This window comes from Microcaecilia unicolor, chromosome 11, assembly GCF_901765095.1.
Source record: "Microcaecilia unicolor chromosome 11, aMicUni1.1, whole genome shotgun sequence".
In the NCBI taxonomy this organism is placed as follows: domain Eukaryota; kingdom Metazoa; phylum Chordata; class Amphibia; order Gymnophiona; family Siphonopidae; genus Microcaecilia; species Microcaecilia unicolor.
The window spans coordinates 196,195,745-196,339,923 of NC_044041.1; the positions used below are offsets into that span (position 1 = coordinate 196,195,745).

General features: G+C 45.6%; 1 protein-coding gene across 1 annotated transcript; it reads left to right on the plus strand.

Annotated features, from left to right (window-relative positions):
* Positions 1–13,724: 13,724 nt before the first annotated feature.
* RUNX3 (RUNX family transcription factor 3) lies at positions 13,725–108,782 on the plus strand. The gene is made up of 5 exons (XM_030220062.1): positions 13,725–14,416; positions 16,594–16,750; positions 29,941–30,045; positions 76,063–76,227; positions 106,236–108,782. Exons 1-5 carry the CDS (start codon positions 14,159–14,161, stop codon positions 106,757–106,759), a joined length of 1,209 nt encoding a protein of 402 aa, XP_030075922.1. The 5' UTR covers positions 13,725–14,158; the 3' UTR covers positions 106,760–108,782.
* The last annotated feature ends 35,397 nt before the right edge of the window (positions 108,783–144,179 follow it).

Genomic DNA, 144,179 nt, shown 5'->3' on the forward strand with positions numbered 1-144,179 from the left:
TGCCAAAAATGAGTCTGGCTGCCGTGTTTTGGGCGGTTTGGAGTTTTTTTTTAGGATTTGGGCATTACAACCAATGAAGATACTGTTGCAGTAGTCAGCATGGGTGAGTACTGTGGAACGTTTTTTGTTGATATTAGCATTTTTTTTTACTAATTTCAATTTGTCAGCATTGTATTTTCCTGAAGTCTGTAAACTACATAGAACTCAAATGGGACTTTGCGGGGTAGATGCGTGAAGTGTATTGTATACTGGGTCGGTGCTATTTTCTTTATCCTAAAATGCATCTTAGATTTAAAAGTGCCCCTTTCCGTCATCTGAACATTTTGCTAGCATTTTCATACAATATAAACCAGGTGCAGAGAGAATGAATTGCCTATAACCCTTTTCAGTTTAAATCTCAGCCATGCTCTACAAAGCATTTTCAAACCCTTTCCTAAAAGATTTTTCAAGTGTAAAGTTTTTGTGGCATTTAAAAAAAATAAATAAATACATGTGGTTCTTATTGCAGACAGGAATGAATAACAGCATTCCAGAAGTAACCACATGAAATAGCGCTGTCATATTCTTATGCTTAGGAACAAGCTGTCTTGTTTCCTATTTTCAAAAGAACTGAAGGTAATTGCAGGTGTTGAAGGGCTATCAACATGGGGACTGCTTGACAGTGTTCAGGCATCTGACTAATTCAGCATATTCACAGCCTGCTGAGTGCAAACCCTGGTCAGGGCTGGTGCTGTTTGATTGTAAAGAATTTAACAACAGGGAGAAGAGGAAAGAGGGATAGAACATAACGATTATTGTAGTTTCATGTATATATGGGCCGATGCTAAAAACATAACATTGGTACTACAGGAAATTAGGGCTGGATTAGCAGCGGGATTAGTGAGCGCAGAATGCCCGAAGGGCTCTAGCGCGGGAGGAAATGTGCTCACCAAAGATGAGTGCAAATAGCATGCAAATGTAGTCAAATGGATGTTAATGAGGTCATTTCCTATTCCCTCCCAATGCTCAGAGAACAGCGCACAAAACAAAGCCGTCCTCACTGTCGAAAACATAACGCCAGCTCGGAACAGGCACTAGGGTGTTTGAAGAGAGGATTTCTCACGATTCTTTCTTTAAAATCTGCTGGGTTTGCTTTCTTTTGCAAGTGGAAGAAAGCCCACGCAAGCCCATGAGCAAAGGTACTAAGAAATAAATGTGGGCGAGTCCGAGGAATCCCAAAAGAGAATGCACACATTGGCGCCTATTTTCTGCAATTAAACGGCCTTCCAAATAAAAAAAAAATTGAAAAGCGTATTTTTAAAGACGCAGAAAACAGACACTAACGTGTACTTCGCTTCCTGGTTTGCCTGTTGCCTGCGCACAAGAGCTGACCTTACCACTAAATTCTTCTGCACAGGCTCCAAGTATGTTCCCCCTTGCTTTCACTTTTACAGCATGCATATAGGGGCCCCTTTACTAAGCCGTGTAGGCGCATATGTGCGTCCTACGTGAGCCAGTTTGGAGTTACTGCCGAGCTACCGTGTGGCCTGGGCAGTAATTTTGTTTTTTAAGTGTGTCCACTATGCATGCTGGAAAATAATTTTTATTTTCCTGTGCGCAGCAGAAACTGGGCTGTAATCATCATTCTACGTGCGTAGACGATTACCGCACAGTTACTGCATGAGACCTTACTACTAAGTCAATGGGTGGCAGTAAGGTCTCAGACCCACGTCCATTTTCAGCAACAATGTTAAAAGGCCTTTTTTACAGGCGTGCTGAAAAATGGATCTGCGCGCAACCAAAATCCGTGCCTACACCGGCGCAGCCCATTTTTCAGAGCACCTTCGTAAAAGGACCCCACAATTTGAATACCATTTCTGAGCATTCTTGAGCTACTTTTTGGCGCCGTTTGGTGATATGGATTCTGCGCTGTTGGCTTTACCACGGGAGTTCTGAGTATTATTGGTCTATTAATGTGCCCACATTAAGCATGTGCAGATCGCAAGTCTATGTAAAAATAAACTGATATAACACGCCCATGCATATAATGCGTGCTACAGCAGATTATGTTTCTAAGAAGCACTAATTGCAAAACTAACACATTTGCTTTTAAGGGCTTTACTTTTTAGGTTCTTGCAGACATTATTAGTGCTTGATACCTGCAAAAAAAAAAAAAAAGCCTTAAAAGCAAACACACTGATTTTGAAACCGTCCTCAGGGTACACCCAGCCAGTCGGGTTTTCAGTATATCCGCAATGAATATGCACGAGAGAGATTTGCATACCAAGGAGGCAGTGCATGCAAATCTCTCTCATGTCTATTCATTGTGGATATCCTGAAAACCCAACTGGCAGGGTGTGTCCCAAGGACTGACTCCAGAAACACTGACCTGTGCCTTTAACAACAGCTGGAGGTGAGCCAGAACCATCTTCCTGTGCTCTGCTCCTACTAGATTAAAATTCGTATTATTTATTTATTTATTTTCATTAAGAAACATAAGAACACTAGTAAAAGAGGCCCGTTTCAGAGCAAATGAAAAGGGCGCTAGCAAGGTTTTTGTCTCCACCCCCCTCCCTCCCTGGCCAACCCCTTCATTGTTCTGCCATTGCTCCGCCCCCAACGTCATGACGTTTGACGCCAGGGCGGGGCCCGGAGCGATTTCCTCCCTGCCTTCCTCCCTCCCTGCCAACCCCTTTCGTTGTTCTGCCATTGCTCCGCCCTCAAGGGCGGGGCCCGGAGCGATATTGGTGGCTTCACCACCACGAACCTTCAAACCTTTTTGAAGGAAGTCAGGGCTTGGCTTCACTGACGTCAGTGTCCTCAGAACGTTGAGGGTGAGTTTTATTATAGTAGATAAGCATTGTCATACTATGTCAGACTGAAGGTCCATCAAGCCCAGTATCCTGTTTCCAACAGTGGCCAATCCAGGTCACAGGTGCCCTGCAAGATCCCGAAAGAATAAAATCAGATTTTATGCTGCTTATCCTAGGAATAAGCAGTGGATTTTCTCAAGTCCATCTTAATAATGACTTATAGACTGTAGGAAGTCGTCCAAACTTTTTAAAAACCCTGCTAAGCTAACTGCTTTTACCACATTCTCTGGCAACAACTTCCAGAGTTTAATTGCAGGTTGAGTGAAGAAATATTTTCTCCAGTTTGTTTTAAAATGACTACTTAGTAGTTTCAATTGTGGGCCTCCTAGTTCTTGTATTTATTTCATCTGCACAAACTGAGTTCAGCCGACTCTAGATCAGCGGTTGTCAACCTGGGAAACACCTTAGTAGTCAGGTTTTCAGGATACCAACTATAAATATACATGAGATATATTTGCATATAGTGAATGTTAATGTGTGTAAATGTATCTCCTGCATATTCGTTGTGGATATCCTGAAAACCTGACTGGCTACAGGTGCCCCCAGAATTGGGGTGAGAGAACCCCTTCTCTAGATCCCTTCATGCTCTCTATAAGGCAGTGCTTCTCAGCCCAGTCCTTGAGGCAGACCAGGTCCCATCAGGTTTTCAAGATATCCACAATGAATATGCATGAGACAGATTTGCATGCACTGCCCTCTTTGTATGTAAATCTATTGTTGTGAATATCCTGAAAACCTGATAAGCCTCAAGGACTGGGTGAGAAGCACATAAGGAAAGATAACCCCTTTTTTTTTCACTGAGATCTTTTCCCCACTTTCCTTGCTTAAGGTGCCCTTTTTACTGAAGGAATTCATCTACCTGGATAGTATAGTGAAAAGTTTCAGTATTTAAATGTTGACAACCTGTGGTTACTTAATTGTGTGAACTGATGAAAACGTCCACCCAGTGTGCTGCGGCGGCTAAGAAAGCGCACAGAATGTTGGGTATTATTAGGAAAGGGATGGTAAACAAACACGAGGATGTTATAATGCTGTTGTATCGCTCCATGGTGCGACCGCACCTCGAATATTGTGTCCAATTCTGGTCGCCGCATCTCAGAAAAGATATAAAGGAATTGGAGAAGGTGCAGAGAAGGGCAACGAAAATGATAAAGGGAATGGAACGACTTCCCTATGAGGAAAGGCTGAGAAGGTTAGGGCTTTTCAGCTTGGAGAAAAGGCGGCTGAGGGGTGATATGATAGAAGTCTACGAGATAATGAGCGGAGTACAGCGGACAGATATGAAGTGTTTGTTTACACTTTCAAACAACAATAGAACCAGGGGACACAAGATGAAGCTAGAATATGGTAGAATTAAAACAAACAGGAGAAAGTTTTTCTTTACTCAGCGTAGTTGGACTCTGGAACTCGTTGCCGGAGAATGTAGTGGCAGCAGCTGGCCTTGCAGGGTTTAAGGGGGGTTTGGACAGATTCCTGAAGGAAAAGTCCATTGAACATTATTAAAAAATTATTATTATTATTTAGGGGGTTTTGCCGGGTTCTTGAAGCCTCGATTGGCCGCTGTCGGGGACAGGATGCTTGGCTTGATGGACCCTTGGTCTTTTCCCAGTATGGCGGTGCTTATGATTTTAGGTTTATGTAAAGACAAGCTCTTAGTAAGCCCTGAACGTGTTTGCACGGATTTTCTGATGCCTTTTCCTTTTTCTGTGAAAACAGCGGTGTCAGGTGGCCCATTGACTTGTCCAAAAGTACGTCACCAAAGTCAATGGCTGGCCAAGTCGTCATTTGAGCTTCAGCACCACAGGAACCAAACGCCTCCTACACCTTAAAGCAAACCAAACAGTTGCACCGAGCACAAACGGACGCTCCGAAAATGAGGTTTGCCTAGAAATAAAAAAAACAAACAAAAACCAGCAGCTACAACAACAACACCACCACAAATTGTAGTACTAAAGCAACCATTAAAACACTGCCGAAATTGTGCAGGCAAGAAAGCACGCGCAGTGAGGTGTAGAATGCATCCGAGGGCCAAGTGTTCAAAATAGTAATTTTCTTTCATTGCACGCCTTCCTTCTTAATAAACTTAACAAAAGCGTAAAAAGTGATTTTCTGGCAGGCCTATGATTGTTTTTAAAGACTACTACTACTACTTATCATTTCTATAGGGCTACAAGGCATACGCAACGCTGTACACCGTACACAAAAAGACAGTCCCTGCTCAAAGATCTGACAATCTAGATAAGACAGGTAAACAGACAGAACAATTAAGGTAAGGGAAAAGAGGTGTGGATAAAAAGGACAGGAAAAAAGAAGATACATTAGACGTGAAGTCCAAAATCTTTGCCTTCTTCCAAAGACAGGATCAGTCTAAACCCTAGTTCGGGGTCATTGTTGGTCATTTTGTCCTTGAAACGATGAACTTTGGATCGGAAGTAACATTTTGTTCATTTGCTGATTTATTTAAATGGTGCACTCCAGCAATAACTTAATAATGTAAGGCAATGGCATAATTACTGAGGAAGCTGACAAGGCGATCGTAGAGCTGAACTGGGAATGCCTTCGGGAACAGAGACACCGGTTCTAAATTGCACACGCAAAACGAATTCATAATTTATTTGTAACAACCTGATCAAACTGCCTTCTCTTTCCTGCAGGTCCTCTTAAATCCATGAAACCCCAATGTTATATACACACACAGCTAAAAAGATTTATTAAATCTGAGTCACTGGAAGTTCTTCCCATTTCCCCCTGTACGTCTCGTGTAAGGTGTGATGTGTTTCATTGTAGTTATTCATTTATTGCAAGCACACCTTGAATTTCAAACTTGAATGCTCCAAATACAAGTTCATAGGATGTAGCATAGCCATAGCTGGTAATGTGCGTTCAACATTGAAATGCAATTAAATATATAAAACGAATATTTTCTTTTTCTCTCGATTTTTTTTTTAAATGATGGTTGCATTTGCATTTCTCTGCTGCCTGAAATACCTTAAGAGGGAAAGTGCCGGGATCACCGGGGCCGAAAAGATAGACAATTTGAAAAAAAAAAAATACGTCAGAAAAATCTCCGGCAAAGTCAAACTAGGAAAAATAAACCGAACAGCTGGTTAAAAAAATGCCGACTTTCTTATTTCAACGTACCTCAAACACTTGCTCGGTGCTGCTGGTGGCTAAAGGGATTCTGGCAGAGTCAGTATAGAAACGAAGCCCTAAAAAAAAAGGGATTTAGTTGAGGACAGGGGGGCCTCCTTTCTTAAAGTAGTGGGATTCTATGGAAAACGAGTGACTGATTGTAGATCTTTCAGCCCCCTTCTCTGGTTACTTTTCAGTTACTATTATTATGACTAACTTTCGCAAATCTCTGAAAACCTATCTATGCAACAAGGCCTACCACGAAAATCCCTAACTTAACTTTAACACTTCACCATTCCACCCTGACTCTAAAGGACGTCTTTCTTTAATTGTTTACTTAGTTCTTATCTGTCATCCTTGATCTCTTTATAACACCAATTTGTATCTTTTAACCCTGCAATGGCGATGCCATGACAGATCTTTGTAATCACACATTGAGCCTGCAAATAGGTGTGAAAATGTGGGATACACGTGCAATAAATAATAATTTTGCTGTTTACCTGCAGATCTCATTCTCTCGGCCCTGTGGCTATAAACAGCTCACTCTTAAAAAACAAACGAACAAAAAATAAAAACAAACAAAAAAAATAAGCAAAAAAGGTGAATCCAGAAGCCCCCCTCCCCCCCCCACCAAAAGAACCCCGTAGTCCATAAGTATTTCAAAACACGAAACAAGCCCCAAATGGTTTCTTTTGTTTATTGGGAATAAAACACCTCAGAAGAGATGGATTTTGCTGCATCAAAATGTCTTTTTTTGTGTGTGCATGCCAACAGTAAGCTTTATTCGATAATACAAAAACAAAATCGAGAACTGATTTTGCAATAAAGACAGCCACGGTATGAATCCTTTGCTTAGCTTGTCCTCAGCCTTGCTGTGCTCCAATCTGCCTTTACCTTACTTGGGAAGGGGGGGGGGGGGGGGGTTCCTGTATTGTGAAATTGCTTTATGAAAATCAAAGTGTCTGATGTGGCCTCCAGTTACTGCTGTTATTATCTGAACCCCCTCGACAGACTCCATATTATTAAAATGTACAGCAAGCGTCTAAAGCATAGTTTAGACGTGAGATATCAGAGGGAGAATTAAATTCGCCGGCTTCTCTGCAGCACCGGGAGCGTAATACAGAAAGAGAAAATGCAGCCTTGTCTGAAGGAGTGCAACGGTCAGAATGTTATCTTGCTTCATTTCTAATGTGATTTATTCGCTTGGGAACGGAAACCCTAGTTTTGATCTCTGTCTAGCGATCAAAACGTACAAATATTCGCCTTGCTATACGATAGCCTTTATTGCGGGAAAAATAAGCTAGGTTTAAACTGCAGCTCGTTCAGCCTTTCTGATAGACAATTGACACAAACTCTGAGGGAAATATTATTCGAAATGTGCCGCCTGAAAATATGGGGACATGTTTCTGACACTTTCTAATTTTAATTTTTGTTTAAATAATCACAACAGAGAGATTAACAACATAACACAGAACAGGGAGCATCTAGTGTTTAAAATGCAATAATTAACCAGCTGCTTTCTTAAAAGCAAGAAAATACAGATAAAAGATTATAGGAGAGACTTAGTTGGAGTAACCTATGTCACAGGAGTCCAACGCAGCTTTTACATTTTTTAGTGAAGACTGAAGGGTGAGTTGCTTGAGAGCCGCAGGGCAGCTTCATACTTTCTGATCACACAAAAAGGTGATCCACCATTCTTTGAAGTTCAACTTCGAATGAGCTTTCCACTTGCATATGACGAGGTGCAGAGCAATTGCCAGCATAAAATTAAGTAGCTTATGATAATCTTCCGCTATTATAATATCCGGATTAGAGGAAGGTAAAATTATGGTTTTTGTAGAAAATATCCAATTCACTTTCTTTTGCACGGAATTTGCAGAAAGCTGAAGCAGGAATTCTAGAACAAGATTTTGCTAACAAGTGGGCAATGTATTTTAAGTCACTACATATCAATGCATACAATATTTAAGGGGCGAAATGCATCTAAGGGATCAAATTTTACTGTCCTGTTAGACATGGCAGGTGTCAAGTCACGCAGGAGAAGCATTTTAGACACTCGATTTAAATAAACGTGATAACAGAACCCCCCCTCTCTCTTTTCCCGTTTAAATTATTTTGATTTCAACCCTAAGAACAGATTCGGAAAGCTTTAGAAACGGTTGTGCTAAGGCTGTTTAGAGCTCTCTGTCTACAAGGTCATAAATACAGTCCCAATAATCAGGGGGGGTGGCTTCAGGGAAATAACATTAGACGTATATTTTGGATTTTAAAAAATGAAAGCAAGTCTCGTGACCCAAAACGTATGCCAGAGGTTCAAGAAACAGCAAAGATGATATGTAGCAGCTGCCACGTATTAAGCAGGTGCACCAGAAAATGTGTCGCCCGGGAAAGAAAAAGTCTCTTCTGGCGTCTTTCATTTCTGAAAATTAGAACAGACACAAATGCCGACAGATCGTTTCGTTCGAGCGGCTTTCGGAGGCGGATTTGTGCCGGTAGCTGATAGATGCGTTGTAACCCGAGAATGGGGCTCAGGATCGGTCTTACGCTCCCGGGCTTGAATAGGCTAATAAGGGACCAAATTCAGCAAATCCCCTCCCTTGCCTTCCATATGCATAAGAACATACGAATAGCCACAGTGGGTCAGACCAGCAGTGGTCCACCTTGCCCAGTCTCCTGCCTCCAACAGTGGCCAATCCAGGTCACAAGTTACCTGGCAGAAACCCAATTAGCCCAGTAGCAAGATTTCCTGCTGCCTTCCCCGAGATCAACACCCACACAGGCTGTACACACAAGACCCCAAACCTGCAAACACAGGAGGCGGCCCCGGTTTCCTTGTCCCCAGCACAGGCGCTTGAAAGCTCCAACCCACACAGCTCGAATTCTATGTATTAAACGCAGCCTCGTTGCTATTCTTTACGCATTTTTAGGTACTGCCGGTATTCTGAAATCAGTCACGCTGCACCGCGTGCTAGTGAACTACTTTCATATTTAAAGCGCGGAATTAAATGTATTCACAAATGCAACTTATGGAGAAGTGATAACAGCTCGAACGCTCTCTGTTTTACTCAGCTCTCTTGCTGTGTTTCAAGTTTTATCAAGGAAAATCTGGTCAGGCTGCTTTCCTCCATAAACTGCAACTTTAGGTATGAAAAATTGAGAACGGTAGCGGGAATGTTTTCTGTCCCTTTAACCTTAAATGTAATGATTTACCGGGTTTAATAAATGCTCTCTACGAGCACAGCAAACGTTTCTGACTTTCTTCCGGAATTTCCAATTTTCTCGAGAAAGAGAACAATGTGGGAAGTAACATAAATCACACCTGGCTTTTTAATTCACACAAAACACATATTTGCAATTTCAGCAAACGAGGTGATGTGGGAAACGGAAAGCAGCTCAGACACATGCACACAGAAAAGGGTTTAAAAATTTTTTTTACGGATGCGCCTTCATTTTTAAAAATAAAGAAAAAATAAGTTGCATCCAAATATTGCCGGCTAACCTTGTTTTTTTTTTTTTTAATTTAATTAAATAGGTAAGAGCGTTGATAAATCGTCTATAGAGTGTCAGAGCCACCAGTCAAATTCAGCATCGTTTGATGTTAGAATGTCATAAGCTTTGAGGTGCGCTTTAATGTCGGGATTTTTCAGGGGGGTTTGTAAAAGTTTAAAATCCCGACACAGTGACAGGTGATTGCTGAGCGCTGAAGCAGAAGCAAATCAGTACAGATTGCAGGTTTACTGTAGCTGCCAATTTTGGCAGAGCAGAGAAGGAAAGAGACAAGCTCGCATCGCTTACTTTTCTGGGTCGTTCAGTAAATCTGCAGATGAGGGAGAGCGAAGTAAATGTGTGACCACAGCGACCACTAGTGGTCACAAGCATTCAGTAGAGGTCCTGCTGGGCAGCATCTGGGCGTGACGAGGGTGGGGTGGGGTAGGGTACAGTTGGGGACAAAGCTACTTTTCTGTGGGGAAGGTGTACTTAAGTGTTATACCTTTTCCAATAGCCCTGACTTCTGCGGGGGTGGGAACCGAGAGAACCCTTAAATCTCGCAGTTTACAGCTTTTGGATGCACCAGCTTTGGAGTGAAAGGATTTTTAAACTTACGTTCGGGTCTGCACCAGAAGCATCGATAACAGTCCATCGATTTATTATTTTTTAAAGGTTGACTTGAAATTCCAATACAGGAGCTTTTCATTTATTTAGATTTTGCTCACAGCTTTTTCAGTAGTAGCTCAAGGTGAGTTACCTTCAGGTACTCTGGATATTTCTCTGTCCCAGGAGGGCTCACAATCTAAGTTTGCACCTGAGGGTTAAGTGACTTGCCCAAGATCACAAGGAGCAACGGTGGGATTTCAACCAGCCACCTCTGGATTGCAAGACCGGTGCTCTAACCACTAGGCCACTCCTTGCATTCCATGTAGAATCTCAAATAGTAGCAACATTCCAGAATCTTCAATAGTAGCAACATTCCATATATTTATTAATTTAGATTTTGCTCACACCTTTTTTCAGTAGTAGCTCAAGGTGAGTTACATTCAGGTACTCTGGATATTTCTCTGTCCCAGGAGGCCTCACAATCTAAGTTTGTACCGGAGGCAATGGAGGGTTAAGTGACTTGCCCAAGATCACAAGGAGCAGCAGTGGGATTTCAACTGGCCACCTCTGGATTGCAAGACCGGTGCTCTAACCACTAGGCCACTCCACCAGGGCCCTGTTGAAATAATTCTAGCCCCTGTGATATGGCCTTCCTTTTCAGGGACAGTAACTTACCCAAAAGTAATTCTACAGGTTTCCACGCATCTCACCAGCCCTTTATCACCCCAAATGCCTACAAAATGTCCTAATCCAACTGACCATTTTATCAGAATAATTGCGGACAACGGTGAGACATGTGGGAGCCTAGGTGTGTAGAAAGAAGTAAATGAATAAAGAGAAAAGGAAGGCAGATAAGGACTTTTTAGGCCTATCCAGTGTGATCCTACCTACCAGGGTTTGTAAACATGTGATACTCCCACATCTATCCAGAAATGTAATGAATGCCTTTTGTTATATTACTATCATGTATTCCATTACTATGCAACCCAAAATCCTTCTGTAACACCAAATGTCTATTCTCTTCTCATTTCCCCTATCCATGATGTATTGTAAACCACATTGAGCCTGCAAAGAGGTGGGATGCAAATGCAATAACTAACTAACTAACGGCAAATTATGTCTTGTAAACTAGCCTACTAGTTATAGTCCTACGTTGTTCTGTCTGTTGTTCTGATCACCCTCCCTAGCACAGTCCACTACAGGGTACTAAAACACTCTTTAACGCTGCTTGTGCAAAGATTGGCAATGATCCAGGCTGCTGTGATAAAACGGTTTCCTGCTTATCCGCTAAAGTCCGTTTCGTGCCAGAGAGAGAGGCATGTTTTAGGTATGTTGTGAGTGTGTGTTAGGGATGGACCAACATACATGTATAGGACGCTGTAATGGAAATGATACTTTAAGGATAATCAAACGCAGTCGAACAAAAAAGGGACATTGTGTTCTCTCGGAGGACAAGTTAGATTACCAACTGCTGGAACAGGAGAATTTAAGCACAGTTGGTTCTGCTCTCTGGAATATATAATTGTTGTATTGGCTTTTTATAAAAGGAGAAACTTCACCGTGTCTTTCACAGATCAGCCTCAGTAACACCATCAGGTTGCAATATTTAAAGGAAAAAAAATTTAAAACCACATTAAAAAAAAAAAAAAGACAGCTTCTTAAAATGGGAGAAGAAGATTCAACTTCAAATCCTATAAGTAAACTGAAAAAATGAAGTTATTTTGAAAATCGGCGCTCTGCAATCACATCCGGTAAGCGAGCCGATCTGGAGAAACCTCGCAGGCAGCGGAATTGGGGTGTGTGTGGGGGGGGGGGGGGGGGGGGGGAAGCCACAGGTCCCATGGCCCCATTAGCAACTGTAGGGTTTGGGGTGGGGCTGGAGATGGGCTTGCCTGACCCCCTCCAACCACAAAGATATTCCGCTGCCCTTGAATGTCGCAGCCTGAAGTAGGAACGTCTCCATCTGTCACATGTGTTTCGGTTTTACATTTAAAATATACTAAATCGAAAGAATGTGGCATTTAAAATACTTCCAGGTTTTATACCATTGAACACTCCAAATAATGTGGTTTTGGAAAGACACCCTTCTGCAGCAATGCGATTTATGTTGGACTCTATTTATAATCTACATTTATAGATGTATATCGATGCATCGATTAAAATGCGCAAGAATCTGTCTGTCAAACTTTTCAAAAAGAGGAAGCAAACTATTGTGTTTTAAAAGTGGTTATATGCCCACATTCGTTAATCCTTTTATCGGATTAAAACAAAACGTTTTTATTTGGCAGGTGTACAATATTCTTGGAATAAATTCCTCTCATTTTACACCTCAAGGGCCAGATGTAATGACCGTAATAAACCCATCAAGTCCTCCTTAAATTCTGGCTGAAAATCAAAACTAGACCAGGCAGATGTCAACCTGTACCGCTAATTGCAGGTATCATATTTCAGAAAATACATGTTTTATAGGTATTGTGTTGGCTTTAGTTGACAGTAGTTCCCTTGAGACAAGGGAGAGGGAAAGTCTTGCGTTAATAGAAAATGACAACCTTTAGTCAACTTGCTTTAGTTTTCCCGGCAATTTAGCAGCAGTAAAAAAAAAAAGAAAGAAAGAAAAACAAACACACAAAAAAACCAAACTGTAGTATTTCCAGCTGGTTCCAGTTTTCACAGAGCTTAAAATGTATTAGCTTGGACGAATGCATTAAGCAGTTGCGCGCGCGCGCTGCAACTTCAACGCAAGATCCGAATGAACTCGTCTGTTCAGCGGATGACGACGAAGGACCAGGTTCACCAGCTCCTCCCACTGCCCCACCTTTTTTTCCGGGCCTTAGCCCCCATTGCTTTATTTCTATTGGTCATACCGACTGCCTGTACCGATGGCCCCGCCCACCCCCGTGGCGGTTCGGAGATAGTGTAGGACAGCACAGCAGCGAGTTGAAGCCAGTTGTCAGAGCCCTCGAGGTTTCTGCAGGGCACGAGTGGTGCCCGATCCTTTCCAGCCTCTAATAAGATAAGGGGTTTAAATAAAAATAAAGTTTTTAAATATATATATATATATTTTGCATGCAGAAAGCAAGAAATTAAGGGAGAATCTTCTGGAGGGGGACGACTCGAAGAGAAAACTGTACGGACTTGCATTGCTCGGGGTCTCCTGCAGGCTTTTGGTCACTTCGGAGGACTTTTGGTCTTGGGGGTGTCGTTCAAGAGAGTTCAGGGGTGCCAGAGAATTAAGGGATGGACATTTGTTAAAACAAAAAAAAAAACCCCAAAGGAGGCTCTTTCAAATGGACTGGGTTTTTACCTGTTCTACTTTTCTTTTGGGGTGAGGAGGGATCAGGAACTTTGAAGGTTTTTCCCAGCTTTCGGAAAACAATTTTATTTATTTATTTTTTTTTAAGCGAGGGAGTTAAAAATCGAGCAGAAAAAGACTGGCGTGTGAAAACTTGTCAGAGAGCAGCAGGAAGGAAGCTTTAAGATAGAGCCCCACGTTTAACTTCTCTTTTTTTGTAGCCTGCTGTGGTCTGACAAGTATCTTTCGTTACAAATAGGAAGCGATTTGCGATAAAAAAAAAAAAAAGAACTTGATCTGCTTACGAAAGTAACTGACAGAAAGGGGAGTAAGGGAAAGGGAGGGGGGGGCAACAAACTTGTGAAAAAAAAAAGGTTTCTTGCTTTCCTCACTGAAGAGATGCGTTAGTTGCACCCGATAAAAGAAAACGGATTCCTGCTGGTGTCAAAAGCAGAGCGAATTCGAATCAAAAGTGTAGTCAGGAAACGTTCTACCCTCTAGATCTATTTGCTGCATCGCAGGATCCTTTCCACAGTCTGGGTAACCACCAGGGTAATGGACCTTTTTTTTTTGCTTTTAAAGGAGTGCACAAGACAGAAAAAGCTGGCCTTGGAATGAGCTTTGTGACTGTTCTGCTTTCTCTGAGCGTTTCTAAACTAGCCCGACTTTGCTTTTTCTTTCTGCGGGTCGGGGGTTCCGGTGGGGCTTTGCTCTCCCCGGGTCCTGCCTCTCTGCTGCCGGCCTTGTCCCCCCACCTCTGGCTCGGCTCTCTAACCCCGCTGTTGTGATGCGTATTCCCGTAGACCCGACCACCAGCAGGCGCTTCTCACCTCCGTCCACGTCCTTCCCCTGCGGCAAGATGGGAGACAGCAGCGGCGCCCTGAGTGGGACGGCTCCCGGCAGGGCTCGGACCGAGGTCCGCTCCGTGGTGGACGTGCTGGCCGATCACCCCGGGGAGCTGGTGCGGACCGACAGCCCCAACTTCCTGTGCTCGGTGCTGCCTTCGCACTGGAGGTGCAACAAGACGCTCCCGGTGGCCTTCAAGGTAAGGGGGAGAAGACCCCAAAATGTTTTTCTAAAAAAAAAAAAAAATTAAAATAAAGGGGGGAGAGTTCGATTTATTGATTAGAGACCACTGCGGTTCCCCAAAGATTATAAGAGCAATCAAACTCTCCCATAGCAAAATTCCGGAACAGCTGAGGAATTCAAACAATATACAGAGAGATTTTTCTTAAAAAAAAATGTTTCCCCCTTTTCTTAGGCTATATTTAATAGAGGGGGAGGCATTGAGAGGCACCTTGAGCCTCTCATATTGTGAGAAAGTTCACTTTTCCCCCTTTCAAAAATATCTGCAGCAGGGCTAACATTTAATTATAATTATAATAATAATAATAAAAATGCCTTTACCTCCGACAACATCAAAGAAAGGAGAAACTAAGTCATAAGAATGGAAAGAAGTTAGTCTGTATGAGGAGGGTCCTGGTTTAGATTCCTTTCCGTGTCAGGATTCTAAGTGATCCTGCCATATATGTGCTCTCAATCAAAACATAATCACAATTTACTTTCTGTTTGATGTAGTCATATTAAAAACCTTTCAAGGGGAAGGGGTGGGGGTGGGGGAACAAACTGAGATAAGATATATGCTTTTCAAATCGGTTACTAAAGCAAGGGTTGTGAGAAGCCATGAAATAAAATGTACAAAGCAAAACCTCACCCATCCATTTCCACAAATATGTGATTTTTTTTCCTTGAATTTTGCACAAAACTACTCAGAAAAGCTGATACTCCGGAAACCTGAAAAAAAATAACATTTTCACTTTCTCATTCCGTTTTATGAATCTGATCAGTAATTGCACCAAAGTTCCTGCCATGTTTATCTGTAAGAGACGCAGGATGTCCCAGGAATGATTGGGGATTATGAGCTGGGCTCTACCATGACCGTCACAAATAAGTATTAAATTGTGAAAGAAGAATAAAGATCAATCTTTTCAAATTAGTTTGTAATGGCCATGATGGGTTGGTTGGATTTTTTTTAAACCCCCAACTCTAAAACCTAAAGAGAGAGTTTTTGGAGTGATAAGGAAAAAAATATTATTTTTGTAGATCAGTCGGGGGTGTATGTCCAACAGGAAATGTAGTAATGAGTAATTAATATCATATAATTACCTATAAAATAATTTTGCCGCAAGGAAATGTGAAATCGATTGATCATTTGTATTTCTTGTGACAAAAATCTGAAGACACCTGAACAAAAACAGAAACCCAATACGCCCAGTGAAGTCCAGGTATCCCGGGTTTATACAACTCTGATCTGAGAATAAAAACAGTTGAAATAGAGACTAGCTTCAGCCGTTAAACACTAAGCCCTTACGTATTTAAGAATAGTAAAAGATAGACAGCAAACGACAGCAGTCAAAAATTACAGTATTTAATAAAGATTAAAGTCAGCCCACACCAAGATTCAGACATTTCCTGGGAGCAGAATTGCATTTTTGGAATCTTACCAGTGCCAAACCCCATTCCAAGAAGACCAGAAATCATAAATTAATGTTTTATCTTCCTCACTCTTCTTCAAGTCAGTTTCTTTGGTGTAGTGAAATATTTCTAGATTCAGATCCTGGGTAACTGTATGTCCCAGTTATGTAAAAGAACAGGAAATCCAAAATCCATTTCCCACCATTCAGCTGGTGCAGTATAATTTCTGACCGATGCCTGAATAGTTTGCTTAGCTATTAGGGCTTTCATTTCTGGTGCTGGATAACACTTCAGAACCTTTGTAACAGGAACATATTTTTACTGGCATGTTTCTGTTATGCTCAGGCCCAAATATTTTGTCCATAAGCACATAAACCTTTAGACAGCAAGGCCTCAGGCGTTGCTGATTTTATTTTGATCAGTGAATTTTGAGTGCTGTAGCCTGCTTGTTCAATCATTTTAATTTAATGAATGTATTTGTACATACCCTTACATGCATCCAACGAGGCAATGAAAGGATGTACATCAATAAAAAAATGAAATGAAAAACAAAATAATAAGACGCCATTAAAATACTGCGAGTGGCCAGTTGCTATAACTGTGTGGAAGATGATTTCCAAGTATCACTACAGTTATGTTTTTAATAGAGTTCCAAATATCTGTGTTTTAAAAATGATACTGTAGCCCTTGGGTCACTAAGCTATATCTGTGGTCTATACCAGCTTATATTTTACCCTGACTTTTCAGGTTGTGGCCCTGGGAGATGTTCCTGACGGGACTGTCGTCACAGTGATGGCAGGCAACGATGAGAATTATTCTGCGGAGCTCAGAAATGCTTCAGCCATCATGAAAAATCAAGTGGCCAGGTTCAATGACCTCAGATTTGTTGGACGAAGCGGAAGAGGTAGGTAATGCAATATAAGGGCCATAAACGCTTATTTATGGAGGTGTCCAAATGAATCATAATGCAGTAGAGGTCTTTTTTCTATTATAACATTATTTATCCTACTGGATTTCATAATTAGGAACGTAACAAAAGAACATAAGAATAGCTGTACTGGGTCAGACTGATGGTCCTACTAGCCCAGTATCCTGCTTCCAACAGTAGCCGATCCAGGTCACAGGTATCTCACCAGCCTCCCACTTAGCCACATATCCCCCCTTCAGTCCATCCAGAACTCTGCCACACCTCTTATCTTCCGCCTTGACTGATATACTCATATCACCCCTCTCCTCATCACTTCACTGGCTTCCGATCAGATACCGCATACAGTTCAAGCTTCTCCTACTAACCTACAAATGCACTCGATCTGCAGCCCCTCCTTACCTCTCTACCCTCATCTCCCCTTACGTCCCTGCCCGTAACCTCCGCTCTCAAGACAAATCTCTCCTTTCTGTACCCTTCTCCACCACTGCCAACTCTAGGCTCCGCCCTTTCTGCCTCGCCTCACCCCATGCTTGGAACAAACTCCCTGAGCCCATACGCCAGGCCCCCTCCCTACCCATCTTCAAATCATTGCTCAAAGCCCACCTCTTCAATGTCGCTTTCGGCACCCAATCACAACACCTCTACTCAGGAATTCTAGACTACCCCAACTTGACATTTCGTCCTTTAGATTGTAAGCTCTTCTGAGCATGGACCGTCCTTAGTTATTAATTTGTACAGCGCTGCATAACCCTAGTAGCGCTCTAGAAATGTTAAGTAGTAGTAGTAGTCACAGGTATCTGCCAGAATCCCAAAGAGTAACAGGATTCTATGCTACGGATCCCAGGGCAAGCAGTGGCTTCCCCCATATCCATCTCAATAGAACAGTGGTTCCTAAACCTGGTCCTGGAGGCACCCACCCCAGTCAGTCAGGTTTTCAGGATATCTACAATGAATATTCATGAGAGAGATTTGCATTCTGAAAACCTGACTGGCTGGGGTGTCTCCAGGACCAGGTTTGGGAAGCACTGCAGTAGGAGATTTGGGCAAAGTTCAAGGAGAAACCACTTCAGCACCTAGACTGATTTGCATTCATAATGGTGGGAGTGGCTATGTAGGAAGAGCTTAAAAAAAAAGAAAAGAAAGAAAAACCTTTTACACACTTTTTCTCTTCTTGGGTCAGAGGTTGGAGATTCCAGCGAGAGGGGGGGGTCTGGGAGGAAAAGGAAGGAAATCCCAGTCATTGTATAAATAGGTAGGAATCAGTGGACCAAGTTCCAGAGGGAATCATGTTTTCTGATCCTGTGACCCAGCAAACACTGTTGCAATAATTGGGTTGGACAGGAGGAGGGTTGAAATGGGGAGAAACCAAATCCCACCCCCTTCCCCCAGAGATCCATGAAGGAAAGCTGTGGAGAGCCTTAGAACTCCCATCCTTTCCCTTTCCCCAATAGCTATCAGCCGATAAAATCCTAAATGGAGTGGAACGGGTAAATGTGAATCGATTGTTTACTCTTTCAAACGTTACAAAGACTAGGGGACACTCCATGAAGTTCCACAGTAGCACATTTAAAACAAACAGGAGAAAATATTTGTTCACTCAAAGCATAGTTAAGCTCTGGAATTCTTTTCCAGAGCAAGCAGTCAATGTAGCTGGGTTGAAAAAAAACGTTTGGACAAATTCCTGGAGGAAAAGTCCATAAACTGTTATTAAGTTAGACTTGGGATTAAGTAGCATGGAAGCTTGCTACTTTTGGGGACTTTGCCAGATATTCGTGATCTGGAGTAACCACCGTTGGAAGCAAAATATTGGACTAGATGGACCCCTCGGTCTGCCCCATAGGGCAACTCTTAGCACCACAAACTTTAAGAACATAAAGATTTATTCGGCCAAAAGTATCCTTCTGCTGTCCTGGGCCTCCAGCTCAATTGGAACACAGTATGTATTTGAGAGATAGCACCACAAACTTTAAGAACATATCTCTCAAATACATGCTGTGTTCCAATTGAGCTGGAGGCCCAGGACAGCAGAAGGATACTTTTGGCTGAATAAATCTTTAAACACTAATTTCTCAGAAGAAAACAAAAATCAAAAAGAAATTGAATTGCATACTGTGGAATACACGTATGATTAAATGCCTGTACTTGTAAGATCATTATTAGTTTTAATCTCTGCGTCGCTCTATGGTGTGACCTCACCTTGAGTATTGTGTTCAGTTCTGGTTGCCTTATATCAAAACAGATATAGCGGAATTAGACAGGGTTCAAAGAAGAGCGACCAAAATGATAGAGGGGATGGAACTGCTCCCGGATGAGGAAAGGCTAAAGAGGTTAGGGCTCCTCAGCTTGGAAAAGAGATGGCCTGAGGTCCCGGTGCTCCAGCCCCACCACAGCCACTGCTGGCCCCACCCACCCCCTTCTGCTTCTGGTCTGCGCAACTGCCTGGGATTCCACCTCCATAGCTGCTGCTTCTTCCCTCCCCTACAGCTATTGATGATTCTGCCTCTGTTTCTCTTCTCTGTGTCCCGCTGACCCCACTGTAACGGTGTACAGACTCCCAAGGATCTGTGGACCACAGGTTGGGAACTATTGGTATAAACATTGCCAATACTTTTGATTAATTTAAATTGGCATTTATAACCCGTTTTACTGACAAGTTCTAAGTAGTTTACATTTAACAGAAGAGATTAGCTAACATTAATTAGTATTAATTACAGGACCTATTCAGATTATAATGGGATCACAAGCCATTATAAATTCATTCACAAAACTTTGTATGGTTCGGCCCCAGTATACATGAACAACCTCCTTGAATTACCCTCATGTAATGCCTCTAAATCATCTAGAGAATTACCTACATTTCCCGAAAGTAACCTACAAAATAATCCATACTTTTCATATGAAGGCAGTAAAATTTGGAACTCCTTACATAAAACCATCAAATGTACCGATGATTATTTGTTATTCCAAAGTCTATTGAAAACTCACTTCTTCAATCTAGCCTTTAAGGAAATAAGCACCTCCCACTACTCCTGTCTATCTCAGCTAATAAGCACCTCCCACTACTCCTGTCTATCTCAGCTAATCCTAGCCCTTACCTTTTTCCTCCGTATTTCAATTATCTAGCTTAAACCACTTAGGGCCCTGTTTACAAAGGTACGCTAACGTTTTCAGCGTGCACTAAAAATGAGCATGCACTAAAGCTAGAGACACCCATAGGAATATATGGGTGTCTCTAGCATTAGCGTGCGCTAATAATGCCAGCATGCCTACAGCGCGGCTTAGTAAACAGGGCCCTAAGTATTTAATTACATTTGTTCCTAACTCAAGTTTTACCGGTCTAACACTATATGATGTATTTTACTTTCTGTTACTATATTTTCAACATGTTCATGCTTTTCTAATTGTTATGTAAGCCACATTGAACCTGAGTTCTACTCGGACTAATACGGGATATAAATAAATAAATATTAACCCCCCTGGATTCTATATAGTGTGATTTAAGTTGCATGCACAAATCCAATCGTAATGTGGATTTGCATGTGCAACTTAATTAGTTAACGAGTCAATCGGCACTGATAATTGCCAATTAACAATTGACACTAATTGGCATTAGTTAGAATTTATGCACAGAATTGTCTAAGCGTATTCCATAACCTGATGCGTGTAAATTCTAAGTCACATAGTTGAAAAGGGGGCATGACCATGGGTGTGGAATGGACGGGTCATGGGCATTTCTAAAATCTATGCAAGTTGTTATAGAATACGCCCGGTCTACGCCTAATTTAGGCATCGGCATTTATACCACATTATACTTTACATAACCGCCCACAACTAAATTTAGTCACGTGGACAGGTGCTCTATAAACCACCTGGAAATTCAGGCATATTCTATAAAGCACGTCTAAAGTTAGGCATACTTTATAGAATACGCTTAGGCGTATTTTTTTTGCACTGATTTTTTAGGCGCGATATATAGAATCTAGTCTTAAATGTGCAAATAAGAAATGCCTAAAGCACTCTTTACAGTTCTCCTAACATCTGCTATTTTCTTTCCATTCCTGTGACTTATTTTCGCCTTTCTTTGATATAGTTGGAGGTGCCGGCATTATTATTAATATTATTATTATTATTAAATGTTAGCCCTGCTGTAAATAACGCTACACTGACACCTGTTCTGAAGACCCCTTAGTTTTTGGCAATCAGTAAAAAGCTTGTATTCAGATTCTGAACTGCCATCTTTCAACACCTCGATCTACAGTTACGGTTTATGGTTTTATTTATTCGCTATACTGCCGTTTCATGATGACACAGTTTGATCGGGAGCAATTTAGATGAGCATTTCCCCTCTATTTCAAGCTAAATATTTTTGGGGTTTGCACTCCTGTAAACACTTGGACTTCTGTGAGGCGGCCGGCTAGATTTAGACACTTTCAACCCACGTAAATGATGGTATTATATTCATTCATATGCTCAAGTAACCATGTTTGCATGTCAATGACCTATGATACCAACCAGTGTAAAAGTACATGTGTTATTTGTCTGGCGTGTACTTTGATGATGGGTGTTCACGTGGGTGCACTTTGGACAGAGTTGTAGGCGGAGCAATGTAACTCCACGTGTATATTATTAAATAATAGAATTTGCATGTGCTCTCATTAACATCTCGGAGCAGGTATTGAGACCAGCCAGGGCTGGTGTAAGTGATTAATGCCTTAAATCAAGGCATGTTTTCAACCAGTTATGCTGGTTTTTCATAAAGGGAAATAAGTGCCTACTTTTCTTTTTAAAATAAGCTTAAAATAAATAATTTGATTAGCATTTTTGGTAGGTCCCCCTGTTATAGACTCTCCAAATTCCTTCCAACCTGGTCTAAAAGTTGATTAGAAGTCTCCTTCATATTTGAAATAAATTAATTGAGGTGAGCTAAGATCAAGCCAATACCTGGCTAGTTCATTCAGGATAACCCGAGGTATTCTTTGGCTGGCTGGTCAGTCCTGGAGGACATATACATATATTTTTTCATTGCATTTACAAAAATTACATCAAAACAAATTTGAATCAGGATAAAGAGCTTGTTATAAACCACAGGAAACTAAATTCATGGAGGATGTATAGTTTGATCTGAAGTTTCTCAGCCTTCCATCAGAATGGGTAGGGAGTGGTGATATTTGTTTAGTGGTTTAAGTTGTGAATGCACCTGGGGTTGAATTTTCAGCTGAGTAACTCAAAGTTATTATTTATATTTTACCTAATATTTTTACTGTACACTTTTATCTTTTTTTTATTTTATTTGTGTCTGCTTTATTATTTTTTATATATATTTTATAATTGCTTTGGAGCTTTGCTTATTATTGTTTGCATTTGTATCCCACATTTTCCCACCTCTTTGCGGGCTCAGTGTGGCTTACAATAAGATAAGAATAATGAAAATACAGTTGTTACAAATTGGTTATGGGTTACATTGTACAAGTTATGCGAGATAATCGAAGTATCATTAGGGATATCACAATGGGACATCAGCATTGAGACTTTGGGAGGAGACAATGGGAAGCTTAAGGGCAGTGTTAAGACAAAGGGGCACATGGTGTACATATTTCTGTAAGTATATGTATGAGTAATGTGGAATTAGGGGGATGAGAGATCATAAGTGGATGTGTGATGCATTGATGTAAGTGAGTGTGGACTCTATGTGTTTTGGTTTTTTCCGTAAATTGTCTCAAACAGATGGGTCTTCAGTAATCTGCGGAAGGATGCATTGCTAAGCGTTGTCATTGTAAACTGCTTTGGGTGACTTGTTTGGGAAGCAGCCTAGAACCGTGGGCGCATGCATACATAAACATACAATAAATACATATGCATAACATCTACACAGTGACACTAGTTCAACAGAAATAAAGCGAGATGTGTTTCTATTTGGTCTGCATTATTTTCTGATAGAAAGATCTTGCATTTTTAAGCAAAGTCTACTCTTTTTATTTTTTATAATTCTGCACTTTAGATTCATCCATACTAAACATTAGGCTCAGGCCAACTTCTAGTTGTGTTGCCAACATTAATTTAAAACAGCAATGGTGGAAGCTTATTTGCATGTAATAAGTGTTTACTTGTTACTTTTTATGAAACGCGAATAGTTTACATTCTTCCGACATTTCCTCTTTCCTGTTGGCTGCCTTTCCAAGTTGCAGATTTCTTGAAAATGCTCCTGCTTAACTCGATACAGGTTGATGAATGGAAAATGTTTTCTTTTATGAATTAAGCTTTCATTTCTGCACTCAATTATTCTGTTAGGGGGTCTTTTTTTTTTTTTTTTCTTCCTCCTCCTTACACAAATTTCCAAAACGAATGCAACTTAATCTTATGCCAGTTCTTGAACTGATTATTGACTTTTCTTTATTCCATTGCTCATGTCCTGAAATAACAGCTTTGCCCCTTTAAAGCACGGAGTGTTCTTGCGTTTAATAAGAACCTTTTCAGCATTTATTAGTAAAATCAGACACGTGTACTTGCTTAAAACTAGACAACGAAACATGCTGAAACGTTATAAGTTCCATTTTACAGAGAACATTGAGATTGGAACTGAGATGTCCGGGTCATGATGCACTCAGTTTTTCCCTGTATTTCACAAAAGGCTCTACCGAGCTTGGAGCCTTTTGTAAAATACCTAGAATTACTTGCAGGGGAATTCACACCATTGCATTGCTGCAGTCAGGAACATTCCCTACCCCACTTTGGACCCCCTCAACAGCCACCATATCCCCCTCCCATCACCTTCTGATAACACAAGGATCTCTTCCCCCACCCCACTGATCCCTCCCTCGAGAGCACAGGGACCCAATTATTTGGCAGTTTGATCCCTACCAGTAGTACCATGAGACAACCTCTCTTATCTGTCCCTTTCTCCTCTACTGCTAATTCTGTACGTCTAGCCCCGTCTTTGGCCGTTTTCAAGTCCAAACTCAAAACCCACCTCTTTACCACTGCTTTTGACTCCTAACTCACTTGCCCTGTCCTTTATCCTCACCTCTTTATTCCCTTACCCTTAATTGTTCTGTTTACCTGTCTTATCTAGATTGTAAGCTCTTTGAGCAGGGACTGTCTTTGTGTATGGTGTACAGCGCTGTGTATGCCTTGTAGCGCTATAGAAATGATAAGTAGTAGTAGTAGTAAATGCTATTTTGCTCTTGGTCTCTGAGGGGATAGGAGCAACGGGGGAAGGAATCCCCTCTGAAAGTTGGAGGGGGGGGGGGAGGGTTCAGAGGGACAGGGAAGGAATTCCTGTGCTGTTGGAGGAGGCTCAGGGGATGGGGGAGAGTGTAAGGTGGATATCTGGGAGGGTCCAAGGAGAGGAGGACCATGAGCTTTGGTACCTGCCCCATGCTTGAGACCCAGAGCTGGTACTTGTGCATGTATTGAGGAGGGTGCAAAAGCTGGCATAGATTTTTGTACATCTAGCTAGATCTTCTTATTATACAATGGGAAGTACATCTCCATATATGGGGCATGCCCTCTATGTGTGTGTGTGTGTGTGTGTGTGAGGGGGGGGGGGGCAGCATTCACATCAAAATAGCACAGAAATCCATACATTGTTGCTGACTCTATGCACATTATTTATTTGGATTTTGCTCACAGCTTTTTCAGTAGTAGCTCAAGGTGAGTTACATTCAGGTACTCTGGATATTTCTCTGTCCCAGGAGGGCTCATAATCTAAGTTTGTACCTGAGGCAATGGAGGGTTAAGTGACTTGCCCAAGATCACAAGGAGCAGCAGTGGGATTTGAACTGGCCACCTCTGGCTTGCAAGACTGATGCTCTAACCACTAGGCTACTCCTCTACCCCAAAGAATCTTGTTACTCTTTGGGGTTCTACATGGAATGTTGCTACACTTTGAAATTCTGCATGGAATCTTGTTATTCTTTAGAATTCTAGAATCTTTATTATTTATTTAGATTTTGCTCACAGCTTTTTCAGTAGTAGCTCAAGGTGAGTTACATTCAGGTACTCTGGATATTTCTCTGTCCCTGGAAGGCTCACAACCTAAGTTTGTACCTGAGGCAATGGAGGGTTAAATGACTTGCCCAAGATCACAAGGAGCAGCAGTGGGGTTTGAACCGGCCACCTCAGGATTTCAGTGGATTGCAAGACCAGTGCTCTAACCACTAGGCCACTCCTCCACATGTAATGCGTAGGGCAAAATTGTTTCTCTTGAAATCATAAGCCTGGCAAAACTGAAGTTCTATTTATTGACAGACAGTCACAATCCTACTCATTGTACAATCTTGCGTGCACGTTTTTTGCACAAGGCATACACATATGCGCACACAGGTTATAGAATAGCACCAGTTACGTGGGTAACTTAATTGATAAATTAAGCGATAAGTAGAACTAGCTACCAGCGATAATAGGAGTTCATTGGTGCTAACTAGCACTAATTTACACTTCTGCACTAAGGGCTGGTGGTTGGGAGGCGGAGCTAGTGCTGGGCAGACTTCTACGATCTGTGCCCTGAAAATGGTAGATACAAATCAAGGTCAGGTATACACATAAAGTAGCACATATGAGTTTATCTTGTTGGGCAGACTGGATGGACCGTGTGGGTCTTTCTCTGCCTTCATACTACTACTACTACTACTATTTAGCATTTCTATAGCGCTACAAAGCGTACGCAGCGCTGTACAAAAATAGAAGAAAGACAGTCCCTGCCCTGCTACTATGTTACTATCAACAAGTGGGAAATTGGCATCCTTAATTTTAGTGAACTGGGAAACTGGCCCATGGAGTCTGGATGGTGACTGGCCCGCAGCCCACCAAACAGGCAAGGTCAGACTCACTCTGAAGACCTTGGCTAGCTTTGTCCCGACAAAGTTCCCTGCTATTTATGACCGATAATTTTAGCTCAGCTTTGTACACATCTTAGGAAACCATTGTTGCCCACAGAGCTGCGATGTCCACAGGTACCACGGTTCTTCAAAGACTTTCACTTGAAAAAGGTGCTAAACAGAAAGGCGCTTGCGTGCACTCACACCTCTTATGGTTCAGGTGCTATTTTGGGGGTTGCGCTTTTGAAAACATAAAAGCCTGTGTGTTAGTTCAGTCAGTGCCTGGATGAGGGTGATAGTACACATGTTGTGAAACACCAGACATCCTTGTGTGGGCACTTTTTACATTGTCTAGTTAGATAGCAGAAAAAACTGCTTTACCTGCAGGAATGGCTTTGAAAGGTGTCTGTCAGGGACCTGTTCAAGCATGCTAATAGAAAAGTGTTCAGAGTCACAGGTAGGTTTAAAGGCTGAGGAAGAGAGAGAAGCCCTGTATATTTTAATCCTTGTGATCACTAGACAGAAGAAGGGAGCCATCAGCCGTCAGCATAGCTCATCAGGCTATGTTTCACCTTGTACAGAAGTGCATTTCTACTACTACTACTACTATTTATCATTTCTATAGCGCTACAAGGCATACGCAGCGCTGTGCACCATACACAAAAAGACAGTCCCTGCTCAAAGAGCTTACAATCTAAAAATGGAATGTTGCTAGTGGAATAGCAACATTCCATGTAGAATCTCAAATAGTAGCAACAGAATCTCCAATAGTAGCAACATTCCATGTAGAATCTCAAATAGTAGCAACAGAATCTCCAATAGTAGCAACATTCCATGTAGAATCTCAACTAGTAGCAACATTCCATGTAGAATCTCAAATAGTAGCAACAGAATCTCCAATAGTAGCAACATTCCATGTAGAATCTCAACTAGTAGCAACATTCCATGTAGAATCTCAAATAGTAGCAACAGAATCTCCAACAGTAGCAACATTCCATGTAGAATCTCTCAAATAGTAGCAACAGAATCTCCAGTAGTAGCAACATTCCATGTAGAATCTCAAATAGTAGCAACAGAATCTCCAACAGTAGCAACATTCCATGTATAATCTCAAGTAATAGCAACATTCCAGAATCTCAAATAGTAACAACATCCCATGTCCCACTGCACTAACCACTAGGCTACTCCTCCAGTAGCAACGTTCCATGTAGAAGCCTGCCCTTGCAGATCAGCAATGCAGCCACGCAGGCTTCTATTCACAGAAACAGAAGCCTGCGCGGCCGCATTGCTGATCTGCAAGGGCAGGCTTCTACATTACTACTACTTATCATTTCTATAGCGCTACAAGGCATACGCAGCACTGTACACCATACACAAAAAGACAGTCCCTGCTCAAAGAGCTTACAATCTAGATAAGACAGGTAAACAGAACAATTAAGGGTAAGGGTAAAATAGGTGAGGATAAAAGGACAGGGCAAGTGAGTAGTGGTTAGGAGTCAAAAGCAGTGGTAAAGAAGTGGGCTTTAAGTTTGGACTTGAAAACGGCCAAGGACGGGGCTAGACACACAGGCTCGGGAAGTCTATTCCAGGTGTGAGGTGCAGCAAGATAAAAGGAATGGAGCCTGGAATTAGCAGTAGAGGAGAAGGAGACGGATAAGAGAGATTTATCTACAGAACGGAGTACCCGAGGGGGGACATAGGGAGAGACAAGAGTGGAGAGGTACTGGGGAGCGGCAGAGTGAATGCACTTATAGGTCAATAAGAGAAGCTTGAATTGAATGCGGAAATGGATAGGGAGCCAGTGAAGTGACTTAAGGAGAGGGCTAACGTGAGCGTAGCGACTTTGGCGGAAGATGAGTCGTGCAGCAGAGTTTGCATGCATGCATTTCATGCATGGAACCATCAAAGCCAACATTTCAAAATGAGTGGGGGTGTCAAATACAATACAAATGACCCCTCCGTGGACACAGTGAAGGAATGTACTCATATTGGGGTGCTCAGTACCCACTGGCACCCTCGAGCTGCCTCCTATGCATGGACCCTAGTGTCAGGATCGTAAGGAGGAGATTGGTTCCTGAATCCACTCCCCTTTTCAGATTTTGAATTAGGGATGCAGAATACGAAATGGTTAAACAGGTTCTTGGTTAGTAAATTTGACCATTTAATATTAGTTTCCAGAACGGGAGAAAAGTGCGCCCCAAAGGAATTTGCTGCGCTGGCATCTGAGAAGCAGGCGCTAGCGAGGGGAACTGCTCAGTGTGCTGCTGCGACTAGGAAAGTGAATAGAATGTTGGGTATTATTAGGAAAGGTATGGAAAACAGATGTGAGGATGTTATAATGCCGTTGTATCGCTCCATGGTGCGACCGCACCTTGAGTATTATGTTTAATTCTGGTCGCCGCATCTCAAGAAAGATATAGTAGAATTGGAAAAGGTGCAGCGAAGGGCGACTAAAATGATAGCGGGGATGGGACGACTTCCCTATGAAGAAAGACTAAGGAGGCTAGGGCTATACAGCTTGGAGAAGAGACGGCTGAGGGGAGACATGATAGAGGTATATAAAATAATGAGTGGAGTGGAACAGGTGGATGTGAAGCGTCTGTTCACGCTTTCCAAAAATACTAGGACTAGGGGGCATGTGATGAAACTACAGTGTAGTAAATTTAAAACAAATCGGAGAAAATATTTCTTCACCCAACGTATAATTAAACTCTGGAATTCGTTGCCGGAGAAAGTGGTGAAGGCGGTTAGCTTAGCAGAGTTTAAAAAGGGGTTGGACGGTTTCCTAAAGGACAAGTCCATAAACCGCTACTAAATGGACTTGGGAAAAATCCACAATTCCAGGAATAACATTTATAGAATGTTTGTACGTTTGGGAAGCTTGCCAGGTGCCCTTGGCCTGGATTGGCTGCTGTCGTGGACAGGATGCTGGGCTCGATGGACCCTTGGTCTTTTCCCAGTATGGCATTACTTATGTACTCATGTTAATGAATCAGCTTTTGGTGTATTGGATAGTGTTTATTGACAGAGTGAATTTCAATAATTGACCCCTGAGGCAGGCGTTTATGCCGAAACACGGCCCATGTTGGGATTCTCATTAAAGAACTGCTTTGCTTATCTCAGAGGGCTTTGATGCTTTCTTCTGCCTTCCTGTGGGACCTGGGAAAGAAGTGTTTTCTTCCTTTGTCTCTGGGTGTCCAGCTGATACTGATTAATATTCAGTGTAATGGGATTTCTTCTTTCTTCAGAAGGTTTCATGCAATCTGGGTTCCAGAAATGTCCTACTGGCCAGTTACGTCAGAGGGAGCTACATATATGTTTCTGAACAAATAATAGACTAAAAGGCAAAATTATTCTCATAATAATAATTAGTGCAATCACTTGATCAGAGCGGCTACTTTACAATTCTCTGATGTAGGAAAATTAAGGAGGGGCATCCACTACACGGCCCAGTTATCAGACTGCAAACTATAGTGATTCGTATGCTCCAAACCCGCAGAGAGAAGGTGCTGTAAGAAAAAACAGAAAGGGCCACAAGAAACTAATCAGAAGTTGAATAGGTACAAAATCAACTACACCCTCAGATTTCCCAGAATTCAGAGGCATAGCTAGGTGGGGTGCAAGGGGAGCAACCCCTCCCCCAAACGTATTTTGAATAAAATGGCGCCTATGCAAATCAGCCCTTCAGCTTCACAAAAAGTCTGCTCCCATGACGTTAAAACCTAGCTACGCTTCTGTGTTCAACTGTGACTCTATCCATGCCAAATGGCACAAAAGCCATACATTGATCACACAGAGCACAGGGTGAATTTTGAGATAGTGAAGTAAATGTCTGGAGGGGCACGAATCCCACCCACTGTCTGGGTATTTACTCTAGGAGGGGTTTACGGGCAACTCTCTCTGTCATTGTCTGTTTTCCTGGGGTTCAGGGTGTCACGTTTTCTATCCTTTCACATATATTTTACTTATTTATTTATTAGGATTTATTTGCTGCCTTTTGGAAAGAATTCACTCAAGGCGGTGTACAGTAGATGTATCTCAAAAGAGCCAAACACATTTTCTTTTCTTCTTGTGCTTGGTAGACTGATTGTAAGTCTAAGTGCTTTGAAAATATGTTGGTACCACGGTTTATTTGAAATTGCACATTTCCAGTACTTCGTATTGTGCCCCCGAAATCAGTTACATAAGATTTCAGAGTGTGTTTTTTTTTTTGGGGGGGGGGGGGGGGAAGCAAATAGGTGCTAAATGTTAGATAAGCAGCAATAAAGAAAAAAAGAAAGGGAATTAAAATTGATAGACGAGAATCTCAGTCTTTTCTTACTGCATCAGCCTTTTTACTTCTTTTTTCAGGAAAGAGCTTCACTTTGACCATCACAGTTTTCACAAACCCCACTCAAGTTGCCACTTATCATCGTGCCATTAAAGTAACAGTAGATGGACCTCGAGAGCCAAGAAGTAAGTTTAACCCTACAACTTCTAGTTCATAACTACATGTGTTGTGTTGTAAGATCAATCTTAAAATATACTCTGTTTGTGTGTGCTTGTGCATGTGTTCCCATGTGTGTGTGTATTCATGTGCAGGTGTGCACATGAATGTGCTTGTGTGGGTCTGTGCATGTGCATTCATATTTACATGTGTGTGTGTGTGTGTGCATGAACACACTTAGGTGTGTGTGTGTCCATGTGTGAGTATCTGCATGTGTGTGTGTACATGCTCATGTGTATATGTGTGAGCACATGTATGTATGTGTATATGTGTGCATGTGCATGTCTCCTCCATATGCTTGTGTGTGTATTTGTGCGACGCATTTGTGATATGGGTGGATATGTGTTTGTGTATATGTGTGTGTCCATGTATATGTGTGTATTTTTGCATGTGTGTATTTGTGCATGTGTGTAGTATGGGTTTCTGGGGGGTGAGCTCATATGCATATATTTGCATGTATTTGTGTGTATGTGTCCACATATGTGTGTGTGTGGTAGGTGCATGTGTGTATGCATGTGTGTGTATGTCTGTTGTGTACATGCTCATGTGTGTATGTGTGTGTGTGTGCAGACACTTGTATGTATGTGTGTGTGTATGTGCGCATATGTGGGTGTGCATGTGTATGAGTGTCCATGTATTTGTATCTGCATTTGTGGGTGTGCGTATGTGTGTGTGTAAGCATGGTAGGGGTGTGTACGTGCTCATGTGTGTATGTGTATATGTGTGTGTATGTGCATGCAGACACTCATATGTATGTGTGTATGTATGTCCATGTACACATGTGCATATATTTCTGTGTGTGTGTGGGTTTGTGAATGTATGTTTTTGGGTGTGTGTCCATGTGCATATTTGTGCACATGTGTACGTGTGTGCGCATGCATTTCTCTGTGTGTGTGTTTTTTTTATACATGTGTTTGGGTGTGTGTCTTTATGTGCATATATGTGCGTGTGTGTGTATATGTGTGTGTGTGTGCATGTGTTTGTGTGCTTGTTTTTGTCTGTGCATGTATGTATGTTTTTGGGTGTGCGTGTCTGTGTGTGTGCATGTGTATATATACATGTACTTGAATACTTATAGGGTGTTATAAAATAAGTAGTGTTATTATTAATGGGTTATTCTGTTCTGCCCAGTAGATCATCTGCGCCTGTTGTATAACTTTTGTCTTTCCTTCAGATTTTGCACGATGGGGGTCTTGTTCATCACAGAATATGGGCAGACAGTGCACCCTAAATCAGGACTCTTCCCTACCTCCATCACCCCCCCCCCCCCCCACACACACACCACAAAGATCTAAGACCTTTTCCTTTATAGCCTACAACAGAGGTGGGCAACTTTGCTCCTTGAGGGCCACAACCCAGTTGGGTTTTCAGGATTTCCCCAATGAATATGTATAAAATTTATTTGCATGCACTGCCTCCATTGTATGCAAATAGATCTCATGCATATTTATTGGAGAAATCCTGAAAATCCGACTGGGTTGCAACCTTCGAGGATGCCCACCCCTGTCTTACAAGAATGGTTGATCTGTTGGAACAGCCATTGGTTGTTTTGCCTTCCCTCTGGCTTACAGGGTTTAAAGCAGAATAAATGTTTTCTTTAAGGAGGTAATGAGAGAAATTTTTAGAAAGACTTGTGATTGAGGTGTATATTACTTTTTGCAACAACTGAACTCTGCCACAATCAACAGGTCCTTGGTGGATACTGGCTTGTTGATTATCCCTAATTTTATAATACATAATGTATGGTAGGAGATTAACATTATTAGTCCATATGCTTATTATTTATTTTGCATTACTGGAAATGTAACTGGTCTTTTATGGAAGAGGCTGCCCTCTTCATTGCGTAATGGTGACACCTTGTGGCCAGACTCAGCATGCTTAAGTACTTTATCCTGGAGGGAGCTGCAGTCTAAGCCCCTTGGTGCAATGATCAGAGCTGTCAAGTGAGAGCAATGTTTCAGAGGGAGATCTTCAGCCCATAGCACTGTATGTCCTGACTCCTACTCCATCTTATTCAGTATAATATTTCATTTACCCTGGCAATGATAGAGCTGAAAGAACAGGGTAGATACCAGCAGCCTCCCACCCGTACCAGAACATCATTAATATAGATATCTGCACCAAACTTAAACAATTTTCCAACTTTTATGCTTGTGACTCTCAGATTCTTATCTGCTCGTTTCACAGCCTGCGCTTCCTCTTCCAGTTCCTCTCTCAGCTAGGATGCCCTTTCTCAACCTTTCTGCCAGCCAGGATCAGGCTTCCCATTAGAAGAAGTAGGCAGCAGCTTATGGGCACCTTTTCTATCCCAACAACACTTTCTCACAAGCACTGCTATCGGCAGTGTCACATCACAGCTGCCCCTTTAACGGGCACAGGCTCAGGGCTGGTGGCATGCCCATTCCTGTGCCTTCCAAAGGACAGGTTTGATGGGGCACTGACACTCGTGTTGAGCAGTGCCTGGGAGGACATGCTTCTGGGACAGAGGACGAGGAAACCTTTTAACGCATGGGTAGAGGAAAATCTCCTCCCATCACTCTTCCATTTCTCTGCTTCTCTCATCCTTTCTTATAGAAAACCCCTCCTACACTAGGATTGCCAACTGGATCTAGAGTCACCTGACAGGGTTGATCCAGTTCTGGGTTTACCCCATTGCATGCAGGGATTTGTAGTTCAGGATACCCTATTGCATTCCCTATTAAAAGCAAATCATTTAAAGTTTGCCCTCTGAGTTGGAAGCCTAAAAAGAATTTGTAGGAAGCTGCCAGGCACTCCCCCCCCCCAGGTATGCCCCACCTCTACCCCCATATATGTCACAATCGAACAAAAAATAGCCACATTAAATCATAGGTAGTGGAATGGGGTCAGCGCACTGGGGACATGACCCAACCAACATTTTGCTCCACATAGCATCAGCAGCTAGAAATTTGGAGGCAGAGTGGATTTTGGTTAGTAAAGTCCTTCCAACCATAAAAATGTTCGGGTGCCCCCAAATTTAATAATAGGGAAAGGGAACTTGATATACAGTAGCCTTTCTGAGGTTTTTGCAACTACATTCAAAGCAGTTTACATATATTCAGGTACTTATTTTGTACCAGGGGCAATGGAGGGTTAAGTGACTTGCCCAGAGTCATAAGGCGCTGCAGTGGGAATCAAACTTCAGTTCCCCAGGATCAAAGTCCACTGCACTAACCACTAGGCTACTCCACTCATTTCACCAATAAGAGCCAACCTCATCAGTGATGTCACAATGGCTTGATTGCTGCTCACTTCTGATAGTGTGATGTCATAAGGGAAATGGAAATTAATATACCGCCTTTTTGCAACTACATTCAAAGCAGTTTACATATATTCAGGTACTTATTTTTGTACCAGGGGCAATGGAGGGTTAAGTGACTTGCCCAGAGTCACAAGGAGCTGCAGCGGGAATCAAACTCAGTTCCCCACGATCAAAGTCCACTGCACTAACCACTAGGCTACTCCTACACTCATTCCACCAATAAGAGCCAACTTCATCAGTGATGTCACAATGGCTTGATTGCCCAATACTTGGCTCACTTCTGATATTGTGATGTCATAAGGGAAAGGGGGAAAGGGAACTGGGACTTGATATACTGCCTTTCTGAGGTTTCTGCAACTACATTCAAAGCGGTTTAAATATATTCAGGTACTTATTTTGTACCTGGGGCAATGGAGGGTTAAGTGATTTGCCCAGAGCTGCAGTGGGAATTGAACTCAGTTCCCCAGGATCAAAGTCCACTGCACTAACCACTAGGCTACTCCTACACTCATTCCACCAATAAGAGCCAACTTCATCAGTGATGTCACAATGGCTTGATTGCCCGATACTTGGCTCACTTCTGATATTGTGATGTCATAAGGGAAAGGGGGAAAGGGAACTGGGACTTGATATACTGCCTTTCTGAGGTTTCTGCAACTACATTCAAAGCAGCTTACATATATTCAGGTACTTATTTTGTACCAGGGGCAATGGAGGGTTAAGTGACTTGCTCAGAGTCACAAGGAGCTGCAGTGGGAATTAAACCCAGTTCCCCAGGATCAAAGTCCACTGCATTAACCACTAGGCTACTCCTCCACTTATTCCACCAATAAGAGCCAACCTCATCAGTGATGTCACAATGGCTTAAAGTCCACTGCATTAACCACTAGGCTACTCCTCCACTCCCTTGTGTTGTACCGAATGTTCATATTCGATTTGATTCGGTCCTGAATAGTGCCCCAAATATATTATTCATGTTTGGCCTAATAGTGAATTAAATTCAAATATGAATAATCCGGGGCTCAGCTGTGCTATGTCCTACTGAAGTAAATACTTATCTCTGATTTCCCGTTGCTTCTTTTTTTTTTTTTTTTTTTAAAGAAAATTTTATTGATAACTCAAAGTAAGCATACACAACACACAACATACACAATAATGCCAACTTACAAACAATAAAATACTATGCATGAACCATACAGCTTATAAACTACCCATACCCCCCCCCCATCACTCCCCTCCCCTTCCCATCCCCTCCATCCCACCCCTGTAGCACTCAAATTCCAAAAACTCCGTATAAATTCAAGGAAGTACAACAGTACCAATAATCCAGAACTGTTTCGCAGGCTACAGATTATGTGGTGACCTTTGTACTCTATGGAAAACAGCTTATTACAAAACAGAGAGGAGGTGGAACCCCCCCCCCCCCACCCACCCACCCCGTTGCTTCTTTTACTATTTCTTATGTGAAGCTCAATGCCCATGGGATTAGTAGCATGGAATGTTGAAAGTCTTTAGGATTCCGGAATCTTGTTACTCTTTGGGATGCTGGAATGTTGCTACTGTCTGGGATTCCAGAACCTTGCTGTTCTTTGAGATTCTACATGGAATGATGCCACGATTTGGGTTTCTTCCAGGTACTTGTGACCTGGATTGACCACTGTTGGAAACAGGATACTGGGCTAGAAGGACCATTGGTCTGACCCGATATGGCTACGCTTATGTTCTTATGGTATTCGGCCAAATAATATTTTTCATTATTTGTATTTGGCCAAATAGTAAAATATACTATTAAATACAGCTGTATTATCTATATTAAGCATTGCATGTTCAGTCTAAAGTGTTTTTGACATCTTTCTGCATACAGGAAGCAATAAAATTGTTGAGTTTCCTGTGTTGCTCCCTGGCAGTTTTGCATTCAAAGACTGCAGCCCCATTATACCGCAGCGTCCAGCAAAATAACCCACAAAGGCACTGAAAGTGAAATGCCATGCAATTAAAAATAAACACTAATCAGACCTAAGGGTACATTCCACACAATGGGCTCTGCAGCTTCATTTATACAAGAAAGAAAGGGAAGCAGAGACTTTGTTCTTACTTTGCAAATAATTACATTTTCAAAACACATTGAATGTAAATAAAGAGGTAAATAGATTCTTTGTTAGGAAAGGAATGGAAAACAAAAATGAGGATGTTATAATGCCTTTATATCGCTCCTTGGTGCGACCGCACCTCGGATATTGTGTTCAATTCTGGTCGCCGCATCTCAAAAAAGATATAGTGGAATTAGAAAAGGTGCAGAGAAGGGCAACGAAAATGATAAAGGGGATGAGACGACTTTCCTTTGAGGAAAGGCTAAAGCGGCTAGGGCTCTTCAGCTTGGAGAAAAGGCAGAGATATGATAGAGGTCTATAAAATAATGAGTGGAGTTGAACGGGTAGATGTGAAGCGTCTGTTCACGCTTTCCAAAAATACTAGGACTAGGGGGCATGCAATGAAGCTACAATGTAGTACATTTTAAACGAATCGAAGAAACTTTTTCTTCACTCAACATGTAATTAAACTCTGGAATTCGTTGCCAGAGAATGTGGTAAAGGCGGTTAGCTTAGCGGAGTTTAAAAAAGGTTTGGACGACTTCCTAAAGGAAAAGTCCATAGACCGTTATTAAATGGACTTGGGGAAAATCCACTATTTCTGGGACAAGCAGTATAAAATGTTTTGTACATATCTGTGACCTGGATTGGTCACTGTTGGAAACAGGATGCTGGGCTCGATGGACCTTTGGTCTTTCCCAGTATGGCAATACTTATGTACTTATGGAATATTTAGGCAGTTAAGTCGATTGTTTCTTTTAAAATGAGCACAGTAGGGTGATGCTTCCCAACCATCTCCTGGAGAAATGCCTTGGCAGGTTTTCAGGATCACTGCATATGCATGAGGTGGATTTGCATACACACTGGTATCTGCTGTTTGCAAATTTATCTCATGCATATCCATTGTGGTAACCCCCAGAACCCAAGTGCCTCCAGGAAGGGTTGAGAAGCACTGCAGTAGGGGTTGCCACCTCAACCCAGGTCAGTTGCACTGGCTGATTCAGTCCAGGTTTTCCTCCAGTGCATGCACAGAGATATAGTTTAGATTTTTCCCAGCTCATCATTGAGATAAACCCAGCCAGCAGTGCTGGTGCAAGGATAATAGGTACCCTAGGGAAATCTTCAGCTTTGCACCCTTTCATTAAACTTTAGGTTTCTTGTCTCCTCCCCAACAATCATGATCATTTCAGCGCCACCCTTCTCAGAATTATCTGGGTAATTGGGCAATTTGAAACCACCCATCCTCTCTATTGGTAAAAGTACATCCTGCTGTTTTCTTGGAATTTTTGTGATTGTTGAAATCTATTGTTTTACATTGACAGCAGATGCTCTTTGCTGCCTCTCTGAAGCTGCTGCCATAGGCAACTGCCTAGTGATGCCTAATGGGACAGCCCCGCCAGCCAGTCGAATTTTTCACGATATCTACAATAAATGTGCTTGAGGTAAATTTGCACACATTAGGGGCCGTGCGTGCAGATATACATATTCATTGTGGCTATCCTGAAAAAAGCGAAGTCGCTGATTGTGTCCAGAGGACTGGGCTGAGAACCACTGTCTGAAGCAAATCAGAACAACAACGTGCAGGGGGCAAAAGCACATCTGGATCAGCCTGTGATGTTGACTAGGGGTGAAGATGGCGACTCTAGACACAAATTTAGGGGCTCTTTTACTAGCATGTGGTAAAATCTGGGCTCAGCGTGTTCTAATGCAGGACTTTTCCAAGCCTAGAATTAGCATAGCATTATTCTAGGGCTTTTTTCTTTTTTACTAATGTACTAGCCAGATGATGTGGGAAAGCCCACTCTCTACCCATGACACACCCCATCCTAAAAATACTTTTTAAAAAACAGGTAATGCATGGGCTACGGAGCTCAAACAGGCAAAATATCACAAAATGTTTTAATGCATTCTGTGGCAGTGGTGTAGCTAGGTGGGGCCACGGGGGCCTGGGACCCCATAGATTTGACCCTGGACCCCCTCCTGCTGACCCTCTCGATCCCCCCTCCCGCTGCCAACCCTCCCCCGCCTTGGGCTACCTTTGCTGGAGGGGGACCCCAAGCAAGGCTTCGTTCTGTTTCTGTGAGTCTGACGTCCTGCACCCCAGAAGAAGAGGACCTCGGCTGGCGGGGATTGGGGTCCCCCGCCAGCAAAGGTACCCGATGGTGGCAAGGGGGGGGGGGTCGAGAGGGTCGTCGGCAGAGGGGTGGCGGGGGGGGGGAGGTCGGCAGCACTGGGGGGGGGGGCTAAAATGTGCCCCCTCACCTCGGGCTCTGGACCTCCCTCCTGCCGAAGTCTGGCTATGCCCCTGTTCTGTGGTAACCTGTTAGTACGCGCTACACACGCATTAAGGTTTTAGGACTAGATTATGCAAATAATGTCCGAATTTGGAAGCTGGAAAAAAATGAGCGATGAAAGCTATTCTAGAAATGGAACTCCAGGTTGGGGGCCATTTATAGACTAACGCTTAGCACTGGGATCTATGCCCAGATTTTCATGTGAAATTTGCACCAAGTGAAACCTGGGGGAGATATGATAGAGGTCTACAAAATAATGAGTGGAGTGGAACAGGTAGATGTGAATCGCTTGTTTACTCTTTCCAAAAATACTAGGACTAGGGGGCATACGATGAAGCCAAAAAGTAGTACATTTAAAACAAATCTGAGAAAATATTTCTTCACTCATCGTGTAATTAAACTCTGGAATTCGTTGCCAGAGAATGTAGTAAAAGCAGTTAGTTTAGCGGGGTTTAAAAAAATAAGTTTGGCTAGCTTCCTAAAGGAAAAGTCCATAGGCCATTATTAAAATGGACTTGGGGAAAATCCACTACTTATTTCTGTTGGAAACAGGATGCTGGGCTTGATGGGACCTATGGTCTGTCCCAGTATGGCAATATTTGTGTACTGGTGTAAATCCTCGTGTGAAAATTAGGAGTGGATCCCCTGAATTCTGTAATACTGTATGCATCTTTAGTGAACACCCTCCCCCCCCGACCCACTCATGACTCTTTACAGATGCACAATAAAGTGCCCTTTCACTAAGCTGCTGTAGGGCTCACGCACGAGTAGCACGTGCTAAATCGACACTGCTGCTGGGGTAGTGCGGCCGCCGACAGCAATTTCGAAGTTGGCCACACTGTTTCCCATGGTAGAAAATAATTTTCTATTTTCTAGCATGGGGGAGGGGGGTGCCTGGCGCTAATTGGCAGCGTGGCCACATTGCCATAACCTGCCTGATTATCGCACCAGTAGCGTGAGCCTTTACCACCAAGTAACAAGGTGGCAGTAAGGGCCCAGGGAGTAAATAGCTGCGTTCTACTTTTAATATTAACGCACGGCCGTTTATTCCCCTATTCAAAAAAAGGCCCTTTTACCCGCCATGGTAAAAAAAAATGGCCCAGCGCACGCCAATTTCACGCATCTAAACTAGCGCAGGCCACTTTTTACTGCAGCTTAGTACAAGGGCCCCTGAAAGATTTACAGACACATCTTTATAGAATAGCCCTTAGTAAGATATGTGTGTAAATCCGAATTGTTGCCAGTTAATGGCAATCATTGTTAGCATCGAATTATTGGCATTGACTCATTATTCAACTAAATTGTGCTCTTAAACTAGGCACACGCAATTTTGAGCATCATATATAGAATTCAGGGGTCAATGACCTTTAGTAAAAGGGCCCCTTATTATTATCTGTTTATTTAATATTATTTTGCAGACCGTCCTCTCGCCATGGTTCTAGGTGAACAATAAGCAATAAAATAAAAGCAATTAACACAGAAAAACAGTTCAAAAGACCAGTGTCAAACAACTCATACCTTGTAAGCCTGGGGAAAATATATGTATTTATTTATATTTCAAATGCCTCCCAAATCCAATTTAAAAAAAAAAAACAAATAAACCTAAAGCAGCCAGTTAAAAATGTCCCAAATCATCTCGTCATGAAGTGTTACCCCATTCTTGATATTATAAGAATGAGATTCTCTATAGAACGATTATCAATAGAAATCAAACAAAATAAAACATGGAAAAGAAAATAAGATGATACCTTTTTTATTGGACATAACTTAATACATTTCTTGATTAGCTTTCGAAGGTTGCCCTTCTTCCTCAGATCGGAAATAAGCAAATGTGCTAGCTGACAGTGTATATAAGTGAAAACATTCAAGCATTACTATGACAGTAAAATAGATACTATTGGAGATTCTACATAGAATGTTGCTACTATTGGACATTCTACATGGAATGTTGCTACTATTGGAGATTCTACATGGAATGTTGCTATTCCACTAGCAACGTTCCATGTAGAAGGCTGCGCAGGCTTCTGTTTCTGTGAGTCTGACGTCCTGCACGTACGTGCAGGACGTCAGACTCACAGAAGCAGAAGCCTGCACGGCCACATTGGTGATCTGCAAGGGCCGACTTCTACATGGAATGTTGCTAGTGGAATAGCAACATTCCATGTAGAATCTATAGAAATCAAACAAAATAAAACATGGAAAAGAAAATAAGATGATACTTTTTTTATGGGACATAACTTAATACATTTCTTGATTAGCTTTCGAAGGTTGCCCTTCTTCGTCAGATCGTAGAGGAATGTGGTAGCCGTGTTAGTCCACTCTTAAGGTTATCAATAGAAATCAAACAAAATAAAACATGGAAAAGAAAATAAGATGATACCTTTTTTATTGGACATAACTTAATACATTTCTTGATTAGCTTTCGAAGGTTGCCCTTCTTCGTCAGATCGGAAATGTATTAAGTTATGTCCAATAAAAAAGGTATCATCTTATTTTCTTTTCCATGTTTTATTTTGTTTGATTTCTATTGATAACCTTAAGAGTGGACTAACACGGCTACCACACTCCTCTATAGAACGAGAACTACAGCCTGCTGTTTAGACCCAGAAGCCACACAGATGCTTCTCCTGAAACAGCTGGAAGAAATGCCGTCTGCAGGTTGAAATGAAATACAGTTTCCACCCAAAACTAAAGGAGCCGGTTTCCAGGCCACACGCAGGCACGTGCCTGACGGATTCTACACGGCCTTCCTGACATATCCTGAACCTTTGGGGGATCTTTTACTAAGACGCGGTAGAAATCAGCGGGGAATAAATGTCGAAACGTCCATTATATTCCTTTCGGCATTTATCGCCAGCTGATTTCTACTGTGTCTTAGTAAAAGACCCTCTTGATGTGAACAGTACACCAAGCATAAAATAAATAAATAAATAAATAAATAAATAAAATAATTAATGTTATTTTAATTTTAAATACTAAAGTGTAAATCTCATATCACTTTCAAATTAATTAACAAAAAATCCATCTGAAAGCAACAACTCTTTTCTCTCAGTATCTGTGGCCTCATTTCACCCACTTCCCGAGAGGATTGGTGACTCGCTGAAGTTTACAGGCCTGTGGTTCTGTATTTTATGTCACATAAGAACATAAGAGTAGCCATACTGGGCCAGACCAATGGTCCGTCTAGCCCAGTATCCTATTTCCAACAGTGGCCAAGCCAGGTCACAAGTACCTGGCAGAAACCCAAATCCCAGGGGAAGCAGTTGCTTCCCCTTGTCTGTCTCAATAGCAGACTATGAACTTTTCCTCCAGGAACTTGTCCAAACCTTTTTTAAACCCAGGTACGCTAACTGCTGTTATCACGTCCTCCGGCAAAGAGTTCCAGAGCTTAACTATTTGTTGAGTGAAAAAATATTTCCTCCTAGTCGTTTTAAAGGTATTTCCATGTAACTTTCTTGAGTGTACTTTTGGAACGAGTAAAAAAATTTATTTACTTCTGCTCGTTCTACACCACTCAGGATTTTGTAGGCCTCAATCATATCTCCCCTCAACCGTCTCTTTTCCAAGCTGAAGAGCCCTAACCTCTTTAGCCTTTCCTCATACGAGAGGAGTTCCAACCCCTTTATCACTTTGGTTGCTGTTCTGTGAACCTTTTCTATTTCTGCTATATCTTTTTTGAGATGTGGTGATCAGAGCTGAACGCAGTACTCAAGTTGAGGTTGCACCATGGAGCGATACAGAGGCATTATAGTACTTTTGGTCTTATTCACCATTCCTTGCCTAATAATTCCTAATAATAATTCGCATAACTGAAAAGATACTTGGCTACCTTGGGGAATATTTTGGCTAATTCCTAAGGAGACTGTCCATGTTTGCAGTAATAGAGTAGTGTTACAGGAAGAGGACAGACAACCTTGAACCTGCTTTATCAGGCTATTGCTGGTACAAATTAATGTACGCGTCAAACTTTACCTACTTGAGCACACAGTTATGGAACACACTGCCGCGCACTTAGCCTGCATTTTTTTCAGCGCCCAAATTTGTTCGGTGTATATATGGGCAGAGCATGGGCATTGTTATGCGTGCTAACTTACCAGCTCTTGACATGATATAAATTCTAAATTCGAATCTGCCAAGCCCCTCCGAGAAAAATTACATTGGCCCATCAAGGAACGTATTGCCTTTAAAATTTGCACCTTGATTCATAGGATCATTTATGGTGAAGTTCCTGGATACATGTTAAATCTTATAGATCTACCACCCAGAGATAGTTCCAGTCTTTCCCGATCCTATTTAATTTTACATTACCCAGATTGCAATGGCCTCAAATACAAATCTACCTACGCATCAAGCTTCTCCTTTATAGGAACTCAGCTATGGAGTGCACTGCCTAAACTCTTAAAATCAACTCAGAATCATCTAAACTTCAGGAAACTATTGAAGACCACCCTGTTCAAGAAGGCGCACCATCCAGACGTTACTTAGTTTCTTTCTTATCTGTTCAGCAAAATTTTATTGACCCTAATGTTTTTCCATTATCTTTTATTATCTTTGTTGTCTTAGACGATACGTTTATGATTAATTTTTTATTATGACATTGTTTAATGTTATTATACTGAACTGTAACCTACCCATGTTACTTTGTAAGCCACATTGAGCCTGCAACTAGTGGGAAAAAGTGGGGTATAAATGTGTTAAATAAATAAATGAAAATAAGTTGCCAGGTCATAGAATTGCTCCCCATTGATCCCAGAGAAGGCCATATTCCCTTTCCTTGAAGCAATGAGGCCATTATTTGAGATTAAGAGTCTATTTAGGTTCCTCCTTTCTTCAACTGTTTCCGTTACCTGCAGGGTCGCCAAGAGACAGAGCCAGGCCTGGGGCGCTGCCCCCCCCCTCAGGACGCAGATGCGGCCGCCACTACCCCTTGCTCACTCGCTCAGGCTGACACTGCCCCTTGCCTCCTACCTTCCTCCATCAGTGTGTCTGCCCCTCCCTGACCTACAAGGGGGGCCCAGCAGTAAGGCCTGTCTCTCTCCTTCTCCTGTGTGCCTGGACCGAATTATCACGTTAATGCAATCACCCGAGTCCTGAGAGGAGTAGGAGAGAGGCAGACCCTGGTGCCGGGCTCCCCTTGGAGGCTGGGCCTGGCAAATCTTGTCCTCCCTGTCCCCCCCCCCCCCTCTCGGCTCGCCCTGGCTGCCTGTGCTCAGAATCTCACATGCCCCTGTCTCTTTGGATGGTGCTTTTACTGGAAACAGTGAAAAGGCATCTTAAGCAGCAGAAGGGGCCACTAAGTCAGCAGAAAGCCAACTGCCGCAACTCTGAGCATCTGTATGGACACTCCTGCAGACTCATAATACGGAATGAGAATAGAGCAATCCCACTGAGCGGCCAATGGCTGCTGCCATCAGAATTGGCTTCAAAAAATTCGTTTTAAAAATCTTGCCATCGGCATTATCATGGGATCTTGCCAGATTCACAGCTTGCAGCGTTAGTGATGTTCACAGTTACACGGAACTTCAGATTAGCTACTTTCCTTTTGAGATAAAACGATAGTAGGGAAACAGGCGTTTTACTGTTCTCAGAAATTCAGAAAAGAAAAGGTTTGCAACTTTAAAAAAAAAAATCTGTGTTAGTAATGGAGTAGGGGTGGAAGGTACCGAGTAGGTTCTCTTGTGGCTGAGGCAAAGTCAAAGTGAAATTTTAAAATCAAGTTTACATCATGTGGTGCATTGGCAAACCTAGGTTGGCTGCCACCTGGGGCGGGTCACTGCTACACCCCCCCCACCTCCCTTGGCGCATCACCCCTCGATGCATCACTCATTTCCCCCCCCCCCCCACCGAAATGCATCATCCTCACCACCTGGGGGTGCACGGCACAGTCGCACGGATGTTAGGTTTCAAAATGGCGCTGGAATTGTTAGCGCCACCCTTATAATGACAACGGATATAGCTCAACCAATCAGAGGTCAGATCAAGGAAGACCAATCAATTTCCAAATTAAGACCCGCAGGCGTCTATATCTAAAATATAGATCCATCCTATTCAACCGTTCCACCCCACTCATTGATCTAGAAACATCTCTCACATCCCCTCTCTGTTATCGTTACTCCAAGCTGAAAGCCCTAACCTGTTAAACCTCCCTTCTTAAGAGACCTGCTCCGTGCCCTTTATCGTTTTCTCACTCTTCTCTGAACCTTTCCTCTCTATATATGTGAACTCCGGGGGCTGTATTCATACTACCCACCTAGCTGCAAAGTCAAATTTTTCGAAAGAAAAGCACCCACAGAAACTTGCACTTCCTTTTTCTATGGGTAATTTTTGATCAAAACAACGCAAGTATTTCTGAAACTAGAAAAATGAGTGTCTTGCTGCCCTTCCCACCCTGACCCCACCCCTAGGAATACCTCTATTAAATATGGGTAAAATTTTTCACGTTGTAGAACGTTGTGCGTATTTTACCTGCATACAGGATGGGCAGTTTACAAAAATACCATTTCCATGCTCCAGAGGATTTACAGTCTGCCTCTATATAACATACATAGAGGGGCATAATCGAACAGAAACGCCTATCTCCATGGGCGTTTATCTCCGAGAACGGGTCCGTGAAGGGGCGGACCGAATCGTATTTTCGAAAAAACATGGACGTTTATCTTTTTTTGAGCTGGGCGTTTTTGTTTTTCGGCGATAATGGAAACCGAAAACGCCCAGCTCAAAAACGAATAACTCCAAGACATTTACTCGTGGGAGGGGCCAGGATTCGTACTGCACCGGTCCACCTCACATGCCAGGACACCAACCGGGCACCCTAGGGGGCACTTTTACAAAAAAAAAAAAAAAAAAGGTAAAACAGCTCCCAGGTGCATAGCACCCTTCCCTTGGGTGTTGAGCCCCCAAAATCCCCCTCAAAACCCACTGCCCACAAGTCTACACCATTACTATAGCCCTAAGGGGTGAAGGGGGGCACCTACACGTGGGTACAGTGGGTTTGGGGGGCGGTTTGGAGGGCTCCCATTTACCAGCACAAGTGTAACAGGTGGGGGGGGGGGGGATGAGCCTGGGTCCACCTGCCTGAAGTCCACTGCTCCAGTGACCTGCATACTGCTGCCAGGGAGGTGGGTATGACATTTGAGGGTGAAAATAAAAAGTTGTGAAACGGCATATTTTGTGGTGGGAGGGGGTTCGTGACCACTGGGGGAGTCAGGGGAGGTCATCCCCGATTCCCTCCAGTGGTCATCTGGTCATTTAGGGCACTTTTTGGGGCCTTATTCGTGGAAAAACAGGGTCCAGGAAAAGTGCCCTAAATTCTCGCTAAAAACGCATATTTTTTTTCCATTATCGGCGAAAGGCGCCCATCTCTGATCGGCAGATAACCACGCCCCAGTTCCGCCTTCACCATGCCTTCGACACGCCCCCATCAACGTTGTCCGCATCCGCGACGGAGTGCAGTTGAAAACGTCCAAATTCGGCTTTTGATTATACCGCGTTATTCGTTTTTGTGAGATAAACGTCCATCTCCCGATTTAGGTCGGAACTTGGGCGTTTTTCTCGTTCGATTATAAGCAGGATAGTAACATAGTAGATGACGGCAGAAAAAGACCTGCACGGTCCATCCAGTCTGCCCAACAAGGTAACTCATATTTGCTACTTTTTGTGTATACCCTACTTTGATTTGTACCTGTCCTCTTCAGGGCACAGACCGTATAAGTCTGCCCAGCACTATCCCCGCCTCCCAACCACCAGCCCTGCCTCCCAACCACCGGCTCTGGCACAGACCGTATAAGTCTGCCCAGCACTATCCCTGTCTCCCAACCACCAGTCCCGCCTCCCACCACCGGCTCTGGCACAGACCGTATAAGTCTGCCCAGCACTATCCCCGCCTCCCAACCACCAGTCCCGCCTCCCACCACCAGTTCTGGCACTGACCTCTACCAGCCTGTACAGGCTGATGCCAATCTCATCTTCTGGTCCTTGTGGGGCAATGTTTTTGCCTCCTCCCTCTTCTGGTTGATATGAGACAAAGTTGCCATCTCCTCTTCTGGTCCAATTTACTCAGAAACCTCCAGGGTTTCCGTGTCGTCCCGGCAAGCTATACCAAAGCCAAGACTCTAGGTAAAATCTGAAGAGTTTCCAGATGTGACAAGCTAATCCCCTCTCCCATCCCCTTATTCTGTCTATATAAAATTGCACAGAACCTGCAAAGATATTGACAGAGCTTTTGATGTTAATGAACCCTTGGATTAAAAAAACAAACAAACACACAAACAAACAAACCCTTAGGCAACAGAAGAACCTCCTGCCTTTCTCTGCACAAGAAGGTAGATTATTTCTGGTCCCAGCAGAGTCATTTCCTCACAGCATTGCCCAGTTTGGGATTTAAATTCACAATCACCCACAAGGAAGAGTCACAACAGAGAGGGAAAACCCCAAGGAAAAATACCACAGCAAGAAAACATAAGGAATAGAGCCGTGGACCTGCCTGAACCAGGGATCAATGACAATCCTTTCAGTTCTTTTTATAGCGTTTGTTATGCTATAAGGTTACATAGTTATTTTTTTACAGTGTTTGTTGTGCTTTACACAGTTCTGTTGATAGTGTTTGTTGCACTTTACACAGATCTTTTTACAGCGTTTGTTATGCTAAAAGATTACACAGTTGTTTTTACAACGTTTGTTATGCTAAAAGGTTATACAATTCTTTTTACTATGTTGATTGTGCTTTACACGGTTCTTTTTAAGGTATTTCTTAAGCTGCCAAATGTTATTCTTCAGGAAAGAATTATTTATGGCTTATTCACCTAATTTGGGATGCGTTTTTGCTGATGGTTAGATTTTATGTATTTCCCTTACACCCGTAGATTACTACTGAAAGGATTATAGTTGACCCCTGACACAGGTAGAGGCTAAAACATGGTTTGTGCCAGGGCAATAAAAATGTCCTTATTTCCAACATCCCTCCTGTGGTTCATCCAGTCAATCCTACTACAAATTATTTCTATAGTGCTACTAGACATATCCAGTGCTGCACATATTATATGTAGGTACTTTTTCTTTGTCTAGAGGGCTCAGAGTCTTGGTTTTTGTACCTGGGTCAATGGAGGGTTAAGTGACTTGCCTAAGGTAGACGCAGCGGGACTTGATCCCAGGTCACCAGGATCAACCATTAGGCTACTCCTCCACACTCGGTGGCCATACTTCTTGTGTCTTCTGGCCACCCACATGAAAGAGCCTAGAGACAGTCATTTCACACTAGCGATTTCCAAGACATCTTTTTAAAAAAAAAAAAAACATTGATGAATTGAAAGGATGTAGCTATTGGAGCATAACATTGGCATTAGGTGAAACTACAGTTTTGATCAGCTTTAATTTTCTGGGTACTCTTCCTCCCCAGGAAATCAGAAATGGGACAAAACACCTTCTTTATCATGAAAAATAAAGTACATAAGTAATGCCACACTGGGAAAAGACCAAGAGGGGCATAATGGAACAGAAACGCCTATCTCCATGGGCGTTTATCTCCGAGAACGGGTCCGTGAAGGGGCGGGGCGGATCGTATTTTTTAAAAGAAAAAGACGCCCATGTTTTATTCGTCAAGGTGTGAGCTGGGCGTTTTTGCTTTTCAGCGATAATGGAATATGAAATCGCCCAGCTCAAAAACGAATAAATCCAAGGCATTTGTTCGTGGGAGGGGCCAGGATTCATAGTGCACTGGTCCCCCTCACATGCCAGGACACCAACCGGGCACCCTAGGGGGCACTTTTACAAAAACCAAATAAAAGGTAAAAGAGCTCCCAGGTGCATAGCACCCTTCCCTTGGGTGTTGAGCCCCCCAAATCCCCCTCAAAACCCACTGCCCACAAGTCTACATCATTACTATAGCCCTAAGAGGTGAAGGGGGGCACCTACATGTGGGTACAGTGGGTTTGGGGGGGTTGGATGACTAGTAGCATTAAGCAGCACAATTGTAACAGGTAGGGGGGGGATGGGCCTGGGTCCACCTGCCTGACGTCCACTGCACCCCCTAACAACTGCTCCAGGGACCTGCATACTGCTGCTTGGGAGGAGGGTATGACATTTGAGGGTGAAAGTAAAAAGTTGTGAAACATCATTTGTTGTGGTGGGAGGGGGTTAGTGACCACTGGGGGAGTCAGGGGAGGTCATCCCCGACTCCCTCTGGGGGTCATCTGGTCATTTAGGGCACTTTTGGGGGCCTTATTCGTCAAAAAACAGGGTCCAGGAAAAGTGTCCTAAATTCTAGCTCAAAACTGTTCCATTATCGGCGAAGGGCGCCCATCTCTGTTCGCCCGATAACCACGCCCCAGTTCCGCCTTCGACACGCCTTCGATACGCCCCCGTCAACTTTGTCCGCATCCGCGACGGAGTGCAGTTGAAAGCGTCCAAAGTTCGGCTTTCGATTATACCGCTTTATTTGTTTTTGTGAGAAGAACGCCCATCTCCCGATTTAGGTCGGAACTTGGGCGTTATTCTCGTTCGATTATAAGCTGGCAAGGGTCCTTCGAGCCCAGCATCCTGTCCACGACAGCGGCCAATCCAGGCCAAGGGCACCTGGCAAGCTTCCCAAACGTACAAACATTTTGTACAAGTTATTCCCGAAATTGTAGATTTTTCCCAAGTCCATTTAGTAGCAGTCTATGGACTTGTCCTTTAGGAAACCGTCCAACCCCTTTTTAAACTCTGCTAAGCTAACCGCCTTCACCACGTTCTCCGGCAACGAATTCCAGAGTTTAATTATGCGTTGGGTGAAGAAAACGTTTCTCCTATTTGTTTTAAATTTACTACACTGTAGTTTCATCGCATACCCCCTAGTCCTAGTATTTTTGAAAAGCGTGAAACACTGGGGTGCTCTATCACTAGAACGCGATACCAAAGAAAGTAAAATGTAGCAGATGACATGGAACTCACACGGCTCATTGTTACATCACTGTGTTTTTTTTTTTTTTAATTTGTAGAAGTCTTTATTAAATATTGAGAGACATAACATGAAAAACAACAAGCCACAAACGGCTACTTAAGCAAGTACAATACAACAAGGAGGAACTCAACATCTGATAAACACTAACAAGAAGCATTTAACTCTCAAAAGAAAGACACTGAGAGCTAGATGCATCAACCAAACGTTAAAAAATCAAAAACGTAAAAGTCCTTAACGAATTTTAAAAAACGAACAATGCACCAAAAAAACAAGTCGCACATGTTCGGTGCAGTATTGTAAAGTACAATGCATCAAACTGGTGTAATCCCCGTCCGTAATCGGTCCCTAAACCATGCGCAGAGCAGCCAAGCGTTATGCTGGCTGCTCTGCGCATGCCACAAACATAAAAAACCAAAACACACACATGTGGATCGGGAGGGGGCAAAGGTGCTTGTCAGGAGCGTCCTGTATGGATGGCCTTGCCCCCCCCCCCGCCCGAGGTCACCGCTGCTCCACGCTTCCCCCCTGCATTAAATAAAAAAACAAAACAAAATTCAAAACTTTAGCAGCCCCGGGCCCCCCTCCCTTCCTTTCTCTCAACTCTTTCTCCCCACAGCTCCGCCTCCGCCTCCCGCCATCCTCCGCCCCCCGTGCCCCGCCCCCACTGCCACCCCTGAGGTTGTCACTGTCGCTTCCCCCCTCCACCAGTCCCCCCTCCGCCTTACCGGGCCCGCGCAGTGCCTCTCACCTCTGTGTGAAGGCGCTGCACGGGCAAGAAGAACAGCTGATGCCTCGAGTCTTTGCGTCTCTCCTTTCCTACTGTGCCCACCCCCGTCTGACGTAAGTAACCTATGTAGTTACTTACAGTAGACAGGGTGGGCCCAGGAGGAAAGGAGAGATGCGAAGACTCGATGCATCAGCTGTTCTTGCCCGTGCAGCGCCTTCACACAGAGGTGAGAGGCGCTGCGCGGGCCCGGTAAGGCAGAGGGGGGACCGGTGGAGGGGGGGAGCGGCAGCGACGACCTCAGGGGTGGCGGCGTGGGCGGGGCACGGGGGGGCGGAGGATGGCGGGAGGCGGAGGCGGAGCTGTGGGGAGAAAGAGTTGAGAGAAAGGAAGGGAGGGGGGCCTGGGGCTGCTAAAGTTTTGAATTTTGTTTTGTTTTTTTATTTAATTCAAAGGGGGGGGGAGTGGGGAGTAGCGGCGACCTTGGGCGGGGCGGGGGGGCAAGGCCATCCATAAAGGACGCTCCTGACAAGCGCCTTTGCCCCCTCCTGATCCTTTTTTTTTCACTTTTTCACATAGATGCAGGGGGAGCGGGGAGCAGCAGCGAGCTCGGGCATCAATAAAGGATGCCCCTGATATGCGTTTTCGCCCCCCTTGCTTTTTTTGGGGGGGGGGTTTACATTGAAGATTTTAGTCGGACAGCCCTAACGACAGGTACAGACCTGTTGTTAGCTTTCCGGCAGTTTTCCAGCGTTAGGGCAGGCGGAAAACTTTAGTGCATCTCGTTTCAATAGGGTTTCTACACAGTTTTCTCATCTGCGTTCCGTTTTTGTTTTCTGCTACCGTCGTCGGAAAATGGCCTTTAATGCATGCCACGGTTCAAAAATTCTTCGTTAAAGAGTCGTTAAAGTTTAGTGCATCTGGGCCTGAATGCACATGTACTTCTAAGATTTCTGACCGGTTTTTATAATTATCTCACCCCCCCCCTGAAAAAAAACACTCCTCCCCCCCCCAAAGCACCTCCCTCTCCTCCCCTCTCCACAATCCCAAGCTTCCATCAGGAGCAGTGTTTCAAGAAAGGAACCCAAATAGCTTCCCACTTGGTCAGAGTGTGTCAACGATTTGCCCCCAGTCTCTCCATTAACACATGTGTTTGTTTATTCTTTCGTACTGCACTGTCAGCTTCTCGAGATCTCTTCCCATAGAAATAGGTTCACAGATTAATAGAACATAGATTTTTTTTTTAATGCCTCCAGTAGCTCTGCTAAGGCTTTCTCTGTGGGATGCAAGCAGCATGCCCTAAGGGGCGCAGGCACAGAAAGGAAATATCAGATGAGACATTGAGAATTACAGTTACAAAATAACTTTCCCCTGCACTTGTTTACATTAAGGGTTTGGCTGCTGCCATCAGTGAAATCATTTGCCCTGCACAAAAGCACCTTTCACGAAAACCAAGTTTGCTATATTAGGTCCAGTCTTTTTATATGGGTTTAAATTCTCTCAAAGCTCTGCCCAGGGTAGTCAGTGGTTTTTTAACACCAGTTGCCGCTATTTATTAATTTAGATTTTGCTCACACCTTTTTCAGTAGTAGCTCAAGGTGAGTTACATTCAGGTACTCTGGATATTTCTCTGTCCCTGGATATTTCTCTGTCCCAGGAGGGCTCACAATCTAAGTTTGTACCTGAGCAATGGAGGGTTAAGTGACTTGCCCAAGATCACAAGGAGCAGCAGCGGGATTTGAACCAGCCACCTTTTGGATTGCAAGACCAGTGCTCTAACCACTAGGCCACTCCCCCACTAGCAACATTCTGTGTAGAATCTCCAATAGTAGCAACATTCCATAATTTATTTAGATTTTCCTCACACCTTTTTCAGTAGTAGCTGACGGTGAGTTACATTCAAGTATTCTGGCTATTTCTCTGTCCCAGGAGGGCCAATAAGCTTGTACCTGAGGAAATGGAGGATTAAGTGACCTGTCCAAGATCACAAGGAGCAGCAGTAGGATTTGAACTGGCCACCTTTTGGATTGCAAGACCGGTGCTCTAACCACTAGGCCACTCCTCCACTAGCTTTTTGTACCCAGATATTCTATGCTGGGCTATAGCTAGATATTTGGGTATAATGTGGCCTTCTGCACTTGTCCAGATATCTGTGATAGTCTGATCAGTACCCAGATAAAGCTGATCTGTAATTCCTATTAAGGGCTCCTTTTACTAAGCGGAGGTAGGCCCAACGCGGGCTTACTGTTCGCTGCTGCCGGGCTACCGCAGCAGCCTAGCAGTACTTCCCACCTCTAGTGCACCATTTATTTTTGTAGCACCAGAGTGAACCCAGTGGTAATCGGCACTGCCCGGTTACTGCCAGGTTAACGCGGGAGCCCTTACCACCACCTCAGTGGGTAGCGGTAAGGGCTCCCCCCTCCTCGAAATGGCCACGTGCCAAGTAGAAAAATGAGACTTCCCTTTTACCAGCTGTGGGGTCTTTGGCAACGTAGTACTCTCGTTGAAGAGGATGGTAGAGAAAGTCTAGAACTTATAGAACCTGTATCTACTATATCAGTGTTAAATATAGTATATACTACATGCAGTAATGGAATCTAGAACCGGTAGAACCTTTACTTTCTGTATTAGGTATCGGTGCTACATACAGTATTTTTGTGGCAGACATTGGCTTTTGTGAGTGATGTTTCATAGCTCATTAAGAGTTATCAGCTGCAGCCTTATTGGTAGGATGTCCTGAATGTTGCTACTCCATGTCCTGTGCAGACAGTTTAGAAAAGGTAAAACATGTAACCAGGGATCCTCTGTGTTTATCCCGGCCTTTCTGGACTTTAGAAGAAAGGAAAGAAAGGGTAGCAGAATTCATGAAAGCCTGGGAACAAATGAAGTCAGCTGAGGTCTGTGACAGTGCACCAGGAAGGATATCGGGCAGGCCAGGTAAGCCTTACACTCCGGATTTGTATCCAGGGGCCATTGTACAAAACCTTTAAATAATTCATAGCACAACAACAAAAAAATGTTCGTGTGCTACTGAGCAAAAACCATTTGTCCTATACTAAATTCAGTGTGCATATTCCAAATCCGAAGTCAGAACTAACCGACTTCCGCAAACTATTAAAGACTCATCTCTTTGGAAAAATCTATTGAAAGGATCAAAACACATGAAGTACACACACACTGTTAGCAATGCATCAATACACTATCTTCTATACTCTCATCCCCAGTAATTTTATCACATCTAAACCTTAATTTACAGATAAAATGTTATACCCGAATGTTCTCTTGCTATTGTTCTGTTGCCTTATCAGCATCCGTTGTTCTTCCACTGTTCCACCGTTCTTTTCCTTGTTTATTCCCTCAATGATACTTTGACTTCGTCGTAACTTAACTCCTCACAATGTAACCCATAATCGAGTTGTAACAAATTGTATTTCCATCATTGCAATGTATTGTAAGCCACACTGAACCCGCAAATAGGTGGGAAAATGTGGGATACAAATGCAATAAATAAATAAATAAATTGTTGTAACACGTCAGGAAATTTTGTTATGCATAAGTTTGCCCCAATGAATTAAGCACTTGGAAAGCATTGACTAATTTTTTACAGAACGAGTTTTACTCCAACAATTACCTGATCCACCTCAAAGTTTTCGTAGTAAACAGTATATGAAAATGTAGTGGAATAACAAAATTTCAAAAAGGTCTCGTATTCCAGTTTAAAAGTCTTACGTCAGCAAGGCCCAGTACTGTTAAAAGTGCTTCAGGCATCTGCTTTTGCGTTTGTGACCGGTCATATAGTCCCCCATCATGTTGGGATTCCAGCGGCCTTGATATCTGTTCTCCATTGTAGAAATGTCTTTATGGAACCTCTCTCCGTGTTCGTCACTTACGTGTCCCAAATTGGGTGGGAAAAAGTCAAGATGGGAATGTAAGAAATGCATTTTCAAAGACATTCGGCAGCCAAGTTGTTCATATGCTTTAAGCATGTTGTCTACTAGCTCAGCATAGTTTTCAGCTCGTCTGTTCCCAAGGAAGTTCTGCACTACTAGCGTTAATATTATAAGTGAATAGGCTTTGCATGTATAATTAAAATCTAGACGTGTCAGGCAAATTCGGAGTTCATATTTGGAATCGGCAGGTTCAATGTAGTGTAAGTCACATGTTTTTCTCTCAGTAGCAAAATCATTGTTGCGTTATAGGGGAAGGTGCAAGAATAGGGTGTTAAACCAACGTTAGAGGTTTATGAGTGAACCTGACAAAGATCCCTGTTAAAGCATTCCAACTAAAATAAATGCCACAAACTTAAAATATCTACTCAAGCCTGGTCTAGGACTGAAATCCTTGGGGGTGGGGGGTGGGGCAGGGAAGAGCAAATTAAAGAGCATAAGTGAGGTTTTGGAGCAGTAGAGCTGGTTTAGGTTAAGATAATTCACACCAGGCTTCTGTAACAAATCCCCGGTTCCCACCACTCCGATTTAAGATGCTCCAGCTGGGCTCTGAGTGCACCAGACAGGGTCTGTAAAGCTGCCCTGCTACCTGGAGCCCCCTCCTGCCATCCCAGGCTGCTCCCTCGAGAAAAGGGGATTCATAAAGACCTGGTTTATCACAGCCCACCACAGGGGTGATCAACCTCCCTTCTCCACAGATAGATCGTACATCTTCATGAAATCATCAACTCTACATGGTTTTTTTTAGTAGTTAAAGCCAAATATAAATCTTCCGAGAGAGAGCGCACAAAGCTGAAGGCCATCGTGCTGCCTTCCTGTGCTTTTTCAGCTCAGGGAAGACAGTAGCGGCACTGTTTGCCCGAGAGGAGGAATCCAAAGCAAAGACCTAGCGTGACTGATTCCATCTCCAAATGGCGTAAGCAGAGCCTAGCTTCAAACACGTGAAAAGCAAACTCAATCTGGGCGGAACTTTGTTAAACAGTGGAAGAGAGGCCTATTTTTCTCAGGATTATTGTATTTTTCTTTAGCTGTTGCCTTGGGTTTTTCTTCCCGTCGGAACTTCTGGGGGTAACTTTTCAAACAGGCATGAAAAAATTGCCCCTACGGTGCACGAGTGTAGGTCAGTTACATACCTGTCTCTCAGTCTGTGATGTGCTATCAGGGCAATTATATGCTGTGAAAAGGAAGTCAGTCCCTGTCCTCCCCACCCCCCCACCCCCAATCTCTTATTTGTCCTGTTTGTGGTTCTGTTGAGTAGAGACTGTCTGTTATGTATTTATGTACATGCTATGTATGTCTAGTAACGCTAGTTGTCGTCGTTTCCCCACCACTACCACCACCAAAATAGTTTTGGCTATAGCATGAGAATAAGAACCATGGGGTGGATATTCAAAGAGATTTAAGTGGCCAGAAATGGCTCTTGGCTGGTTAAATCGCCTGTTCGGGGCTAAGTGGTCATTTTCAGTGGTGGTAAAAGCAGTTAGCTTAGCGGGGTTTAAAAAAAAGGTTTGGCTACTTTCCTAAAAGAAAAGTGCATAATCCTTTATTAGGATGGACTTAGGAAAATGCACCGCTTATTTCTAGGATAAGCAGTATAAAATCTGTTTTCCTCTTTTGGGATTTTGCCAGGTACTTGTGACCTGAAACGGCCACTGCTGGAAACAGGATACTGGGCTTGATGGACCTTCGGTCTGTCCCAGTATGGCAATGCTTACATTCTTAACCGGTTAGTGTCTCTGAAAATAACCAGTTAGCAGCCAACTGAAACCAGCTATTTTAGTAGACTTCTGGGGGCGGAGTCAACACTTGGCTGGTTCAGGGTCGATATTCAGCTCTTAACCGGCCAAGGTAACCACATACAAGTCAATCCTATCTTAGGGGCCCTTTTACTAAGCCCCGGTAAAAAGTGGTCAGTGCAGTTTTGGTATGCCACCAGATCCAGAAGTTTCAAAGAGAAACTCCTTGAGGAGTTTTCCTACAAAAATTCACCTGCGGGTCCCAAAGTACTTCCCTAGAAGCCCCACATAAATGTCAAAAGGTGCCCCCACAATAATTTCTCCCCATTTCCCCCTTTTTGACCTCCTATACAGCCTCTTTTCCTCTTCTCATCTGCCGGCCTCCGCCTCCTTTCCAGCTGCAAAATGGGTGATTTGGGGCCAGATGCACTAAACCTAACGAGCCCACAACTTGCGTTTTAAACTGGTTCCAGCCAGTTTAAAATGCAAGTAGTTTACTGGGGGCGTGCACTAAGGGCATTTTCCCTGTCATGGTAGCAGGCAACGGAAACGGAATGCAAATTATCCAAAGGCTATTATAATGAGCTGCACTACCGTTTTCCGATTCCCTTACCGTGGGAACCCTAACGGGAGGTCTGCACCTCTTGTTGGGGCTCCTGTGAGGGAATCGGAAAGGAAAAGGGCCCCAAAAAAAGGTAAAAAAAGAAAAAAAAAAAAGCAGCGAGCGCACGTGAGGGGCGTCCTTTATGGACGTACTCTGCCTGCGCTTGTGAGGGACGTCTTTTATTTGTCTTTTCGCCGTTTTTTAAAAAAGTGTTTGTCTCCCCGGCGCTGCTTACCTTCTGTAGCTGTGCGAGGAGAAGGGAATCGGGGACTTGCGAGTCGATCGGGACATCCCTTTCCATTATGCTCCTCTTCCAGGTCTCTTCAGCCAATCAGAGTGCGTTTAGCTGACACCAGCAAGCTAGACGCGCTTGATTTGGCTGAAGAGACCTGGAAGAGGAGCATAACCGAATGGGACGTCCCGATTCTCTGACTGGCTACCGAGGTAATGGTGAATGCAATGGAGCTACAACGAGTAGCTCATTTGCATTCCCTTTCCTTTGTGAATTCCCGTTCCCTACCGATTCGCTATGGAATCGGTAGGGAACGGGAATTACCGACGACTTTAATACATCTGGGTCTTGATCTTTAAGTGCAGATATATAAACCCTCACTGAGGGGGAATTCCTCAACTACTGTGCATGTGTGATAGACCCTGATCATTCCATTCTCTGTGTGCTGTGCCCCAGGCCTAGGAGAGGAAAAATAGTTCCTGAGAATCTCCAGTAGGTCTGGGTTTATGGTAACCAAAATATAGAAGTTTAGCTGGTTGTTAGGACGAGTGTGTTTAAGTGTGTGATCCTGAATATTCATTGTGGATTTCCTGAAACAGGACCTGCTGGGGTTTCTAGAGGGATCGCATTCGGCAACTGCAGGGTTGGAGGTAATACTATATAAAAATTAATGTCTTGTCTTTTTAATGTTACATTTGTAGTGTAATACTACTGTATTTATTTGCTCTACAAATCTAATATCGCTTGTGCAAATCTATTAAGGGTCACTTATTGTATTTATCAAAATATCGGCCTCATAAGTCCAGAGTACCAACTCAGTGGACACACCTGTAGTGACTTTCATCACGGGCATCCACCCACCTCCGAAACACCTGCAGAAAAAAACGACTCTAAACAACAGGGAAAAAAATTCTGCGGTAAAAAACGGAGGATATATTCGTGACAAATCTTTAATCTAAATGCTGAAGCAAAAAAAATTAAACTATATTCTCAAACGAGAATGTGTATTATCTGAAGAGTAATTTTCAAAATGCTATCGGAAGAAAAAAAACCTATGATACATAGATAGTTCACCCCAAAAAGTGAAGAATTACTTTGCTTCATCCAGCGAAAGAACCTAAAGCACTTTCACAGAACCAATCCTTGTTGTAGTGGCAGGCTCAGTGTGGCTTAGGTACTTATTTGTACCTGGGGCAACGGAGGGTTAAGTGACTTGCCCAGAGTCACAAGGAGCTGCCTGTACCTGAAGTGGGAATTGAATTCAGTTCCCCCGAGACCAAAGTCCACCACCCTAATCACTAGGCCACTCCTCCACTGTTGCTACTATTTGAGATTCTACATGGAATGTTGCTATTCCACTAGCAACATTCCATGTAGAAGTCGGCCCTTGCAGATCACCAATGTGGCCGCGCAGGCTTCTGCTTGTCTCACGTCCTGCACGCAGGACGTCAGACTCACAGAAACAGAAGCCTGCGCAGCCTTCTACATGGAATGTTGCTAGTGGAATAGCAACATTCCATGTAGAATCTCCAATAGTAGCAACATTCCATGTAGAATCTCCAATAGTATCTATTTTATTTTTGTTACATTTGTACCCTGCGCTTTCCCACTCATGGCAGGCTCAATGCGGCTTACATGGGGCAATGGAGGGTTAAGTGATTTGCCCAGAGTCACAAGGAGCTGCCTGTGCCTGAAGTGGGAATCGATCTCAGTTCCTCAGGACCAAAGTCCACCACTCTAACCACTAGGCCACTCCTCCACAAATGGCTTCTCCCGTTTTCACATCCAAAAGATTTCTTTCATCAAACATGGTTCTAAGAGCTCTCTCTCTCTCGACAGTCAAAGAATTCCTTTCTGTTTGGCTACTTCATCGGGAGAGGATATGCACAAACACTCATCTTCCTTACTGCATGCACTCAGTAACAAAATGGCGACTGCTTATAAAGACGCTTCCGTGGTTAGTTGCTCATTATTCTAAAGTCATTTCCTTCTGCAATATCGAACCATTGACTACTCCCTATTATGACATCATTTCCTCATATAACTACATGTCAATAAAATCCTTCCCATTCCATCGGGCCGTTAAGTCCTCTAGGAGATACCGTCTGTAATCAGTATATCCATCTTTGTTCTTTCTGATGTAAAACCCTTCAGATGTCACACCTTCTACTGTTATTTTTTACTTGTTCGATCACAGTACATCTAAGTTGATCAAATGTGTGATTACCGTATTTTTCGGACTATAAGACGCACCGGACCATAAGACGCACCTAGGTTTTAGAGGAGGGAAATAGGAAAATTTTTTTTTCCTTTTTCCCTCCTCTAAAACCTAGGTGCTCCGGTGCGTCTTGTCCGAATCCCGCCCTCCCAAAGGTCTATCTTTCACAATATCCTGCTTCCAGCAATGGCCAATCCAGGTCATAAGTACCTGACAGAAAACCAATTAGTAGCAAGATTCCATGTTACCCATCCCGAGGCAAGCAGTGGCTTCCCCATGTCCATAAAAATAACAGACTATGAACTTTTCCTCCAGGAACTAGTCCAAACCCTTTTTTAAACCCAGATATGCTAACCGCTGTTACCACATCCTCCAGCAGTGAGTTCCAGAGCTTAACTATTCTTTGAGAGAGAAAATATTTCCTTCTTTTTGTTTTGAAAGTATTTCCATGTCATTTCATTGAGCGTCCCCCTAGTTTTTGTACTTTTTGATGACTGAAAAATCGATTCACTTTTACCTGTTCCACTCCACTCAGGATTTTGTTGACCCCCTCCCCCTCTCAGTCGTCTCTTTTCCAAGCTGATGAGCCCTAACCTCTTTAGCCTTTCCTCATATGAGAGGAGTTCCAACCCCTTTATCATTTTGGTCGCTCTTCTTTGAACCTTTTCTAATTCCACCACATCTTTTTTGAGATACTGCGATAAGAACTGAACACAATACTCAAAGTGATTTCATACCATGGAGTGATACAGAAGCATTATAATATTCTTGGTCTTATTTTGCATCCCATTGCTAATAATTCCTAGCATCCTCTGTGCTTTTTTGGCCACCACCGCACATTGGCCTGAAGACTTCAGCATATTGTCTACATTCAGGCTCATTTTCGAAAGAGAAGGACGCTCATCTTTCGACACAAATCGGAAGATGGGCGTCCTTCTCGCAGGGTCGCCCAAATCGGCATAATCAAAAGCTGATTTTTGGGCGTCCCCAACTGTTTTCTGTCGTGGGGATGACCAAAGTTCCCGGGGGCATGTCGGAGGTGTAGCGAAGGCGGGACTTGGGCGTGCCTAACACTTGGGCGTCCTAGACCCATAATGGGAAAAAAAGGGCGTCCCTGAGGAGCACTTGGATGACTTTACCTGGTCCTGTTTTTCTTACAACCAAGCCACAAAAAGGTGCCCGAACTGACCAGATGACCACCGGAGAGAATCAGGGATCACCTCCCCTTACTCCCCTAGTGGTCATTAACCCCCTCCCACCCTCAAAAAACATCTTTAAAAATATTTTGTGCCATCCTCAAATGTCATACTCAGGTCCATGACAGCAGTATGCAGGTCCCTGGAGCAGTTTTAGTGGGTGCAGTGCACTTCAGGCAGGCAGACCCAGGCCCATCCCCCACTACCTGTTAAACTTGTGGTGGTAAATGTGAGCCCTCCAAAACCCACCAGAAACCCACTGTACCCACATTTAGGTGCCCCCTTCACCCATAAGGGCTATGGTAGTGGTGTACAGTTGTGGGTAGTGGGATTTGGGGGGGGGGGGTTGGGAGGCTCAGCACCCAAGGTAAGGGAGCTATGCACCTGGGAGCAATTTATGAAGTCCACTGCAGTGCCCTCTAGGGTGCCCAGTTGGTGTCCTGGCATGTGAGGGGGACCAATGCACTATGAATGCTGGCTCCTCCCACGACCAAAGGGTTGCATTTGGTCATTTCTGAGATGGGCGTCCTCGGTTTCCATTATCGCTGAAAACCGGGGACGACCATCTCTAAGGTTGACCTAAATGTTGAGATTTGGGTGTCCCCGACCGTATTATCGAAAGATGGACATCCATCTTGTTTCGATAATACGAGTTTCCCCGCTCCTCCACTGGGACGTTGGTAACTATGACTCAGATTATTTTTCCCAGTGTGTATCAGTTTGCTTTTGTCCACATGTATCCCCAGAATGTTCCAAGTGCCAGTCTCTAGTAACTGATTAAATTTTGCATTGCTAACAAGTTTACCGGACATCATTTATAGAGTCATCAGGTGGGGGAGGGGGAAGATTTATCTAAGCAACTCCCAAAGTTATCATTTGATGATACATTGAAACCGTCTGCTCAGTGTGCGGCGGTGGCTAAGAAAGCAAATAGAATGTTAGGTATTATTAGGAAAGGAATGGAAAACAAAAGTAAGGACGTTATAATGCCTTTGTATCGCTCCATGGTGTGACCACACCTTGACTATTGTGTTCACTTCTGGTCAACCCCTTCTCAAAAAGATATAATGGAATTAGAAAAGATACAGAGAAGGGCGAAGAAAATGATAAAGGGGATGGGATGACGTCCCTATGAGGAAAGGCTAAAGCGGCTAGGGCTCTTCAGCTTGGAGAAAAGGCGGCTGAGGGGAGATATGATAGAGGTCTATAAAATAATGAGTGCAGTTGAATGGGTAGATGTGAAGCGTCTGCTCACGCTTTCCAAAAATACTAGGACTAGGGGGCATGCGATGAAGCTACAATGTAGTAAATTTAAAACGAATCGGAGAAAATGTTTCTTCACTCAACGTGTAATTAAACTCTGGAATTCGTTGCCAGAGAATGTGGTAAAGGCGGTTAGCTTAGCAGAGTTTTAAAAAGGTTTGGCCGGCTTCCTAAAGGAAAAGTCCATAGACCATTATCAAATTGGACTTGGGGAAAATCCACTATTTCTAGAATAAGCAGCATAAAATGTTTTGTACTTTTTTGGGATCTTGCCAGGTATTTGTGACCTGGATTGGCCACTGTTGGAAACAGGGTGCTGGGCTTGATCGACCTTCAGTCTGTGGCAATACTTATGTACTTATTATCAGCCCCTATGTGTCACCGTGCAGCACTGTGTACTTCTTGTATGTGCCATGTACAATACTCTGTTCATTCATTGAAACTCCCTTACTAAGGACAGAATAGACCAGGAACCAGTTAAGTGCTAAAGTGCTACAGTACTCTGCCCAGCCCCTGCAGCTTTTGTGTGGGTAGAAAGTAGGGAAAATTCCTCTGTGAGCAAGAAAGGAAGGATTTTTGGCACGTGCACAAGTTGGAAGAAATACTCCAAGCAAGACCTCTGTGTCTGCCCTTCACTTTTTATTTAATTCAGATTTACAATTATATCCAAGGTAAATAACTTGTTCAGAAATACAGAAACAAACTTAACCATATTCAAGGAAATCAAATACTTATAATTGGCAAATAAGTCATTTCCCTACTAATTCCATGACATTGAGGGGAGGAGAACAGGTAGAAATCAGAGGAAATTTAAGAGAAAAAGCAGACCCCCCCCCCCCCAAAAAAAGCCCTCAACCTATCCTCTCTAACACGTATCAAATAAACTAAGCTATCATCATAGGACACTCCAGATTATAATTTACTGCAAATCAGTAGCTGCTACTCTAACCGGAGATCTAGAGAACACTTCTTACTGCTGACAAAAACAGACAATTGAGATGGCTCAAAAAAATGTAGGTTTAACCGATTTCCATTTAACCAGATATTTACACGGGAACTAGAAAGAAGAGTGCTCCCAGCTGTAAAACAGCTGGTCTAATTAATTTTTTTTTTGGTGGTGCATTTTTACCCCACATTTTCCCACATGAGCAGGCGCAATGCTTTCTTTTTTGCTTTGAGTTTCTTTAGTCATGCAGAACTCCACACTGTGGTGCAGCCGCCATCTTGGCTACTCCCCTCCCCCACCAATGGAACCAAACAGGAGCAGAATGTAATTTCCTTTGCTCCTGGGTGAGTTTTTGCATATGGAGTTAAAATGGAGAAGAAATACAGGCACAAAACAATAACAACAAACGACAAAACCCTAACCCCCCTCCTCACAAATTCTCTGAAATGCTTTCAGTTTCAACAGCCATAATACAAAGAATAGCAGTTATTTCAGCTTTCGGATTTCCTAATGTAGAAAAGATGTCTGAATCCTTTCTCGAAGGTTTTCAGTTTCACCACTGCATACAGAATTTCACTGTCCCTCTTCCAAGAGTATGCCTCAAACTCATAACATGTTTTCTATTATTGGACAGAGCAAAGGGGCTTGCATCAGTTATTCACATGGGAGCTGGGTTAGAGATGAAGCATATTGTAAAGCCCTTATGGGGTGAATGGGGTGGGGCATGTCCAGGGACAGCAGCTTTGCGATCAGGTTTGGTTAGTAACATAAGATCTCTGTCCTTGACAAATCACTTTTTTTAGGAACAAATCATATGTGAGTTTTTTTGGTATTTTGGCAATTTAATTCATACATGAATATTATTCAGTGCTGTAATACTGGGAAACCTGCTGATCAGCTCAGCACAGGACACAGCTCTGCGGGTGCCAAGCAACCCCAGTACTGAGCATCTCCTTCACTGTGACCAAAGCAGGGTAGTTTGTGTTGTGTTTGGGTTCTCCAGTCCTTTTGAAATGTTGGCACCTATGGATCCAGTCACTGCTTTAAATAGTATCCTGTTTCCAACAGTGGCCAATCCAGGTTATAAGTACCTGGCAAGATCCCAAAACAGTACTAAACATTTTATGCTGCTTATCCTAGAAATAAGCAGTAGATTTTCCCCGTCCATCTTAATAATGGCTTATGGACTTTTCTTTTAGGAAGATAGCCAAACCTTTTTTAAACCCTGCTAAGCTAACTGCTTTTACTGTATTCTCTGGCAACAAATTCCAGAGTTTAATTACATTAGATGAACCCCCCCTCCTCCTTAGGCTCAGACCTGTTATTCAGAAACACCTTAGAAAAACACCAAGAGACCATCCAGTTCAACCTCACATGGGCTTCCCCACTTTCAGGTCATCTTGAAAGTAGTTTGGCTGAAATGCCACAACCCGATCTTTACTTAGACATCAGAACAGATAAAGGTCATAACTGTCTTCTACAAAATTGGAACAGAAGACATTCAGGCAGCAGCCCCTACTCAATAACCTCCTAAACCTCCAACCAAGCTCCAAGGTCCCCTTTTTCACTAGGTCTACTCAACTTTGGAAACCTAGCTAAGAACAATGGGAACTTTACCTTACAGAGAATTTAGAGAAAGGTTTTATTTGGCATCTTGATCAGAGCTTCTGTTTATTTAGGGTTTAATGTGCTGACAAGGGTGCTGAAAAGTTCCCTTATCATGGCACAGCCTCCAGCAAGTGGCGTTGGTATCCAACCAGATCTTGTTCAGTTGTGCTGTGTTCAACACATCTGGTACGAAATTGTAAGTTGTATCTCAGTCTGATGGGAGTTTCTTAACATTTTTTAGTTCCTGCACACCTTCGACTGATCAATGAAACCCTTGCATCCCCTTTCCTAAACTACGTGTCCACTAGTGACTGACAGCTACGTCATGCAAGGTTCAGCGTTAGGAGTCACGGAACGAGAAAGGGACCTGGGAGTCATCGTTGATGATACGTTGAAACCTTCTGCTCAGTGTGCTGCTGCGACTAAGAAAGCAAATAGAATGTTGGGTATTATTAGGAAAGGAATGGAAAACAAAAATGAAGATATTATAATGTCTTTGTATCACGCTATGGTGCGACCGCACCTCAAATAGTGTGTTCAATTCTGGTCGCCGCACCTCAAAAAAGATATAGTGGAATTAGAAAAGGTGCAGAGAAGGGCGACAAAAATGATAAAGGGGATGGGATGACTTCCCTATGAGGAAAGGCTAAAGCGGCTGGGGCTTTTCAGCTTGGAGAAAAGGCGGCTGAGGGGAGATATGATAGAGGTCTATAAAATAATGAGTGGAGTGGAAAAGATAGATATGGAGCGTCTGTTTGCGCTTTCCAAAAATACTAGGACAAGGGGGCAAGCGATGAAGCTGGAATGCAGTAAGTTTAAAACAAATAAGAGAAAATGTTTCTTTACTCAGCGCGTAATTCGACTCTGGAATGCGTTGCCGGAGAATGTGGTTAAGGCGGTTAGCTTAGCAGAGGTTAAGAAAAGTTTGGACGGCTTCCTGAAGGAAAAGGCCATAGAATGTTATTAAATGGACGTAGGGGAAAATCCACTATTCCTGGGAAAAGCAGTGCACAATGCTTTGCTCCGTGGATCTTGTCAGGTGATTGTGACCTGGATTGGCCACTGTCGGAGACAGGGTGCTGGGCTAGATGGACCTTTGGTCTGTCCCGGTGTGGCGATGCTTATGTCTTATGTCTAGTTAGCTGCGAACAGTGCTGACTCCTAACATGTCACTAAAATTACAGAAATACTTACCACCAATAACAGTCTTGCAACTGCCTTCACTCTGTCTAGAAAGTTGTAATAAATTGCCTCAGGTTTCAAGGCCCTTCTCTGCACCCCATTTGACCCCTTCCCATACCCCTTTTACCGCTGGTTAAAAACCCGTGCTCTAGAGGATATGGTTTCAGGTAACAACTGCTGGACGTTGCTGAATTTAAAATTTGTTTGTTCAGATAACTGCAGGTGAAGATTCAAGGTGTCGATAGCCTAGTAGAGGCTGGATCTGAACAAGCTGGAAACACAAAGGACTGGGAAGAAACCACTGGGATGAACCCCCCTCCCCTGCCCCAAATTACATTTTCAAGTTTCCATTATCAGACACAAATAGAATCTGCAGATCAGATCCAAGTCAACACTGTTGGAAGAAATTGGTATCTGCAAAGGGTGAAAGAACCTTTTTGGAATCGGTTTTTGTGCAAACATGGACTGCAATGAATCTGCAAACGAAAGGAAGGGGAAGGAAGTTGAAGTCGATGCTCATGAGCTGATAAGGAATTGTGAAAGCGGAAAGATAACTTGAAGCATTATTATGAAGCGCTCTGAACATTAGGAATAGTAATTTAAACTGAGATCAACACAATATTGCTAGTCAGTGTAACCAAATTAAGGGGGTCCTTTTACCAAGCTGCTGTAAAAGGGGGCCCACGGTGGCATTGACAGTGGCGTACCAAGGGGGGGGGGCGGTGAGGGCGGTCCGCCCAGGGTGCATGCCGCTCGGGGGGGGAGGTGCCGCGTGCCTGTTGGCCGAGTCCGCTTGTTCCCTCCCTGCTGCTCCCTCTGCGCGGAACAGGTTACTTCCTGTTCCGGGGCAGAGGGAGCAGCAGGGAACGAGTGGACTCGGAGCTGACAGGCGCGCGGCACCCCCCCCCCAGCAGGGGGGTGTAATTTCACCGGGGGGGGGGGCGCATCGGTGATCCAACCCTGGTGTCAGCCAGCCTAGGAACGCCACTGGGCATTGACACGCGGGTTTACCACGTACCCAGGCCCCCTCTTACCGCAGCGGGTAAAAGCTTTCTTTTTCAAAAAGGAAGTAAATGGCCATGCGCTACGTCAACGGATTGGCGTGCAGCCATTTGCTAAAGGAGCCCTTACCGGTAAGGGCTTCCACACTAACCCAGCAGTAACCGAGCAGCGTGTGGCGCCCGCCTGATTACCGCCGGGTAAGTCCTCGGCACTAGGGAAAAAAACCTTCCTAGCGCCAGAAATGGCATGCGATGGAAGCTGGAACTACTGCTGAGCTCCACTGCCGCGGTAGCCCTACTGTGGCTTGATAATAGGGCCCCTGGAAGAGGAGTGAGAAGGTGATCAAAATGGCGGGCACAGCAGGGAAAACGGGCCGCTGTGTTCTGTAAAGTCTGTAGACATTTTAATCTACAGACTGGATAATACTAGGCAAAATGCATTTTTCTTTTTAGCACTGTGGCATCAACTGACGAATCCTTTACCAGGTTTAAATCCTCGCTAAAAGCCGGCGTTTCCTTTTGAGCAACCGGGATAGCTTGTGAGCCTTTCATTTCTTAATCTTTTCTTCTGTAATATTTAAGTTGCTTTTGAATGCGTGTTGACTGATCTGTCCAATACTGTAGTGAATGGCAGAATATCAGATAAAAAAAATAACCTAACGTAACCTAAGGAAAAAGTGTGTGTGGGGGGGGGGGGGGGGGGGGGGGAAGGCTTTGTTTAATGTTCATTAGAGGAGTGTGGTAGCCGTGTTAGTCCACTCTTAAGGTTATCACAGTGAGAATCCTGAAAGGTAACTTTAAAACCATACAAGAACGTAAGACCTTTGAAGTCAGAATGATTCAATATTTTAACACCCAACAGAAAGGACTTAACAAGGACCTGGGGTTCCTAGCCCATTATAAACCATAAAGCTGTATGTCTCTGTTGATCACCCTCCCCTCACCTATCCACACCCATCCTGTTAGAATATCAATGATATGCTTTGATGTCCCCATGCATACCTCCTACCCACCCCCATCCTCCCACCCTGTCAGACTGTCATAGTAATGCTTGAATGTTTTCACTTATATACACTGTCAGCTAGCACATTTGCTTATTTCCGATCTGACGAAGAAGGGCAACCTTCGAAAGCTAATCAAGAAATGTATTAAGTTATGTCCAATAAAAAAGGTATCATCTTATTTTCTTTTCCATGTTTTATTTTGTTTGATTTCTATTAATAACCTTAAGAGTGGACTAACACGGCTACTACACTCCTCTACTTTTCCCCCAAGAAATGGCACACGCTCAGGGCGGGACTACCTGGTTTCAAACTTGTGCTAATTAACCCCTATTTTTTCGGTTTTTTGTACAAATCTTCCTGTTAAATAGGAATGTATATCTATGATTGCACTGGGGGAAATTCAGGACTATACTGGCCTGCTTGGGTTGATCTGGATAATGTGACAACCCCAAACAGATCTGCTAAAAAGTACCTGTACATAATATGTAAACTGCTTTGATTATAATCACATTTCTTGATTAGCTTTCGAAGGTTGCCCTTCTTCCTCAGATCGGAAATAAGCAAATTATTTCCGATCTGAGGAAGAAGGGCAACCTTCGAAAGCTAATCAAGAAATGTATTATGTCCAATAAAAAAGGTATCATCTTATTTTCTTTTCCATGTTTTATTTTCTTTGATTTTTAATGTTCATCAAACAAAGCAACCTTTCCTCTGGTGGATATATTCCCGAGTACTAAAATGAAGTTATTGAACTTGCATTGTCAAAGGCTGGAGCAAATTTGGGACTGATGTGTTTGGGAAAGAAGGGACAGAGTGACTAAATTCACCTGAAGACGAGTTTAGAGACCCAACACCAAATTGAAAATATATGTGGGAGAGACGAAACTCAGGCCAGCTTTCTAAACCACTGAGAATTTGGTAAAGCCCACTGACAAAGCTTACCGTGCTGTCAAAGTTTGCTTTGGACTGATTGCAAGCAGTCTAAGACAAACGCTGTTTACCAAGTAATGGTCAAAGGGTTTTTCTGTGGTTCTAATGTGTGTCTTTAGCAGCCACCAAAAAACCCTATGCAAATGAGCTGCTTAATATTCTAATGAGCATTCCATGCGATGCACAGCTCCAGAGCAGCCGTAAAATCTGACCTAGATTTTATGGCTGCTGTCAAATTGCCAGAGAGGAAGGAAACAGGCAGCTGCAAAGGCTGCCTGTTTGTGCCCCCTACATCTCCCCTCCTGATCCCCCAGCGCCTGCCCCTACGATTCCCCAAACCAAAAATCCCTAGTGGTTCATTGGACCGCCTCCCAAACCGCCTCCCAGATCTGACCTAACCCCCCCCCCCCTAAGATCTCTTAAAAATTCCCTGGTGGTCCAGTGGACCCTGACACCCTCACCCCTCCCCTCCCAGATCCCCCCTCAAGCAAAGGAATCCTGGTGGTCCAGTGGACCACCACCTGACCCCCATCACTGTAACCATCACTCCTGGGTGGTCTAATGACCCCCACATACCTTTGATCCGCAGGAAGCAGAAGAGAAAGAGCAACTCCTGCTCCCTCCTGCCTCTGGGTATGGTCCGTTCAAAATGGCGGCACCCAGCCCCTGCCTGGTGCATCCTGGGTGGGGAGGGGTTCGAGTCAGGTCAGGAGGCGATTTGGGGCAGGGTGGGGTAGGGTGGGGACTGGAGGCGGTCCACTGGACCACCAGGGATTTTGTGCAAGCTGTCAAATGCATTTGACAGTTTCCAGTTGCAAACAACAATTGGTGCATCAAAGGGGATTCGTGCATCTCATTTGTATGCGATCCCCTTTGTGCATTGGTTACTGTCTACAATAAGGTAATTTTTCCAGTGGAACCTGGAATTAAACTCTGTAATTTGTTGCAAGAGAATGTGGTAAAGGCGGTTAGTTTAGCAGGGTTTAAAAAAGGTTTGGATGGCTTACTAAAGGAAAAGTCCATAGACCATTATTAAATTGACTTGGGGGAAATCCACTATTTCTGGGACTGTATTGAACTTTTTTGGGATCTTGCCAGCTACTTGTGACCTGGATTGGCCACTGTTGGAAACAGGATGCTGGGCTTGATGGACTTTTGGTCTGTCCCAGTATGGCAATACTTGTGTACTTGGGATTCTGAATGGAATGTTGCTACACTTTGAAATTCTGCATGGAATCTTGTTATTCTTTAGAATTCTAGAATCTTGCTACTCTTTGGGGTTCTACATGGAATGTTGCTATTCTTTGTTTTTCTGGATTGGCCACTGTTGGAAACAGGATGCTGGGCTTGATGGACCTTTGGTCTGTCCCAGTGTGACAATACTTATGTACTGTATTTACCGGGTGCCGCTGTGCATCAGCCCTTGAATGTGGTTTAACTGGGGTTGGAGGGGGGGGGGGTCTGACAGCCTCCTTGCCGAGAAGTACCCAGGGCCAGTATGTTTCAAGCTCTCCTCCAAGAAAAGACGCTCTGAACGGGGCAGTGTCTGCTAGTGTGGCAAAACTAATTTTTCCAATTCTTAATCTGGGTTTGCTCTTTTGTGGAAAACAGGGATGATTCTAATTTACGAAGAGCATTGTGATAAGGTGTTTTGACAAGTCAGGCAAATATACCCAGATGACATGGAATTCTGTTGATAATGGTAACATTGTGTCTAAAGAAACACATTTCATGCAGCAGCATCTTTCACCCAGGCCAGTGTGTCAATAAGTAAAAGGATTTATTTGTGAGAGACAAGTATCCAGAATTGGCCCCAAGGCTTTGCTACCTAACACCTTATTTGGTGTGTAAGCCGCAGTTTGGAAATCCCCCCTCATCTTCTTGCATAAACCCTGAGCTGCTGCTAATCTGCAGGCTCCAGGTTGTCAACAAGGATGCAGGGTGTGGAGCATTTAAGAGCAACGTTGCTACTTTATGGCTTAGAAACGTGCCTGTAAGTGAATCTTGCTGGGTTTATTTTTATTTTGCTGACACCTTTGTCAGTAGTAGCTCAAGGTGAGTTACATTCAGGTGCTCTGGATATTTCTCTGTCCCAGGAGGGCTCACAATCTAAGTTTGTACCTGAGGCAATGGAGGGTTAAGTGACTTGCCCAAGGTCACAAGGAGCAGCAGTGGGATTTCAACTGGCCACCTCTGGATTGCAAGGCCACTCCTCCACCCCACTTGTTACTCTTTGGGATTCTATATAGAATGTTGCTACAGTTTGAAATTCTACATGGAATCTTGTTATTCTTTAGAATTCTAGAATCTTTATTTATTTTTTTTTAGATTTTGCTCACACCTTTTTCAGTAGTAGCTAAAGGTGAGTTACATTCAGGTGCTCTGGATATTTCTCTGTCCCAGGAGGGCTCACAGTCTAAGTTTGTACTTGAGGCAATGGAGGGTTAAGTGACTTGCCCAAGGTCACAAGGAGCAGCAGTGGGATTTCAACTGGCCACCTTTGGATTGCAAGGCCACTCCTCCACCCCACTTGTTACTCTTTGGGATTCTATATAGAATGTTGCTACAGTTTGAAATTCTACATGGAATCTTGTTATTCTTTAGAATTCTAGAATCTTTATTTATTTTTTTTTAGATTTTGCTCACACCTTTTTCAGTAGTAGCTAAAGGTGAGTTACATTCAGGTGCTCTGGATATTTCTCTGTCCCAGGAGGGCTGACAATCTAAGTTTGTACCTGAGGCAATGGAGGGTTAAGTGACTTGCCCAAGATCACAAGGAGCAGCAGCAGTGGGATTTGAACTGGTCACCTCTGGATTGCAAGACCGGTGCTCTAACCACTAGGCCACTCCTCCACTCCAGAATCTTGCTATTCTTTGGGGTTCTACATGGAATCTCGCTACTCTTTGAGATTCTGGAATTTTGTCACTCTTTAAGATTCCAGAATCTTATTTATTTAGATTTTGCTCACACCTTTGTCAGTAGTAGCTCAAGGTGAGTTACATTCAGGTGCTCTGGATATTTCTCTGTCCCAGGAGGGCTCACAGTCTAAGTTTGTACTTGAGGCAATGGAGGGTTAAGTGACTTGCCCAAGGTCACAAGGAGCAGCAGTGGGATTTCAACTGGCCACCTCTGGATTGCAAGGCCACTCCTCCACCCCACTTGTTACTCTTTGGGATTCTATATAGAATGTTGCTACAGTTTGAAATTCTACATGGAATCTTGTTATTCTTTAGAATTCTAGAATCTTTATTTATTTTTTTTTAGATTTTGCTCACACCTTTGTCAGTAGTAGCTAAAGGTGAGTTACATTCAGGTGCTCTGGATATTTCTCTGTCCCAGGAGGGCTCACAGTCTAAGTTTGTACCTGAGGCAATGGAGGGTTAAGTGACTTGCCCAAGATCACAAGGAGCAGCAGTGGGATTTCAACTGGCCACCTCTGGATTGCAAGACCAGGACTCTAACCACTAGGCCACTCCTCCACTTTAGGTTAAACCTTAAGGGCAGCATCCGCATCATGAAGGTGTGATGTCCTGTTGTTTTGGTCATTTTTCCTCCATGATTCACTGGAAACATCATCTTTTGCTCATTGCATTTTGCCATGAACAAGTAGTGTTACGTCCCAAAAGCTAGTCGATTTTGTTAGCCTAATGTTTTTACTTGTTAATCTTTATATCTCTGGATTCAAATGGATTAACATAGCACCACAGAACGTTTTTCAAATGATAAACCCAACCTGTTAAGATTAAACATGACAGAGATTTCTGTCCCCTCCCTTTTCCCGTGAACCCTCTGCCTCTGGCTCATTTCGTCTCCAACTCAGTCATAGGTACATAAGTATTGCCACGCTGGGACAGACCAAAGGTCCATCAAGCCCAGCATCCTGTTTACAACAGCAGCCAATCCAGGTCACAAATATCTGGCAAGATCCCAAAAACGCTCAATACATTTTGGGCTGCTTATCCCAGAAATGGTGATTTTCCCCCAAGTCAATTTAGTAATGGTCTATAGACTTTTCCTTTAGGAAGCCGTCCAGACCCTTTTAAACTCTGCTAAGCTAACCGCCTTTACCACATTCTCTGGCAATGAATTCCAGAGTTTAATTACACGTTGAGTGAAGAAAAATTTCTCTGATTTGTTTTAAATTTACTACTTTGTAGCTTCATCGCATGCCCCCTAGTCCTAGTATTTTTGGAAAGAGTAAACAAGTGATTCACATCTACCCATTCCACTCCACTCATTATTTTATAGACCTCTATCATATCTCCCCTCAGCCGCCTTTTCTCCAAGCTGAAGAGCCCTAGCCACTTTAGCCTTTCCTCATAGGGAAGTCGTCCCATCCCCTTTATCATTTTCGTCGCCCTTCTCTGTACCTTTTCTATTTCCACTATATCTTTTTTGAGACCTGGATCTGCTGGCCAACTGACCCATGGTCACCTGCTAACGATTAGAGATGGTATTAGGATTGACTCAAATACAGATAAACCACTCTTTCTCAAGGAGGTTGACTCCAGTCCAGTCCAGTACCTAATTTCATGCACGGCACTGAAGTTCACAAATCAGACGGACTGTTTTACACACGTGCAGAGGTCCCCTTTTACCTCAGCTGGTAAAAGGGAAGTCTGCTTTCCTACAGGAAATGGTCAATCGACAAGTAAACCCTTGCCGCGTGGCCATTTTGGAGGGAAGCCCTTACCGTTACCCATTGAGGTGGCGGTAAGCAGTGGCATAGTAAGGGCGGGGTGGTGGGGCGGTCCGCCCCAGGGGCACGCCGTTGGGGGGGTGTCGGCTCCGCTGGTTCCCTGCAGGGAACCAGTGGAACCGAAACCCCCCCATCGGCGTGCACACGGCAGGTAAGAATGCACTTGGGGGGTGGGCTTGGATGATGCGCTGAGGGGGGGTGTCATGCTGCACCCGGGGGGGGGGGGGTGCACAGCAGCGAACCGCCCCAGGTGGCAGCCACCCTCGCTACACCACTGGCGGTAAGGGCTCCCACGTAAACCCGGCAGTAACCGGGCAGCGTGCAGCACTGCCCAATTACCGCCGGGTACACTCTGGCGCTACAAAAATAAATACATTTTTATAGTGCCGGAAATGACAGCGCACTAGGGGTAGCCCGGCGGTACTTCCTATATAGCGAGCAGGAAGCCTGCGTTGGAAAAAGGAGCCCTAAGCGATTTTTTTAACCGGCTGATAGGTTATTGAATTCTGTGGTTTACGTATTATATTTTATAATATTTGTTTTTTCGCTTGCCATCCTCCAGAAACTGCTGGATCTCTTCTTATGTAATCCGCATAAAAGCTATTGGGGTATTTGTGAAATTAAGAAAGCATGTAATTTAATGTAATCCAGTGTTAGGTTCACCTGCCATGCATGGTTGTTGAGGGCAGAGCAGTGGAGCATAGTTTTATGGGCGAGAATGCTGGTCCTGGTGAACCACGGTGGAAGTTAAAATGGCCTGCTTGAATGCAGCCCGTGTAACCAGTGTTTCAACAGGGGCAGTTATTTTCAAAAGAACACTCCTCAAACTAACAAGACGTTTAGCACAGAAAAAGAAGCAGATTTGCAAATGATTATGTGAACTGTATTCTCCTTCCTCTGACCTATTTCCTCTCCCCAGTGAGAAGATTTGGGGTTCAGTAAACGCACACATGAAACTGAGCAGTTGCTATTGATCTTGCAGCCACTATGGAACAAAGATCTAAGCTACCCATTTTCCCATTTACAAACCAAGGGCCCTGTTTACTAAGGTGCGCTAGCGTTTTTAGCGCGCACTAAATGCTAGAGACACCCATATATTCTTATGGGTGTCTCTAGCGTTAGCGTGCGCTAAAAATGCTAGCGTGACTATGACGTGGCTTAGTAAGCAGTAACATCAATTTATGCAGAGCCGGTGGGGGGAGGCGGGGCTGGTGGTTGGGAGGCGGGGCTAGGGCTGGGTAAGACTTCTACGGTCTGTGCCCTGAAAATGGCAGATACAAATCAAGGTCAGGTATACACAAAAAGTAGCACATATGAATTTATCTTGTTGGGCAGACTGGATGGACCGTGCGGGTCTTTTTCTGCCGTCATCTACTATGTTATGCTATGTTGTCTCTTTTCTAACATGACTTTTCTAATTTTAGATGGTAAATGTTTTACATTAAATCAGATGGAACAGAAATTCTGAATGCGTTTTGTTGTTGGGTTGGGGGTTTGTTTACCCATCATTCCCTTTCATTACACGCAGCGCACAGAGATTCATCCTCGTATAAACCATGTGGGTTCAACCCAGGCAGAATTTTCCAGTAGTCAGAGAGATGTGTGAAAGCTTCTCCCCCCCCCCCCCCCCAATCCCCTGCCATCCAGAATGTCTGCCTTTTCTGAATCGTTCACCAAAGGAAATATCTAACCTTTCACACACCCACAGAAGCAGATTTTTCAAGCATGCCTTTTGAGTTTTGCATGTTATGTACTTCCACAAGACTTCACGCTGAATTCTGCAGCTGATCCGCAGGGCTTTGCCACTTCAAGTGCCAGCTTTCAGTGTCAAGTGTGCTAAACAGCAAAAAAGTTGTCATAAATGTAATAGTAGTGAATTCTTGTGAAATTATTTAGGAAAGGAGAAATTCACTATTCCTTAAAAGAAAACTTCATACATTTGGGTACAAGGAGCTGTTCTCATTTTTATACATTTTATACAAATAGTTTATACAATTTTTATATATTTTCTATATAACCAAAAGTTTTCATAAATGTGATAGTAGTGAATTCTTGTGAAATTATTTAGGAAAGGAGAAATTCACTATTCCTTAAAAGAAAACCTTCACACATTTGGACACATGGAACTGTTCTAATTTTTTGCTTAGGACTTTCACTGAACTGAAGTGGATTGGGATAGGACACTGCATAATATTATTTCCATTACTGTCATCTAATTTGCCTGTTTCTCAGTTCTGATGGTGAATGACACGTGGTCATTTGATTCTGTTTTACTATTGTTATGCTGTTAACACAACATAAGTTGTCTGATTCAAACTACTCCTGTCGGACCCTACCTTGGATGAATTTCTTCATAAAGATGATAAAGCTTAATAAATAAATACACACCGCAGGGCAAAGAATCCCTGGGACCTATAAAAGGGGCTCATAAATGAATTTAAATTGCCTGATCAAGAAACCCCTCCCCTGACATAAAAAACAGGAAACACGGCTTAACCAGTAGCATTTTCTACTGCCATCCTAAGGGGCTCTTTTACTAAAGGGTCGACGCATGACAACAGGCTCGCTGTGCGCCAATCCGGACCTACCACCGGGCTATAGCAGGATCCCGGTGGTAGTTCCCACCCCCAGTGCACGCCATTTCTGGTGCTTACCTGGCGGTAATTGGGCAGCACTGTGTGCTACGCGGTTACTGCCAAGTTGGCGCGGGAGCCCTTGCGGCCACCTCAATGGATGACAGTAAGTGCTTCCCCCCCCCCCCCCAGAAATGGCCGCACGGTAAGTGGTTCACTTACCACATGGCCTCAGTGCGCAGGCCCCCTTTTACCTCAGCTTAGTAAAAGGGCCCCAAATGATGGAAAAGTTTTCCAAAAAAATTAGAGCAGGAAGAAAAACTTGATTTCCTTCTCCTATATGTTTGCATCACAAGTAGTTAAAAAATTGAAAGTGCTGGAACCCCAGTCTGAGGAAAGGTTTAGCAAATTCTCCCACCAGAGGGGCTGAATGCATAGAAGTGACACCGCCTCAGAAAGCACATTCCTAATCCTAACAAGAGCAGGGCTATCCTTCTATCCTTCAGCCAATGCCGAATGGGGCAGTCAGAAGATTTCATTCCTGGGCACCAAGAAGGGAAAGGGAAATAGGACTTGATGTACTGCCTTTCTGAGGTTTTTGCAACTACATTCAAAGCGGTTTACATATATTCAGGTACTTATTTTGTACCAGGGGCAATGGAGGGTTAAGTGACTTCCCAGAGTCACAAGGAGCTGCAGTGGAACTTGAACTCAGTTCCCCAGGATCAAAGTCCACTGCACTAACACTAGGCTACTCCTCCACTCATTCCACCAATAAGAGCCAACCTCATCAGTGATGTCACAATGGCTTGATTGCCCGATACTTGGCTCACTTCTGATATTGTGATGTCATAAGGGACAGGGGGAAAGGGAAATGGGACTTGATATACCGCCTTTCTGAGGTTTTTTTGCAACTACATTCAAAGCGGTTTACATATATTCAGGTACTTATTTTGTACCAGGAGCAATGGAGGGTTAAGTGACTTGCCCAGAGTCACAAGGAGCTGCAGTGGGAATCGAACTCAGTTCCCCAGGATCAAAGTCCAGGGTACTAGCCACTAGGCTACTCCTACACTCCTTCCTCTTTGGGATTCCAGAATCTTGCTATTCTTTGGGGTTCTACATGGAATATTGCTACTCTTTCAGATTGTGCATGGGGACTTGATATACCACCTTTCAGTGAGTTTTGCAACTACATTCAAAGCAGTTTACATAGTATATACAGGTCCTTATTTGTACCTGGGGCAATGGAGGGTTAAGTGACTTGCCCAGAGTCACAAGGAGCTGCAGTGGGAATTGAACTCAGTTCCCCAGGATCAAAGTCCACTGCACTGACCACTAGGCTACTCGCAGCATCCCTTAGGTCCATGGCACTGATAGACATAGGCAGGGCTGTGCATATACACAGAAAGAAATCTCACCCTGTCTTATCTTTCCGGCAAGTCTGATTTCCTTAGAAAAACAAAAACAAAAAAATCTCTTCCTTCCCTCCATAATTATATTCAATTCTCTTCTGTTTTAGGGCACAGGCAAAAACTCGAAGACCAGGCAAAATCCTTCCCTGAGCGTTTCAGTGAGTTGGAACGGCTGCGTCAGTCTATACGGGTCACCCCAAACACCTCCAACCCTCGGGCCTCCTTGAGCACACCCAGCCATTTTGGCTCACAGGCGCAGACACAGATACAAGGTAGGTGGTCGTGGCATGAGACAGCAAACGCGGACTATGTTACATGAATGAAAGGGCCTCTTACCATTCATTTAATCTGTTATTACAGTCAAACAGAAATAGCGGACATCAGTGACGTATCTACAGAGGGCCTTGGGGGCTTGGGCCCCCCCCCAAATTGGATCCGGGGACCTCTGGTTTGGCTGGTGGGGGTCTCCAACCCCCACCAGCTGAAGCCTTTCTCCAGTGCTGTTCTCTGCGCATTGCCTGCCCTGCTTCATCTCACGCAGTGGCGTAGCCACAGGTGGGCCTGGGTTTAGCGGTAGCTGGTGGAGATCCCAAGCTCTGTCAGCTGAAGACTTTCCCCTGATAGTAACAAAATTCTACTCTCCACAATACTGGCACCTGCGCATGCTCAGTTTTCAGCGCATGCCTGCTGCAGACTGCCAAGGTGGAAAGAAGCATTTTCCTGCCAGCAGAGATATTTTTTTGGTGGTGGTGGTGGGGGGGGGGGGGGAGAACATTTGATGCCCACCCACTTCTTATCTAGGCCCACCCAAAATCTGTTGTCTGGCTACGCCCCTGATCTCACGTCTTGTGCATTCTCAGCTTTAGTGAAAACAGAGCATGCACGTGACATGAGGGGAAGCAGGGCAGGCAACGCGCAGAGAACAGCGCTGGAGAAAGGCTTCAGCTGGCGGGGCTTGGGGACTCCTGCCAGCCAAGGTGTATGAGGTTGCGGCAGGGCGGGGGTTGCGGCAGGGAGGTGGGCCAAACTGTGCCCCTTACTTTGGGCTGCAAACCTCCCCAAAGATTGAGGTCTGGCTACACCCCTGGTGGACATGTCAAATTTATTCTGCAAAACACATCAAATAAAGGACATAGGTAGAAATCTAGGGGTCGGTATTGAAAGGAACTTATTTGGTTAGCAGGCAAGACAGATACTCAGTGGTACTAATTGGACATTGCCACTGATAATTCTCGTTAGCTGCTTGAGTAGGATCTGGACTGCGCTGGGTTGAACCGTGGGTGGAGTCAAAGATTATCCAGTTAGCAGCTGTCCTAACTTTGAGGTCCTTTTATCAAGCCATGCTAGAAAGCAGCAGCCTCTGTGATTAGCATATGGGTTTGCCACACACTCCGGCTACTTTCTAGCGTGGCAGACAAATGCCAGAATTGTTATTTGTGTCAGCAATGGCCAGACGCTAGTTTCACAGTTAGGGCTTGGAGAAAAGGCGGCTGAGGGGAGATATGATAGAGGTCTATAAAATAATGAGTGGAGTGGAGTGGAATGGGTAGACATGAATTGCTGTTTACTCTTTCCAAAAATGCTAGGACTAGGGGGCACACAATGAAGCTATTTCTTCACTTAATGTGTAGTTAAACCCTGGAATTCGTTGCCAGAGAATGTAGTAAAAGCAGTTAGCTTAGCGGGGTTTTAAAAAAGATTTGGCTAGCTTCCTAAAAGAAAAGTCCATAAGCCATTATTAAGATGGACTTGGGGAAAATCCACTGCTTATTTCTCTCCTACACCCTGGGCCAGAGCCTCATCTGGTCCATAGGTTAAGCCAGCCCTGACCACAGTTAAACACTGGCCCTCTAGAATTTTGACTGCTGATCATCTTTAAGCTGCATTAGTTCACAGTAGGAAGGGGTATTCTTTGTCACCATGGTTCTGATTTTTGTCCCTGTGAAGTGCAGTCTGGATCCGAGAAACACAATAGGATGTTGTCAAGGCTCCGAGGATCCTGCCAGATCGCAAGAAGCTTGAAATCCTCACAAAATTTCCCCTAGTCTCACAAACCCCATCTGTGAACTTAATTGATTAATTGTCACTTGCGGGGCCATGTGACCGTCTATGTGAGACATGGATATACTACTACTACTACTTAACATTTCTAAAGCGCTACTAGGGTTACGCAGCGCTGTACAGTTTAACAAAGAAGGACAGTCCCTGCTCAAAGGAGCTTACAATCTAAAGGACAAAATGTCAAGTTGGGGCAGTCTAGATATCCTGAATGGAGGTATAATGGTTATGTGCCGAAGGCGACGTTGAAGAAGTGGGCTTTGAGTAAGAATTTGAAGATAGGCAGCGAGGGGGCTTGGCGTATGGGCTCAGGGAGTTTATTCCACGCACAGGGTGAGGCGAGGCAGAAAGGGTGGAGTCTGGAGTTGGCGGTGGTGGAGAAGGGTACTGAGAGGAGGGATTTGTCCTGTGAGCGGAAGTTACGGGTAGGAGCGTAAGGGGAGATGAGGGTAGAGAGGTAATGGATATTCCTTGTAATTCCCACTCCTGGGAAGGGAATCCCCTCTAAACTTGCATTTATGTGTGTTTCAACATGTGGGCACAAGTTATGCACCCCTAGGCCACTGGGTTCTCATCCTGCCCATCCTCCATGCCTTTTCCAGTCCAATCCTTGGGACTATGTAAATTTCTCAGCAGAGTTTGTTATATAAAGACCAGAAAAGGTTCCTTTTATCCTGGGTTTGTTTGTTGTTGTTTGCATGATATTTTCAGGTATAATTTGTTTCATTTTGTTTTTCTTTTTTTTTTTTAAGCACTCACTGACTGCAGATGTTTGTGCTAAAAATTAGATACCAAAACGATCTCTGTCTCAATGTTGTCTTTATTGTTTGTTTTTGTTTGGAAACAAAACTGAAGCAAGTCTGTTTTGCTACATTTTTATCTGGTTTCAAAATGAGTGTAGGGAAAGCCAATACACCACCTGCATAGTACACAGTAAATGACGGCAGATAAAGCCCTGTACAGTCCATCCAGTCTGCCCACCACCCTTTCCGTGAAAAAAATACTTCCTGACATTACTCCTGAGTCTACCCCCCTTCAACCTCAGCCAGCATCTAGGTGAAATCTCCTGCAATGAAACATAAAATCCAAAGGTTTCCCCTGATATTTTACCGCAAGGATTAACACATACAAATCCCATATACATCATAATAATGCCTCAAGACATTACCTCACGTACTCCACTTCCCCGTACTCTCTCCCACTCAACAATCTACCCACAGATAAAAACTCTCTACCCATCACTCTCTTGTTACTATTCGATCACCGCAGTAATTCCCCAACGACATATCCCATAGTTTCTACGCCCCAAAGGTGACCGATATAACTCTGTCTTCCTTAACTATTCACAATGTAACCATAATCATAATGTAACAAACTGTATTTCCATTATTTACAATGTATTGTAAGCCACACTGAGCCCGCAAATAGATGGGAAAATGTGGGATACAAATGCAACTAAATAAATGTAATGAGAAATATGTTTCCTAACTAGCTCTTCTGCAGAAAGGAGAGTTGAAGCGTTCTGATTCCCATTTGTTAAATATATGTTAAGCAGGGGGCTGTGCCTTTTACAGGTCAAGGCTGTCATCATGGACTTTTGCCAGGAGGACAAGACATTTAAGCCAGTAGTTCTGTGGGACAGAAAAATGATGACAGTGAAAAGGCAGGTGGTTAGCTGCCCCTTTATTTAAATTTTGCTCACACCTTTTTCATTAGAATCTCAAGGTGAGTTACATTCAGGTACTCTGAATATTTCTCTGTCCCAGGAGGGCTCACCAGGCAGTGGCGTAGCTACGGGTGGGCCTGGGTGGGCACAGGCCCACCCAATCTTGGCTGAGGCCCACCCAGTTGCAGCGTCATGCTTCTCTCTTTCCCCCTGTCCTTCACGGCATCTCGGCATCTGCACTCTGGTCTCTGAACCCCTTTCTTCCCTGGTGTCAGTATAGGTGTCCTCAGCGCCTGCAGCGATTCATTCTTGCTGCTTGCGCTGGCCCCGCAGGCTTCCATCTGCCACGATGCATTCCACTAGAGAGGAAACAGGCAATGACATCAACGAGGGCGGGAGGTGGCAGATGGCAGCCTGCAGGGCCGGCGCAAGCAGTGAGAATGAATCCGAGGATGCCTGTACCGACATCGGGGAGGGACGGAGTTCAGAGACAGGAGCACAGATGCCGGGACGCCGCAGAGGAGAGGGAGAAGTTGTGGGGTAGGTGAAAAAAACCCCTCTTATGTTCTTAAAAAATATCTCCAGGGAGATATTTGTGGTGTGTGGTTGGGGGAGGGGGCACGTGCGTGTGGAAGGGCCCATCCAATTTACCTCTGGGCCCATCCAAAATACCGAGTCTGGCTTCGCCTCTGGGGCTCACAATCTAAGTTTGTACCTGAGGCAATAAAAGGGTTAAGTGACTTGCCCAAGATCACAAGGAGCAGGTGCTCTAACCACTAGGCCACCCCTCCACCCAAAGAATTTTGTTACTCTTTGGGGTTCTACATGGAATGTTGCTACACTTTGAAATTCTGCATGGAATCTTGTTATTCTGTAGAATTCTAGAATCTTTATTTATTTAGATTTTGCTCACACCTTTTTCAGTAGTAGCTCAAGGTGAGTTACATTCAGGTACTCTGGATATTTCTCTGTCCCAGGAGGGCTCACAATCTAAGTTTGTACCTGAGGCAATGGAGGGTTAGGTGACTGCCTCTGATCAAGACCCCTCTCTGGCCATGGACCCTCCCTGAGCAAGACCCCCCCCCCCACCCTATTCCCCACAAGGGCTACCTTTCACAGCATTGGTGGTCCAGTGGGGGGGGAGGCTCCAGGAGGTCATCCCTGTGGGGGATAGAGGCATGGAGGTCTTGCTCAGGGGGGGGACTGAGGCCAGAGGGAGAAGGGGGGCATGATCGTGGGGGGGGGGGGGGGGGGGGAGAGGGACTCAACTCTGTTGGCCCTAGAGCATTGGGCTGCAGCTTTGCAGCCTAATGCTACTGGGTGGTATAATAATCCCAGCAAAAAACGGGGGCTATTTTATCATTCTTTTTAAGGTGGGATTCAGTAACCTGCGGTACTTGGATCCCGCAAGTTGCTTAATCCCACAGGAGATCAATATACAGTGAAAGGTGAACTTTTTCCACACCTTGATGAATTCCCCCTCCCCCCCCCTTAGTTATGCCAACTCTATGGATGGCGTAATTGCAAGAAGTAAATGTTAGGTACACTGTTGCTGGATTCCACTAGTATTCTATAATGCAATTCGGCACCCAGATGCTGATAAACCTTAGATGCTCCCCGTGGGGAATCAGGAAGTGGCCACTTAGGGGATGATACCATGTGGTGAGAGTCTGTTCCATAACAGCACCTGGGTGGCAAGATTTGGTCTACCCTGGTTCTCAGCCTGCTGCTCTCTCCACTAGACTATTACCCCTTTCTTTTATGGCACAGTTTCCCCCTTGGTATTGAGACCTTCTCCTGGAGATGCTGAAGTGTTAGCTAAGGGCTCATTTGGGTCTGCACTTTGGAGGGGTGATCGAGGGGGGTTATTTCTCTGAAACTAAAAGCCAAAGGAAAAACACCAAAATTAGAGACTGGGAGTTTGTAAAATCAGTGATTTCCGCTTCTGAAAACCAGCATTTACACACACAGAGCCCCGAGTGATACTTTAAAATGGCTGTTGCCCCTCTATGGGCTGCAAAATACTGTACCTGTGCTTCTCCCCCCCCCCCCCCCCCCCCCCCCCCCCCGCAGAAGGCTATCCACCTTATAATCGAAAGAGAAAAACGCCTAGATTTCGACCCAAATCGGGAGATAGACGTTTATCTCACAAAAACGAATAAATCAGTAAAATGGAAAGCCGATTTTGAACGTTTTCAACTGCACTCCGTCGCAGATGTGGACAAAGTTGATGGGGGTGTGTCAGAGGTGTGGCGAAGGTGGAACTGGGGCGTGGTTATCGGCCGAGGAGAGATGTACGCGTTAGGGCGATAATCGAAAAAATAAAGGCATTTTTAGCGAACATTTAGGACACTTTTGTTGGACCCTTTTTTCACACGAACAGGTCCCAAAAAAGTGCTCTAAATGACCAGATGACCATCGGAGGGAATCGGGGATGACCTCCCCTGACTCCCCCAGTGGTCACTAACCCCCTCCCACCACAAAAAATGATGTTTCACAACTTTTTATTTTCACCCTCAAATGTCATACCCACCTCCCTGGCAGCAGTATGCAGGTCCCTGGAGCAGTTGTTAGGGGGTGCAGTGGACTTCAGGCAGGTGGACCCAGGATAATCCCCCCCCTACCTGTTACAATTGTGCTGCTTAATGCTTAGTCGTCCAACCCCCCCCCCCCCCCAAACCCACTGTACCCACATGTAGGTGCCCCCTTCACCCCTTAGGGCTATAGTAATGGTGTAGACTTGTGGGCAGTGGGTTTTGAGGGGGAGTCGGGGGGCTCAACACACAAGGGAAGGGTGCTATGCACCTGGGAGCTCTTTTACCTTTTTTTTTGTTTTTGTAAAAGTGCCCCCTCCCGGTTGGTGTCCTGGCATGTGAGGGGGACCAGTGCACTACGAATCCTGGCCCCTCCCACGAACAAATGCCTTGGATTTATTCATTTTTGAGCTGGGCGCTTTCATTTTCCATTATCGCTGAAAAACAAAAACGCCCAGCTCACAAATTGTCGAATAAAACATGGACGTCTATTTTTTGCGAAAATACGGTTCGGTCCGCCCCTTCACGGACCCGTTCTCGGAGATAAACGCCCATGGAGATAGACGTTTTCGTTCAATTATGCCCCTCTTTGTCATTTGCATGAGCAAACGCCACCGTTTACACATGACAAACTGTTCAAGGCTTCTGAAATATCTGCTTTTTGTATTATTAAGAAAGGATTTTGCATTTGAGAGTATTTCACATTAAAGATCAATGTTGTAATTTAAAAAAATAAATAAGTAATAAGCTCTATTATGCCTTTCTTTAAAAAGACCAGTTTTGCAGCTCAGTCCTTGATCACTGGTTGCCAGTGTGCACCGGTATGTCTATTTTTAAGTCTGGCAAAGGGTGAGCATGCAGCCCTGCTCCAAACCTCAGCCCGGCTCGGAGGTTTTAAAATTCAAACTGTGGCACAGAAGGGCTGATGCAGTTCTGTTTTGAAAACAGACCTGCGTTTTCCCTCCTGCCCGGCCAGTCCAGTGTGCTGGCAGTTCCATGACAGGTTTGGGATGGCTGGTTGGCATCCACGTTCCTGGAGGCAAATTTATTTTCTTAGGCAGATTTCACATACTGGCAAATAATGTTAGCAGATGCCAAACCAGCTGGGGCAGAAAGGGGGAAAGGAGAGAGGCAGGTGGTGTATGATTTGGACACTAATACTGCCAATCTAAATAGAGAAAACAGTTACCCTCCCCCTCCCCCCCCCAAGGAAAAAATTGTTGAAATGGTGTCAAGGACCACACAGGCCACACTACGTGGCTGCCCAAATCAGCTTTATTAACAGAACTAGTAAGAAATGCCCGTTTCTGGCAAAAATGAAACGGGCGCTAGCAGGGTAATCCCCCCCCCCCCCCCCGTCCTCCCTCCCTCCCTCCCGAGTTCCAGACACCCCCTCCGTGCCTCCGTTCCGAGTTGCACACCTCTCTTCTTCGTCCCTTCGTCCAACCCTCAGTGACGTGGTTGCGAGGGCCGCCCTGCCCTCAACGTCATCGCATTTTGACGCGAGGGCGGAGCTACAGTGACTGGAGCCTGCAGGCCAAACTGGATATCTCGGGCGCCTCAAGTTTCCGGCTTGAGGCTTCAAAGTGCCTTTTATATATATAGATAGTAGACCAGTTCCAAAAAATGTTAGCGTATGAACACCCGGGAGCATTAATTATTCTGCTGCAGAAGAGGAAAAGACTGATAGGGGGCATCCAAGGGGGATTTTTTAAATAGTTCATAAAACAACAGTCAACAGTGCAGAGAAGGGCGACAAAGATGATACAGGGGACGGGACGGCTTCCCTATCAGGAAAGGCTGAAGAGGCTGGGGCTCTTCAGCTTGGAGAAAAGGCGTCTGAGGGGAGATATGATAGAGGTCTATAAGATAATGAGTGGAATGGAAGGGGTCGATGCGGAGCGTCTGTTTACGCTTTCCAAAAATACTAGGACAAGGGGGCATGCGATGAAGCTGCAGTGTGGTAAATTTAAAACGAATCGGAGGAAATTTGTCTTCACTCGACGCGTAGATAAACTCTGGAATTCGCTGCCGGAAAAGGCGGTTAAGGCGGTTTAACTTAGCGGACTTCAAAAAAGGGTTGGACGGCTTCCTGGAGGAAAAAGCCATAGAATGTTATTGAATGGACGAGGGAATAATACAGTATTTCTAGGATGGGCGGGACAAATTGCTTGTTCTTTTGGCCACTGTTGGTGACAGGGTGCTGGGCTCGATGGACCCTTGGTCTGTCCCAGCATGGCGATGCTTATGTACTTATGTACTTATGTCAGAGCGTGAACACAAGATGCTGGAAAACATGCAGGATACCATTGAGCAGGGATGCAGATTTCCATGTGTTTTACCATAGTGGGGACATTTCTCATCCAGCAAATGTTAACAATATTAACTTTCTCCTTCCCCTCCCATCAACACACACAAAACCCTTAGGGCTGGATATTCAAAAGGGTTAGTCCACCAGGGGGATGATCTAGAACTGGGTGCTACAATTTAGGTGCTGAAATTGCTGGCAGGCCTCCATTCTCCCCAACAGCAAACCTGCCAGCGACAGGGGGCTGGAGGTCCAGCGGACCTCCGGTTCCCCCAACGATCCCCCTGACTATCCCCCCCCCCAGGTTCAGGGAGGGCTGGAGATCCAGTGGGTCTCCAGCCCCCCTAATTCCCTTCAACAAACAATCCCTGGTGGCCTAATGGGCGACCAACCAACCCCCCCCCTCCGCGACAGGGGGGCTGGAGGTCTGCTGGACTGCCGGTTCCCCCCCCCCAGGTTCAGGGAGAGCTGGAGATCCGGTGGGTCTCCAGTCCCCCCCTCGGTCCCCCAGTGAAGGGTCCCTGGTGCTCCAGTCCCCCCTACCCCTCTACCTTGTGGGTTGGAGGAGGGAGGGTAGCCTGCCTCCCTCCGCTTCCTGCGACGCTGCAAAATGGCGGTGCCCAGCCCTGCCCAGTGTATCCTGGGATATGCTGGGTGTGGTTATACACCATATAAGGTGTATAAAGCAGGAGCAGTTCTTGGTCAGTGGCCATTGGCCTCAGCTACTTCTAGAACTCAGCTAATGTAGAGCATAAGTCTGGCCACTAGGTGTCACTATTGTGCAATGACTGGGACTCCCTCCCTGCTGCTGCCTGTTCATGTTGTCATCATCAACCCTACCCTTGGTTGACCTTGGGAGAGTAGAAGGCCTGACCTACAGTTCAAACCCAGGTCTTCTGCACGGCAGCGCACAGCACATGCCAGTGAGCCATGAGGCTTCTTCCTCCCTAGTCTAACGTTATTTTCTTTTTCCAAAATTCAAATTCTTATTTTAATTTGGGTTGCTTGACAGATCACACCAAGCCTGCTAAAGAGCTCGGGGTGTCCCCTGAGCTTTCGGTTGAGCCACAGTTTGAGTTTTAAATCATTAGGTCTCTGGTTGCGCTGTAAATAGCAGAACTGAATTTCCGTTTTCCCTTTGAGAAAATGCTTCAAAGATAATCAGTGTGGAAGGAGGCAGCCACAGGGCAAACTGTGGTTTGGGAGGGGATTTACAGAACCACTTCAGGGATGGCCTTCATTAGCACACTTTCAACGGGTATTATGCGACTGTGCAGGTCACCACCGTGTAAGAGCAGGCGTGAAAACGTTTGTGCACAGGAAATAATTGTCCAGGATCTGAATGCCTATAATTCTGCTACTTTTCAAAGGATTTTCTAGGGCATGAGTCATCTCCTGCTTCTGTGTTATAAATAAGACTCAGACCAACGTCCTACTTTGTTTTTCTCCTGTTCTGTTTTGCGGATATCTACTTGGAAACATCCTTCCATACGTGACTGGAAAAACTGACCTGCGTCCATTTTTGGTTTTGAATCATTTTGAAAGTTAGGCAATCTTGACTTATTTTAATTTTAGGATTTTTCTTTTTTTTTTTAACGTTTCAGATGAATGCGCCGAATGTCCAGATATTTTTGCAGCCGCCGGCTTTGTCTTGGTACTGGCGATATTGAGACCGGTACCGATAGCAGGTCAGAGCAACGTGCAAGCTGACTTTCTAAGCAGGTATCAAATCGACCCTGTGGAGTGGGAACTGGCAGACGAAGTGTCCGGTGACCATGGAGGATCCCTGCCGCTTTGGTCTTACGGCATGGCTATTGAGAGGGCGCAATTGAGAGACAAAGGCTATTCTAACAAGGTCATCTCCACTCTCTTGCAGGCCCGCAAGCGTTCCACTTCCGTTGCCTATGCTTGGATATGGTGCCAGTTTGAGGCTTGGTGTGTTTCTAAAGTGATCACACCCATGCGGGCTTCTGTCTCGCCGATACTTGACTTTTTGCAGGATGGTAAACAAAAAGGCTTGGCCTATAATTCCCTGTGTGTTAAAGTGGCAGTCTTGGCATGTTTTCGGGGGAAGGTCGCTGGCCTCTCCCTGGCTGCACATCCGGACATTGCATGGTTTCTTAGAGGGGTGCTTCGGCTCCGGCCTCCCTTGCAGGCCCCTTGTCCGGCTTGGAACCTGGGGCTAGTATTAAAGGCTCTTCAGTGTTCGCCCTTCGAGCTGCTGAGGCAAGCTTTGGAGAAGGATGCGACTCTAAAGACAGTCTTTTTGGTGGCCATTACATCGGCGAGACGGGAGTCTGAGCTCCAGGCGCTGTTTTGTCGAGACACATTTCTGCAATTCTCAGAGTTCGGAGTTATGGTACGTACTATGCCTTCCTTCCTGCCTGAGGTGGTTTCAGCGTTTCACCTAAACCAGCCTATTTATCTTCCCTCCTTTACTAGGGAGGAGTTTCCGGAATCTTTTGGGCAGTTGCACCTTCTGGATGTGCGTAGGGCTCTGTTGCAGTATCTGCAGATGTCAAATGCTTTCAGGACCTCTGATCACCTTTTTGTATTGTTGTCAGGTCCTTGCAGAGGCTAACTGCGGAATATCACACTTAGCCCTGGATTCTATATAGCGCGCCTAGAGATCCGTGCCGAAATCAGAGCGGATTCTGTAACAATGCGTGCAACTGCATTGGCTTAGTAAGCTAATGAGCACTGAGAACAGCACTTACCAAGCAATAATGAGCACTAATTGGCACTGATTAGAATTTAGGTACACAGCTCGCTACGCGTATTCTGAATGATGTTTGCCGAACTTCTAACGTGTGCAGGCAAAAAGGGGCGTGGCTGTGGGTGGGGAAATGGGCATTTCATGGGCATTCCGAAATGTACACGCCTACTTATAGAATACTAGTGGAATGGCCCTAGGAAGGCTGTCATGTAAGCTTTCTTTTTCTCTCTGCCCGGCTGTCTGAATATTGGGTCTTGTGTCGTTAATCAATCCTCATTGGTCCAGGGGAGAATGTGGGGGTCCATGCAGCGGCTGGCACATAGCAGCTCAGTCGCTGCAAAATGTTGGGGACATGGGTGGCAGAGGCTGAGCTGTCAAATAACAAAGATAGAAAACAATTTTTTTGTGTGTGGCTTAGTGGTTCGAATACACGACCTTTGGGAATCTGTATGAGCAGCACATAAGCACCGCCATACTGAGAAAAGACCAAGGGTCCATCAAGCCCAGCATCCTGTCTCCGACAGCGGCCAATCCAGGCTTCAAGATCCCGGCAACCTCCCCCCCCCCCCAAAAAAAAATATTTACTAGTGTTCAATGGACTTTTCCGTCAGGAATCTGTCCAAACCCACCCTTAAACTCCGTAAGGCCAGCTGCTGCCACCACATTCTCCGGCAACGAGTTCCAGAGTCCAACTACACGCTGAGTAAAGAAAAACTTTCTCCTATTTGTTTTAAATCTACCATATTCGAGCTTCATCTTGTGTCCCTGGTTCTATTGGCGTTTGAAAGTGTAAACAAACGCATCACATCTGTCCGCTCTAGCCGAGATTGGGTGGCAGAGCCGGTGGCGGGATAATGCTGGGCAGACTTACACGGTCTGTGCCAGAGCCGCTGGTGGTTAGGAGGCGGGGATAGTGCTGGGCAGACTTACACAGTCTGTGCCCTGAAAAGGACAGGTACAAATCAAGGTAAGGTATACACAAAAAGTAGCACATATGAGTTTATCTTGTTGGGCAGACTGGATGGACCGTGTTACTCTTTGGGGTTCTACATGAAATGTTGCTACTAATTCGGGTTCCGGAATCTTGTAACTCTTTAGGATTCCAGAATCTTCAGAACTTTTAGTACAAGAACAGTGCTGGGCAGACTTATACGGTCTGTGCCAGAGCCGCTGGTGGTTAGGAGGCGGGGATAGTGCTGGGCAGACTTACACGGTCTGTGCCCTGAAAAGGACAGGTACAAATCAAGGTCAGGTATACACAAAAAGTAGCACATGTGAGTTTATCTTGTTGGGCAGACTGGATGGACCATGCGGGTCTTTTTCTGCCGTCATCTACTATGTTACTATGTTACTCCGCTCATTATCTTGTAGACTTCTGATATCCCTGGACTTTGCAAGATACAGGTGCAAATGTACTTCTATTTCTCCTGTGTTGTACGAAAGGCAGAGTCCAGCTTCCTGGAGTTTTCAGATCAACTTTGTGTCTGCACATTTTTATTTCTAATTTGAAGTGAGGCTCTGTCTATTTTCTGCATATTTGATCAAGGTGAGGTATTTTGGGAGCATGTAGTGTCTGTGTAGGGATCTGTAACACAGTAAGTGACAGCACATAAAGACCTGACTGGTCCATCCAGTCTGCCCAACAGTCATATTACTACTACTACTACTACTACTTAACATTTCTAGAGCGCTACTAGGGTTACGCAGCGCTGTACAATTTAACAAAGAGAGACAGTCCCTGCTCAAAGAGCTTACAATCTAATAGACAAGTGAACGGTCGGTCTGATAGGGGCAGTCAAATTGGGGCAGTCTGGATTCACTGAACGGTAAGAGTTAGGTGCCGAACGCAGCATTGAAGAGGTGGGCTTTAAGCAAAGACTTGAAGACGGGCAGGGAGGGGCTTGGCGTAAGGGCTCAGGAAGGTTGTTCCAAGCATAGGGTGAGGCGAGGCAGAATGAGCAGAGCCTGGAGTTGGCGGTGGTGGAGAAGGGTACTGAGAGGAAGGATTTTCATTCTCAATTCAAGATTAAATCAACAGTGAACACGCTATTTACTTGATCGTGGTCTTTCTTTGGTGTTTCTGGGACATTGACCTTAGAAGTCCGCCCGGCTCTGTCCTTATGTTCCAACTACTGGAGGTGCCGTCAAAGCCTACTCCAGCCTATCCCAATCCGTCTTGTCATTTCTGGGACACAGACTATAAAAATCTGCCCAGCGCTGTCCTCGCCTTTCAAATTACTGGGGTTTCCGTGGAAGCTCTCTCCAACCCATCCTAAACCTGACTGCTATATGCGGGACTCAGACCGAACAAGCCAGCCCAGCACAGGTCATGCAAGGTTCAGCGTTAGGAGTCACGGAAAGAGAAAGGGACCTGGGAGTCATCATTGATGATACGTTGAAACCTTCTGCTCAGTGTGCTGCTGCGACTAAGAAAGCAAATAGAATGTTGGGTATTATTAGGAAAGAAATGGAAAACAAAAATGAGGATGTTATAATGCCCTTGTATCGCTCCATGGTGCGACCGCACCTCAAATATTGTGTTCAATTCTGGTCGCCGCATCTCAAAGAAGATATAGTGGAATTAGAAAAGGTGCAGAGAAGGGTGACAAAAATGATAAAGGGAATGGGACGACTTCCCTATGAGGAAAGGCTAAAGCGGCTGGGACTCTTCAGCTTGGAGAAAAGGCAGCTGAGGGGTGATATGATAGAGGTCTATAAAATAATGAGTGGAGTGGACAAGATAAATATGGAGCGTCTGTTTACGCTTTCCAAAAATACTAGGACAAGGGGGCATGCGATGAAGCTGGAGTGCAGTAAGTTTAAAACAAATAAGAGAACATTTTTCTTTACTCAGCGCGTAATTCGACTCTGGAATTCGTTGCCGGAGAATGTGGTTAAGGCGGTTAGCTTAGCAGAGTTTAAGAAAGGTTTGGACGGCTTCCTGAAGGAAAAGGCCATAGAATGTTATTAAAGGGACGTAGGGAAAAATCCACTATTCCTGGGACAAGCAGTACAAAATGCTTTGCTCCGTGGATCTTGTCGGGTGATTGTGACCTGGATTGGCCACTGTCAGAGACAGGGTGCTGGGCTAGATGGACCTTTGGTCTGTCCCGGTGTGGCGATGCTTATGTCTTAGTCAATATAGCCAGAGTCACACTCTAAGCACCACTTGACATGCAAACACATACGCAACCTTTTAAGTGTTGTTTTTTTATACTATTCATTTTCTAATTAGAGATCCTCTGTGTTCATCCCACGCCTTTTTTCAATTCCGCCACAGTTTTATTCTCCACCACTTCCCTGGGGAGGGCATTCCAAGCGTCAACCACCCTCTCCGTGAAAAAGAGTTTTCTGACATTACTCCTAAGTCTACCACCCCGCAACTTCAATTCATGTCCTCTGGTTTTTACCGTTTTCCCTTCTCTGGAAAATATTTGTTTCTCTATTAATACCGTTCATATCTCCCCTGTCCCTCCTCTAGGGGAGCAGAGGAATCCTCTGCAGCAGTCCAGCCCGTTCTCAATAAGATGTGTGTTTGAAGGGTCTGCAGCTGGTTATACGGAACTTGGCTAACGTGGGGGCAGGTCCCTCAACCCGTAAGGACAGTCCTTTGAGTACCAGAACTTTTTGGCTAGAACAAAAAAAAAAAAAAAACTGATTAAAACCAGAAAAGCACAACATAAAACATTAAACTCCCAGACTAATGACAGACACTGTAAAAACTATGCCTGCTTCTGCTTAAGAAAAACCATAAATATACACAGAGGCAGCGAGATGGGGAGGGCCACAGGGGCCATGGGCCCCACCAATAATTTTCCCAGTACAGCAAGTAGAGAGCATGGGAGGGGGGGGAGGGGAAGGGGCAGGGCTGGAGAATGTTTGGTTTGGTCCCTTCAAAAAAAAAAAAATGTTCCACAGCCCTTCAATATACAATTTAGAAATCTTTTAATTTCACAGATTGTCCCTTGGGTGGAAAATTTATTTTGCACAGTCATCTGTCAGCCTGCCCTCCCCCCCCCCCCCCCCCCCCCCCCCCCCCCACAAAGCTTCTTCCTTTCTTCTCTGGAGCTGGAAAAACCAAAATCATCTGTGACTGTCCCTGAGAAACTGGAGTTACCAGAGTGCTGGGTTTCTTTTATCCTGAAAGAACTGAAATATCATTTATGCCCAGGTAAACTGGAGCCTTCCCCACTAATACTTAGAAGAAAATCTGTGGTTTTATGCAAGCGTTATTGACTGTAATGTAGCTGGAAAGAAATAGCCAGGTAATTTTCAATAAGGAGACAAGAGGATGTGAAAAGTGTCTTTAATGTGCTCTCTTTATAATTATGGTACATTTGAGTTGTAACCCTCCCTGTGCTTTGAACAAAATATTTGCGAGGCGTGCTTGGCAAAATACGGGGTTTGCAGTTCGAAAATAACAGTTGTAATGCAGCGATTACAACAAGCTGTCATTATCAGACGCTTAAAATTGGCCATTATCGTCATTCGTGCACAGACACGAAGACAATCCTGAAAATCTTTTCTGTCGGCTGCCAAGGTTCCCATTCTTGTTTCCTAGATCCTCGCCTGCAGGTTCAGCTCTCAGCTAAAATAGTTGAACGGCTTCCAGAATGTCTGAATGACTATGAGAAGCCGGTGCAGTTTCCTTGAGAAAAGAGAGGCGCAGTGTCCCTTAGGTGCACGACGGAGCTGTAGATAACATGGCGCCGTGCACCGAGGGGGCATGCGTGTTCACCCAAGCCTGATGGTGTAAGCTAGGCAGCTGTGGCAGCTGCGATTACAGTGGAGCTCCCTTGCTGGACGGCGGGGAGCTCAGGTTACGATTGGCCAGTCCTGCTATGACAGCGGACTGGGGTGGACATTGAGCCAGAGGCTGGAGCGGCTTGGGTATACCCATGTTTAAGTTGTTTGGACCTAAATAAAGCTGCGGCCGTGTTATGCCATATTAAATACCTTGTGTCTTGTCATAATTGTATTTCGTGTACTACTGTAAAATTGTAATCCGAGGTCTCTCGGCTGCCTATGTTATGGGGCTGCAGCGGTGGTGGTGGGGTGGGGCGAGAGGTGTTACGTGGGCTGGTGCTCAGTGGCCATACAGGGTCGTGTGGATTGCAAAAGTCCTTCTGAGCTCAGCATTGATGAGGAAACGGAGTATTTTTTTTTAAACGATGCTGTAGGTAGAAAGAGAGTTTTTTGTTCCCTTGGTAAAACAAGGAAACAAAACTGATGCATGTGGATGGCTTTTTTTTTGTTTGTTTTAGTTTAATAAAGCAAAAGTGGGGCAGACTGGCTGGACTGGGAGGTGCCCATTGCTTTGCAAGAGTAGAAAGCAGGGCAAAGATGGCTGACAGCTGGGTGGAGGTGTCACAGGACATCTGTCTGGATTTCTTTCTTTATGCCAGTGGTTCCCAAACTTGTCCCGGGGACTCCTGAGCCAGACAGGCTTTCAGGATTTTCAGGAGAGAAGATTGCATGCATTGCCTCCAGTTCTGTCCTATCTTTAGGTCCCTTTTGCTACGAGATGATGGTAAGCCCACCTCGGTTGTACCGCCTGCCAATCTGGAGCTACCATCGGCCCAACATTGTCGCAGGTGGTGGTTCCACCCCAGCACATGGCATTTCTGGCGCTAGCAGAAATATTCAAAAAATATGTCTGCAGGGGGTTACCCAGCAGCAATTGGGCAGAGACGTGTACTACTCAGTTACTGCTGGGTTAGCGCGGGAAGCCTTACCACCCCCCTGCATGGCCATGTGGTAAGAGCAATGTTACCACAAGGCCATGTCTTTTTTTCAGCCTGTTTACCCACTGCATTAAAAAGGGCCTCACTGCATGGTAAAAACAGGCCCACCCATAGCACAGTGGCGTAGCTATGGGTGGGCCTGGGTGGGCACAGGCCCACCCAATCTCAGATCAGGCCCACCCAGCTGCAGCACCACACTGCTGCCCTCCCCCTTCTCCTCCATGGTGTCCTGGCATCTGCAGTCCGGTCTCTGAACCCCTTCCCTCCCCGGTGTCGGTACAGGCGTTCCCGCTGCTTGAACCAGCCCTGCAGGCTTCCATCTGCTACATTCCATCAGATAGGGAACAGGCAATGATGTCAGTGAGGGCGGGACTTGGCAGACGGAAGCCTGCGGGGCCGGCGTGAGCAGCGAGAACGAATCGCTGCAAGCGCCGAGGATGCCTATACTGATGTCGGAGAGGGACGGAGTTCAGAGACAGGAGTGCAGATGCTGGGACGCCGCAAAGGAGAGGGGAAAGATGTGGGGGTAGGTGAAAAAAACCCCTCTTATGTTCTTAAAAAATATCTCTGGGAAGATATTTGTGGTGTGTGGTTGGGGGAGGGCGCATGCGCATGGAAGGGCCCATCCAATTTACCTCGCCTCTGGAGCAGGGCCCTTTTTACCACAGCTTAGTAAAAGGGTCCCTAGTTACGTCTGAATGTTAACTTAACTAGTCATGCACTAGCCAGCTTTAAATAAACAGATATTCAATGCCAAAGCTCACACAGAATCCGGCATTGAATATCCAGCTTTAGCATCGCGGTGAACAAAAAAATGGTGTCTATCTCCGGCTGAATATCAGCCAGTAAATCTCTTTAGAGCATTTAGCAGGGGAAACACTTGTACCATAATTTCCTTTTAAGGATTATTTAACGTCCAACAACAGACACTTGTGTTTAGCACCATTCAGATAGTTGTGACTCCTGATGCAGGCAGTTGCACCGAAACATCGCACCGCGTCGAGTCCTTCTTCTGAACTCTTACTGTTTTTTTTTTGGGTGGGGGGTATTGGTTTTTACATAGACCCATTGGTCTATTTTTTTAATCATTATTCTCTTTTAATATAATAAACTTTGTGTTTGTTATTCTTTGACTCCAAGGTTTTCTTTTTTTCTTTTTTTTTTTTGTTGGTTCTCCCCTACTTCCTTTTAACTTCTTTGTTTTTAATAAATTTACCCTCCCCCACCCTGCGTAGTCCCGGGATTCAGAACAGAGAGGCTCTCGTGGTGTCATAGCACCAGTCTAGTTCAGAAGAGCATCTGGATCCAGATGTGCCCTTGAGTCAGAGTTGACTCCTCATACCCACACAATGAGGGACCCCCCCCCCCCCCCACACCCTTTGTGGTTTGCTTGGCACCATACAGGAATGGAGGCATGGGGAGGTGAAGGGACGCTGAGAGACTGAACCGAGCCCGGGCCAGAGCCACTGCCCCACCCCCACCCCCGTCGCTGCCGCCCACCCCCCAGATCGCTGTCGCCTCCCCCCTTCCACACAATCCAATTATCTTTGCTGGTGGGGATCCCGAGGCCCCGCCAGCAGGAAACATGTTCCTACTCTTCCGCCGATTGCCTGCCCCTGAGAGGAAAAGCAGCCGCTCGGCTGGGCAGAAGAGCAACGCTGGAGGTGCTCTTCCGGGTCCTCCCCAGCCTCCAAGGGGGGCCCGGCCGCAGTGCCGGAGTTTTCTCTCTCCTGCTCCTGTCGGGACATGAACACTCGGGTCCCATCAGGAGCAGGAAAGAGAGAGAGAGACCTCGGCACTGGGCCCCCCTTAGAGGCCCGGGGAATTTTGCCCCCCCCTCTCGGCGGCTATGGGGAGGTGGGTTAAGTGACTTGCTCAAGGAGCAGCCGTGGAATCTTAACCTGGACCTTCTGGTTCTCAGCCGGCTGCTTAAACTATAGAATTAGGCTACTCCTGCGCTCCTGATAAGAATATAGTCCCTAAGATTTAGGGCAGGGGAGGGGTTTCTCATCTTTCTTTCCTTTTTGGAATAGTGAGGACGTTAGCAGCAGGAATATCAGCAGCAGAGCAGATGTGTTTGTGCCGCACGCTTCACACTGATAGGCAGTAACGCTAAGAATAGTTCGCATATGCTTCAGAACATCAGACAGCTTGTGATGGAGCAAAACCCTATCAGAGCTCACAGGCATCATGTCCTTTCCCAATCAGAGAGGAAGAAACTCACAATATTTGTTCTATTTTAGCGTAACTGGTTCTATTCAAGCTGACAGTTTGTAGGAAGTGTGGGAGACCCTTGTAGGGTACAGTATCCTCCCCCTACCCACAAAAATACTCTAATTTATTTTTGTTACATTTGAATCCTGCGCTTTCCCACTCATGGCAGGCTCAATGCAGCAGGCCAGAGTCACAAGGAGCTGCCTGTGCCGGGAATTGAACTCAGTTCTTCAGTTCCCCAGGACCAAAGTCCACCACCCTAACCACTAGGCCACTCCTCCACTCCACTCAATTCTATGGTGAAGCCCCTGGATACATGACAGACTTGATTGACTTAACCAACTAGAAACACATCCGAATCAAAACGAACTATCTAAACCTGCACTACCCAAGCTGCAAAGGCCTCAAATACAAATCAACCTACGCATCTAGTTTTTCCTACATTAGCACACAACTCTGGAACACATTACCAAAAAAGCCTTGAAAACGACACACGACCACCTACACATCCGGAAATCACTAAAATCTAACCTGTTCAAAAAGGCATACCCTGCCGATCCAACCTAAATGCCTGATCTCTGCGACACAACAAAACTAAAGTACGTAATGGACATAACTCAACTCTTCCGTTGTACGATTCCCTAATTGTGGCTGTGCCACATGAACTTTATCCTACCACAACATCATTTTGTATTTGTTCTCACCGGAGCTGGCAAACGCCTCTCCGGTACTATGTAAGCCACATTGAGCCTACAAATATGTGGGAAAACGTGCGATACAAATGTAACAAATAAAATAAAAATAAAATTACTGAACACAATAGGCCACGTTAAATCATTGTGATGGCTGTCAAACTGTGCGTGGTACGTTTCACATTACACAACACTGTAGTGATAGGGCCATCCTTCTTTGCCATGCCTTGTGTGGCCCTTAGGGTGTGGCCCTGCTAGGCCTCATCAAGGTAACTAAGTAATTGTTAAAGAACTTAGGGCCCAATATTCAGACTGCGGGAGTTTTCCTGGTTATCTCCCATGGTTGGCGCTGAGCCTGGGTATTCGATGCCAGGTCGTTTCTGGTGACCGGCATTGATTACTACTACTACTTATCATTTCTATAGCACTACTAGACGTAGGCAGCGCTGTACACTTGAACATGAAGAGACAGTCCCTGCTCGGCAGAGCTTACAATCTAATTAGGACAGACAAACAGGACAAATAAGGGATAAGGACAAAGAGTAGCAAGATTCCGGAATCCCAAATAGCAAGATTCTAGAATCCCAAAGACTACTACTACTAGACATACGCAGTGCTGTACACTTGAGCATGAAGAGACAGTCCCTGCTCCACAGAGCTTACAATCTAATTAGGACAGACAAACAGGACAAACAAGAGATAAGGGAATATTAAAGTGAGGATGATAAAATAAGGGTTCTGATCAGTCTGGCATTCACGCGGCCAAATATGGCCTTTAAGCTTGCGCTGAAAATTGACGGATAAATGGTTATATTGTGCGATATAACTGGTTACCTGCTAGCCACTTAACTGCAAATTTTCAGCGGCACATAGCCGGTTATGGGGCATTTAGAAGTCCTTTTACTAAGCCAAGTAGGCCACCTACATGAGCACAACATGTGTCAATTTGGAATTACCGCCCGGCTACTATGTGGCTCGTTGGAAAATATTTTTAATTTTCCAGTGCGCGGTTAATGTGTGAGACCTTACTGCTAAGTGAATAGGTGGCAGTAAGGTCTCAGATCCGAAATGGACGCGCGCCAATTTTTATTTTGCTTCACGTCCATTTTCGGCGCGCTGAAAAATGTATCTGTGTGCGGCCAAAACACGTGTCTACATTAGCACAGGCCATTTTTCAGCGCACCTTAGTAAAAGGACCCCTTAACCGGCCAGGTGCCGATCCTAACCGGTTAAATGCTTTTCAATATCAGGGGGTTAACGTGTGCTTTCAGGACCAGTTTTGTTATAATCTGTTCCAGCAAGATTTCTTATTAACGACAGCAGAAGATTATTTCATCTTCTTTTCACCTTCCTTTCAGGCAGGATAGCTAAAGGCCTCAGATATTTTAATTTTGGTTGAAGTCGAGCTGTGAGAGCTGAGCTGAAATTTACCTTTTGGACGTTTCCTATTCCCTATTATGGGGAAGAAAAGGAAGGGCAGCGGAAAGACCAATTTACCGTCTATGACTGCAGCCCCTAAGTTTGGTGCTACGTGATCAGTGCGATGACAACACACATACAAGTAGGACTCTTCGTTTTGCATTCACTACTTGGTGTATTTATTGACCCCTGATGCAGACGCTTTTTCGTGTCGAAACACGGCCTGTGTCGGGTCGTTATCTTTGATATAATAAAGACTGTTGGACTCACGTCTCCAGTGGTGAATCGTCTATTAGTCTCTACTTTTGCCTTCTGTGATTCGTCATCGTAGAGAACTTTTCCTGTTCTACACTTTGGACTTGTTCAGAACCAATTGTCAGGCTTGTTCAGAACCCACCCCAGTCTGCAAGCACCTTTGAGCCTAAACTGCTGGACGCATCTGTAGAGCTTGTAGGAGAGGTGTGTTCCCTGGCATCCGTGAAGGGTAGGTTACTTCCTAATCCCTCCGCTGGAAGATCTACCCACAAAGAGGGTCTGAGGCAGCTTGCGGACATCTTTCCAGCGTCAGGAGTAATGGCAGCAATGACAGAAGAGATGGAAGCTTTAAGCTCCTCTGTGGAGATAAGTTCCCCAGACTGCCTCTGGAGCAATGGGAGACTGTGCCGATGTGAGTGACGTATCCGTTATCTCGACTTTTTCTCTTCCGCGACCATCGGTAATCTGGCTTGATGCTGAGGCTCCCTTTTATGGGTGGACTTTAAGATGTGGTGTGAATTTAAAGTATGTTCCTTTTTTCTTGAATAATTATTTTATCTGTTGTCATCTACTATGTTACTATACTATTCAGGCTGCCACTTCTGGGATGGTGGGTGACTTGGCAGCATGCTTCTGGCCTGGAATCCCCAAGAAGTATCTCTTCAGAATAAGAGCAGAAGTAACTCCTGTCTGTGTAATAGAATCGACACAAAACAGCAAGCCAGAAAAATCACCACTATGCTACATGAAAAATCCAAGTTGATAAGGCCTAGCCTCGTTATTGCTTTTATTATAACTTTACATTGTGTATGGACCCGGGTCATTTATCTGTCTACCATCAACTTGAGAAAAGGCTCGGTAGGTTAGTAGTCAGTCTGTAGCAGGGCTGCCACTTTGGCCCACTTCTGTTATCTGGAAGAGGCTGTGCCTTCCTTGAAGTCAATCGGAATCGAATGACGTCAACAGCGTTTTCAAGCAGCAGACATTGTAGTCACACAATTAAATACCAGGGATTTTTACAAACTGCTCTCTTCAGAGAAAGCGATCACACCTCATAGACCGTAACGTTTCTAATCAGGGTTTTGACCCTTACTTAATTCACATTCCACACTTCCCTGATCTCCCATCCATAATGCTGACATTTCCGTTCCTACATCAGGTCATGTTCTAAGTACTTGGGGACCAGTTTCAACCTTACAATGGTTAAATTCTTACATCTAAATGGCCTTATTCAGTTAGTGGAGCAGCTGGTATGATTTTGAGAAGAAAATAAACACTTCCTTTGAATATTTGAATTGGCAACTGGACGGTGGCGATGCTGGGCTCAGAATCGCCAGGGTAGGAGAGCACTAGGTGAACGGTACTGTGAAATGAAACCTGAGTGCAGTAAAAAGTTCAGATGGAAAGAGTGGCCTAGTTTCAGCAGAGAATTGTTTCCATCGGGTAATTAAACGCTGTGTATATATAGAGCTTGTTCTGGTTTCATGAGCAGCGGGAGTTTCTGGCTGGCACGACTGAATCAGCTTGCTTTGGTGTGCTGAGACTCTCAGACTTTGTTCTTATAAAATTTCCAAGTGGAGTAGCCATGTTGGTCTGTAGCAGTGGCGTAGCCACGGAGGACCCCGGGAGCCTGGGCCCCCTCCCCAACACACTTTGAGCTTTGGGCTCAGCAGCATCGGGGAGTCCCGGCGTCGGTGGCTGGAGGCACGTCACCAACTTCCGCATTGTGACATCCCTGCCAGCAAAGGTGTTTTTAACCTGTGGGGAGTGGGGGGAGGATGGAATACCGTGTTTCCCCGAAAATAAGACACTGTCATATTAATTTTTGCGCCCAAAAATGCGCTAGGTCTTATTTTCAGGGGCTGTCTTATTTTTCGGGGAAACATCGGGATTGGATCGGGGTTGGCCCGCCCGCCCTCCGTCGCTCCTGGAACTAACCTTAAATGCCTCTTTTCACCTTCGCAGCAAGCAGCAGCAGGGCAGGCCTTGCGTAACGTCCGCAAGGGCGGGGCACGGAAGGAAGGAGAGGTCTGCCCTGCTGCTGGTTGCTGTGAAGGTGAAAGGAGGCGTTTAAGGTTAGTTCTGGGAGCGACGGAAGGTGGGTGGAGGGGGGGACCGGCGACCTCGGGTGGGGGGGGGGGGCGGCCCAGGGGCGGCCTTGTCCGGCTCTTAGCGGCCCTGCTTTCAAACAAAAATTTGCTAGGTCTTACTTTCGGGGGAGGCCTTATATCTACCAATTCAGGAAAATCTCTACTAGGTCTTATTTTCGGGGGATGTCTTACTTTCGTGGAAACAGGGTATGTTACGCCGCCTAGTCCACCCCTGCCCCCCCCCCCCAAAAAAAAAACTTTAAGGGCTGGCTAAGTTCCTGGTCTGTAGTAGCAGAGATGTCACAGAGACTAAAGCACTTTCTGAACCATCGGTTTTCCAGGACAAGACGCCTCTGATGAAGTGGATTTTTGTCCCTGAAAACTTAAGTCTCAACACATTGTTCAGTTTATAAGGGTATCACCAACATATGAGCCATTTTGTTTCTCCTGATGAATCTCTTCTGATCAATTAAAATGGTTCAGGGCCGGCCCTACCATTGAGCGACTGTATTTTTCATACAAGGTCCCACTTTTCACCTCCTACTGACTTATACAAATGTGGGCAAAGGGGAGCCGGTTGATATTGTGTATCTGGATTTTCAAAAGGCGTTTGACAAGGTACCTCATGAAAGGCTACAGAGGAAATTGGAGGGTCATGGGATAGGAGGAAATGTCCTATTGTGGATTAAAAACTGGTTGAAGGATAGGAAACAGAGAGTGGGGTTAAATGGGCAGTATTCACAATGGAGAAGGGTAGTTAGTGGGGTTCCTCAGGGGTCCGTGCTAGGACCGCTGCTTTTTAATATATTTATAAATGATTTAGAGATGGGAGTAACTAGCGAGGTAATTAAATTTGCTGATGACACAAAGTTATTTAAAGTCGTTAACTCACAACAGGATTGTGAAAAATTACAGAAGGACCTTACAATACTGGGAGACTGGGCGGCTAAATGGCAGATGACGTTTAATGTGAGCAAGTGCAAGGTGATGCATGTGGGAAAAAAGAACCCGAATTATAGCTACGTCATGCAAGGTTCCACGTTAGGAGTTACGGACCAAGAAAGGGATCTGGGTGTCGTTGTTGATAACACACTGAAACCTTCTGCTCAGTGTGCTGCTGCGGCTCGGAAAGCGAATAGAATGTTGGGTATTATTAGGAAAGGTTTTCCTGCCAGCTTAGATATTTTTTGGGTGGTGTTGATGGTAGTGGTGGTAGGGGGGAGAACACTTGGTGACCACCCACTTCTTGCCTAGGCCCACCCACAATCTGTTGTCTGGCTACGCCCCTGTCCTATATAAGCACGCAACTGTGGAATGCACTACCAAAAGCCGTGAAAACAACGTTTGACCACCTTAACTTCCAGAAATCACTAAAGACCAACCTGTTCAAAAAGGCATATCCTACTGACCCAACCTAAGTGCCTGAACCCTGCAACACAACGAAACCAAAGCTCATAATGAACACTATATAACTCTTCTTCTCTACAATTCCCTAATGTGTCTGTAACACTACTATTACTACTATTTAGCATTTCTATAGCGCTACAAGGCGTACGCAGCGCTGCACAAACATAGAAGAAAGACAGTCCCTGCTCAAAAAGCTTACAATCTAATAGACAAAAAAAAAAAAATAAAGTAATCAAATCAATTAATGTGTACAGGAAGGAGGAGAGGAGGGTAGGTGGAGGCAAGTGGTTACGAGTCAAAAGCAATGTTAAAGAGGTGGGCTTTCAGTCTAGATTTAAAGGTGGCCAAGGATGGAGCAAGACGTAGGGGCTCAGGAAGTTTATTCCAGGCGTAGGGTGCAGCGAGACAGAAGGCGCGAAGTCTGGAGTTGGCAGTAGTAGAGAAGGGAACAGATAAGAAGGATTTATCCATGGAGCGGAGTGCACGGGAAGGGGTGTAGGGAAGGACGAGTGTGGAGAGATACTGGGGAGCAGCAGAGTGAGTACATTTATAGGTTAGTAGAAGAAGTTTGAACAGGATGCGAAAACAGATAGGGAGCCAGTGAAGGGTCTTGAGGAGAGGGGTAGTATGAGTAAAGCGACCCTGGCGGAAGACGAGACGGGCAGCAGAGTTTTGAACCGATTGGAGAGGGGAGAGGTGACTAAGTGGGAGGCCAGCAAGAAGCAGATTGCAGTAGTCTAAATGAGAGGTGGATGAGGGTTTTGGTAGAGTGCTCGGAATCTCATTCGACTATAGCATCACTTTGTATTTGTTTCATCACCAGAGGTGGTTACGCCTCACGGTACTGTGTAAGTCACATTGAACCTGCAAATAGGTGGGAAAATGTGGGGTACAAATGTAACATAAGCACATAAGCACTGCCACGCTGGGAAAAGACCAAAGGTCCATCAAGCCCAGCACTCCGTCTCCGACAGTGGCCAATCCAGGCCCCAAGAACCTGGCAAAAAAACCAAAATTTAATAACGATCAATGGACTTTTCCTTCAGGAATCTGTCCAGACCCCCTTTAAACTCAGCAAGGCCAGCTGCCGTCACTACCTTCTCCGGCAATGAGTTCCAGAGTCTAACTACGCGCTGAGTAAAGAAAAACCTTCTCCGATTTGTTTTAAACCTACCACATTCTAATTTCATCTTGTGTCCCCTGGTTCTATTATTGTTAGAAAGCGTAAACAAATGCTTCACATCTGTCCGCTCTACCCCGCTCATTATTTTGTAAACCTCTATCATATCACCTGTCAGCCGCCTTCTCTCCAGGCTAAAGAGTCCTAGCCGTCTTAACCTCTCCTCGTAGGGTAATCGTCCCATCCCCTTTATCATTTTTGTCGCCCTTCTCTGCACCTTCTCCAATTCCTTTATATCTTTTTTGAGATGAGGCGACCAGAACTGAACACAATACTCCAGGTGCGGTCGCACCATGGAGCGATATAACGGCATTATAACATCCTCATGCTTGGTTTCCATCCCAAATAAATTAGGGACAGCACAGCGACTAAGGGATCTGTCAGTCTGGCATCTGTGCTCTTATTTATCTGTAACAGGTCTCTGCTAAACATTGTCTTCCTTTGTTTACACTGCAAAATAAAGTCTAGGACCAATGATTAAAGAACTATCTTGGTTATTTGGAGAGGAAGCCATGCTAGAATTAATCAGAGCCTTGTTTAATGATCATTCTCCCTGTTTTCTCCCCCCCCCCCCAGCAGTTCTCTCTTCTCCTTCAGGCTTTCAGTGCATTACTACTACTTACTACTTAACATTTCAAGAGCGCTACTAGGGTTATGCAGCGCTGTACAAATTAAACAAAGAAGGACGGTCCCTGCTCAAATGAGCTTACAATCTAAAGAACGAAATGTCAAGTTGGGCATTAGAAAGTGGTTTCTGTTCGGATTTGGAGTGATGAATTTTCCTTCTAATTTTGACAGCCCCTTCTCATCCAGGGCTGGTGGTAGAATTGCTGAGGCCTGAGGCAGAAATTTGGAAGGGGATTTCAAGGGCTGCCAGCAAGTTGCAGCTCTTTCAACTTTGGGAAGACTTGGAGCCCCCTGTGTGTATGGGGCGGCCCAGTGGAACTGACCTAGTTGTACCCCTTAATGTTGGCCTCGTTCCCAGCACAATGACAGGCCTTGACCAGGGACCATGAACTGCATCTCTCTTTGGAGCTTGGTTAATGTGGACCGTTCATCTGGCCACTAGGTGTCACTGTGGAGACACCCTACCCCCAGGGCCTATAGATGCTGAATCCAGGACACCTCCTTCTCCAGCCAGTCTTGGGAGAAGCCTTGAGTTCTTCAGATGGCAGAGGACCACCAGACTGGCAATGGGATGCTCATTCTTGGCCTCTCTATTCTAGTTCTGCAGATCAGGTGCAATGTTCCGCCCTCTCACTACAAATGAGATGACAACCCACAGAGAGGAATGAGATTGGGTGCCACGATTTCTGTTATTTGCCCATAGCTTATTCTAAAAGTTTTGTTATGAAGATAAGGTCCTGGTTATGAAACTTCTGGACGGAAAAACGCTCTAGAGGGGGGGGGGGGAATCATAAAAGGAAAAGATCATTTATGAATATGAATTTGGGGGGCTTTTGTCCAGATCCTTGTGGCGAAGGTTACCTGCCTCACCCTCGTGTTTTGTTTTCAGAAAATTAAAGCCATGGATAAAGGATGCTATACCTAAGATTGTACAAAACAGCTGAGCTGGGTATGGGAAGGATTTGCAAAGTTTTTACCCAGTCCATCTTTTAAGACACTAATGGAGCTGGAAGGATGAGAACTTTTATATACAATGTCGTTAATAAGTCTGCAGCTGCTTGATCAGACTCGGTGCTGGATATGGCTCGTTCCTTTAAATATTTACATAGCCGGTTGTATACACACAGCTCTCTGCAAGACAAATCACATTAACTCTAGATCTGCGACCCATAAGCTCTTACGGTATGTGGACAATTCTCAGTCTCTTTGCAGAATTTCCCTTTGAAAAATCTGACCAACAAGGGTTTTGCATCTTCAGTTTATCTGGTCAGATCTGCAGAGAAAAGCACCTGAAGGGATTTGAAAACCAAATCCTGTGCTTGTTCTTGCCCCACTGACCTCCCCCTCCCCCCCCCACCCCCCACAGGAATGCCCCTTTCATCCACAAAACAGTAAGGCTCTTCTCAAATGCCCATTTACAGGGGCATAGCCAGACAACAGATTTTGGGTGGGCCTAGGCAAGAATTGGGTGGGCACCAAGTGTTCTACCCCCCCCCCCCAAAAAAAAAAATGATCTCAGTTGGTGGGAAAACGCTTCTTTCCACCTTGACAGCAGGCATGCACTAAAAACTGAGCATGCACAGGTGCCGGTGTCATGGAGAGTAGCGTTTTCGTTACCATCAGGAGAAAATCTGGCGGAGCTTGGGATTCCCACCAGTTACCACTAAACATGTGCTACTGTTGGGTGGGCCTGAGACATAAATGGGTGGGCTTGGCGGCCCCCCCAGTCCCTCACTGTACCTTGTAGTAAGTAGTGATGACGAGGGAGTAGCACTCCTTCCTCCTTCCAGTGCCTCCTCCAAAATGGCAGCACCCTGCCCTGCCCAGTGCATGCTCAGCTTTGAATTACCTTTCCAGTAACAAACAATTCGGTGGGTAGGAAAGAAATCAATGTATTGTTTACTGTGCAGGAGTGAAGGATGAGACTTTTGTATGAAATGAGAATAGAATTGTCTACGGAGAGAACTGTAGAGATTTCTGTCCAATATTAAATTCCAGTGTAGGTACGGACGTTACCAAAGTAGACTAGTAAATGAGATGAAATTCCTATTTCTTTGTTCCTCCTATTAAGATTTTATTTAATGTAGAAGGGGTCCAGTATGCTGTATGCAAAATGAGGGAGGGAGGATTGGGTAACTGCGGCAGAAAGTGTTGGATGAGATGTTCTGATCCAAAACAAATGCCAGTCAACTTAACTGCTGGACAGGTTCCTGACCTGCCCATGCCCCTCCCACTTCCACAGCCTCATAGCAGTTGCACATATAAATGACAGTATTTTATAACCTTAGTGCATAAGCGCTGGACACACCCCTGACTCACTTATGCCCCTCCCACATCCACAGCCTCATAGCAGATGCACACAGTAACTGACAGTATTCTATAGCCTTAGTGCGTAAGTTCTGGACACACCCCTGACTCACTTATGCCCCTCCCACATCCACAGCCTCATAGCAGTTGCACACAGTAACTGACAGTATTCTATAGCCTTAGTGCGTAAGTGCTGGACACACCCCTGACTCACTTATGCCCCTCCCACATCCACACCCTCATAGCAGATGCATACAGTAACTGACAGTATTCTATAGCCTTAGTGCGTAAGTTCTGGACACACCCCTGACTCACTTATGCCCCTCCCACATCCACAGCCTCATAGCAGTTGCACACAGTAACTGACAGTATTCTATAGCCTTAGTGCGTAAGTGCTGGACACACCCCTGACTCACTTATGCCCCTCCCACATCCACAGCCTCATAGCAGTTGCACACAGTAACTGACAGTATTCTATAGCCTTAGTGCATAAATTCTGGACACACCCCTTACCTGCCCATGCCCCTCCCACATCCACACCTTTGTGCAGTTGTGTGCTGCAGCTTTTGCATACTAAGTTTCTAGAGTAGTTACTAAGGGCCATTATATACATTACTGCAAATTAGCACCAATTCACTACAGTTCCTGGTAATAACTGATTGCCAGTGACAATTAGCGGCTAATTTGTTAATTAATTTATGAGCATAACTGGCTCTAGTCTACATCCTGCATTGCACAATTTTGTGAGCTAAGTGTGAGAATATGCATGCAAGCTTATAGGATGAAAGGTGTCTCCTTTTGACATTCCACATAAGTGCCCTGTCATAAAATCAAACCCTACAAGTCCAACTGTGTTCTTCAAGCACTGCGGTAACTCTAATAGCAGCCCCCCAAAAAGTTGAATTATTTTTCACCTATAGTTGGTGTTGAAAAACTCAAGATTTTGGCATAAGGGTCTCTGAACTCTCTGTATTAAAACAACATTTTGTCCATAGGCTCTTTGTGTGTGTGAAATAACCTACCTCTACTTTATAACCTTTCTTTTGTCTCTTTACCTCACCAGGAACCTCAGATCTGAGTCCGTTTTCTGACCCACGGCCGTTTGATCGCTCCTTTTCCAGCATACCCAGCCTGACTGAGTCCAGGTTTCCCGACCCTCGCATGCATTACCCGGGGGCGATGTCTGCTGCTTTTCCATACTCCGCCTCTCCGTCCACAACGGGAATCGGGGGCATCAGCATGGCAGGCATGCCCACCACCACACGATTCCACCACACCTACCTCCCTCCTCCCTACCCAGGATCAACCCAGAACCAGAGTGGACCCTTCCAGACCAACCACTCACCTTACCACTTGTATTATGGCACTTCCTCTGGCTCGTACCAGTTCTCCATGGTGGCAGGGGGAGATCGCTCACCCACCAGGATGCTGTCTTCCTGTACAAGCGCAGCAGCAGGGAACAACCTCATCAACCCCAACCTGGTCAGCCAAAGTGATGGGGTGGACGCCGATGGTAGCCATAGCAACTCCCCCACTTCCATGACGACAACAGGGAGAATGGATGAGTCTGTGTGGAGGCCATATTGAAATAAAGGAGCGCAATGATGCCGAAAAACATTTATATTCTAACTGAAAAATAATCTTCCGTGCCACTGCTATTCTCAGTGAGATAAAGAAGCCATATTTGGACACGGGCAACCTCAAAAAAAGCAGACTTTTGGGACTCCCAAAGAGTTTCCAGCTAACGCGTTATGGCATAAGCTGAAAAACTATTCCAGTGTTGGAGTTAAAGACAACCCGTGCAGAAGTGCAAACCTCTCTGCCCCATTAGGTCTGAATTTCAGTCTCTCTTCAAAGTGTTGCCTTCCTGTCTAATATGTTCATCAAAATTCCTGGATGTATATATGAGGTTCTGAAGAATACTGTTGTACAAACATGTTCATCTCACCCCGGAATGAGCGCTGTTTCTCCGTTGTTTGAAGTTGCGGTTGTCCAAGGAATTCAGTGCTCCAGTATTTGCTGTCCTCTTGGAAACCAACTGCATCCTTTGCTGAAGACCAAAAACGCTTACCTATCCCTGATATATTTTGCGTGCGTAATCTTGTGCGGGTCTCTTGTTTACAATAAAGATGCCGGGGTTGGGTTCCCAGTCAAAGCTGGCGAATGGAAGGGGAGGGGGGAGAAGTCAGGCAGGGAGGAAGGTAAGGGATAGGGCTGGGCTTAGATGTTGGCTACTGTCAGATGGCTGGTGGGAATCCTTAACATCATTGTGCTCTGTTTACATAAGATGTATTTTTCCAGACATAATTTTTATGTCTGCTTCTTTGGTTAATTTTTTTTTAAGTATTTGTACATGAGAAGATCAATTTGAGACAATATGTATGCAACGACTGCTTAGAAATGGCACAGTAGCCGAACAGACTGGTCGTTTTGCTTTCTTTACTTTGGCACGTAACATTGTCCTTTCTCTTTATTTACAGTTTTAAGTGCGCGGAAGCAGTGATAAATTCTAGCCTGCTCTCGGCGGCCCTGGGCGTAGCCAGACCCAGTATTTTGGATGGGCCCAGAGTTAACTTAGATGATCCCATCCGCAGCACGCCATGCCCCCTGGAGGTATCAAAAAAATTATAGGTTTTTTATATCAACATCTTTCCTCCTCCGCAGCGTCCCGGCATCTACCTGCCCATCACAGAACCCTGTCCCTCTCCTGTGGACCTTACAGGCATCCCTGGCACCTGCAGTGATTCATTATTACTGCCTGTGCTGGCCCCACAGGCTTCCAACGGCCAGGTCCTGCCCTCGCTGATGTCATTTCCTGTTTCCTGTCTGGCAGGACCTGGCCAATGGAAGCTTGCGGGGCCGGCTCAGGGACGGGGTTCAGTGATGGGCAGGCAGATGCCGGGATGCCACAGAGGAGGAGATGTTGATGTGGGGTGCCTCCGCTGTGTGGGCTTTAGACAAGAATGGGTGGGCCTGTGCCCACCCAGTCCCACCCATAGCTACGCCACTGATACAAACCCTGCAATTTGATCATGGGTTAATTTTATCCTTGATACTCAAATTCTGTAACATTCATGTCTCCAGACTTATTAGTGGGAGCGTGGCACATAGTTTAACACTGGGCTTTCTTCTTATCTGCCAGTCAGTATTTCAGCAGTTTTCACTGTAAGTAGCAAAATGTGCACTTTATTGTAACATCTTAAAAATTGAAAGAGAAAAAAACAAAACGGCCCTTCCAGCCTGTCCAACTGAGAGTCATCCATTTGGGAATAGGGGGTATATGAGTCCCCGTGTGCAATGCAGTGCCAGATCCTTCCCCCCAAATCTTTTCCTGATCTCTCACCCCTTTTCCTACCACTGCCCTCCATATCCATCCATGACACACCCAAAATCTGTTACATTGATGGCTTCCCCCAACTCCGCCCATTGACCACTTTGTGCCTTCCCATGTTCAACTTTACAAATTCAGTACTTAATCCAATGGCAGGTCTCCCTCCATGTTAATATCTGGCCCCACAAGCTCATTGAAGTTTTGTTTAAATATGGTCATAAGAACATAAGAATAGCCCTACTGGGTCAGGCCAATGGTCCATCTAGCCCAGTATCCTGCTTTTAGCAGTGGCCAATCCAGGTCACAAGTATCTGGGAGAAACCAAATTAGGAGCAACATTCCATGCTACAAATCCCGGGGCAAGCAGTGGCCTCCCTCAAGTCTATTTCAATAATAGGCCATGGACTTTTCCTCCAGGAATTTGTCCAAACCTTTTTTAAACCCAGATACGCTAACCGCTGTTACCACATCCTCTGGCAAAGAGTTTCAGAGCTTGTTGAGTGAAAAAATATTTCCTCCTCTATGCTTTAGAAGTATTTCCATGTAATTTCATTGAGTGTCCCCTGGTCTTTGTACTTTTTGAAAGAGTGAAAAATCGATTCACTTCTACTTGTTCTACATCACTCAGGATTTTGTAGCCCTTGATTCTATCTTCCCTCAGCCGTCTCTTTTCCAAGCTGAAGAGCCCAAATCTCTTTAGCCTTTCTTCACTGATCCCTTCATACAGGTCTTCACGGGAGTTCCTGCTGGTGGGAACAATATATCTATACTGCATTTTCATTCACAAGGGGGCAACAAGGTTCTTCGGGGGCACAATCGGTACTTAATAATTCATCATCCCCCCCCCCCCCCGACCCAGCTTTTTTTTTGTTACATTTGTACCCCACGCTTTCCCACTCATGGCAGGCTCAATGTGGCTTACATGGGGCAATGGAGGGTTAAGTGACTTGCCCAGAGTCACAAGGAGCTGCCTGTGCCTGAAGTGGGAATCAAACTCAGTTCCTCAGTTCCCCAGGACCAAAGTCCACCACCTTAACCACTAGGCCACTCCTCCACTATTGCTACTATTTGAGATTCCACTAGCAACATTCCATGTAGAAGTTCGCCCTTGCAGATCACCAATGTGGCCGCGCAGGCTTCTGCTTCTGTGAGTCTGACGTCCTGCATGTACGTGCAGGATGTCAGACTCACAGAAACAGAAGCCTGCGCAGCCTTCTACATGGAATGTTGCTAGTGGAATAGCAACATTCCATGTAGAATCTCCAATAGTAGCAACATTCCATGCAGAATCTCCAATAGTAGCAACATTCCATGTAGGATCTCCAATAGTAGCAACATTCCATGTAGAATCTCCAATAGTATCTATTTTATTTTTGTTACATTTGTAGCCTGCGCTTTCCCACTCATGGCAGGCTCAATGCGGCTTACATGGGGCAATGGAGGGTTAAGTGACTTGCCCAGAGTCACAAGGAGCTGCCTGTGCATGAAGTGGGAATCGGTTCCTCAGTCCCACCAACAGTTCTGCTTCCAGCATTCCATTTCTGAGAGCCTGTGCCACCATGCTGTCTGTGTACCCTGCTTCACCCTCCCCCATTTATGCCAGTAATATTATTTCTGACTGCACTAGAATGTACCCTGTGTCCCGTTCTCCCTCTTCCAGCTACTAAGAGGATGTCAGATGGCTCAGTCAATATGGACCAAACTTTATTATCCACATTTCTCCACAAAGAGAAGCAATAAAGCCATTCAGATGGCAATTTTCAAAAGCCATTTACCCTGTGGGTCGCATAGGGCACTGCTGCTCCAAGGACATGGTCAGAAAGCTTTCAATGGGCATTACCGCTTGCAGTGAGACCTCCCTAGCCATAGAGGGTGCCATTCTAGATAGGTGCACAGGGTGCTGCCATGAATTATCATGTATCTCAACCTTTTAAGGATGACCAATGACGCAGGGCCGCCGAGAGGGGGGGGGGGACAGGGGGACAAAATTCCCCCGGCCTGAGCCTCCAAGGGGGGCCCGGCGCCAGGGTCAGGCCGCCGACGCTGCAGTCCCCGGTCTCACCTGCCTGCCCTCGGCTCCGTCGACAGCCCCCCTACGTCCACCACCGGGCCCCCTGCATTCAAATCAGCAGCGCCTCACCTCTGTGTGAAAGCAGCAGATCGCCTCCCTTCGGGCCCTCCCTGTGTCCTGCCCTCGCGGAAACTGGAAGCTACATCAGACGAGGACGGGACACATTTACTCACAGAAATATATACACCATATGTCTTTGTGTCTTAATACTGCCCTTTATGCTTCTCATTGTCTCCTTCCAATGTATCAATGTTAATGTCCCATTGTTATATTCCTAACGATACTTCGATGATCTCGCATAACTTGTACAATGTAACCCATAACCAAGCTGTAACAAATGTATTTCCATTATTCATATCTTATTGTAAGCCACACTGAGCCTGCAAAGAGGTGGGAAAATGTGGGATACAAATGCAATAAATAAATAATTAAGGGTGGAAGGGAGGCGATCTGCCGCTTTCACACGGAGGTGAGGCGCTGCTGATTTGAATGCAGGGGGCCCGGTGGCGAACGGAGGGGGCTGTCGACGGGGCTGTGGGTGGGTGGGTGGAGACTTGGGACTGCGGCGCCGGCGGCCTGAGAGCAGGTGGGGGCGGCCTTGCCCCGGGCCCGGCTTAGTCTCTCGGCGGCCCTGCAGTGATGCATGTGTCAGCTTTTAGAACACAAACATATTTCCATTGATTTCAAGCCATGAGGGAAAACCGAAGTGAATATATTTCAAACTGTTGCTGCCTTGAGAAAACGTTTCTCTACAACATACTGTTCTGTAACAGAGCGGGTATTTCATCCAAAGGAAATGACCAATGAAACCTTGCTTTGCACTAGAAATGTTGCTTCCTTTGTTATGTACAATTTTCTGTAAAGCTTTGTCTGGCTGATGTGATATTTAACTGTCAAGTCTCGTTTTTTTTTTTTTTTTTCTTGAACATACTGAAGGATCCATTGTTAATATTTGCTAAGTTTAATTGTGCAGGAGAAAAATGTCAAGAAGTTTATTTAAGCAAGTAATGATCATTCGAAGCCAGAGACGAGCTTGGGGTTATGCGCAGTGATGTCAGTCTGATCAGGAAATTCAGTGTGTTTTTGGATACTGTGCACAACGTGCTTGCAGAGCCTTAGCGAGGGGAGCTGACACCCGGGGCGGGTCGCCGCTGCGCACCCCCCCCCTCGGGTGCAGCACAGCGCACCCTCCTCCCGCTGGAGCGCACCCCCCCCTGGAGCGCATACCTGCGGCGAGGGATGGGCGGGAGGGCCGATCCGCCCCGACTGCACGTTGCTGGGGTGTGTCGGCTCCGCGCTGGTTCACTGCTCTCTCTGTCCCGGAACAGGAAGTAACCTGTTCCGGGGCAGAGAGGGCAGTGCACCAGCGCGAAGCCGACACCCCCCAGCGGCGTGCACCCGGGGCGGACCGCCCCCCCCTTCCTACGCCACTGCGTGCTTGCAAGTGATTTCAGTCAAGATCTGAGCCTGTGATGGCTGAGACCTGATAAGAAGAAGTAAGATTGCTGACATAGGTCTGAAGCCCTCCAAACCCCCTCTAACCCTGGTTGTAAATTGCGTTATATCTTCAAAGTTTGCTGAGTTCTGTTGAAGATTTTATTTTTTTTCTACAAGACAAATATAGAGTGAGAATTCAGAGCAAGACCAAATTAGTGGGAAGTTGGATTTTTACCCAAGAGTGATCTATGGTACAGTAGCCAGCGATTAATTTTTGGGTGGGCCTGGAGGTGGACTGGGTGGGCACAGACCTCTTTCCTCTGCACCGTCCGCCCGCCCGCCACCACATTTTGTGTCCACCCGCGACCGCCCTGCCCGCGACAGCCCCCTGCACTGACCTGAAGCGCGTTCTCCCTCCAATCCAGCACCGGCGATCATAGCCAGCTTTCTACCACGTCCAGCGCGCGTCGTCGGAGCTTCTTCTCAGGCGCATCCCGCCTACTCTGCAACTTCCTGCTGGACGTGGTAGAAGGCTGGCTATGATTGCCGGTGCTGGATTGGAAGGAGAATGCGCTTCAGGTCAGTGCAGGGGGCTGTCGCGGGCGGGGCGGGCCTGGGCCCATCCAGGCCCACCCGTGGCTACACCCCTGCTATGGTAATGCGGTACCTTGGGACCCCTTCCCCCTCAGGGCCAAGTGGTTTGATATCAGGAAAGAAGACCACCTGTATAAGAAAAGTATTTTGTGGCGCTGCATCCCGTACGTGACCATGAAGGGAAGGTTTAAAAAAATAGCACCAAGGTTTATCAGTTCCAAACATTGTCAGCTAGCTGTCACATTTGTCACCTTTTGTGAGACCCTCAATCAAATAATCAGACGAACAGAGACTTTATGCGAAAGGCGAAAACTCGGATACGTTCAGCAGAACCATGACAAGGTTCGGAGGAACTAATTATCGGTGACCCAGGAAGGGGAGATCCACGTTTGGGAAACCGGCCAGATCACAGCTGCTCCTCCAGTCCCGGACATATAAATGTGATGCGTTGTACCACTGTTATGTAATTAGAAATTACCGAGCTTGATGACAAGGCCCTGGACTAACAATGAATTATCACCTTCTGTCTGTAGCAGCTTATTTATAATACTGGCCGACCCTGTGAGCAGGTGAACACCAGGTTCGTGGAAGCCAAAGATTCTGTTTTTATATTATAAAATAAATGTTGATGTTCCTGATAATAACTGTCAAAGACAATTAAAAAAAAAAGCATAAGAGCATTGATGCAGTCATGAAATAATAAAAGGAGTGGGTTCTACTGATGCTTTTGACTAGGTTCATCTGTTTCAAATTTAAGCGCCAAAGGGGATAATTCTATAAGGAACTGCCTAGATTTAAATGACACGTATATGCAATATTTTATGTGAACATATACGAGCAAAATGGCAATTTTCCAGCCACATGGAATGCCCTCCCGTGGGAGGTGGTGGAAATGAAAACGGTAACAGAATTCAAACACGCGTGGGACAAACATAAAGGAATCCTGTTCAGAAGGAATGGATCCTAAGGAGCTTAGCCGAGATTGGATGGCAGAGCCGGTGGTTGGGAGGCGGGGATAGTGCTGGGCAGACTTATACGGTCTGTGCCAGAGCCAGTGGTGGGAGGAGGGGCTGGTGGTTGGGAGGCAGGGATAGTGCTGGGCAGACTTATACGGTCTGTGCCAGAGCTGGTGGTGGGAGGAGGGGCTGGTGGTTGGGAGGCGGGGATAGTGCTGGGCAGACTTATACGGTCTGTGCCAGAGCCGGTGGTGGGAGGCGGGGCTGGTGGTTGGGAGGCGGGGATAGTGCTGGGCAGACTTATACGGTCTGTGCCAGAGCCGGTGGTGGGAGGCGGGGCTGGTGGTTGGGAGGCGGGGATAGTGCTGGGCAGACTTATACGGTCTGTGCCAGAGCCGGTGGTAGGAGGCGGGGCTGGTGCTGGGCAGACTTATATGGTCTGTGCCAGAGCCGGTGGTGGGAGGAGGGGCTGGTGGTTGGGAGGCGGGGATAGTGCTGGGCAGACTTACACGGTCTGTGCCCTGAAAAGGACAGGTACAAATCAAGGTAAGGTATACACAAAAAGTAGCACATATGAGTTTATCTTGTTGGGCAGACTGGATGGACCGTGCAGGTCTTTTTCTGCCGTCATCTACTATGTTACTATGTTACATGCTATGCTGTATGTGTCAATTGTTGATGGTACTCACTTGACAGGTGGGTGTTCATATGAGCGGAGTTTGGTCAGAGCATGGCGGAGCACACAATTACACGCATACATCGTACAATACTATAATTTACAAATGTACTTCCCCAATCTAGGCACAAGTATTTATACATGCTTTAAGGCTGGTATAAGTGTTGACATGTTAACTGGTTGCAGTACTATTCTGTACAGCACCGAGCTTCACTGTAAGGCCCATGAACTACTAACAGCCCCTACGGGCCTCTCTGAGAGAGACCCCATCAATCCTCCCCAGACACACCCATAATCCACTTCATCCCACAGACACTCCTCTGACTGCCCATGATGTTCCTCCAATCCCTCAACCCCCCCCCCCCCCACATCCGCTTCTAAAGGAAGTGCAATGCCCAATCACTCCTGCCTTTGGCATTGCCAACTTTCAAAATGGCGGTGCCTGCTTCGAGCATTGCCTTCTTTGGCAGACTGACACCTCGCAGCGCATCAGAACACAGCACAATCGGTCAGGAAAATGGCAGGAGGATCAGGGAGGTGTCTAGGGGGTCAACGGGGACAATCTGAGAGGTCTGTAGGGGCCTTCAGTGGCTCACTGGCTTTGCACTGATGACCTGGTGGAGTGGGGAAAGGAAAGATATTGGAGCTGGTGGTGGGTGCCTGATAGGGGAGCTGGGGAGCTGCTAGCTCCTCAAAATAGACACCTTTTTATAGACCTGCCCTTTGGAACACTGGGCCTGAAATACCAAATAACTGAGTTTGCAGAAAGAAGGGCAGAAAGGATGAAAACATTTATCTTGTTTTACACCTTTAGCCTTTGAACAAGGCAGAAGACCAGCTTCTATTTTCAGTGTTGTATGCATAATGAAAAGGCCTGATTTATAGCTACCTAGGAGCTCTCCCCTCTCCCCTTGTGCAGCCCTTCTGATGATCAACTTTGACCACGCCACAGAGAGCATCTCCCTCAAACCCCTGTAAATGCACACCTGGTATCTAGCCAGTAGGTGTCACTGTTGAGTCCTTCCCGCTCTCCCTCATTTTGTGTCTTCTCTCCTTGGAACACTGTTGAGTAGCCAAGTAGTAAATTGAAATATAAATACAAATGAAATAACATTGACTTGGCACTGCAGACTTGATTAGCACTGTCCATCCTTAAGAAAGATATCAGCTTCCTCGTCCTTGAAGGGCCATAACCTCAGTCTCTGGCCTATATGTGATCCCACATCCCACCTAGTTGGGTTATTTTGTATTTCCTCATGCAAAACATAAGAGTTGCCATCCTGGGCCAGACCAAGGGTCCATCTAGCCCAGTATCCTGTTTTCTAACATAGGCCAGTCTGGGTCTCAAGTACCTGGAAAAGCCCCACTCGCTAAGGCCATTTTTACTGCTGGGGCAAAATGGCCAGTTTTCTGAATTTTTCAATAATGGTCATGTGCTAATCCTATATAATAAAACAAACCTTCAACATTCTGAAGCTGACTGCATGGCTGAGGCATTCCTGCTCTCTGTATCCATCTCCTGAATTGACATCACGTACTTCCGGGTTCGTCACAAGCAGAAGTGACCAACCACCCAAGGTTTCTCGGCTTCAGAATGTTGGAGGTGCATTCTATTAAATAGGATTGGTCAGTTCCTTGAAGCACAGCCAGAGCTCAGCGTCCTGCACAGTAACGCTCAGACACCAGAGAGAGGGGGGGGGGGGCTGACACCAGAGAGAGGGAGAGAGGGGGGGGCCTGACACCAGAGAGGGGGAGGGAGGGGGCCTGACACCAGAGGTATCTCTGTCACACACACACACTCTCTCTCTCTCTCACAGCCAATTTCTTTCTCTCTCACTCTCACACACTGTCTCTCACATACTCTATGTCTCACACTGTATCACATTCACTCTCTATGTGTCACACAGTCACTTACACACTCTCTTGGTCTCATACACTCAGTCTCACAGAGAGTCTGTGTCTCACACACACTCTCTCTCTCTTGCACACACTGTATCTATGTGAAACACACTCTCTCTCTCTCACACTGTGTCTCACATACGCACTTGCACACACTCTCATTCTCACACACACACACTCTCTCTCTCACAGACACACTTGCATCCAGACTCACTCTCTCTCTCTCACACACTCATTGTCTTTCTCTCGCTCACTCTCACACACTGTCTCCCACACACTCTAGGTCTCACATTGTATCACATTCACTCTCTATGTGTCACAGAGTCCCTCTCACACACTCTCTCTCGGTCTCACAGAGAGTCTGTATCCCACACTCTCTCTCACATACGCACTCGCACTCAGACTCACTCTCTGTCACACACTCACACATTCACTCTCTCTCTCTCACAGTCTCTCTCACACACACACACTCTCTCTCTCTCTCACACACTCACACCCAGTCTCACTCTCTCTCTGTCACACACACACACTCGCACATTCACTCTCTCTCTCTCTCACAGTCACTCTCACATACACTATCTCAAACATACACACTCAGAGGAAAACCTTGCTAGCGCCCGTTTCATTTGTGTCAGAAACGGGCCTTTTTTTACTAGTGTTCACATAAGTGTATGAGCTCCTACTACCACGTATTTTGCAGAGCACACCCCCTCGCCACCCCAGACACACCCTCTGTGCCAAAAGATAAAAAATCATTATTATTGCATGGGTAGCACATTGCACATGGTAAAATTACCATGGGACACCTCAGCTTGCCCCACGGTACGCTGTTTTTTGCTGCACTAAGCACACATTAGAGCTGACCACGGCTTTGTAAAAATGCCCTTAAGTGACTTGTCCAAGATCACCAGTGGCAGTTGAACCCTGGTCCAGGGGCATAGCCATGGATGGCCTGGGTGGGCCTGGGCCCACCCAGTTTGGGCTCAGGCTGACCTAGCAGTGGTGCACCCTTGCCAACACCGGCATTAGGGAGCAAGCTAGGCTCCCGCCACTGGTTTTTTATGTCCCTCAGTGCCCGTTTAAAGTGTCACTGGCAATGTGTAAGAATTGATGATGCTGCTGCCAACTGACCTGGAAGTCTTCCCTCTGCCGCATCCCCCCAAATCTGACACAGTTTCCTGGGAGGAATGCGGCAGAGGGAACGCTTCTGAGTTAGCTGGTAGCAGTGGTAGCATTTCTTATATGCTGCCTATGACCCTTTGAAATATGCTGCATGGGGAGGGGGGTAGGTGAGATGGAAAATTATTGGGGGTGGAGAGGAGGGAGAGAAGGAGAGATGCTGCATGGGAGGGGGTAGGAGAGAGGAAAATTGTTGGGTATGGGGGTGGAGGGGAGGGAGAGAAGGAGAGATGCTGCACGGTGTGGGTAGAAGAGAGGGTTAATTGTTGGACATAGGAGTGGAGGAATAATTGTTGGACATGAGGGGAGAGAGAGAGATGCTGCAAGGTGGTGGTGGGGGAGAGAGAGAGAGGAATAATTGTTGGATGTAAGGTAAGATTGGGTGGGGAGAGAAGGACAAGAGAGGAGGAAATGTTGGACCTGGGAGGGAAGGAGAGATGCTGCACAGGGGAGAGAGGGATGGGAGAGAAATGTTGGACATGGTGGTGGAGGGAAGGGAGAGATGGAGAGATGCTGCAAGGGGAGAGAGATGTTAGACTTGGAACACAAGGGAGAGAGAGGGGGAGAGATGGTGGACAATGCTTCCATTGGGAAGAGGAAAAAGAGAGGGAATGAGGTTGGATATGAGGGTGGAGAAGAGGGAAGGAGAGATGCTGCACAGGAGGGGGGAAGAATAAGGGAGATATTGGATCCAGGGGCAGAAGGGAGTGGGGGAAAGATTCTTGAGTATGGGTGGGAGAGATATGTTAGCTCCAGGGGCAGAAGAGAGTGAGGGAAGATGGTGGGCTATGGGTGGGAGGGAAGAGAGAGGGAGAAATGCTGGCCCCCGGGGGAGGGGGCAAGAGGAAATAGAGAAGGGACAGGAAGATGCTGGGAGGGGGGAGGGGGTGGAGGGGAGGAGAAAGAGGGAGCAGATGCTTGGCTAGAAGGGTGGAGGGAGGGAGACACTGGGAATGGTGGAACCAATGTGGGAGAGGCCAAGTGGGGTGGCAAGGAAATGAACGAGAGGAGGATAGCGCTTACAGGGGGTAGAAATATGATAATGGGGATTAGATTGAAGATGGAAGGGAATGGAAGGTTGGGGAAGGAGTGAGACAGGGAATAGGAGAGCCAGTGGGTGAAAGAAGGAGATGGTAATCTGATAGGTATTTGAAAAGTAAAAAGAAGGAAAGGGGTTAGAAAGAGGGTGAAATCTGAGTGGACAGAGAGCGGAAGAGAAAAAAAAAAGAGAGGAAAGAGTTAAAATGGAAAGATTAATATGTCATGCCGGACATGACATGAGGGGAAGAGAGAGCAGGGCAGGAAATGTGGTGGTGCCGGAGACCAGCACTGGAAAACATGCTTCTGCTGGTGGGGTTGGGGAGCCCCGCCAGCCAGGACATGTATGACAGCGGCAGCGACGGTGCTTCAGCTGGTGGGGGTTGGGAACCCCTACCAGCCAAGGTATGTGCAGCAGCAGCGGTGGTGGAGAAGTGGGGAGCAGCAAGGTGGCGGTGGGTGGGGGCGGCAAGGCAGAAGTGGGGGGGTTGGCGGGGAGGCGGACCAAATTGTGCCCCCTCCCATCTTGAGGTCTGGCTACGCCCCTGGTAGGGATACCCAAACCCCATTAGCTGATGACCTCCTCTGAAAGCAGCCAAAACGTCCTTCTACTAAGCTTGGCAGATGGCGGCTACATCCTTGAGCCACCAATAACGAAGCACGGCTGGGATGCCAGCATCGGTGACTCAAGCAGTTGCTGCTGCCTGCGAAGCTTGGCAAAAGGGACTTCTGGCCGTCTTCGGAGGAAGTCTTCAGCTGGCAGTTTTTGGGGGTCCTCATGAGCTAAAGTATATTTTGAGTTGGGAGGTGCCGGGGGAGGGGGAGGGAAGGGGTGGAGGCAGAGAGAAAATTTTGTGCCCATCCACTTTAGGCTGAGGCCCACCCAAAATTGGCTGGCTGGTTATGCCACTGCCCTGCCCCCCCCCCCCCCCCCATCTCAGCCCACTGCTCTAACCCTTTCCTCCACTCTCTTGATATTTAAGAGGGTGAGAAGTGCATGATAGAAAGGTAAGAGGGAAACACCCAGTGGTGTGCTGGAGCAGGCTCTCACAGGCTCGCAAGAGCCGGTTGTTAAGTTTTTAAGAATTTTGGGAGCCGGTTGTTAAAGTAGGGCCCTCCATGGCTACTTTAACAACTGGCTCCCAAAATGTGGGCTTGGGCCCCCTGCTGAATTCTCTTTTACTTTGCTGGTGGGGATGCTGAGCCCTGCCAGCCAAGTAAATAGACTGCTGCTGCTCCCAGACCCTTGTTTCCAGCTCTGAGCAGCAGGCTGGGACTTCTCCAGCTTGTGTGAGAAGTTTCAGCATGCTGCTCAGAGCAAGACATTGGGAGTGGTGGCAGTCCATTTATTGGTTGCCAGCAAAGGTATGCCTAGCGTGCCCCCACGAAGGGAGGGAGGAGAGAGAGAGGCAAGTGTTGCTCCCCCCTCCCCCGGCCACCCCTGGCCCTTCCAACTGCAGAGCTGGCTACGTCCGGAGAAAGAGCCTGTTGTTAAAAATTTACCAGCACACCCCTGCACCCTTGAGATGGTAGGAACTGCACTAAAGAAGGGGAAGTAATGGAAGACTTTGCCCATCTCAGACAGTAGAGTAATGGCTGGTGGTGGTAGCTTTACTCTTGGATTCAGCCCAACTGCTTTTTAATCCGAGATACGATTCCACTGTCTTTGTTGTAGGCACTTCATGGTTATTTTAAACTTAATATATCAAACAAGAGAAGATAATAACACGTATGTTATCTAGAGCCAAGCTCGGATCAACTTTGCAAATTGAAACCCATGTATTCTTCTCTTCGCTCTAATGGAATCTGAGAATAAGGGTTAATGACAATAATTATTTTCAATCCTAGCCTTTGAAGTGCTTGATTGTGCGTTCTATCACTTCCAGCAAAATGCAGCCGTTTGTGTGTTGTGCCAGACGCGAGACCCTTCCATCATTTTGATGTCTGCAGTTCAGGCCAGAAACAAAGCTTCCTGAGTTTTCATCTTTATCCTACTGGTTTTTTGTGTGTCACGCGAGCCAGCAGCAAGGAAGACATGAAGTGGAATCTCCGGGTCTCCCAAGCCTGAGAAAAAAAATGGGTGGATTTGTCTCGTATCCGTCAGGGAATTACAGCTGGGAGGTGGAGTGTAAAAGACTGGACTAGCATTTTCTCTATGGTAAGGGTTAGGGTCATGCATTTGAACATTTATTTATCTTATATATAACCCGCTTTTATCCAAAGCGGGTAACAAAGTTACATACATAAAAACAGTAAAAAAAAAAAAAAAATCAGACCCTTAACGATCTATTTCATTCTTCAACAAAGGCCTTTACAAAATAGTGAGTCTTTGAAAAACGTTTAAATTGTTAAGGGCTCCTTTTACCGAGCTGCGGCAAAAGGGGGCCGGCGCTGGTATGGGCGCATGTTTTACATGCGTTCCAAGGTCCCCATTTACCGCAGCTGGTAAAAGGGAAGTCTTGCCTTGACCGTGCGGCAAGTAAAGCACTTGCCGCGCAGCCATTTCGGGGGGAGCCCTTACCGCCACCCATTGAGGTGGCGATAAGGTTTTCCGCGTTACGCACGGCTGCTAGAAAGCATGCTGCTGACTTCCTCACACCATGGAAGGTTCGGGCTTCGGAGCATGGGCATCCTCACCGGCCATTCAAAGCGCTGCAGTTGGCCAGTCCCAAGCCCAAAGTATAGGGGTCAGCCGGGCCCCCCTCTCGGCCAGTGGCGTAGCTATGGGTGGGCCTGGGTGGGCACAGGCCCACCCAATCTTGGCTGAGGCCCACCCAGTTGCAGCGTCATGCTTCTCTCTTTCCCCCTGTCCTTCACGGCATCTCGGCATCTGCACTCTGGTCTCTGAACCCCTTTCTTCCCTGGTGTCAGTACAGGTGTCCTCAGCGCCTGCAGCGATTCATTCTTGTTGCTTGCGCTGGCCCCGCAGGCTTCCATCTGCCACGATGCGTTCCACTAGGGAGGAAACAGGCAATGACATCAACGAGGGCGGGAGGTGGCAGATGGCAGCCTGCGGGGCCGGCGCAAGCAGTGAGAATGAATCCGAGGACGCCTGTACCGACATCGGGGAGGGACGGAGTTCAGAGACAGGAGCACAGATGCCGGGACGCCGCAGAGGAGAGGGAGAAGATGTGGGGTAGGTGAAAAAAAAAACCCTCTTATGTTCTTAAAAAAATATCTCCAGGGAGATATTTGTGGTGTGTGGTTGGGGGAGGGGCACGTGCGTGTGGAAGGGCCCGTCCAATTTACCTCTGGGCCCAACCAAAATACCGAGTCTGGCTACGCCTCTGCTCTCGGCTGGCCTGTCTTCATGATTTGGAGACTGATTTCTAGTGCTGTGCACTGAGCTTCCCTCTGCAGAGCCTACAAAGATGTGACTCCCTCTGCTCTGATCCGTTGGGATATTGGAAAGAGAATGCGAGGTCTCTTCACACATGCCAAGAATCACAGACATTATCCACAACTTTCTTCTGCAATGGGATCATTTGATTCTATGTTTTTGGCATATTCATGGACTAATCGGACTCACAACTGGCTTTGAAATACTGCATTTTCTTTCCCTGAAAGGTCAGTGTTGGTGGAAGCTGCTTTATTTTCATGTATGATGTTTATTTTTTGTATCGAACATCTTTCTTGGATCCCCTGGCCGAGGAGTTCTTTTTTTTTTTTCTTTCTTTATATGTGATATTTTCTGTGGCTTTTTAAATCTGTACGTCTTACACCATTTAAATAAAGGTTGAAAAAGATAATTGTTCTAACTTTAAAGCCCAGAAACACGGATAAATCTCATTCTTTGGCCTTCAATCCTTCTTGGAGGTGGTAAATCTCATTCTTTGGGATAGTCCACTGTTGGAGAACTCCAGCGTAATACTTACAACAGTGGTCTAGAGAGCTGCAGACGGATCTGTTTCTCATAAAAATCCCTGTAGGTGTGATTTCAATTTTAAGAAGCATTTAAAATATTTTAAAAATAAATATTCCATTTATGGTTTTTTTTTTCAGTAGCTCCAGTCTTGCTTTTCAAAATCATAAACCACACCCTGCAATCCATGCTGGACAGTCACCGAGACTCTATAATTTCCAAGACGTATTACGGCATGTTTTAGCTGACACTTCCGGCCATCTGTTTGAATAAAGGGGTCAGTGTGTGATATGATGCTGGCCAAAATATCCCATACATTGGCATTCCTTTCTATGGATCATTTGCCTTAAAGTCTGAGGCTTTTCTTTCTTAAAGGTTGCTAACTGTGCACTGTAGAGAACAGAACCCAGACCCGTAATCCACTCTTACTGTTACCAGGGGCTTAGCTACGTGGGGACATGGGGGCATGGGCCCCTGTAGATTTGGCCCTGGCCCCCTCTGCCGCCGCCAACCCCTTTGACCCCCCTCCCGCCGCCAACCCTCCCCCGCTGCCGCCGCCGCTGTCGGTACCTTTGCTGGCGGGGGTCCCCAACCCCTGCCAGTCGAAGTCCTCTTCTCCGGCGAGGCCGCGTTGCTGATCTGCAAGGCTTCTGTTTCTGTGAGTCTGACATCCTGCACGTTGGGGACCCCCGCCAGCAAAGGTACCCGACGGCGAGGGCGGCGGTGGGGGAGGGTTGGCAGCGGTGGGAAGGGGGGGTAAAAAGGGTTGGCGCCGGGGGGGGGGTCAAAGGTGGTGGTGGCGGCGGGGATCAAAATGGTGGTGGGGGGGGAGGTCGGCAGCACCGGGGGAGGGCTAGAATGTGCCCCCTCACCTCAGGCTCTGGACCCCCCTCCCGCCGAAGTCTAGCTACGCCCATGACTGTTACGCTTGTGGTGGAAAGTGTGAGACATCCCAAAACCCACCACAAACCTACTGTATCCACGTATAGGTGACACCTGCAGCCATAAGGGTTATTGTAGTGGTTTACAGTTAGGTACAGTTGGTTTTTGGGGGGTTTTGGGGGGCTCACTATACAATATAAGAGAGCAACGGTGAGATGTGTACCTGGGAGCATTTATTTGAAGTCCACTGATTGCCACCTAGGGTGCCCCATTGCTCTCCTGGGATGTCTGTTTGTCCAGTCTACCAAGAATGCTGGCTCCTCCTACATCCCAATAGCTTGATTTTGTGCATTTTTCACTTGGACAGTTTATTTCGCAAATGGACCAAAAAGATAAACTCACAGAGCACAACAACATCCAGCAAAAGGCCATTAAAAAAAAAAAATAGACATTTTGCTGTTTCACAAATGACTATATTCGTTATTCGATTCTGGACGTTTTGAGCAAAAAGTCCAAAGTCGGACTTAGATGTCGTATCGAAAATACCCCTCTACATAACTTTGTAAGTGTGCTTTAAGAATGAGCACCCATGTATTTATTTCATGTTATTATTAGCCTCTCTCCAGAGACTAGAAAGAATGTCCGACAATATAAAATCACATAATAGGATGGAAAATCCGTCCTAGTGGCCTAGTGGAGGAGTGGCCTAGTGGTTAGGGTGGTGGACTTTGGTCCTGGGGAACTGAGTTCGATTCCCACTTCAGGCACAGGCAGCTCCTTGTGACTCTGGGCAAGTCACTTAACCCTCCATTGCCCCATGTAAGCCGCATTGAGCCTGCCATGAGTGGGAAAGCGCAGGGTACAAATGTAACAAAAATAAAATAGATACTCTTTGAGATTCTACATGGAATGTTGCTATTCCACATGTAGAAGGCTGCGCAGGCTTCTGTTTCTGTGAGTCTGACGTCCTGCACGTACGTGCAGGAGGTCAGACTCACAGAAGCAGAAGCCTGCGCGGCCACATTGGTGATTTGCAAGGGCCGACTTCTACATGGAATGTTGCTAGTGGAATAGCAACATTCCATGTAGAATCTCAAACAGTAGCAACAGTGGAGGAGTGGCCTAGTGGTTAGGGTGCTGGACTTTGGTCCTGGGGAACTGAGTTTGATTCCCACTTCAGGCACAGGCAGCTCCTTGTGACTCTGGGCAAGTCACTTAACCCTCCATTGCCCCATGTAAGCCGCATTGAGCCTGCCATGAGTGGGAAAGCGCAGGGTACAAATGTAACAAAAAAAAAATCCACGTCAATTACGCTCATAAAATTCCATGATACCCTTAAGGAAAAAAAAAAAACCAACAGCATTAATAACTCCACACCCCACCACCCTTCTACTCCAGGACCACAAAAGATTACCAAACACATAACATCATCACTCTAACATATCACATTTCGGCATCAATCAACCCTCTTCTGATCCTGCTTCAGCAACCAGTTTTTCACAACCTTCTGAAACTGTAAATAATCCCAACAAACAGACTCTTAAGAATGTTTTACACGGTAAACAAGAAGCAAATGAAAAAAGCCACAAAGGTGCAAAAATAACAATATAATTAACAGAACATAAATCCAGATTTGTTTCCCTGTACAGCCTTCGTCTTTTTCTAATTAATACCACGCAGGGACATAAATGCCTTTTTTTTGCCCTGGTTCTTTCCTTCATACTGAACAGTAACTTTTAAAACCAAAGGGATACTGAGTTTCAGAAAATCTCAAGCTGGAAGTTATTAAACAAAAAAAAAAACAACTAAAAAAACTAAGGAAAAAAAACCCCAGCAAAACATCAGCAGCAAAAAGTCAGAAAAGGATACCAATTCCACAGGGCATTTGGGTTAAGTTGGCAAGTTTCAGCCAACCAGCTGCCAGAAATAGAAGAAAGATGGCTATTACTCTAATATATTCCTTGTGGATTGCTCACTCACGCTGCCCTGTGGGGCACCCAGGTGACATTTCCTCCCGTGTTTTTCAGGAGGACCTTGGATGACCATGTCCATTCCTGATCCGCCAACGCCCTGCTTGCTGCTGATTTGCATCACTGTGATATGAAGAAAGGGTTCAAGTCAGGACGGGATCTAAATCACAGCCACATGTGGGGCTGGCAGGCAGGGAATGCGTTTCCCTGGCTCACACACTCTGAGGCCTCCCTCTCTAAGAATACATTACCATGGGCACAGAAGGGAGATCGGGACCTTTCTGAATGATGTGGTTCTCATAGGTCCAGAGGTCATTTGGAGAAGACTGACTGTCCCTGCCAACTACCCAAACCATTCCTGCTTTGTTGTTTTTTCGGGGGAGGGAAGGAGGTACTGTCCCTTCCACTTTGTCAACAGGGACACAGTGATAGATCGATGTCGCCCACTTCTATGGTCATCTTATCCGTCAGGTGTCCAGCGTGTGAAGGTTCACAAGTAGAACTGGTTCTGTTTCTGTAAACCCAGACGGATCCAGCCCTGGCTTTACCCCCCACTGCACATACAGCAGCCTCTCCTTTCTTCTGAGATTGCAAGGCTACAGGGGGGTGGGGGTGGGGGGTAAAACCAGGACCGGATCACCCTGGGAGGTATGAAAATGCAGCCAGTGGGAAACCCCAGATGGAAGGGCAGAACAATCTCCCAGTTACTGAATATCTACTACTAATGGTCCTTCTAGCACACAGCTTCTCAACCCAAGCCAGCCTGGTTTTCAAGATATCCGCAATGAATATGCATGAGTTAAATTTGCATGCACTACCTCTATTGCACTCTAATCTATCTCATACATATTCATTGTGGGGATCCTGAAAACCTGACAGATGTGCTCCAAGGACTGGGTTGAGAGTATTTCCCTCAGTTTCAGAGGAATTAGCTCTTCCTTGGCCCTATAAAACCTCTCTGCTGTAAGAAGTTGAGGTGCTCAGGGTGGTTTCTTCATCCCATGCCTGTCTACAAGATCTGTGTGTACTAAAGTGCACGTGTACCTCGCAACAGCATGGGCTGCAGGAATGGGATGGGATTAGAGTGGTGCAACCAGAGCAATTGCTGCAGGGGTTCCCAAGCCTGCCAAAAGCTGAAGGAGATACAACCTACTAGTAGGATTTGGAACTCCCGCATGAATTTCAACCCTACTACTACTACTTATCATTTCTATAGCGCTACTAGATGTACGCAGCACTGTACACTGAACATGTATGAGACAGTCCCTGCTCAACAGAGCTTTAACAATTTAATCGGGACAAACAGGACAAATAAGGGATAAGGACAAAGAGTAGCAAGATTCTGGAACCCAAAGAGTAGCAAGATTCTGTGCAGAATCCCAAAGAATAGCAAGATTCTGGAACCCAAAGAGTAGCAAGATTCTGTGCAGAATCCCAAAGAATAGCAAGATTCTGGAATCCCAAAGGGTAGCAAGATTCCGTGCAGAATACCAAAGAGTAGCAAGATTCTGTGTGGAATCCCAAAAAGTAGCAAGATTCTGGAATCCCAAAGACTACGACTTATCATTTCTGCACACAGCTCTGTACACTGAACATGTAAGAGACAGTCCCTGCTGGACAGAGCTTGCAATCTAATCAAGACAAATAAACAGGACAAATAAGGGATAAGGACAAAGACTAGCAAGATTCTGGAACCCAAAGAGTGGCAAGATTCTGTGCGGAATCCCAAAGAATAGCAAGATTCCGGAATCCCAAAGGGTAGCAAGATTCCATGCAGAATACCAAAGAGTAGCAAGATTCTGGAATCCCACAGTAGCAAGATTCTCTATGGAATCTCAAAGAGTAGCAAGATTCTGTGCAGAATCCTAAAGAATAGCAAGATTTCGGAATCCCAAAGGATAGCAAGATTCCGTGCAGAATCCCAAAGAGTAGCAAGATTCCGGAATCCCAAAGGGTAGCAAGATTCCGTGCAGAATACCAAAGAGTAGCAAGATTCTGGAATCCCACAGTAGCAAGATTCTCTGTGGAATCCCAAAGAGTAGCAAGATTCCGGAATCCCAAACACTACTACTACTAATTATCATTTCTATAGCGCTACTAGACATACGCAGCGCTGTACGCTGAACATGTAAGAGACAGTCCCTGCTGGACAGAGCTTACAATCTAATCAGGACAAACAAGGGATAATGGAATTACTTAAGGTGGGAATGATAAAACAGACGTGGGTACTGAACAAGCGAATAGGAGTTAGGCGTTAAAAGCAGCCTCAAAAAGGAGGGGAAGCTGGCAGTGGAGGAGAAGGGTACAGATAAGGGTTCAGCATGTGAAGCACCAGTGTTGCAGAATCGTCTGAGCACGGGAATGTGAGTCAGGGGTAAATGATGGCTTCCCACTTGGATTTCTTGGCAAGAATGGCTTTCTCTTTTTACCCCGGGAAGACTGTCATGCTTTAAGGAAAGCCTAGTGCCTATTAATTGTCACACAACCATTAAATGCATGCATTCCTCTTCAGTTCTACAGCAGAATCTCCGGAAAATGGGCATTTGTTTTATGTGTCCTGCTTGTGCTCCGGTCCCCATGCTTTTCTCACTGCCATTACAATGAGTTGTCCAGCACAAGCTGCACCCATTTCTCTGAGATGGAGAAGGGGAAAGAAAATAGGGAGTGGAGGAGTGGAATAGCAACATTCCATGTAGAATCTCAAATAGTAGCAACAGTGGAGGAGTGGCTTTTAGGGTGGTGGACTTTGGTCCTGGGGAACTGAGGAACTGAGTTCGATTCCCACTTCAGGCACAGGCAGCTCCTTGTGACTCTGGGCAAGTCACTTAACCCTCCATTGCCCCATGTAAGCCGCATTGAGCCTGCCATGAGTGGGAAAGCGCAGGGTACAAATATAACAAAAAAAAAAAAAATAGGACTTGGCCAGAATCTCATGGTGACATGGAGGTGGGTTGGGAAAAATACGGAATGAGGGCCTGGCTCTGGGTCAAGAGGAAAACTACATGGAAGCCCTGCAAGAAGAGTGGAAAAGCTACCCCAGAAATATAAAGGAGAAGCATCATGACAGAGAAACACAGAAATATATAGAAACCAAGAAAAATGAAGGCAGATTAAAGTCCATAAAGTCTGCCCATCTACTATCCATTCCTCTTCCTTACAGATCCTATGTACTTGTCTCCAGCTTGCTCGAATTTAGGTACGTACAGTCCTCATCTCCACCACCTCCACCAGAAGACCATTTCACGCATTCACCATCCTTTCCATGAGGAAGCATTTCCTTAGGTTACTCCAGAGTCTGTCCCCTTTCACCTTCATCCTATGACCCCTCATTTCAGAGCTTCCTTTCAACTGAAAGAGACTCACCTCCTCTGCATTTATACCAAGGAGGTATTTGAATGTCTCTATCATATTTCCCTTCTCTCACCTTGCTTCCAAAGTATACATATAATTTATAACAAAGACCACTGACCATTTTAGTAGCCACTCTCTGACAAGGCCGGTCCTAGGGTCTCTGGCGCCCCCCAGCAGACTATGAGTTGGCGCCCCCCAATCTCCTTTCTCTCTTCTCCCACCCTGCCCCTGTCCAGCTCCATCCCCCACCATACCGCATCGCCCTTGGTACTTTAAATCTTTAATTTACCTCCGTTCCAGCAGCCACGTTATTTGAAAGCCCTGCCATGTCCTGTCTCTAGCCTTCCTTCCCTCATGAGTTCGTTCCCTCAGAGTCCCGCCCTCGAGGAAATGACGTCAGAAGGCAGGACTGCGGAACGAACTAACGAAGGGAGGGCAGGGCTTTCAAATGACGCGGCTGCTGGAACTGAGGTAAATTAAAGATTTAAAGCACCAAGGCAGGCGCCCCCCTGCGGTGCTTACCCCGCTTACCGGGTTTGACCGGCCCTGCTCTCTGACCTACCTAGTACATAAGTATTGTCACACTGCGACAGACCAAAGGTCCATCAAGCCCAGCATTCTGTTTCCAACAGTGGCCAATCCAGGTCACAAATACCTGGCAAGATCCCAAGAAAGTTGAATGCATTTTATGCTGCTTATCCCAGAAATAAGCAGTGGATTTTCTCCAAGTCATTTTAATAACGGTCTACAGACTTTTCCTTTAGGACGCCATCCAAACCTTTTTTAAACTGCGCTAAGCTAACCACCTTTATCACACTCTCTGGCAACGAATTCCAGAGTTTAATTAGGTTGAGTGAAGAAAACTTTTCTCTGATTCGTATTAAATTTACTACTTTGTAGCTTCATCGCATGCCCCCTAGTCCTAGTAATTTTGGAAAGAGTAAACAAATGACTCACGTCTACCCGTTCCACTCCACTCATTATTTTATAGACCTCTATCATATCTCCCCTCAGCCGTCTCTTCTCCAAGCTGAAGAGCCCTAGATGCTTCAGCCTTTCCTCATAGGGAAGTCGTCCCATCTCCTTTATCATTTTCGTCGTCCTTCTCTGTACCTAATCTTTATGATCATCAGTCCTTCAGTTGACCTGAATACCGTACCAGTGTTGATTCCAAACTCCATTTGCACTTGCTTAATAAAGTTCTTTTTTGTTTGTTTTTAACTTTTGAACTATAACGTACTCAAGAGAGAGGACAACACACATTAGGCGGGATTAGTCAGTTTCATATTAAGGACCAACCCGCTCTGCTTTCTCCTTCCAATGTGAATACAAGTGACAATGATTCTGATTAGAGATACGCATAAAAACCATATCAGAAAAGCAAGGGGAGGGCAACAATAAACCGAGGGACCGATGCAGAAAGCCTCTTAGCTTCTACCTCAAAATTAACGATCAAAACGACTGCGGCATACTGTAAGCAATGAGCATGCAAATTACTGCTGCGTTTGATGACCTGGAATCATCTGTTACACTTCAAGGATTTGGGAATCTACGAAAATAAATCCCCTGCACGTGGAAGTTATATGAAGCGTATTTTCTGGCTGTTTAATTTTTGAGGCTGAGTATTATTAATTAGAATCGGGAAGGAAAGATCCTCTACCCTGCCTTTTACATTCCTAGTTTAAAGAAATGACAGCTTGTTGAAACTGCTGACAGAGGGATTCTGATTCAGGGCCCTCTGATCGTAATCCACTCAAGGTGCGTGACTTATCGTCCAGGCCCATACTGTATTAATTATAATATGTCCTTGTCGACTTACTAGGCTGTTAATTACTTTGGTCCAATTTAGCTCTCAAAACTGTTAACATCTGTGCACTGGGGTTGGTACAGAATTTGACTACAGAAAGTACTTAAAGTCACAATCCTTGAAGAAAAGAGTTATTACATGTCTGCCTGTTCTTCAACTATGAATCTCCCCTGCAACTCAGGAGCAGTGGAGGGAGGGGGGAGGTTTCCATAAGATTTATGTGACCTGTAACTCAGGAGGGTTGGGGTCCTTCGGGTTTATCTGTCCTGTAATGCAGGAGGGGGTTCCCTAGCATTTATCTGTCCTGTAACTCAGGAGGGAAGGGGTCCATAGGATATATTTACCCTGTATGGGGGGGGGGGGAGTTCTAGGCTTTATCTGTCCCGTAACTCAGAAGGGGAGATCCATAGTTTTTTTTCTGCCCTTTGGGGGGAGGGGGTCCATAGATTTTATCTGCCCTGTAATTCATTGGGGGTGGGGTGGGAAGAGGTCTACAGGCTTTATCCTCAGAAGGGGGAGGGGGTTCCAAAGGCTTTATCCTGTATAATAATTCTCACCTCCAACGTTCTATGGGTCTTGCTGCCTGTGTTCGTGACTTCTATGGAGTTGGTGTGCTAGGCTCCGTGGCACAGGCTAATGTCACCATAGCCATTATGATGAAACCCGCGAAAAAAGAAAAGAAAACACATGCATGCCTCAAAGCTGATCCACCCCCCCCCAAAAAAAAACTGGCTCATGCATATTTGAACCACCATACAGCTTGACAGCAAAAGAGAAAAAAAAGTGGCTCGAGCCTGCCTGATGCCACTGACACGCTCAACAGCCGCCCTCCCGACTTACCGCAGTGGCTCAAGCCTGCCAGCCTTGCAAATTAGCCGCCCTCCCAGTTAATGAGTGACGAGACACGACACGACGAGGTAATTGAAGATGACTTTTAAAATTCGTAGGGAGGGGGCCTGGAACTGGAAGGGAGGGAAGGAGGAAGGGAGGGACGACGATCCTGGAACTGGGAGGGGGACCCTGAAACTGGGAGGGAGGAAGGGAGGGGGGGACCCTGAAACTCAGAGGAAGGGAGCGAGGTATCCTGAAACTCAGAGGGAGGGAGGGACCCTGAAACTTGGAGGGAGGGAGGGGATGATCCTGGAAATCGGAGGGAGGGAGGGAGGGAGGGGGGATGACCCTGGAACTCGAAGGGAGGGGGGACCCTGGAACTGGGAGGGAGGGAGGGGGGCCCCTGGCACACACTCTCATTCTCACACACACTGTCTCTCATAGACACACTCGCACCCAGTCTCACTCTCTCTCTCTCTCTGTCACACACACACACTCGCACATTCACTCTCTCTCTCTCTCTCTCTCACAGAGTCATTCTCACACACACTCTCTCAAACATACACACTCTGAGGAAAACCTTGCTAGCGCCCATTTCATTTGCAATGAGTGTGCTTCATTGTGTAATACCAAAAATAAAATTAATTTTAAAAATCCAGGAAAGCATAACGCAGTAGGACAGAAATAATACTTGTATTAGGATAAACAATGTTTAAGTATGCTGGCATTTGGGAGTAGAAAATTTAATGTTTTCTTGCAGCTATGCAGAGAGATGGTGAATCGGGTATCTTGTGCCTGTGATTCTGCTCCCCATCTCTAACTCTGTGGCCCCCCTGCCTTGCTTTCTAAGTCCTAACAGTTTTGTCTGTCAGATTCACAGAAACAGAAGCCTGCGCAGCCTTCTACATGGAATGTTGCTAGTGGAATAGCAACATTCCATGTAGAATCTCCAATAGTAGCAACATTCCATGTAGAATCTCCAATAGTATCTATTTTATTTTTGTTACATTTGTACCCTGCGCTTTCCCACTCATGGCAGGCTCAATGCGGCTTACATGGGGCAATGGAGGGTTAAGTGACTTGCCCAGAGTCACAAGGAGCTGCCTGTGCATGAAGTGGGAATCGAACTCAGTTCCTCAGTTCCCCAGGACCAAAGTCCACCACCCTAACCACTAGGCCACTCCTCCACTCCAATCCAGTATAGTTGTTTCTTTCAGTCTAGCAAAATGCCTGCCGTTTGGCTTTTACCATTTTCCTCTCAAAACACACAGGGCCGTGCCAACACAGTAAGCGGGGTAAGCACCGCAGGGGGGCGCCGACCTCTGGAGGGCGCCGCTGCGGTGCTTACCCTCACCGCTTACCTCAGCTCCGCACCGCCCTGGGGGCTTTAAATCCTTTACCTCCGTCGCAGCAGCTGAGCAGCGTCAGTGAAAGCGCTGCCGACGTCTCACTGCTCCACACCAAACCGTCAAGAAACAAAACTGAAAATGTTTGTTTGAAAGCGCCTCCAGCCTTCCCTTCGCGCTCTCGTCAATTCCTGTCAGTGTGGCAAGTGGTGAGCGATCATTTTCACGGTTAAAAATCATAAAAAATTATTTGCGATCAAGTATTTTGCAAGAAAGGCTTGTAAGCCTTGCCATGATTGCTATTGAGAATGATATATGTGCCCAGTTAGATATCAAAGATGCACTCCATCTTTCAGCTCCTATTTCCTTTGCATCTTGTGCCACACGGGGGGGGGGGGGGGGGGGGGCGCCAACTGATAGTCTGCAGGGGGGCACCAGAGACCCTAGGCACAGCCCTGAAAACACAGCCTTCTTTTCAAGGGCATACTGAAATTTAGTTTCCAGCCCTTCTCAAGGAGTGTTCCCCTGGTGGGGTAGTGAATTCATTCACACGCACTCACTTCCCAGCCTGACCCCAATACTTTCTCCCTACCCTGTTCCCAGTGGTCTCTGTTACTCATGGCTTGTTAATGCCAATTATTAATATTTATCACCAATTAGTTTGTGTTATGTGCGTAACTGGCCCTATTGTATAACTGTGCGCCACATTACTCACACTGTTTATAGAATCTGGGAGATAATGCATGAATACAGCACGGGCGGCTGAAGAGTGGATCTTTGCAGCTTCCCATACAGGCATCACACTGACACACATAGGACTAGACTCTATGAATGGTGCCTAAAAAAATCAGCACAGAAAAAATAGTGCTTAGCGCTGTTCTGTAAACAGCGCTTAAAGTTAGGCGTGGTTTCTAGAATAGTGCTTGGCTACGGGAACTGTGACTACATTTAGGGTAACCATTTACACAAATGAAAACTGGTCTAAATCCCCATACATAAATTAGGCGCAGATCCGCATAATTCTATAACACTGCGTGTAAATTTTAGGAACACCCCTGACCCGCCCATGCTCCTCCCATGGCCCATGCCCCCTTTTCAAATCCACACACTAGAATTTACGCTCACTTCTTTATATAATACACCTAAAAAGATGCACATGAAAATTCTAATTATTGCCAGTTAGTACCCAATTATCTGCGCTGATTGGCTTGTTATTCAATTAAGTTGTGCACACAAATTGAACACGCATCCAAATTTCCACACGTAACTCAAAGCGCCGTGTGTAGAATCCGAGGGTTAATACAAGAATACAGCACGGACAGCTGAAGAGCGGACTTAGAGAAGATTTCTAGAACAAAGGATATAGCTGTAAAAGGAAATTTGATGAGCAGACAGAAAGAACATGGCAAATGATCTTTTCCAGGGTGTGGCATTTCTTTTTGTGAGAAAACCCAAAGTTTGCTGACATTTTTTTAGGGAAAGGAATGGGTGCCGCTTTTGATAATTAACAATAAACTGCCAACGATAACAAACATTTTTCACTGGACAAAATATGTATTTGTTGTGCTTATGAAAAATTCTTGTAAAGTTTAGTGTCACATCTATTCTCCTCTGTGCTTGGGAAAGTTTCTGTTTTTAAACAAGTAATTTTACCCTCTATTCACAGGGGAATTCAAACTGCAAACAGATGATTGCAATCTGATTTTTTTTTAATCTTTGGCTGGTTGTTGGTCATGATTGGAAAAGAAAACTCTGAAGATTTTGGTTTTGAATTTCTTCTCTTTGCAAAATAACAGTAATCTATTTATATGTACTGGATGTGACGTCCATCTTTTGGTTGCTTTGAGAAAAATAGGGTTTTCTGGAACAGGGAAAGATTTGTGGGGCCAACCAAAATATCCAGTCCAGTGTATCGTAAGCGTAGCCAGATTCCAGACAGAGAGGGGGGTTGGCTGCCATTAGGGGGCACTGTTCTCACTGCACTGGTGCTGATGGTGTTCCAGTATGGTGTTATCAGTTGGGGGTGGGGTGGGGGGATGATGCCAAAGACCATCACAGCAATGTACATAGTGCAGGGGTATGAGAACCGAGCTTCTCATTTCCCCCCCAAACCCACCTCCCCGCTCCCCCCGTTTTCTATTTTTGTTGATGGCTCTCTCATTCTCCCTGTCTCCTCAGCTCGAAACCTTGGGGTCATCTTTGACTCTTCTCTCTCCTTCTCTGCTCATATCCAGCAGATTGCCAAGACCTGTCGTTTCTTTCTTTACAACATCCGTAAAATCCGCCCCTTTCTTTCCGAGCACTCTACCAAAACCCTCATCCACACCCTTGTCACCTCTCGTTTAGACTACTGCAATCTGCTTCTTGCTGGCCTCCCACTTAGTCACCTCTCCCCTCTCCAGTCGGTTCAAAACTCTGCTGCCCGTCTTGTCTTCCGCCAGGGTCGCTTTACTCATACTACCCCTCTCCTCAAGTCGCTTCACTGGCTCCCTATCTGTTTTCGCATCCTGTTCAAACTTCTTCTACTAACCTATAAATGTACTCACTCTGCTGCTCCCCAGTATCTCTCCACACTTGTCCATCCCTACACCCCTTCCCGTGCACTCCGCTCCATGGATAAATCCTTCTTATCTGTTCCCTTCTCCACTACTGCCAACTCCAGACCGTGCCTTCTGTCTCGCTGCACCCTAAGCCTGGAATAAACTTCCTGAGCCCCTACGTCTTGCCCCATCCTTGGCCACCTTTAAATCTAGACTGAAAGCCCACCTCTTTAACATTGCTTTTGACTTGTAACCACTCGCCTCCACCTACCCTCCGCTCCTCCTTCCTGTATACATTAATTGATTTGATTATTTTATTTTTTGTCTGTTAGATTGTAAGCTCTTTGAGCAGGGACTGTCTTTCTTCTATGTTTGTGCAGCGCTGCGTATGCCTTGTAGCGCTATAGAAATGCTAAATAGTAGTAGTAGTAGTAGTCCTTGAGGGATCCCGATGGGTCAAGTTTTTAGGATATTTATTTATTTATTTATTTATCATTTATTTATTACAATTTATTTACTGCCTTTTTGAAAGAATTCACTCAAGTTGGTGAATAGCAAGAATAAGTCAGTCATAAGCAATAGACAATTACTGCAGTAAAAATATTCAAACAACAATGCAAAGTATAGCGTGATACTAGTTACAATGTCAACACAATACACAATGACACATTTTAACAGACAGCATAGCGTGTGTCTGAAGCGGCGTCTGTACTTGCTGCAATTCAGTGTTGGCGGCCGAGCAGGAGGTAAAACTTTTTAAACAGCACACGTCCGCACTGGGTGGTGGAAATCAGAGGGGGGGGGGCGCGGATAGAAGAGGGGGTCCTGAGACGAGAGAGAGGGAGGGGGTGGGGGGTCCTGAGATGAGGGGAGGGGGAAGGAGGAAGGGAGGAAAGGGGTTGGGAGGGGTCGGGAGGGAGGAGGAGGGGGTGGGGAGGGAGGAAGGGGGGAGGAGGGAGGGAGAAGAGGGGGTGGGGAGGGAGAAGAGGGGGGAGGGGGAACAGGAGGGGGGAGGGGGCCCTGGAACCTTGCTAGCGCCCGTTTCCTTTGTAAGGTATACACAAAAAGTAGCACATATGAGTTTATCTTGTTGGGCAGACTGGATGGACCATGCAGGTCTTTTTCTGCCGTCATCTACTATGTAAGCAAAGATGGAACATATAGATAAGGTAGAGTAACAGGAGTAAGAAAATAAGGGACTAGTTTAATGTAGGTTGCAAAGGAGGTCAGAAAGGTGCTTGAACATTGTCGTAGCTAAGGTAGGAGTGGACAAATGTGTCCCGCTATACTATGTGCAGCTGGTGTCATTTACTTACATAAGTACATAAGTAATGCCATACTGGGAAAAGACCAAGGGTCCATCGAGCCCAGCATCCTGTCCACGACAGCGGCCAATCCAGGCCAAGGGCACCTGGCAAACGTCCCAAACGTACAAACATTCTATACATGTTATTCCTGGGATTTTGGATTTTTCCAAGTCCATTTAGTAGCGTTTATGGACTTGTCCTTTAGGAAACCGTCCAACTCCTTTTTAAACTCTGCTAAGCTAACCGCCTTCGCCACATTTTCCGGCAATAAATTCCAGAGTTTAATTACACATTGGGTGAAGAAAAATTTTCTCCGATTTGTTTTAAATTTACTACACTGTAGTTTAGTCGCATGCCCCCTAGTCCTAGTATTTTTGGAAAGCGTGAACAGACGCTTCACATCCACCTGTTCCACTCCACTCATTATTTTATATACCTCTATCATGTCTCCCCTCAGCCGTCTCTTCTCCAAGCTGAATAGCCCTAGCCTCCTTAGTCTTTCTTCCATTAAAGGCCTGGTTGAAGAGCCAAGCTTTCACTTGCTTCCTGAAGTAGAGCTAGTCTTTCAGGGAGTGCTTTCCAGAGCTTGAGGGCTACTCCAGAGAAGGCTCCTTTGCGGGTATCACATTGTGTGAAGTCCTTTGGAGATAATGTGGTTAGGGATAGTCCCTGGGAGGACCTTAGTGACCTTGGAGGTGTGTAGAGGGGAGATCCTGCTTTTCAGGTACTCTGGGCCATTTCCTTTAAGGGCCTTGAAGATCAGACATAGAGTTTTAAATTTGGCCCTGTGTTGTACTGGTAGGCAGTAACGTTTTTGCAAAAATGGTGTGATGTGGTCACGTCGCTTACAACCTTCTATTAGTCTTGCTGCAGTATTGTGAATCAATTGGATCTGGTGCAAACCCTTTGTAGTCGGATCAGTGTAGAATGCATTACAGTAGTCCAGTCTTGATGTTAGCATGGCATGCACAACTGAGACAAGGGTTGCCTTCTCAACGTAAGGAGTGAGGCAGCGTAGTTGTCACAAGTGATAGAAGCTGCTCTCGAAGGTTGCTTGGATATGGGGGATCAGAGTAAGTGTTGAATCGAGGTGTATTCCAAGGTTCCCGACTTGTGATTTGAGGGGGAGTGTTCGTATTTCCCAAAAGAGATTTTGATGTCAGGTATGTGACTGTCCCCACTTGTCCTAGTGAATATACATGAGAGAGATTTGCAAACAATGGAGGTAGTAGACATGTATATTCATTAAGCATATTCTGAAATCCTGACCTATTGGTGGCCCTCAGATTGGAGGGATGAACTAGGAATTATTGAAATGTACACGCTAACTAGGGCCACCGAGAGACGCAGCCAGGCCCGGGGCAGAACCGGACCACTGTGCGCCAGCCCCACACACACACACACACTTGTGATGCCACTCCCTTCGTCCCACCCACCTGTCCCCTTACCTTTCTGTCTGTACTCCAAGGGGGGGGGCTGACACCAGCAAATCTCTTCCTGCCTGCCTGTTCCCATGGTCTGTCCTCTCCTGCTCATGTCTGTGCCGGGAGTTGGAACCCGGATGACTGCGTTAACGCGGTATAATGCTAATGCAATCATCCGGGGTCCTGGGTGGCACACAGTGGAATCCCACACTTACGATTTTTACCCAGAGCATTTTAGGCACGGTAATCCATTTCAGCGCCTCTAGCTTGCTCTAACTTATCCTGCCTCCTGGCCTCTTCAGCCTGCCTTTGGTAAGGGGTAGAGACAGAAGGACATCTGGGAGAAGGTGGACACCGTGAAGAACCATTTCCTTCATGAAAAGAAAGAAGGTCTCCTTTAATAATCTTCTGAGCAAAGGTCTGAATGAGTCTGCTGTTAGCGGAGGAAAGTGAACCCCTGCAGTAAAGCGCATTCCAGAACCAAAAAACGTGAAGCCAAAAGCAGGCAGGGCAGTAACATCCCCGAGAGGGAGAGCAGGTTCCAATTCCCCAGAACTATTTTCATAAAGGTTTGTTCTACTAAGCGGAAGATGAAGGGGAAAAAAAGTCCTTGAAGAATCACTCCCAAGGCACTGCTACCTAAAATGTGCCTTTGTGTGAAACAAAATCCAGTCTTGTGCATTTTAATGTATTTGCAGATTTTTTCACCCAGGGTAAAAAGTAATGACTATTTTTATTTCAATAGCAGGAAGGTTTAAGAACATGGAAACTCAAATATTTGTATTTCCCATTCACTATGCTGCTGGTAGACCTGTCGAAAACCCCAGAAGCCTGGCGCAAGCCCAGAGAATTCTCCACGCGCTCAGAGGGAGATTTCTGTACGTTTAAAGTATTAAGCCTACAGAAAGGGTTTCTCTGAGGCAGAAAAGTGGTTTAGATTAGAGCGTAAGATGGTTTCAATCTCCATTTCTTTTTCATTCTGAAGCATTATTGAATTCTCTGGTACTTTTCTTTGTCAGGAGGCGAGACTGCAGCAGATTCTCAGCATTTTCAGAAGTTCACAGTGACCTCTGCAGACAGACACCGACAGTAATTTAGGATTTGTGTATTAAAAAAAAAAAAAAAGTTTACTCTTTAAGTACTGAACAGAATACAGTGGGGGAAATAAGTATTTGATCCCTTGCTGATTTTGTAAGTTTGCCCACTGACAAAGACATGAGCAGCCCATAATTGAAGGGTAGGTTATTGGTAACAGTGAGAGATAGCACATCACAAATTAAATCCGGAAAATCACATTGTGGAAAGTATATGAATTTATTTGCATTCTGCAGAGGGAAATAAGTATTTGATCCCCCACCAACCAGTAAGAGATCTGGCCCCTACAGACCAGGTAGATGCTCCAAATCAACTCGTTACCTGCATGACAGACAGCTGTCGGCAATGGTCACCTGTATGAAAGACACCTGTCCACAGACTCAGTGAATCAGTCAGACTCTAACCTCTACAAAATGGCCAAGAGCAAGGAGCTGTCTAAGGATGTCAGGGACAAGATCATACACCTGCACAAGGCTGGAATGGGCTACAAAACCATCAGTAAGACGCTGGGCGAGAAGGAGACAACTGTTGGTGCCATAGTAAGAAAATGGAAGAAGTACAAAATGACTGTCAATCGACAAAGATCTGGGGCTCCACGCAAAATCTCACCTCGTGGGGTATCCTTGATCATGAGGAAGGTTAGAAATCAGCCTACAACTACAAGGGGGGAACTTGTCAATGATCTCAAGGCAGCTGGGACCACTGTCACCACGAAAACCATTGGTAACACATTACGACATAACGGATTGCAATCCTGCAGTGCCCGCAAGGTCCCCCTGCTCCGGAAGGCACATGTGACGGCCCGTCTGAAGTTTGCCAGTGAACACCTGGATGATGCCGAGAGTGATTGGGAGAAGGTGCTGTGGTCAGATGAGACAAAAATTGAGCTCTTTGGCATGAACTCAACTCGCCGTGTTTGGAGGAAGAGAAATGCTGCCTATGACCCAAAGAACACCGTCCCCACTGTCAAGCATGGAGGTGGAAATGTTATGTTTTGGGGGTGTTTCTCTGCTAAGGGCACAGGACTACTTCACCGCATCAATGGGAGAATGGATGGGGCCATGTACCGTACAATTCTGAGTGACAACCTCCTTCCCTCCGCCAGGGCCTTAAAAATGGGTCGTGGCTGGGTCTTCCAGCACGACAATGACCCAAAACATACAGCCAAGGCAACAAAGGAGTGGCTCAGGAAGAAGCACATTAGGGTCATGGAGTGGCCTAGCCAGTCACCAGACCTTAATCCCATTGAAAACTTATGGAGGGAGCTGAAGCTGCGAGTTGCCAAGCGACAGCCCAGAACTCTTAATGATTTAGAGATGATCTGCAAAGAGGAGTGGACCAAAATTCCTCCTGACATGTGTGCAAACCTCATCATCAACTACAGAAGACGTCTGACCGCTGTGCTTGCCAACAAGGGTTTTGCCACCAAGTATTAGGTCTTGTTTGCCAGAGGGATTAAATACTTATTTCCCTCTGCAGAATGCAAATAAATTCATATACTTTCCACAATGTGATTTTCCGGATTTAATTTGTGATGTGCTATCTCTCACTGTTACCAATAACCTACCCTTCAATTATGGGCTGCTCATGTCTTTGTCAGTGGGCAAACTTACAAAATCAGCAAGGGATCAAATACTTATTTCCCCCACTGTACATGAAGCAACTGGGAGATAAAAGGCAAATATGAAATATAGAAAAGAATGATAAATATAATGTAATCACATAAATGATATAAATAGAACATAAAACACAGTGGCTTGGCAGACGTCCAAAGTGCTGGCCGTGTAACCAGACAATTGTCCACTTCACTGTTGTCATTACACTATAAATCAGATACCCAACATGTTTCAGTGTGATGTCTGCTTCAGGGGTCTTGTATAATCCCTAATGGGATTTGATACAGGGCTGCTGAGAGGAAGGGCGGGGGGGGGGGGGGGCAAGAATCCTTGGGTCTAGCCTCGAAGGGGGGCCCGCTCCGGCAAGGCTTCCGGAGGCAGGCCAAAGATTCTGCCCCTCGGTCTGTCTCTCTCCTAGTCCTGTGTGCCGGGACCTGGGTGATTGCGATTGCGTTAATGAGGTGGCGGCCCGAGTGTGGGAGGGGGGTGGCGGAGGGAGCCCGAGTGGAAGGGGGTGGAAGCTGCAGTCTGAGTGGGGGGGGGGGGGCGCAGTGGCTATGGCTCAAGTGGAGTGGTGGTGGCTGTTGGGGGCAGCGGCTGCATCCTGAGTGGGTGAGGGTGGCAGCTGCGGCCCATGGGTGGGGGGGGGGGGCGGATGCAACCCAAGTAGGTGGTGGGCAGCTGTGGCCCGTGGGTGGGGTATAGCTGCAGCTCAAGTTGGGGGGGGGTCGATTGGGGGAGGGCAGCAGCTGTGGCCAGAGTGGGTGTGGGCTGTAGCTGCAGACCGAGTGGGGGTTGGCAGCCTGAGTGGGGGGGGGGGGGCTGGCTAAGGCCCAAGTGGGAGGGGTGTCAGACACAGCAGCTTTACCCCGGCCCGGCTACAGCTCTGATTTGATATACTGCCTTTCTGTGGTACAAACAATTCTATGCGAGAATTTTTCACTGTCCCTAGTAGGTATAATATTCAGCCTGCAGCTCTTAGCTGCTCCCAGCTGTGGGCTATACTAACCCCAGATTCAATGCCAGGGCAGGCATGACCCCCCCCAGCACTGAATAACCAGAAGTTGACCAATATTCAGAGTGGTGCCCAGTTAACTCGGCGCATAAAGGAGCCCCTTTTACTAAACTGTGTTAGGTGCGAACGCGCGTCTAACGCAGCAGAAATGCATCCGCACGTGCTGAAGGGGGAATTCAATAAATGGGTTCCGGAAAAGATTAGCACCGATTCCTGTCCCCAACCTGATGAACCCTGGGGTACATCCAGATGCCCAAGTTGGGCGCAGAGACCCCGTTATTCTGTAACACTGCGCACAATTTTTTGGAATGCCCTGACCCACCCATGCCCCTCCCATGGTCACACCCCTTTTGGGTTGTACGCTATGGGATTTAGGCATCCAGCATTAGAGAATAGTGCGCAGACAGATGTGCACGCAAATTCTAATTGCTGCCAATTACCATCAATAATTGGTTGTTAGAATCCAGTTATTGAAGGTTAACAGGTCGCCGCCGCCGCCGCTGCTCCCCCCTCCCCACCGAGGTCACCACTGCCGCTCCCCCCTCCATCCGCCACCGGGCCGGGCCCCCTGCATTGAAATCACAGTCTCACCTCCGTGAAAGCAGCGCTGAAGGCAGCAGAACGCCTCCCTTTGGCCCTCCTTCCCTCCTTGTGTCCCGCCCTCATGGAAGTTACGTCAGATGAGGGCGGGACACAGGGAGGGAAGGAGGGCTGAAGGGAGGCATTCTGCTGCCTGCAGCGCTGCTTTCACGGAGGTGAGACTACGATTTCAATGCAGGGGGCAGACGGTCGACGACGGAGGGCGGGTGGGACTGCGGCCCGGGCCCGGGGAATTTTGTCCCCCCTGCCCCCCCTCTTGGCGGCTATAGGTGGCGGTAAATGCCAAGACGCTCATAGGAATATCACGGGCGTCTCGGCTTTTACCGCGAGCTAAAACAACTACTGAGGCTTAGTAAAAGACACCCCCCCCCCCAAGCTACTTTTAGCAAATGGAAAACACTGAAAAACGTAAAAATATCCTTGGCACGCAGGAATGACCCACATAAAGGCCATTTTAGTTTTACCGCAGCTTAGTAAAAGGATCCCAACATTTAGTGGTGTCATTTTATGAGTACTCATGCACCGTAGGGGAAACCCTCCTATGGCAGGAATGTGCCAGGCCTGCTACGACATGCAAATTGATCAGTTTTTCCAAATGCATGCCTGCATGTTCGCTCAGAAAAAGTAGGCCACACAAATTAGTGGGTGTAAAGATGAGCAGCTACTTTTCCAAAGAGAATTTTGCAAGCGAAATGCACACTTACGCTTTTTTACTTTGGAAATCCTGTGGCCCCTGTGCACTTTTCAGGTCTACTTCGAAGCATCTTGCTGCAGCAGTTCACCTGCACCAACCATTTAATTATGCTATTGATACATTGTTTACCATTCAGTAATCGATTTGGATATTATGTTATATGCTTTTAATGTGATGTTTTTATTATGGTTATGATTTATTGACATTTCATTTTGTTCCCACAGTAATGTTTTGCCCCCTGATGCAGCCTGTGCAGGGCGAAACGTGGCCATGTCGAGTGTTATTTTAATTTGATCCACTAATAAATTCTTGTCTTCTAATCATCGTGTCTACAGTTTCTTTCCTTTTGGAGCTAGTGGAAGGCTTGCCTACTTGTTTTTTTTTTTTTTGTTACATTTGTACCCCGCGCTTTCCCACTCATGGCAGGCTCAATGCGGCTTACATGGGGCAATGGAGGGTTAAGTGACTTGCCCAGAGTCACAAGGAGCTGCCTGTGCCTGAAGGGGGAATTGAACTCAGTTCCTCAGAACCAAAGTCCACCACCCTAACCACTAGGCCACTCCTCCACTGTTGCTACTATTTCTATTTGAGATTCTACATGGAATGTTGCTATTCCACTAGCAACATTCCATGTAGAAGTCGGCCCTTGTAGATCACTAATGTGGCCGCGCAGGCTTCTGCTTCTGTGAGTCTGACGTCCTGCACGTGGGAATCGAACTCAGCTCCTCACTTCCCCAGGACCAAAGTCCACCACCCTAACCACTAGGCCACTCCTTCCCTGGGACCATCCATTTATAGGGCAGTTCTCAGAAATCCTGGGTAGTCTGAAGTGGCCACGGATTTTCAGGCCAATTTTCAAAGAGAAACTACCCAGGTATTCTCTCTCTGGAAACTGATTTCAGCCAAGATTTCTGCACCTTATTTATATGCAAGCCAGAGGTCCCAGAGGGAAATGAGTGGAAAATCAGATTTCCACACATTCTTGGGTACCGAGAGGAAGGAATTTTCAGCACTTTGGATTTTTCCAGACACTTCTCTTTCACATGGCTCAATTCCTATGAAAATTGTTTTATTATTAGGGATGTTCATTCATTTCAAATGATATTTCCTGTGTATTTTGGGGTCATTTCTAGCCCTGACAGGAAAATTCCCCAGATTTTGAGTGTTGTCTTGTTTTGTAAACTATTTACAGCATTGTCCTGAAAAAGAAAACCCCCAAACAAACAAAATGAAAATTTGTAAAAATGAAACAAACAGAACAAAATGTAAATTTTGCATCTGCACAGCCCTATTTTTTTTTTACTATCTCATCAGTTTCATTGTCAGGGTCTTCAGAGTCTCTGGAAGCAGCCATGGACCAATTTATTATTACGAGGGCTAGATTACGGCATAGGCAAACTAGGCACCTGTCTAGGGCCCAAACGTTTATGGAAGCTCTGTGAGATGAGTAACGAAAATGATGTGTAATTCAACTCTGGAATTCGTT

What these genes read in the sequence shown, in the direction of transcription:
- RUNX3 (XM_030220062.1), top strand. Translation starts at nt 14,159, where the DNA reads ATGCGTATTCCCGTAGACCCGACCACCAGCAGGCGCTTCTCACCTCCG. An exon ending in CGCTCCCGGTGGCCTTCAAG is followed by an intron (nt 14,417 to 16,593) that starts GTAAGGGGGAGA and finishes CTGACTTTTCAG; the next exon opens with GTTGTGGCCCTGGGAGATGT. An exon ending in GGCGCAGACACAGATACAAG is followed by an intron (nt 76,228 to 106,235) that starts GTAGGTGGTCGT and finishes TTACCTCACCAG; the next exon opens with GAACCTCAGATCTGAGTCCG.